General features: G+C 34.1%; 15 protein-coding genes and 1 non-coding gene across 30 annotated transcripts; 8 read left to right on the top strand and 8 right to left on the bottom strand.

Annotated features, from left to right (window-relative positions):
- The first annotated feature begins 2,939 nt into the window (after positions 1-2,939).
- On the top strand, positions 2,940-9,069 carry WRKY57 (WRKY DNA-binding protein 57). 9 transcript variants are annotated; one of them, XR_015816942.1, is made up of 6 exons: positions 2,940-3,622; positions 5,175-5,318; positions 6,251-6,635; positions 6,852-7,029; positions 7,118-7,231; positions 8,653-9,069. XR_015816942.1 is itself a non-coding variant. In XM_022054866.2 (4 exons), exons 1-3 carry the CDS (start codon positions 3,195-3,197, stop codon positions 6,618-6,620), a joined length of 942 nt encoding a protein of 313 aa, XP_021910558.2. In that variant the 5' UTR covers positions 2,941-3,194; the 3' UTR covers positions 6,621-6,635; positions 8,653-9,069. The 9 variants fall into 9 exon arrangements, 4 of the variants coding, with proteins under 4 accessions (XP_088069326.1, XP_021910558.2, XP_021910557.2 ...); XR_015816940.1 differs by having other exon boundaries at positions 8,638-9,069; XR_015816943.1 differs by lacking the exon at positions 7,118-7,231.
- A 9,772-nt stretch (positions 9,070-18,841) lies between these two features.
- Positions 18,842-21,494, top strand: LOC110823926 (uncharacterized). Its single transcript, XM_088213199.1, has 2 exons — positions 18,842-19,558; positions 19,624-21,494. Exon 2 carries the CDS (start codon positions 19,632-19,634, stop codon positions 21,162-21,164), a length of 1,533 nt encoding a protein of 510 aa, XP_088069325.1. The 5' UTR covers positions 18,842-19,558; positions 19,624-19,631; the 3' UTR covers positions 21,165-21,494.
- A 22,182-nt stretch (positions 21,495-43,676) lies between these two features.
- Positions 43,677-46,981, top strand: LOC110823978 (uncharacterized). The gene is made up of 3 exons (XM_088213198.1): positions 43,677-44,394; positions 45,020-45,171; positions 45,278-46,981. Exons 2-3 carry the CDS (start codon positions 45,027-45,029, stop codon positions 46,777-46,779), a joined length of 1,647 nt encoding a protein of 548 aa, XP_088069324.1. The 5' UTR covers positions 43,677-44,394; positions 45,020-45,026; the 3' UTR covers positions 46,780-46,981.
- Positions 46,982-48,534: 1,553 nt separating this feature from the next.
- UGD1 (UDP-glucose dehydrogenase 1) lies at positions 48,535-51,071 on the bottom strand. Its single transcript, XM_088213197.1, has 2 exons — positions 50,913-51,071; positions 48,535-50,286 (listed from the first exon to the last, which is right to left on the bottom strand). The coding sequence occupies exon 2, from the start codon at positions 50,274-50,276 to the stop codon at positions 48,834-48,836; it is 1,443 nt and encodes a 480-aa protein (XP_088069323.1). The 5' UTR covers positions 50,277-50,286; positions 50,913-51,071; the 3' UTR covers positions 48,535-48,833.
- Positions 51,072-60,863: 9,792 nt separating this feature from the next.
- LOC148268743 (NAC domain-containing protein 26-like) lies at positions 60,864-62,440 on the bottom strand. The gene is made up of 3 exons (XM_088213196.1): positions 61,751-62,440; positions 61,236-61,519; positions 60,864-61,151 (listed from the first exon to the last, which is right to left on the bottom strand). The coding sequence occupies exons 1-3, from the start codon at positions 62,280-62,282 to the stop codon at positions 61,026-61,028; spliced, it is 942 nt and encodes a 313-aa protein (XP_088069322.1). The 5' UTR covers positions 62,283-62,440; the 3' UTR covers positions 60,864-61,025.
- Positions 62,441-62,865: 425 nt separating this feature from the next.
- Positions 62,866-67,447, bottom strand: BGLU40 (beta glucosidase 40). Its single transcript, XM_022054815.2, has 13 exons — positions 67,034-67,447; positions 65,911-65,977; positions 65,401-65,459; positions 65,253-65,328; positions 65,091-65,162; positions 64,901-64,988; positions 64,529-64,784; positions 64,324-64,439; positions 63,997-64,220; positions 63,833-63,864; positions 63,575-63,677; positions 63,292-63,400; positions 62,866-63,191 (listed from the first exon to the last, which is right to left on the bottom strand). Exons 1-13 carry the CDS (start codon positions 67,175-67,177, stop codon positions 63,008-63,010), a joined length of 1,530 nt encoding a protein of 509 aa, XP_021910507.1. The 5' UTR covers positions 67,178-67,447; the 3' UTR covers positions 62,866-63,007.
- Positions 67,448-74,811: 7,364 nt separating this feature from the next.
- On the bottom strand, positions 74,812-78,256 carry LOC110824137 (beta-glucosidase 40-like). 2 transcript variants are annotated; one of them, XM_088213195.1, is made up of 13 exons: positions 77,915-78,256; positions 77,740-77,803; positions 77,507-77,565; positions 77,368-77,443; positions 77,201-77,272; positions 76,860-76,947; positions 76,518-76,779; positions 76,195-76,310; positions 75,849-76,054; positions 75,707-75,741; positions 75,486-75,588; positions 75,237-75,345; positions 74,812-75,160 (listed from the first exon to the last, which is right to left on the bottom strand). In XM_088213195.1, exons 1-13 carry the CDS (start codon positions 78,059-78,061, stop codon positions 74,968-74,970), a joined length of 1,530 nt encoding a protein of 509 aa, XP_088069321.1. In that variant the 5' UTR covers positions 78,062-78,256; the 3' UTR covers positions 74,812-74,967. The 2 variants fall into 2 exon arrangements, with proteins under 2 accessions (XP_088069321.1, XP_021910384.1); XM_022054692.2 differs by having other exon boundaries at positions 76,518-76,773.
- Positions 78,257-78,533: 277 nt separating this feature from the next.
- LOC110823980 (Cobalamin biosynthesis CobW-like protein) lies at positions 78,534-83,034 on the top strand. The gene is made up of 9 exons (XM_022054488.2): positions 78,534-78,735; positions 78,826-79,043; positions 79,302-79,416; positions 79,910-79,999; positions 80,215-80,388; positions 80,492-80,611; positions 81,707-81,817; positions 82,589-82,670; positions 82,791-83,034. Exons 1-9 carry the CDS (start codon positions 78,592-78,594, stop codon positions 82,853-82,855), a joined length of 1,119 nt encoding a protein of 372 aa, XP_021910180.2. The 5' UTR covers positions 78,534-78,591; the 3' UTR covers positions 82,856-83,034.
- A 1,034-nt stretch (positions 83,035-84,068) lies between these two features.
- LOC110824182 (KTI12-like, chromatin associated protein) lies at positions 84,069-86,517 on the top strand. 2 transcript variants are annotated; one of them, XM_022054745.2, is made up of 3 exons: positions 84,069-84,400; positions 85,205-85,271; positions 85,386-86,517. In XM_022054745.2, exon 3 carries the CDS (start codon positions 85,441-85,443, stop codon positions 86,350-86,352), a length of 912 nt encoding a protein of 303 aa, XP_021910437.1. In that variant the 5' UTR covers positions 84,069-84,400; positions 85,205-85,271; positions 85,386-85,440; the 3' UTR covers positions 86,353-86,517. The 2 variants fall into 2 exon arrangements, with proteins under 2 accessions (XP_021910437.1, XP_021910441.1); XM_022054749.2 differs by lacking the exon at positions 85,205-85,271 and having other exon boundaries at positions 84,071-84,215; positions 84,349-84,400.
- A 1,287-nt stretch (positions 86,518-87,804) lies between these two features.
- LOC110824146 (putative methyltransferase PMT5) lies at positions 87,805-96,025 on the top strand. Of its 3 annotated transcripts, none has more exons than XM_088213193.1 (10): positions 87,805-87,963; positions 88,324-89,359; positions 89,515-89,650; positions 89,927-90,167; positions 90,588-90,807; positions 91,017-91,177; positions 91,356-91,659; positions 94,345-94,477; positions 94,969-95,174; positions 95,658-96,025. In XM_088213193.1, exons 2-9 carry the CDS (start codon positions 88,848-88,850, stop codon positions 95,116-95,118), a joined length of 1,857 nt encoding a protein of 618 aa, XP_088069319.1. In that variant the 5' UTR covers positions 87,805-87,963; positions 88,324-88,847; the 3' UTR covers positions 95,119-95,174; positions 95,658-96,025. The 3 variants fall into 3 exon arrangements, with proteins under 3 accessions (XP_088069319.1, XP_088069320.1, XP_088069318.1); XM_088213194.1 differs by having other exon boundaries at positions 95,618-96,025; XM_088213192.1 differs by having other exon boundaries at positions 95,591-96,025.
- A 460-nt stretch (positions 96,026-96,485) lies between these two features.
- On the bottom strand, positions 96,486-98,790 carry LOC110823981 (Pentatricopeptide repeat (PPR) superfamily protein). The gene has a single exon (XM_088213191.1). It carries the CDS (start codon positions 98,436-98,438, stop codon positions 96,927-96,929), a length of 1,512 nt encoding a protein of 503 aa, XP_088069317.1. The 5' UTR covers positions 98,439-98,790; the 3' UTR covers positions 96,486-96,926.
- Positions 98,791-98,838: 48 nt separating this feature from the next.
- Positions 98,839-98,911, bottom strand: TRNAA-UGC (transfer RNA alanine (anticodon UGC)). Its single transcript has one exon. It is a non-coding gene; the product is annotated as a tRNA-Ala (tRNA).
- A 12,116-nt stretch (positions 98,912-111,027) lies between these two features.
- Positions 111,028-113,773, top strand: GRF12 (general regulatory factor 12). 2 transcript variants are annotated; one of them, XM_022054838.2, is made up of 7 exons: positions 111,028-111,256; positions 112,075-112,381; positions 112,813-112,900; positions 112,983-113,092; positions 113,198-113,346; positions 113,429-113,475; positions 113,562-113,773. In XM_022054838.2, exons 1-7 carry the CDS (start codon positions 111,181-111,183, stop codon positions 113,565-113,567), a joined length of 783 nt encoding a protein of 260 aa, XP_021910530.1. In that variant the 5' UTR covers positions 111,028-111,180; the 3' UTR covers positions 113,568-113,773. The 2 variants fall into 2 exon arrangements, with proteins under 2 accessions (XP_021910530.1, XP_021910529.1); XM_022054837.2 differs by having other exon boundaries at positions 113,429-113,773.
- Positions 113,774-124,903: 11,130 nt separating this feature from the next.
- Positions 124,904-127,563, bottom strand: LOC110824132 (chromatin modification-like protein). 2 transcript variants are annotated; one of them, XM_022054683.2, is made up of 5 exons: positions 127,281-127,563; positions 127,058-127,118; positions 126,387-126,438; positions 126,198-126,267; positions 124,904-125,261 (listed from the first exon to the last, which is right to left on the bottom strand). In XM_022054683.2, exons 1-5 carry the CDS (start codon positions 127,383-127,385, stop codon positions 125,175-125,177), a joined length of 375 nt encoding a protein of 124 aa, XP_021910375.1. In that variant the 5' UTR covers positions 127,386-127,563; the 3' UTR covers positions 124,904-125,174. The 2 variants fall into 2 exon arrangements, with proteins under 2 accessions (XP_021910375.1, XP_021910374.1); XM_022054682.2 differs by having other exon boundaries at positions 127,058-127,130; positions 127,281-127,549.
- A 1,758-nt stretch (positions 127,564-129,321) lies between these two features.
- On the top strand, positions 129,322-133,302 carry LOC110823982 (triose phosphate/phosphate translocator, chloroplastic-like). The gene is made up of 12 exons (XM_088213189.1): positions 129,322-130,107; positions 130,387-130,458; positions 130,671-130,736; positions 130,887-130,965; positions 131,055-131,175; positions 131,399-131,494; positions 131,581-131,693; positions 131,867-131,944; positions 132,050-132,166; positions 132,249-132,348; positions 132,631-132,731; positions 132,990-133,302. The coding sequence occupies exons 1-12, from the start codon at positions 129,797-129,799 to the stop codon at positions 133,014-133,016; spliced, it is 1,281 nt and encodes a 426-aa protein (XP_088069315.1). The 5' UTR covers positions 129,322-129,796; the 3' UTR covers positions 133,017-133,302.
- Positions 133,303-133,563: 261 nt separating this feature from the next.
- Positions 133,564-137,997, bottom strand: LOC110823983 (Tetratricopeptide repeat (TPR)-like superfamily protein). The gene is made up of 7 exons (XM_088213188.1): positions 137,204-137,997; positions 136,384-136,606; positions 135,820-136,302; positions 134,914-135,120; positions 134,487-134,624; positions 134,178-134,385; positions 133,564-134,086 (listed from the first exon to the last, which is right to left on the bottom strand). Exons 1-6 carry the CDS (start codon positions 137,848-137,850, stop codon positions 134,197-134,199), a joined length of 1,887 nt encoding a protein of 628 aa, XP_088069314.1. The 5' UTR covers positions 137,851-137,997; the 3' UTR covers positions 133,564-134,086; positions 134,178-134,196.
- Between the last annotated feature and the right edge of the window lie 4,046 nt (positions 137,998-142,043).

The following is a 142,043-nucleotide window of genomic DNA, read 5'->3' as shown; positions in this document are numbered from 1 at the left end:
ATTCCTAAACTTATTGTTTGTGTTAATTATAATTCTAACTATTTGACTCCTCTGACTTTCAATCCTCTTTTTCTCTTTCATGCGTGAAGTTAGGCACGAGCATGATTGTATTCAAGCTTCAGCTGACCTCTCCGTAAAGTGAAGAAGACAGTTTCTGTACTCCTTGCAACCCTAGAATAAGTTTTGATTTTGTGACTAGGTAATTATCTCAAATTTATATATACAAGTATATTCAATATACAATTGGTTTGGGTTTTTATGGTATGGTATACAATAATTTTAAATAACCATCAATACGGCTGATTTAGTATTATTTTAAAATTATTTCGTATATTTTAAGATTGTAAATTTGAATTTTGTTACCAATAAAAACTCGTCACGAGAAAAAAATAAAAAAAAAATAAACCTAACATAATCAAAAACTAAAATTATACGGACTAAGTTAATTTGATTTAAAGACCCTAACCTTTTGAAGTGTCTTCGATTTCCATGTCTATGTTTTGAAGCTCTAATAATTGGACTTATTCTTTAATGGAAAAAAGAAGAAGAAGAAATTAGCAACATGACTTTTGCTATAAATGTTGTCATTCCACCATAAAATTATACAACATAAGCTATAACTAACGTTATTTAATTAATTATCACTACATTCTTAAATAAAATAAAATTAAAATTTAATAATTGCACGTTAAATACGTATGGAAAAATATTATATGGGTGTGAGTGGAGTATTTTTCTTTTTTTTGCTGTGTGTGTCAGAGGAGTAATTATATGCATTTATATGTATGTATGTGTGTGTGTGTGTGTGTGTGTGTATATATATATATATATATATAAGAAGAGTGGAAGTCGTTTTCATTTGATGGGCGGAGCATATGGGTTGTGATTTGTTGGAGAATCGTGGCATTGCGACCACTTAAATGCAATTATGAAAAATTACCAAAAACAGAAATTAAATTTATGCTAAAATAATTATAATTATAAAATTATAATTATAATGATGATCGAGGTTCAATGGATCTGCTTATGCTCCATGGCCCGCCATCTTCTTCATCGTATCTCTCTTTCAGTCTTTTTCTCTACACTATTTACTAGGTGTCGGCTGCTCTCTCTCTCTCTCTATATATATATATATATATATATAATTTAAAGTATTGTGATGAATTAAATATAATTTTATTTCAATGACTTAAAAGAATTTACCGCCAGTTCAGTACTTCAAATAATAACTTTGTTCGTTTGAGGACAGAAGCCCGAAAATCAAATTACTTAATTTTTTTAAGGTGCAAATTATCAAGAGTGTTTAGTAAATAATGAGGATTAATTATGATTCTAATGGAATATTATATATGTATACGGATTAGACAGCTAATAATACTCTTTCAACTACTAATTAATATTTCGTGCCCAATCAAATTTCTATTTTCTTTTGTCACGACTTACACAACCATGCATCTGCTTTTTTATGTCCTTGCATCATAATCATTGACCATGTGATATATCTCCCCTACCTAATTTATAACATTACGTTTCTCAAATATATATGATTGTTAATGCTTGTTTGTGATCTAAACTAATTGAGAATACCAAATTGGTTTGGTTTAATTGGGTTGTTCAATTTTTATTGGTTCAGGCTAAAATTGCTTTCGAACCAGCAACTTCTCCTATGTTTCTTTTCTTTTAAACCTATGTGGGATTTTTTCGTTTACTTCTCCTACGTGTTTACATATATGTATAAGAGATAGTTTCAAAATAAATTTATAGTACATGTGTATTTTCCAAAACACACATAGATGCAAAAACTAGTTAGAAAAAACACACACAACTGTAGTATAGAGAGAGAGAGAGAGAGATGAAGTTAGAGGTGGTGCACGGCAAGGAGACCCAAAAAGGCAGATTCGATGTGGAGAAAACTGCCCGGTGGCATGCCTAGGGCGGATTAGTTGGAGGTGGATGGTTGTGTAGAGGGAGTCGGAGGAGAAGGTGAGTATTAGTAAAAATTAAAATTATTTTATAAAATTTAAATATTATAAACACATTACATTAATTATAAATAATTTTAAAATATACTATTTATATAACACGCGGAGACAGGAATAAATCAATAAACATAATAACATAATTGTAAAGTTATCATATTTGTTTTGAATCTTCATTTAAGTACTGTTAGTTGTTTTGGTACGTGTGTGCGTGTGTATATATTTTTTCGTTCAAAGTGTATTAGGAGAGTATTAATAGCTTTGGCAATGAGATTGATGTTTGGAAAAGAATGTTGAGAAATATGTAACAAGAGGTTCCCCTGGTCTTGTAAATGGGAAGAGCCCACCCTTTTTTATTTTTATTATATACCAAATTTATGACTTGTGTGTCTTGGGATCATCTTCTGCTTTTATTTTTTTATTTTAGTTTCTCATCTCCTTGCCTCTGCCCCCTGCTTTGGACCTCTTTTAGATTGATTTATAAGGGTAATTATTAATTAAAATGTGAGATCAAAAATAAACTAGTAATAAGTTTAAGGCACTGATGAAAAGGATTATATAAACTAAACTAAACAGACCCACCCACATCCCCCACTCATTTCAAGTCAATATATATATATATTTACATTATGCGTGCTCTTTACTTCATTTTTCTTCTTTCTTTATGGTAAATCAATTTTGAAAAAGGACTGATAGTGAAATTCGTTAATTAATTATTTTAGATTATGTTTTAATTAATTAATTATTATTTTAACAAATCTGCTTAAGATTTTCCTTGTTTATTATGTACATGGCAGTGGCACCCCGTTTCTCTGATACAAAGAGGAAACAACGAGCTCCCCCTTGTCGGAAAGTATAATATAAATCAATTTAATTAATTAATTAAATTAATGCGCGTGGGTCCCACTTCTTGCCTTTCCCTAAATAACAGCCTACCGTACTGTTTGCAGTTGACGGCGATTTTTCTAACTTATCTCCTTTTCTATTCCTTCTATCTCTCATTCTTTTCAGTGTTTTTCTATGGGGCTCTCTGTTGACAGGACAATGCTCCACAGCAAAAAGGTTCAAAAACTACGCGTTCTCCCCATCACAAAACCCTAGCTACCTCACTTTCTTCCTCTCGTTCTCAACCCACGCACACTCTCTCTCTCTCTCTCTCTCTCCGCCTTTCTGAATCCGTACTCGCTCTCTGCCGTTTAGATCGTTGTTCCAGTCATGGACAACAGGGAGAGACCCGATCCAGGATCCAAGTACACCGCCGATTCCAGCTGGGGACTCGGGCTAACGGATTCCGACTCAGTCGACTACTTCATCGACTGCAGAGAGAGCACCATACTCGGCGAATTCGGTTGGAATCTGCACTTCGATGAGGAGAGCCGGTTCGCTGACCTTGACCGGATTGCAGTCGGCAGCAGATCCGATTCGGCGGCAAATCTCCATAGCAGCTTGTCGGAGAGTACTTGTGGCGATGGACCCTTGCTGCGGAGTTCTAGTAATGTCCCCTCTGATCCGAGCGGGTCTTGTTCTACCCCAGTTGCTGCCCTTGCTGACGTGTCTACCTCAAATCCTTCGGTATCTTCCAGCTCCAGCGAGGATCCGCCCGAGAAATCGACGGGCTCCGGCGGGAAACCGCCCGAGATACCGTGAGTGCTTTTCCGAAAAATGAGAAGAAAGAAATTTGGATTATGATATGGACTGAGTCGTAATTAAGAGCAAAACTACATGCTATTTTAATTTTTGTAGTATCTAACCCCAAAAGAAATTAAAAATCAATGCCTCTTTATTTTCTTTTGCAGCGCAGACAGTGCTGGTCGGTGTCCGTACGATCGCAGACACTAAACAGTACTGTCAAAACTTTCTGCTCATGCAAATTAGAAATGTTTTTGGGTGGTTTTGTAATATAAGAAAAAACGTAGGTTCAACGAAGAGAATTCAAAGAATTTGAGGGGTTGTTTTCTTCTATTGCAAAGAAGCCCTTAAACACCGCCGCTATTGCGGCGGTAATATTGTGCCTCCTTTTCTGAGCTCTTAAAATGTTCTTCCTGTCTATAATCTCCGGCTTTCTTTTCTTTTTTTTTTTTTTTTTTTTACAAGTGCCAGATTTTCGTAAGTATAGAATTGAAAAAGCGAAAAATTTAGCGTAATAAAGAACCCCTTTGTTCCTTCACAAACCGCTTTTGAGCATCTCTCCGGATACTGATCACTTTGGAGATATTCTTTTCTTTTGATTTTATTTATGACCCATTTGTTGAAAAGGTAGTTTGTGTATGATCTTCATTCACTGCATACATTAATGAATTTTCCTTATTATATGATGGTAGGATCGAACTCGATATATTTCTGCAAGTTGCATTTACGTATCTTTCATGTTATACATTCTGTTGTATATACATGAGGGCCAACGTTCAATTTAGTGCTCTAGTTAACTTAAATAGAAAAATAGTGATAGTTTGTCATGATATATATGTATGTAATTAATTATTATAATACAACGAGCAACTACGACTTCTCCATTTCTTTTCTCTATTTGGCTTTTAGAGGAGATATTTTTATGATGGCTTTTCAATTTGACAAAAGGGTCTCCTCAGTTTCCTTTGAAGATGAATGAAATGACGTTAACTAGGTGAGCATTTGCAACATCTTATGCAATTATATAGAGTTCTCGAGCATTTATTATTAGTAAATACAATGACATTCATATTTCAAGGTGCTAAATTCGAGAATCACAGCTTTTCTTCTTCCCTTTTTAGATTTCTCAGAATATTTCCAGTGCCCAATTGGCTTGATATAAACTGGCTGGCAGATTAATTGGTCAATCCACGCAGCTTTTGGACCTTCAAACTACTTTCTGTGACCCTTAACCAGCTTTGTACCTTTCTGTTCGTTGTCATTAATTATTGGCACCGAAGTCTAATGCGGTGCTTTGCAATTTTGGCCTCATCGTTAGTTTACATTGCTTTTTTGAGCAAATTTCACTTCCTTGAGAAGAAATTTTACAATTAACTTTATAGTTAGATGTGTAGGTGATCTTTCCATTTTCTCAAAAGATGAATCTTATCTGGAAGCACTATCTAGTTTCTATTAGTTCTCTTTATTACATATAGTTTTGGAACATCAAGAAGTTCTTTAAATTTTTAGGTTGTTTTCATCTTTCATTTTGATGATTAATTGTTTTTGACAAATTTTAATTTGTAGGAATAAAGTCAGGAAGAAGGGACAAAAGCGAGTCCGGCAACCTCGTTTTGCATTTATGACTAAGAGTGAGGTGGATCACTTAGAGGATGGCTACCGATGGCGGAAATACGGACAAAAGGCTGTTAAAAATAGTCCATTCCCTAGGTCTGTTGCAAGTAATCTTTATAAAAATATTTAAGCAATCTAAACCTGTTGCCCACTTTTAAATTATTTAAAATTATGTTTGCAACATATAAAGAGTATTTTTGGAATTTATTTAGGAATATAGCCTTAAATTTAACTAGAGAGGGCGAAAAGATATTATCAGAAGATGATCAGGATAATTTTCTATGAAATTTAAGTGAATTAAAACAAAACATTAATCTGTTGAAAAACCTTCAGATTTGTTGTTTATTTCATTTACTTGCTTGAAGAGGTTTCAGTATTAAGTCTAACTTACTATCTTTGCTCTTTATTCTGGGAAGTGGTATGAACCAAATCCATTTATGCCCAAAGTTAATTGGGTAGGAATAGTGGTATCATTTGTTGTGAAACCATGCACGTTTAATCTGGAGTTAGGGAACTATTAAAATCAATTTATGTGTTGATATGCAAGCGTCCTCGGGTGGTATTGCCTTCAAAGACGTACTTATCATCTAAGTACTCTAGTCTATCTATTAAATTCTCTACCAGTTACTGCTATTTAAACTGATTTAGAAGCACGATTTAGCGGAGTAAATGTTTTTTTAAAGTAAATAATGCACAGTTTATTTACAGATATCAATCGTAATACCATATAAATAATTTATAAATAGTTGTTGGTTGGTGAAGTAAATGTCGAGGATGATAAATATATATATAAATGTTTTATACCCAGTTCGTGAAAGGATATATATTTTGTAAGAATATATTGGAAGCTGAAAACTTTCAATTAACATCTGTAATCTACCCACAAAATATCTTCAATGTCAATTTCCTTGTTATATGTACAGAAAAGGCGATTAAATGATTTGGTATATGAAGGCCAAGACTGAGGATTATATTTTTTTATATATGAGGAAACTATATATGCAGGTCTAACCCAATCTCTGTTGCAGGAGCTACTATCGCTGCACAAATAGCAAATGCAGTGTGAAGAAAAGGGTGGAACGCTCCTCTGAAGATCCAACAATCGTAATAACTACATACGAAGGCCAACACTGTCATCATACCGCCGGATTCCCTCGCAGTGGTATCATTACCCATGAGGCTAGCTATGCCGGAAGGCTAATGCCCGCAATTTCCCAATTTTGTTATCCCGGAATTCAATTGTCTCGGGACGCTCCACCTACTCAAAACTTGTCACGGTTGCACAGATTAGCTGGTGAAGCAGGAGAACCCCATATGCACTCGGAAACTTTCCCGCAGTTTCCAATTGATGAGGGGTTGCTAGGAGATATTGTGCCACCTGGGATGCGAAACATTTGACAAACAAATTATGAGGTACAGTTTCTCTTTACTTCAATTTATCCGGAGGAAATGAGAAAATATTTATACTTTGTCTACCCATAGACAAAGTGGCCATTAACTGAACTAGACCTGATCTATTTCTACTTAATTTCTTTTCATTTTATCTGACAACCTTTCCTAGGCTAAACTTTTAGAAAGCGTAAAAAATTTTCTTTAAAATCACGTTTGGGTCTTTGGCAAATGAAATAGGAAAAACACATGCACTTGGATTGCTCGGCCATCAAATACTAGACTGACTTGGATCGAGCACACTTGCCTAGCTTCAAGCGTGCTGTACAGATATATAACCTCTAGGGCGCATGCAGTATTGATAGTTACCTAGTAATCTACTAGTTTGGTTCTGTTGCTGCTGGGTAGAGATGATGAGGTAATTATTTAACCTTTCTTGACTGATATAATAATTTTAGCCTACGAGTGTGTTTGGACCCACTGCGATTGTTCCAAATTCTTACCAGGCCTTCCACGGTTACAAAACCACCATGAAATACGTTTGAAATGTGTCTCGAGTGAACGGATATATGTACAATCATGTGCATAAGACCATGGATTTCAACCCATTTACGGATATGGTAGGCCAATGTCTTCTTTTGTGATTTATACTGCGTACTTGTTTCCATGGTGGCGTCATTACCAATGCACATATAGTTCTCATTGGCTGTGAACTTATCCGCTCTAGTGATATAGCTTGGGTACTAACTTATCTTTAGCTTTCCCCATTTAAATGAGACCTAGCGATCAACTTCTCCTCAAAAAGCTTTTCTACACAGTGATTTGATAGGCAGTGAAAGAGACTTGGAAGAACCGCCAGAATGATCTCTCTCATCACCGTTTTAAGAGGTTGATCCCCTTCATAACAAAATTATGTGTCGTACCAACCTCTATTATTTTCCTAATTTCAATTAATTTAGGTAGTTATATATAATTAATTATTTTAAAAGTCCCATCCTGAGTTTAAAAAATGGAACAGATTAGGTTCGTCTAGGCTGTGTGCATATCTATGAGAATCATTGGTTTCACATATTGGTGCCTTACCCTTCATTTATTTTGAGTGGACAATTTGCCTTTCCAAAGCTTCAGTCTTTATCAAATGGATTCCTGGATTTCTATGGTTCGTGTTGCTTAATATGACTTCTACCATCATATGGAAAATTTTAAAATAAATAATTAGTACCGTAGCAGAAGAATTCGGTGGTTTATAATTTAATAATTAGTATTAAATTCAATCACTTAAATATTTATTAAATCTAAAAATGGAAAGAACACTGAGAATTAGAAATTCCGAACTAATGGAGTCCATTCATGTGTTCACTTTTGAACCGTAAGAAAGAAACAATTAGGGATTTCAGGGAACCCAAGAGACTACTTTTTGATAGAGCTTTCACATTACACTAGGAAACACTACTTTGATATTGGTGAAGTAACTATTCATATTGCCCTCAAGTGCACTAAGAAGATTTGGTAATTCCAAGAAAAGGGAGGAAAATCATTGAGTCAATATATACTTTAGACAATAGAGCAATAGCTGTGCCGATCCATATATGTGAAGAGGTGCTAATGAACTTTACCACTCTCCACTATTTGTCAGTTCTAAGATTCTGGGTTTTATTCTTTGTTAGAACAAATACAGCCAATATTTTGTCTAAAAAAAAAAAGAGAAGAAAACAAAACAAAAATCGAAAAACAAACCAGCAAGTGCATGAATTGTGTGCCACCCCACGAGAAAGAATCTCTAAAAAGTAAGTCTTATATATAGAACATAACGCAGCCCGCCCTGGAATCAAATCACATATATCTCTGATGTGCAATCCAACTGTCTATATGCCTTTGGCTTTTGGTTTAGGTTCCTCGTTGTTATTTTCTTTTTCTTGTTTTTTTTCCTTCGGTGTACTTTAATTTGTGGATACTTTCTTGATCCCTCCCTAGTACTATTCATGCTAATTCTTGTCCTAAATTTGGTCTTGATTGTTTTCTCAAGGTCAGTATGTTACAGGTGATGCAGTCGATTATCAGATTGAAGCGAAAGCACTTGTTACTTAATTTAAAGGGCCGTACATCTGATGATCAGAAGGCAGAGAGCGATTTTCAAGCCGGAAATGCCATCTCCTTGATATTTACTGCAACTCATGATCATATTCATATATATGTATACCAGGTACTGCTCACATGAGCATACTCCCCCATGAATTGCTATATACACTCTCCAGCTACATTATATACACATATGTAATATTCATTACTTACCCGAATACTGGACATATAGCTTTCTTTCTAAGCATAGTATTATTTAAGTGTTATAGTAAATATTTTAGGCTTAATTTAGCGTATTGAAAATTAGGTTCATGTATGATGCATGTAAATAACCATTATTTTTTAATCAATTCCTCTTGTCAATTTTCATTGACAATTACTTTTGAGTAAGTGCGAGAAAAGAAGAGGATTTTGACTAGCAAAAGATCTAGTCCACTGCTTTTTGGTTGTTGGGGGGTCTCCCTGAATCTCATCACCCTTCTTCATGGTTTTGTACTTGACTGTGAAGTGCGCTCATCAGACAATTACTTATAAAAAAGAAAAGCACTTCATTGTGTGTTGGACCACTTGGTTGCTTCAGTTGCGTGGTTTTCAAAGTTGCTCCAGAGTTAGGCGGTCAGCCGACATTTCTTTTTTCTTTCTTTCTTTTTATTTTTTTACTGGCATCTTTTCACCTCTTTTATAACCACTTCTGATCCTTGAGGCAGTGGCACAGTCACACTTTTCTTTTCTGATTTTTTTTTTTTTTTTCCTTTTTGCCTTCTTTTACCTTAGGGTTTTGTTGTGAATCTGACATGCATTTTTGTTCTTATTATTAACGTAGAACAGGGCGCATTAAGATATAACTGGTGGCTTTTATTAGTTTCACTAGCCTTGAAAGATACGTAAATTATCTAGGATACAATTTGAGGGTCATCATTGCAAGGTTGCATGAATATGTAGCACCGACTTGCAGGCAGCTGGTAAAAAAAGAAAGAAAGAAAGCATGCAATTTTAACTGCTTTTCTGATCAGATTTAAAATTTTAGTCCTGGAAAAGGGAAACAATAGAAAAGAAAAAGGATAAAAACTGAACCCTGTTGAGGACACATGAGAATCACGTAGAGAACACACAGTATCTTTCTGAAGTTATTGTGCAAAGATTTATCTGTCGATGTTTGATCCACGAACAGGCTTTTAGTAGCTAGTCCTTAATTTGGTTCTACTACCAACTCTAATTTGGGAAGCAACGGTCAAAGGAATCTAGCTAATAATTCAGGAGCATAATGATGATATACATCTCATGTTTAAAGTTGCCTTCATCTTCACCTTGACTCAAATAATTGAAATATGCGATGATGAGTTACTAAAATTTACTGCATATACCTACTTTGTTGATAAACTATTGGTGTGTTTTAACTCATATTAAAATAAATACTTGGATGCGTGCATAACCCTATTCATTAGGTAAACATAACAAATTATTTGACTTGTCAAATCTATCTTACTCGTTTGTTATATAAATACGTCCACTACACAGTACAATTACTTGTTTCATAAGAGTTATAGGTTTGAATTTGGTTTAGAGATTAAGAAGAATAAATCAATTTTGATATTACCTAGAAGCTTATATTTATCCATGTCGTACACACTGCATAATCTTCCATCTTTTGTTGTTTGAGCACATGGATGGTCTTTGAATCAGAAACAAATAGGAAATTGAGTGATTAACACGTTATATATTTTTGAATCCATTTTTATTTTTATTTTAATTTTCGTTTTAAATTAGATATATACATGTATATAAATAGGAGTGTAATTCATCGTATTTAACTTCTTTCCCATTAATAAATATAGTTAACTATCATAAAACCATAAAAACTCATATGAACATGATGATTCTTTTGCATGTCATAACACTCAACACGTCTTAATTCAATAATTTTTTTTTACTAATATTAAATATTCCTGGAAAAGATGCTGAAGAGATAAAAAATATTTCATTGAAGAGAAAAGAAAAAGAAGGCAGGAGAAGGGATACTAATGGCGGGCGTGAACGAAATGATTCCCTCTCCTTTTCCACTTGTGGTGTAGGTCATCAATGACCGTACACGTGTCCTAAATCAAATCTCCCACTACAACACCAGTGTGTCTCTGGACATATAAAGCTCCGCGTTATTCGCCGCTTTTCTCGGGCATCGATAACATTTGTCCCCAATCCTCCCTCGCCCATCTTTTTAACGTTTTCGTTTGGACCATTCCTCGGTGGCAGTTGGGCAGTTAGGTAGAATCAGTTACATGTCATTCCGCCAAAGTTTCAATTCAATGCGGTCCACCACACCCAAATTTATGTGGACTCTTCCTTGCTCGTTAATAACAACACCAAACAAAATGCTCTGTGTTGTGATAATAAATAAAGGAAATGGTATATTTTAAAATTAGAAAAATATATTCAACTTTAATTAAAAGTTAATATTTATTGCCAACAATGATAGTCCGATATATATATATATTTTTATAAGAGATTAAATAAAATTTTGGAAGATTTTAGCGGAAAATAAAGAATACTCAATCTGATGGCTTTACTTTTATCTTATTTGAAATAAGTTATATGTGTCACAAAACTAAAAAAATCTAAAAACTTAATAAAACCCAACATAACACTATAATAAAACTTAAGGATAGCTAGCGTCACACTTGTCTAATCAATGAATTAACTTGGTTCAAACTAAATATCTTAGAGTTAGGCCTTGGTGTATATCAAATGACATCAAAGGCTATCGATTTCTTCTTTTAGAAAGGTAACTCTTATGTTGAAATGAGTTTAAACAAATTTACGTATAATCAATAGTCATATAAAATTAACTAGCATTTTGTGTGATATTTTCATATTAAGTGTAACATAATTGTAAAGTGGTCCTTTTTTTTTTTTTTTTAAGTAGGATCATTTCATAAATTTCAATTTTTTATAATAAAATTACAATAACTTAATTGCATCTTTTCAAAGAATATTATAACTCTTATACATGATATATGGAGATGGATGTCAAAATAACTTACCATATGAGTAGCAATACTCCCATTCTCATATATCCAATAAGAAACTTTAATAATACTCTCATTATCATCTATCCAATAAGAAACTTTGACTAGTTAAAGGATCTCTAAGAGCTATGTGCTTCTATAGAGGTTTGTTTATCGGTGTTTACAAATTTTTTCTTTTTATATATTATTATTAGGAAGAACTTATAAGTTATTTAGTATTTTAGTATTGAGTGGTAAGGAACTATATAATAACATGTTTGTAAACTGTCATGTTACTCAAATTTTCTGAATCAAAACACAATGATGGATTATAATTAGCAATTTTTAGTTAAGATTAGTGAACTATTAGTTTAAGTATTTGCTTCCTCAACAACAACCAACCTTTAAACGAAGTTACTTGCAAAAATATATATATATTGTTACATGCCTTAATACTGATAGATATATTATACTTGTGGAGGAGTAAAGCCATCCATGAAAATTTACACATCAATCCTCAATAAGGTGTTTAAATTATTAAAGAAAACTCCAAGAGAGTTATAAGAATTTTTTTTTTTCTCTTAGATAGAAAAAGCAAAATGTTTGAAGCTGAAAAATAACATCCAAAATAAATTTCTTACTATGAAACCATTATATATTTCAAAATATTTATTTACAGTTATTTATGAAGATCATAAAATGATTCCCAATAAAAGCTATTGCAAAAAAAAAAAAAATCCTCTCATTGCAAAGTTGCAAGTTATTGATGACATTGTTATGTTTTCAGCCTAAAAAATTATTTTTGATCAAATTTATAGTGATTAACAATTAATAGTTGACTTTCTTAATAAATAAAATTGTTGGTGCTAACTAGTGTATTCAAGTGGTAGAAACATTAAAAAACATCTCATGAACTTAGCCTGTAAATGAATATACACTGAGTCAGTCTACTAATAGCAAAACAGGTAATGAACTACTCATTTAAAGAAAATTACTTCTAACGTATTAGATAAGATTTTTACATGTCTCTAAATAATTAATGTTTTTAGATAAGCAATATTATAATATACATTTGAATAAGAAGAAAACTGTGATAATTAGTATCCAAATTATATTATGACATATAGTAATTAATCAATAACAACTAAACAAATTCAAATCAATTTAATAATAGAAAGTTGTTTATATTTCTTTTTTTTTTTGGAGACTTTTATATATTTTATATAGAATTAAAACATCAATATTTGTTAGGAAGGCAAACAAGATTTAGAAAATGAAGGTTCAAATATCTTTCAATAAATCTAAAAATAATTTTTTTTTTATTTTTTCCAAATTCATGTTTTTTCTTTACTATCATTTTTCAAATGTTGTTTTTATTTTCAACAACTATATATATATATTGTAGACAGTCCTCTAATAATAATTTTTTTTTTTTTGTTTTTTTTTTAAAAAAAGGGAACATGGATAAACACAAAGGCTGGGCCTACAGCCCATGAAGCCATCTAAGTGGTCAGTGAATTGAACAATCACATCAAGCAAGTGGTTGAGGGGGTGGGGGCCCAAAATCCTTTCTTCTCATAAACTGAATATTCAATATCCGAAAAAGGTGATGCTGACTTCTCTGGCCCCATGCATCATTACCGAACATAGTAAACCCTATTACTTATTTTCTTTATGGAAAAAAAATACATGTAGTTTAGATATTTTAATATGTTGTTATTATTTTAATTTTAAAAAATTTAACTTTTATTCGTAAAGACAATAAGTTCGCTGAAACTTAATTCAGTTTTATCACTATATTATTACCAACAGATTATTGAGATAAGTTTATAGTTCTATTAAATTAAATATTATAAATTAGTCACTGATAATTTATAATACGTTTGTACAGTGACTAATTTTATATTTTTAGTGAAATTTAAAATTATAATTTTCAAATATAATACAAAAATATTAACCACTAAATCAACATGTTGTTGGTGACTTTATTATCTATTTATGTTGATATAGTTGTTTCTCGTACATTTCTATTTTTTCTAAAAACCATTTATTTATTTCATTTTTATTTTAAAGGGTTATAAATCAACTTATAGTTTCATGATTTTAGTAAAAAGTTTGGATTCTGAAGAATCCTAAATGGACTATTGACAAGGTATGTAATATAAACTCTCAAATAATTTAGAATGTCTGTTATAAATAATAAACATGTAGACATAAACGAAGTATAATCACTTTATATTTATATATTAAATTACAACAAGACTAAGATTAAAATGAAATTTTTGTTGATTAGATATAATAAAAAAAAAAAAGCTAAGTTCGTCTATGATTACTTTTGCAAGCCCTCTTGCTTGGATAGATAGTAATAATATAAGTGTCAAACCGATTATAAAAAAATTCTTTTTACTATAACTAATTTAGTTATAAAAAAAGTACGAAATGTTTATAACAATTAACATTATGTAGAGGACATTGCAACAATAATATTATAATTATTATCAGTGTAATAACATAACATTATGTAAATAAATAATTTTGTAATCAATAATAAAAAAATATTTTGGCCTTATTAAGAGTCTAATAACAATTTTACCTTATTGAGAGTGCGTTTAATTTATTAGGTGTCTAAAATCTTATTGCATCTATTTTCGTTAACATATTACATGATTTTTCGTATATTTTTTGAATATATCTATCACGTCTCAATACTCGATATGAGGCGCAATTCTTGTTCTTACTATTTTCTTACAGTGGGCTCATAAAATATATACATGCATAGATAAAAAATATAATATAACTTATCGTCCCATGTGATATGTATAGTAACTATATATATAAAACATGATGTCAAAATTTACAGTGTAAGAGAATAAAATAAAACTTCTTAAATATACACAAAATATACAAAAACAAAAACTCTTTTACAAGTTCTACTTGTCTGGTACCGGTACTGACTCTTCATTCTCCTCTAAAAAATATCAGGGTAAAATTTAATAAACTTCATCAACTCAATAAGTATTCTCATTCTTTCAACCCGGATAAAATTTCATGCAAAACACATAGTAAGAAACAAAAGTAATAAAAATATTCTAGTGCAAAATTTATTTTCTTATTTTTAGTATTTCATATGTCTCTGATCGATCTTTTGAATTCTCTCAAATATCATATACAAATATCAAACATATATTCTCATACTCTCGAAAGTCATAAATGTACTCGAATATCAATCGTCATTTTTAAATATAATCACATATACAAAAGATCACAGATACACTCGAAATGTCATTTTTATAGTTTCATAACGTGATACCATTTATGTCATCATCGAAAAAATGAGAAACGAATCCCCCCATCGCATGAATAGCAAACATATAAAAATCACACAATTACCATAGTAGGTACGTTTATTAGGTGATCTACACTCACATATACCTATCAATATCTGAATTAGGTTTCATACTTTATCCATGTGCAGGTTCACCATACTCTGCTAAATTTCAGCCACACACACATACTCTTCTCTTCTAAAATTCTAAATTTATTTAAATGATCATTTCATAACCTCAATTTTTTTATCTTTTTATTTTATTTATTTTCTCTTTTTCAATTTTTTCTTAATTGAGAATTTTCATTTTTAATTTCATATTTTATCAGTTAAAATAACTCTCAGTCCATTGGGTCTGCTTTCTACTTTCGCCTCCCCATAGAGTTCAAATTGTTTAGGTTTACTGATCATGGTTTAGATTATATTTTTTATCAAAAATTGGATCAATGTCGGTTCAAATTTTAAAATTAATAATTTAATAAAATAAAAGTACTTTTCAAAATTCAAATCCAGTTGAGATTTAGAAATACTTACACTCCTACGCGTCTTTCCAAATCCGCCTGAATATCCAAATTTTTTTGTACTCACGACATAAATTAATTAAAATACTTCGAAATGTTAAAAATTAATTTAATCAAATTATAGGTTCCAATGGAATACTCGAAATTATCGAGATCCGTACCAAAAAATAGTTCGACTTTCTATTCAACGAATTGAATTTTCGTTTTTCGAAAAAGACTTTTCAGTTTTTCCGACGGCAAATCAGATTTTCATTTTTTGAGAAAGACTTTTCAACTTTTCGAACGGCGAATCAGAACCCCAAAAGGCGATTCTAGTCTCCATTCCCGCAGAAGACCCTTCAGCTTCCACGGTGGGTTAGTTTTTCCCATTCTCAAGGAAACCTTCTCGGTTTTCACATAGGTGGGTGGCCCGGCCGAGCTCATGGAGCCAGCCACCAAAATATGAAAACATAATAATTTTATCTTCGGTGTGAGCGATTCAACCTTGGCTTGGCTACCAGTGGTCTTCTCTCGATCACCCCGCGACTCTCTAGCTCCTAAACCTGCATACACACACATATGAACACCTGTTTGGTTAAAAACACAAACCGAAAGAAGAAAAAGAACGCACCTAGCTCGGGTGCGGTGCTTGAAAAATCTGGACAGCCTCAGTCTTCATCGTCACACGACTTCTCGGGCCATTTCTTCTTCCTCATTCTTCCTTTCGGCTCGATTTACACCGTTCTTCCACCTCTGCCTTTCTCTTCTTCCATTTTATTCCCTTGCGGTGACCGTTCTAGGCTCCCCCTTCTCTTTCCCGCTCAGCTACTCTTCTCTTCTCTTCCTTTTTTTTTTCTCCTTCCCCTTCTTCTTTTCCGACCTCCTTTTTCCTTTCCTCTCCTTTTTTCTTCTCTCTTGGCTTCCCTGCACGACTCCCTCTTCTTCCTTGCATCCCTGATTGCTCCTCTATCTTTTCCCTCTCTCTTTTTTGGCTACTCTTCAAAATGGAGAGAAATCCTAAATTTTTTTTTAATACTCATTCACCCCGATCGTTAAATCTCGCTAGCTTGATTTGGGTCGTCCGTTCTCCCTTAAATCTCAGCTATTTGATCTTCTCAGACGATTCGATCAAGACTGTCCATTTCCTATTTCTTTTTATCCCAATTCACTTCCACTTATTTATATTTTTATCCATCTTTTTTCTTATTTGTTTTTATTTAATTTCTAATTCTAATTTTATTTTTTATTTACATTTCTTTTTTTTTTCTTTAGGTGGATATTACAATATCAATGATATATTAAAAAAAATGAAATTAAATCTACTGCACATTTTTTTGGTAACAAAGTTTGCTTGTTGTTACATTGATGATGAAAAAAAGAAAAAGAAAAGGAAAAAATGATTTTGGGTTTAGAAAGTTGGAATCATACTTTTTTTTTTTATTATTTTTTTTTGGGTTCTTATAGAGTGAAGCTGATTTTGGGTCTACCAAAAAAAAAAAAAAAGATATTTACTGAAAGGCCCATCATGAAATTGGGCAATTTACACATTCTCTACTAAGAAATCCAATTCATGTATTAGAAGCCCAAATTTCAATGGGTTCTTCTTTACATAAACAAAAAAATTACGTTGTATGCTTGATAAATTATATAACCAATATGACATGTAAAATTTATTATTATAAATTATATATTAAAAAACAATAATAAAAAATGTATTAAAGTTATATTGAATTGGCTAAGATATATATATATAGTGTCAAACCAATTTATTCAATATCTTTTTTAATATTTAATTCTCAATCTAACTATTACAATATGCCATTTCGGTTCAAAAAATATTTTAGAATAAAAAAGTAACTAAAACCAATTTTTTTTTTTTTTTGGTTCTATCAAGGAAAAAAATTATTTTTAAATAATAAAATAAGAAAAAAAGAAACTAAATACATAATGCTTATAAATTTGTAATTTAAATTGAAAAAAATGAAAAACACCAAAAACTTTGAAAATACATTCAAGAAACCTTAAGAGAGAAAAAAATAAGTAATGAAATTAGCAAATGGTGGAAATCATATTCTAGAAAATACCATGTATTCATCAAGATAAATGGGAACAATTTTGTTTATACGAAAGATTAATTTGATTTTTTTTTTTTGATTTTGTTGTAAATTGTTCGATAAAAAATTATATCATACTTTTATTTTAACATGAGAGTCGAAAAATAAATTGAAGTAAATATAACAACAGTAGATTCGTCCAAACTCTCTCGGACCCTCAGCTTGTCTTTGGCAAAGACATAATCGCACCAATTTGCATGGTCGATTTCGGGGCTGGTTAACGCTCCGAAAGGGGAAGAAGATGGGGGAGGGAGATATTTGAAGAGTAAAGGATTAAGACATGCAGCTGCGATATCTTCATCAATGGACAGCCCTGTGCCCCCAGACTCATGTGATCTGAATGGCTTGGTTTGTCAAATTAATTACGTCAATTAACAAAATGATTAGCACCAATAATATAAATGTAAATAGATGGGGTCGAGACTCGGAGTTTACTTTTGCGGGGAACCCATGGAAAAAAAGACGCTTAATAAATAAGTCATAAAAAAAATTGGCAATAAATTATTTAAAATGTAACCCAAATTAGAATGAAATTTATATATATATATATATAACTAAAATTAACTATCTAAATAAATACGAATGGTTAAATTGAATAGATATATCATTTTAATTTTAATTTTAAAATTAAATCCATAAAATTATTATTCGCGTTTAGTTCTATATAATATAATTAAATTTTTTTGGATTGAAAAATGAACGTAAGGCAGTTGGTGGCCAACATGACCATTGAGTTGAATCCCTTAATATAACAACAATTAAATTGTTTGATTTTGGAAGTTTTGTTTTATATTTTATAAAATTAATATTAATAAGGGAAAATAATAAATAAATAAATAAATAAAAAAGGATGAATTAAGTACCCATAAAAACACTGATGTTATTAATTAGATGTGGAAACATTAATCACCACTTACAAATAGAGAGATACTAAGCTCTACCTGGTCAATGATTTGGGTTTTCTAATCATATATTTTATAACTTAAATATTAATTTTAAAATTGAGAGAATTATCTTCTTAACAGAAAGATCTTCTAAGGGGATTTTTTTTTTTTATAATTAATATATTGCAGGGTGGGTAATGTTTGAATGAGTTATCACATTATTTTTGTTTTATTTAATTTTGAGAAATTAATTAATTATGGTTAAAAATGAAAGAATTAAAATGTTAAAGAAGAAAGTTTTTTGTTAAGAATAAAGCACGAGAATAGGGGACGTGTTGATTGTTTGGGAGCGAATGCAAGTAACGGTTGAAGATTCTGACTCTTCTTCACTTGTATGAGCTTGCAAGCAAGACAAAGTTAAGGCATTGTTTGGAACTATTCCTCACACCTTGGCATTTTCCCATACCCACATATCCTCGCCGTCCAATCCAACATCCTTCCAATCCTGACCCTACAATCCATCACCGTATGCTTCTCATTTCACTCCACGTGCTGCCAATCTTTTCTTCCCTTTTTAATCTTTTGCTTCCATGCATGGAAGTCTCCTCCAACTACAACACAAAACAAGTCTCGGAAGAGAGAGAAGAGTGAGTGAGAGAGAGAGAGAGTTTTTGCTTTGATTGCTCCTATTAGCCCTCCTCATCGCCATCATTGGCCACCCATTTCTCCAGATTTCTTGATTTTCTTTCCAAACACATTAATTTCCTTTTTAATTTTCTCGGAGGGTCTGTTTGGTTTTGTAATACTCGGAAATGGGATTTATTGAGAGTCTGTCTTTCTTTTGCTTGTGGGTCGGATCTTGTACTTAGTAGAACAACTGTCACATCTCTCTGCACTTGATCATCACCAGTGAGAAAAAGCAGGAAACTTCGTGATCTGTTTTCTCTCTCGATCTGGATTCGATTTTCATGCTCCTCTGTTTTCTCCCATCTGGGTCTCCCTCTTTGTCTCACACAGATATGCAGCATTCTTCTTGATTTCAGGTAGGAGAAATGAGTTCATGCTGATCTTCTTTCGCTCTTTCTTGAATTTCTTTTTAACTAAGCAGATCAATCCATGGACAAGAATCAAGAAAGGAAGTTCATCTGTAAGTTCTGCAACAAGAGGTACCCTTGCGGTAAGTCATTGGGCGGACACATAAGGACCCATATGAATTTGAATTCCGCTGATGCACAAGCCCATGAATTCAAGCTCAGCAAAACCAAGATTCATCCAATCGACAACAATGGAAGCAGCAGTAGCAAGGCAGATTCGGGGCCTGAAGCTGCTTCGCAATCTGGATATGGCCTGAGAGAGAATCCCAAGAAAACCCGGAGGTTTGCAGATTCAAGAAACCCTTCTGTGCAACAACACCAACTGCTCTGCAGAGAATGTGGTAAAGGGTTCCAATCACTGAAAGCTCTTTGTGGCCACATGGCTTCTCATTCTGAAAGAGACAAGGTGAGCAATCACAGGTTTGAGGATCAACCATTGACTGATGAGAAGCAGAAGCTTGTAATGGATAGCCAATCTGATACTGAAACATCAACTCCTAGCAGAAGAAGGAGATCTAAGAGAATGAGGTATTATAATAACAACAATAATAATAATAATAGAAGCACTGATGTTAACTACTCTAATTCGGTTTCCGTCGCAAATGGGTCATCTTCGGTTTCTGAGATTGAGCAAGAACAAGAGGAGGTTGCCATGTGTTTGATGATGCTTTCAAGGGATTCTAGTTTCCGGAAAGGGTTGAATTCAATTGCCGAGTCTTCGGATAACAATTCTGTGGTTTTAGAGGCTAAATCATCGTCTATTGATTTGAGAATCACTATAAAGACTGGCTTGAGCTGTACCTCCAATGCCGAAAAGTTTTTAGGGATGAAAAAAGGAAGAGACGGCAAGAAATTGAAATCAGCCGAGAATGGATTCTCTTCTCCTGACAATTCAGATTCTGGGTATTTTAGAAATGGACCCAAAAAAGTAGAATCCGATGTTTCTGTTGATGGGTGTTTGAGGAATGCTGAATTTAGATCTGGGTTTGAGGATTTGAAAGGAAAATCTGGGAAAAATATGAGCAAATTCAAGTCGATGACTGATTTTGGGAACGATCGAGCAGATAGAGGTGCATCGACAAAGTACGCTTTGAGGAAGAGTACTAAAAAGTCCGATTCTTGGTTGGAAAATTGTGAAAAGAGAAATATAACTTCTAACAAGACTAGTGAGTACTGGGAGTCAATGTACGAGTGTGGTGAAAATAGCTTGGAGAATGATCCAACAATGGCTGAACATGCCAATATCACAGAGTCTTACGGGGGGAAGAACCCAGATCATGATCAGAAATTGTCTGGCAATGGCAGTAAAAAAATGGGGAAAAAGAAAAGCAAGGGGCACGAGTGCCCATTCTGCTTCAGGGTTTTCAAGTCAGGCCAAGCTTTAGGTGGCCATAAGAGGTCCCATTTTGTTGGAGGTCACGAGGACAACAACATTAACAACAATACAGTGGTGATCAAGCAGGACTTGCCTGATCAGATGCCTACACTTATCGATCTTAATCTTCCAGCTCCTATAGATGAAGAAGAAGAAGAAGAAGAAGCAATTGGGTCATGATGGGTTTGTGCCATATGATCTTGCAATGCCACCAGAAGCAGAAGGGTTTTCTCGGTGGGCTTCTTCTCTGATTGAGAAATTTTGGGGCATGTTGGTGAATAATCTCAATTGGGTTTCAATTTAGATTTTCAGATGAAGAAATCTTCCTTGTGTTTGCTCAATCAACTCCCGTGGGCAATCATTTTTTTTTTTTTTTGTTTTTCTTCTTTTCCAGTCTCATTTCTTTTATGTTTAGTGTTCTCTGCATTTAGGAGAAAAGAATTCAATTCTTCCATTGTAGTGAAGTTTTCAATTGAATTCTTGCTAATGCTACATTTGATATTTCATCTTCGGACTACTGTCGTTTACTTTTGGGGTATTAGATGGTGATGAAAGCCAGTGGGTAACTTTTTAAAGTTGTTTTTTTGATCTTCTTCAAAATCAAAGGGTTTGTAATGAAACTTTTATGCAAACCCTTTCGTGTAAGTCATCGAATTTTGTCCTCATCGCATGTTCACTAAAAGGAATCATGGACGGCCTTCATTGTTTTCTTCTTTTCTTTTTCGGGTGGGGGATTAAAGAAGAACAATAAAATAAAATAAAAAATTCAAGAATAAAGTAAAAATTTTAATTGAGTGGCAAAGAAGTTTCCCATATATTACAAAGACTAATCAGTAAAATAAGCGCAGCTCCCTCTTACCCAATTAGCTGTTTTGGGAAAATGTATATAATGATGTTTAATTGGGAAAATTAGTCACATGGCCCAATTATGTCACCTTCTTTTCTCTCTTTAAAATAAGGTAATTTTAGTCAACCCCCCCCCCCCATCTCTTCTTTGTAAAAAACAAAAACAAAATGCGGCTTATAAATAACAACACTTAAAAAAGGAGGAATCCGAGTTATTAATAAAATTAAAATTTCCACGTAAATCAGTATTGCAATAAGTTATATGATTTCAAGATAAATTTTGTACTTTATAATAAGGCTTTGGTTTATGTTTAATTAGGAGGATAAGTACGTGGAATTGTACTAATCAAGAGTGAGTGAAGAGCAAGTTGATTGTGATGTCACCTTAACATTGAACAGAATGAACAATCTCACTTTTTCAATTTAATTTTAACTTAAATTCTTAATATTTATTATAGTTTAATTCTTAATATTTTTTTATTACAGTTTTAGTAATAATAATAAAAAAAATCAGACCAAATTTCTCTATTTATTTATTATTTAATTAAAATTATTTTTTGAGATATATTTAAAGTGTTTAAATATGTATCCATAATTTTAATTTTTTTTAAATTAAAAAACAAAAGGAAACTGAATTTTTTAAACAAATAGAAACTTTCCAAAACCAAATTATAATTATAAAAATAATAAATTTGATAAACTTTATTCTATAAACTTGATGTAGTTGGTATTGTGTTATCCCTTGGCTTTGTGTATATTGTTATTGTCTACATTATATATATATATATATAGTAAATATTATGGGCAACGTTGAATGTCGAAGCCCATTGAAAATTTTACTGGTAGATATTTTATTTATTTAGAAATTATTGCTTGAAAAAATTATGAAAATGAACAAACACAATTTATTGTTGATTTGTGTTCTGACCCAACATAGAGATGCAAAATGAAGATGTCGGCCTTTTGGTATTCGATCCCTTTTTTTTTTTTTTTTTCCTTTGTAAAATGAAAAACAAAAATGATGTTGATAGTAAAATATAACAAGTAAACTATATAATTTTTTTTTTTTTATATAAGTCTCGTAAATCCAAAATTAGCAATACAAAAGATATAAATTCTTACCATATCCAAAAACAAACTTAAATACAATTAGTTAGTTTGTTTTTATAATTTATACATATATATTTTATAAACTTTGTATAACATAATCACGATATAAAAAGATGGATTGTATGCATAAATTTGGCAAGAGTAACTCTACTAGCTAAATTCAACAATCAGTCTTTTATACTTCAAGCTTATAAATTTTTTTTTGTTAAAATATTTTAAAAGTTATTAGTTTTTGTTCTTCCTTATTTGAAATTTATACTAAGATATTTACCAAAGTTTATAACAAAAGGTATTTCAAATATATCTTAATATTTGAATGTTTTAATGTACATTTGATGAGAAATAGATTTTAGATTTAGAACTATTGCACATTTATTAAAATAACTCTTAGAATGTATCAAAAATCTTTCACGCTTTAGTTTCTGTAGTGTTAGAAAAAAGAATAAAATTGTCATCAGAAAACAAATGATTAATCTTGAATCCCTCTTTATTAAGATGGAGGGATGCGAAGTACATTACTTATAAACCAATTCAATCATGTCTAGTGCCATAATAAAGTTTAAAAGGTGATAATAAAGTTTTGTTTCACAGAATAAATGTAAATGAGGAAATGATACAAAACATAATAAGTTTAATGAGGGTTGGTAAAGAGATTAGAGTCCTTTACGACAATTTTCAAGAAACTCAAATTTATCTTTTCATATATTTTTTTTTCTCATGTTTAACTTTCAGATCTATAAAACCATGTTTAGTTTTATGGGCGAGGATGACATTGTCACTAATACTACACCTTAAGATAAACCTTCATAGAAAGTGATAAATAATGTTACAATATGAATGGCCTCAACCTGTTGGACATGATTTCAACTATTATTTTGGAATCAAAGTTTCACAATCTTAACATGAGAGCAATTGAGATGTCCCTTCTACAGCGGTTCATAAAAAAATCGCAAATCAATGATTGAACACAAATAAATAAATATTCTAAGGGATTAATCTCTACTAGCACTTGATGGGGTCCGAGAGTTAAACTACTCATAATTCTCTTACTGATCGAGATCTGAATCTTGGTTTTCTTGATCTGAAATGTTTAATAGAATGGTGAGGTACACTAATCCAGTAAGAATATCACACTAATCATTAATATGGAAAATCGAAGGTTGGCAAAAATTATAAAACAACTAATGAAGCCGTTACATTAAGTAAATTCATTTGATATTAAAACGTTTATTCCATACTTACCGTTACGAGTTTACCAAAATCAACCTAATAAGATAAATACTCATATAATATTATGACTTTATGTACAATTGAACGAGATCAGCAATTCTCTTTTTTACCTGCTTATCGGAACTACTTGGGGTCTATAGGGATATTCTCATATCCGTGAACTCAATATCTAGATTTGTCAATTAACCCGACCATTTCCATACCCCATTCGGTAATGGGCACCAAACATACCATCGTCTCAATACTCCGTCCGGTATGAGGGTGAATTATATCTCCAAAACCCTTTCGGTATGGGACTTCTTAGCCCTGTCAGACTGAGGTAACGTCCACAATAGAATTCTCTATGTATCAGGTTCGTCCACCTTTTTCTAGGGTATCTAGTAAGTCTTTCTTACATGGGATCACACCACAAATCGATTACTAGTTATGTGTCAATATCTTATGTTTCCAGATTAATGATAAATCAGGCAAATAGGCGATACGTACATCAATAATATAATCGAGACATTTATTGCAGGACAAACCAGAAAAAAAAATGTGTAATGAGGTAAACCAAATAACCGAGGAAACAATCAAATTAGTACGCATAATATAATAGTAAGTAATTTAAACAGTATGAAAAAATAAACAGTGAATCAGGGCAAATATGAACTGACCAGTTTTGGCTCAACTAATGACCTGTAATTATTTTTAAAGTTTTTTTAATTTTCACAAAATACAAGATTATCGATTATTTAAGTCTCAATTCACCGTAATAGGGAATAAGGTCAGGGATCCTTACCTGAATCGGTGTCTGAAATACTATACTTTCTACTACATCTCCTGATGGTCCCCAAGTTTCTTAAATTTTTTTTACATAAATTAAAATACCCGTCATGTACCCAAAAATATCTCAAAATGCTAAATTCGGTGTTGGAAAATCTTTTCGAAAAATTTAAGGGTTCTGACATAGCAGTGGCATCGCCGCACTCCAGTGCTGGCTTCGCCTCCCACGGCGGTGGTTCGCCTCAGCCTGGCCGATTTTGGCCTATCTAGATAGTTTTGGCAATTTTACATGTATCTCTACAAAAAAAAAAAATTAGAGAGCCTCGGTCAGCTAGAAAAGTTAAAAAATCGAAACTTACCGGTGGGGGTCTTAGGTGCGGCGGCTTTATCGGTCCTCTTTTGCGGCTGGAGTTCCTCTTTGGCTAACCTGCAACAGAAAAAGATGATGAACACGATGATAAAAAAATTGCATGAAAGCGGAAACAAGAAGGGGGTCATCAGAGAGGGTATAGAGTTTTATCTGTGGCGGCTCGACCGAGCTTTGCCCGCAGTTTTCGGCTCAACTATCGATTCTTTGGCTCTAATATGGCCACAGAGAGGCTCGAGATAGAATTTCGAGCGAGAGGGGAAAAAGTACCAATTTCAACGTCGATGATGACGATTAGTTTCTTTTTCACTTGCCCTTCTTCTTCTTCATTGACGAGGGCTGGTGCGGCTAGGGTTAGGGTTCCTTGGAATGAGATGTTTAAATACCTCCCCGTGTCAATCTGGGCTGTTCATTCGGGAATACGTGGCCCTCTATCGTCTTTTGGATCTCTCATATTTAAAGAATAAATATGGGCCATACGATCGGATTGAATCTGACCATTCAATTAGCCTAAAAGGAAAATGTACCTGAGCCGTTCGTGTGCATAGGACGTGATCTGGACTGTCGGATCGCGAGACACGCGTGGTGTCGATGTCAGCGTGTTTTACCACACGACGTGCTCTAGTTCACCGTGGTTGCTAACTAGACTATCTCATGTGGTCGAATTTCTCTTTTTTACCATTTTAACCTTTATTTTTAAGTTTTCTTTCAAAAATACCCCCCTGATTCAAAATTTTACCATTTTTTTCTAAAACTGTTTTAAATTTTATTTCTAATTCATTTTTGCTTAAAAATTTAGTAAAATTCAATTTAAAATAATTTTTTTTATTTATATATTTATTGAATGAAAAAAAAAACAATTATCTTGGGTAAATTTCTGGGCCCGTGTATTACAAGTCTCATCCCCTTAAAAAAAATTTAGTCTCTCAAATTTGTTACCCTCTCACTTAGTCAAATAGTTGGGCGATACTGGATCCTGAAGCCCGATTCTAACTCCTAAGTGGCCTTTTCTTGTGAGTGATTCTGCCATAAGACATTAACAAAGAAAATTTTTCTGTTGTGAAGTACTCTACTCTTCCGGTCTACAATACCTACTGATACCTCCTCATAGGATCCTTTTAGAGTAAAAAAGGCTCGTGAGACAAGATATATGAGGGGTCTGGGTTGTATTTGCGTAGTATAGATACATAAAATATATTATATACTCTAAATAGCTCTAGAGGTAATGCTAATCTGTAGGCGGACGTACCAATCGTATATAAGATTTTAAACGGTCCAATGAATCGGAGATTTAATTTTTTCCTCTTATTAAATCTGTTGACTCTCTTGAAAGGGGTGCCCTTAAGAAATACCTGATCGCCTTCCTCAAATTCTAAATCTCTCATCTGGGTGTCCGCATAACTTTTCTGCCTACTTTGAGTTGTATGGATGTTTTTCTTGATTTTAACTATTTTAGCTGTAGTCTCCTCTATAAGATCCGAGCTAAACAATTTTCTATCACCCACCTCTTCCCAACAGATCGATGACCTACAAGGTCGATCATGCAATGCCTCATACGGGACCATGCTGATACTTACTTGATAGTTTTTATTGTAGGTAAACTCTATCAAGAGTAGGTGATCATCCCAATGGCCCCTGAAGTCTAGAACACAAGCTCGAAGCAAATCATCCAGTGTGCGAATTGTCCATCGGTTTGAGGGTGGAATGCAGTGCTGAGAGACATTTTCGTTTCCATTGTTTGTTGAAAATTAGACCAAAACGAAGAGGTGAACCTGGGGTCTCTGTCAGATATTACTGTCACCAAAACTCCATATAGTCTGACTATCTCCCGGATATAAATTCTTGCTATCTTGTCTAAGGGGTCGGTCATTTTAATAGCCAAGAAGTGAGAGGAGTTGGTGAGCCGGTCGACAATTGGCCAGATAATATCATGTCTTAAGCGTGCTTTAGGCAACTCTGTCACAAAATCTATGGTGATGTGTTTTCATTTCTACTCTGAAATTGGTAATGACTGAAGTAGCCCACATAGACATTGATGCTCTAGCTTAACCTATTGACATATAAGGCACTTAGAGATGAAATCATATATCTCTTTTTTCATCCCACTCCACCAGAAATGAGGTTGCATACTTTGATACATCTTAATACTTTCGGGATGTATGACAAACTTTGAGCAACTAATTTTGGGGGTTTTTATTTAATTTTAAGGACCTAAACAAAAACATGTGAGAAAAAAGGAGGTAAAAACATAAATAAGTGGAAGTGGAAGTGGGCAAAAGAAATAAAAAAAAATGGACGGCCCAGATTGGACCGCTTGAGGAGATTAGATAGTTGGAGAACAGACGGCCCAGATCGAGTTAGGGAGATTCAATAGTTGGGATGAACGGGTATAAAAAATAAAAATTAGGGTTTATCTCATTATTTGTAAAATAGCCAAAAAAGAGAGAGGATTCGATCGGGGAGAGAGAAAGAAGAAGATTGTCACGTGGGGAAAGCCAAGAGAGAGAAAAGTGAGAGGAAAAGAAGAGAGAGGCTGGAAAGAAAGAAGGGAAAAGAGGAAAAAAAAAGGGAAGGGAAGAAAAGAGAGGAGTGGCCGAGCGAGAAGAGCAGAAGAACCGAGAACGGCTGACGCAAGGGAAGAAGAGAAGAGAGAATAGCGGAGACGTGAGGCTAGTGGAAGTCGAAGCTGAAAAGAAGACGGAGAAAGAAAAAACGGCTGAGACGCCACGCGAAGGCAGAGACCGACATGAGTAAGGTTTGAGAAATCACCATCCGAATCTCAAACGAGCTAGAGAACTACGGGGTGACCAAGAGGGGACCATTGGGAGCCAAACCAAGACCAAATTGCCCCACACTAGAAAGGTAAAGCTTTTTATTTATTTATGTTTTTGGTGGTTGTTGAGCGGCAGTGGAGAGGGGTCGGTGTCGGGTTGGCCGCACGAGCTCGGCCGAGTCACCTACCCGCGCAGGAACTGAGGAGTTTTCCTTGAGAATGGAAAAACCCACCCACCCGTGGAAGCCGAAGAGTCTTCCTCAGGAATAAAGGCCAGAATCACCCTTTTGGGATTCCGATAATTTCTCAGGTACGGATTCCGATAATTTCGGGTATTCTATTGGGTTGTCGTTGAAACCTATGATTTCGATTAAATTAATTTTATTAGTATTTAAAAACATATTAATTAAATTATGTCGTGTGCGTACAGGGAATTAGGACATTCAGTCATATTCGAGAAGATGCATAGGAGTGTAAGTATTTCTCATTCTGAACCGGAATTCAAATTTTTGAAATTGCATGTATTTTATTAATTTATGTGTATTTTAAATTTTAAACGGATACTGACCTGATTTTTTATGAAAGACAGAACCCGAAAATATAACCAATGAACCTAAGCTATTGAAAATTATGAGGAGACAAAACCAGAAAACAAACCCAAACACTAAGTATTAATTGGATTGTGATGAGATATGAATTTAGAATTTAAAAGAAATTCCTAATTAAGTGGAAAGTTGAAAAGAAAAGAAAATAATATAAAGAAATAAAAATAGAAAGGAAAATGAATAATTATGATTAGAATTTAAAAGAAATTCCTAATTAAGTGGAAAGTTGAAAAGAAAAAAAAAGTAATATAAAGAAATAAAAATAGAAAGGAAAATGAATAATTATGATTGTGAAATGATAAGTTAAATAAAATTTTAGAGGAAATAGAATGAGAGTAAAATAAATAAAAAATCAGAAATAAGAGGATGTGAATAATTGGAGTATGGACCCTGAATGCGCTTTTCGTTTAATCTGAATCGAGGAGAGAAGTGTGTGTGTGTGTGGCTAAAGTTCAGCGGACATGGTGAACCTGCACATGAATAGAGTTTAAAACCTAGTCCAGACGTGGACAGATGTTTGTGAGTGTGGGTCACCTAGCAAATGTACCTATTGTGGCAATTGTAAGATTTGTGTGTGTGTGTGTGCGCTATCCATGCAATGAGGGAATCCATTTTGCCTCTCCTTGATAATGATATAAATGATATCGCACGGTAAAACCTTAGAAATGACCTTTCGAGTGTATATGTGATATTTCATGTGAATGTGATTATACTTCAAAATGATGATTGATATTCGAGTGTATTTATATCTTTCAATAGTATGTGGATATACATTTGAGGATTGTATGTGATATTCGAGAGAATTCAGAAAGTCGATCAGAAACATATGAAATGGTGAAAATAAAAAATGAATTTTGCATTAAAACATTATTATTGCTTTTTATTTCTTACTGTGTGTTTTGCATGACATTTTATCTGGGTTGAGAGAACGGAAATACTTATTGAGTTGGTAAAACTCATTAAATTTTACCCTGATATTTTTTAGAGGAGAAGGAAGAGTCATCACTGCTGCTAGATGAGTAGAACCTGTAAAAGGGTTCCTACTTATATATATTTTATGCATATTCGAGAAGTTTTTATTTTGTTTTGTTAAAATTTAAATTCTAACATAATATTTTATATATATAGTTACTGTACTTATCACATGGGATGCTAGATTGTATTATAAATTTTGAGCTATGCATATATATATATATATATATTTTGTGGGCCTATTGCATGAAAATGATATAAGTAGGAATTGCGCCTTATATCGAGTTCTGGGGCATTATAAGACATGTAACACTTTTCAAGTTCTGAAGTTGTATTTGTTGTGCAACCTCTATTACCTTACATTTAGAAACTATTTGGTGAGGTAACATACCTGCACTTTTTCTGCTAAGTGCATCGGCTACCACATTGTCCTTATTCGGGTGATATAAGATCTTACAATCGTAATCTTGAGTAGCTCTATCAAACACCTCTGACGCATATTGAGATCTTTTTAAGTGAATATATGCTTAAGCTCTTATGGTCTGTGTAAATCTCAAAAGTCTCGATGTACAAGTAGTGGCACCAAATCTTCAAATTATGAATGATAGCAGCAAATTTCAAGTCGGGGGTTAGGTAATTCTTTTCATGGCTCTTGAACTGCTTAGACCCATAGACTATAACTTTTCCATTCTGCATCAGAACACAACCCAATCCAAGATATGAAGTATCTTTATACACTGTGTATCCACCCGTCCCACTTAGTAGAGCCAAAATAGGTGCGGTAATTAACTGCTTCTCGAGTTCTGTAAAACTTCTTTCGCAATCCTTGTTTCACTCGAACTTAACGTTTTTTTTTGTAAGTCGGGTCAAGGAAGCAGCTAGACTAGAAAACCCTTTCATAAACCCGCAATAATAACCTGTTATTCCTAGAAAACTACAAATATCTTTAAACAAAGTCAATTTCTCATAACCGAGTACTGGCCTCAACTTTTTTGGGATTCACTGACATTTATTTTTTTGATATTATGTGCTATAAGAAGATATTCAACTCGAGGTAGAACCCACACTTGCTCAATTTTGCATACAACTTTTTTTGCCTGAGAACTTGTAAAATCTAAGTCATATGATGAACGTGTTCCTCTCTACTCTTTGAATAAATCAGGATATCATCAATAAACATAATGACAAACTGATATAAGAATTCCCTAAAAATCCTGTTCATCAAGTCCATAAAAAATGACTAGCGCATTGGTTAGTCCAAAAGGTAATACCAGGAATTCATAGTGCCCATGCCTAGTTCTAAAAGTTGTCTTAGAAATTTTGTCTGCCATAATATTTATCTAATGGTAACCTGAATGCAAATCTATTTTTATCAGGTCTATGCTCAATTTTTTTATCTGTTATGTCTACGATACAAGCTTTATATATGACTTCTCCTATTAGTGTCCTACTCTCAAGAGTAGACACAAACATCACATATCAAGATTCTCAAACAATGCATTCAAATTTTTGGCAAAAATATGTGAGATAAATAAATGTGAAGCACTAATATCAATTAAAACATGTGCAATGTAATTATGGATAGTGTACGTATCCTGTATCACGTCCGGATTAGCTTTAGCATCCTGTTGGACGAGGTTATAAGCTCTACCCTGGATGAAAGGTCTGATCTGATTTTGATTTTGTGGATACTCTCTCGCGTAGTTTTAGGCACTCTCACATATGCGGTAGATATTGTTGAAGCGATAGCAGGGTTGCTCCCATGATTCTTACTACAATGCTGATAAGTCCTACTACGTCCTTTTGTCGGAACTTGAGGAGGAGCTTGAGTCACAAGCCTAGGCCTCTTGTTCTACTGAACCGGTGTAGTGGGTGCTGGTTTGCAATGTGGAATCGAGGGTCTAAAATTTCCCACAACTGAAGAGAATACGTAAAGGTTTCTCTCTACTACCTACTTGGCCAAAACAGCTGAGTAGGTACTAAGCTCGAACATATATAACTGTTATCTGATCTCAGGACGGAAGCCCCACTCGAACTTCCTTGCCTTTTTTCCTTCATCCATCATAATCTCGGAGGAATAACGATCCAACTTTAAGCACCTTCAAATATACTCTGATATAGTCATATCATCCTGTAGTAGGTGTACAAACTCTATTTCCTTTAAATGCCGAAGGTGCTCTAGGAAGTACTTTGTATTGAAGGCTATCAGGAATCATTTTCAAGTGGCTAGAACAAGTAGGGTGGCTTGCTTCAGTTGCCACCAACAACCTGCATTTCCCACGAGCATGTAGGTGGTAAGTATCACATTCTGTTCAAGGACTGTCCCAAGAGTCGCGAGGGATTTCTCTATCTCAGCTAACCAATACTCAGCCTCTTTGAAAGATGATGTCCTTACAAAGGTAGATAGGTTTAGTCTCTTATACCTCTCAATATAGTATGATTCCATCATAAGTGGAACCTAGTCCTGTTGAAGAATGATTACATTATGCTGGGGAGGGACGAGGTGGCCGTGTGGCGGCACCTGGTTGTATGATGGGGGCACCAGATTGTACTGTGGCAGTGCCGGATGATATGGTGGAGGAGTAAGGTTGTACCGGAGTGGCACTGAATTTTCTCACTGCAAGGGTGGCTCAAACTGTGGTAGCAGTGGTGGGTTAGACAACTCTCTCTTTTCTTTCCGAGCCTGCTGGAAAGAGATGAGTCTCTCCAGTATCTCAAAGAATCGATCGACATCATTTTGAAGTGACTCATTCCAGGCTGCTCGGTTTAGTAGGGGTTTTCCTCTCCTCATATCCTTGTACCTTGATTTCATAAGAAAGGGTTGAGTGATATGTCATATTTTGGTGTTTTTAAATCTTCGTGTAAGGAATAGTTCCGAGGAACGCGACTTTAATACCAACTGTAAAAACTTGAAACTTAAAGGAAATAAATTTATATTCTAAATATAGAAGCAAATAATAAAGTTAGAGTTTACATTCCTTACACAGTAAATTAGAATGCCCAATAGGGCTACTGGAATGTCCTTTCTACAGTAGTTTATAGAAAAAGGGCAAATCAATGATTGAAAATAAATAAATAAATGTCCTAGGGGGTTAACCTCTACTAGCACTTGATGAGGTCAGGGAGGTAAACTACTCACAATTCTCCTACTGATCGAGACTTGGATCTTGGTCTTCTTGATATGAAATGGTTAATAGAATGGTGACCTACGCTAATCCAGTAAGAATATCACACTAATAATTGATACGGAAAATCGAAGGTTTTTAAAAATAACAAAACAACTAATGTAGCCCTTACTTTAACTAAATTCATTTAACATTAAAACGTTTATTCCACATTTACCGTTATAAGTTTACCAAAATCAACCTAATAAGACAAATACTCATATAACATTATAACTTTACGTACAAGTGAATGAGATCATAAATTTTTCTTTTTACCTGCTTACTGGAACCATTGGGGTCCATCGGGATATTCCCCTATCCCTGAACGCAATATCTAGATTTGTCGATTAACTCGGCTATTCTCATACCCCATCTTGTAATGGGCGCCAAATATACCATCACCTTGATGCTCCGTTCGATATGAGGGTGAACCATATCTCCTAAATCCTTCCAGTATAGGACTTCTCAGCCCCGTTCAACTAAGATAATGTCCACAGTAGGGTTTCCTATGTACCGGGTCCATCCACCTTTTCACAGGGTATCTAATAAATTTTTCTTACATGGGATCTCACCACAAACTGATTACCAGTTACATGCTAATATCTTATGTTTTTAGATTAATGATAAATCACGCAAATAGGCGATACACACATCAAGAATATAATTGAGACATTTATTGTAGGATAAAAAAAATGTACAATGAGGTAAATCAAACAACTGAAGAAATGATCAAAACTATCAATTTAGTATGCATAATATAGCAGAAAGTAATTTAAGCAGTATGAAAAAATAAATAGTGAATCAAGCAAATATGAATTAACTTGTTTCAGCTCCACTACTAACCTGTAATTATTTTTAGGGTTTTTTAATTTTCACAAAACATAAGATTATTGATTATTTAAATCTCAGTTCACCGTAACAGGGAATAGAGCGAGAGGTCCTTACCCAGATTGGTGTTTGAAACACCATGCTATCTATTGTGTCTCCTGACGGTCCCTAAATTTTCTGAATTTACCTGCAGAAATTAAAATACCCAGCATGTACATAAAAATGCCCCAAATGGCCAAAATTGGTATTAAAAAACCTTTCCAACAAATTTTAGGATTCCGGCATGGGGACGTCGCCTGCTTTGGCACCGGTTCTGCCACCTATAGTGGTGGTTCACCTTGGTTTGGTTAGTTTTAGTCGGTTTAGGCTGGTTTTAGCCAGTTTTACAAGTATCTATTTGAAAAAATATGTTAGGGAGTCTCAATTAGTAGAAAAAGTAAAAAAACTAAAACCTACTCGTAGAGAGTCTCCGGGTGCGGTGGCTCTACCAGTCCTCCTTTGCAGTTGGGGTTCCTCTTCGGCTAACCTGCGCTAGAAAAAAACGGTGAACACAGTGGTTAAAAAATCACATAAAATGGAAAAGGGGAAGGGGGTCATCAAAGAGGGTTTCGGGTTTTGGCCGCGGTGGCTCGACCGAGCTTTGTCCGCAGTTTTTGGCTCACCCATCGATTCTTTGGCTCTGATATGGCCACAGGGAGGCTCATGATAGAATTCTGAATGGGCAATGGCTCCGGTGCAATGGCGACGGTGGTTGGTTTATTTTTTAGCCACCATTCTTCTTATTTTCCAGCGAGGGCTGGTGTGGTTAGAGTTAGGGTTCATTGGAATGCGATGCTTAAATACCCTCCCCGTGTCGATTTGGGCCATTCGTGTGGGGATACGTGGCCCTCTCTCGTCCGTTGGATCCCACATATTTGGGGAATGAATCTGGACCACACGATTAGATTGTATCTAACCATTCGATTGACCTTGAAAGGAAAACGCATCTGAGCCATCCATGCCCGCGGGATGTGATCTGGACTGTTGGATTGCCAGACATGCGAATCGCCTGCGTGGTGCCGATGTTAGTGTGTTTTTCCATGTAACGTGCTTTAGTTCGTAGTGGCTGCTGACTGGACCTTCCCACGTGGCTAACTTTCCCATTTTTTGTGACTTTATCATCTCTTTTCAAGTTTTCTTTCAAAAACACCATTTATTTCAAAATTTCACCCATTTTTTTTTCAAAATTATTTTTAATTTCGTCTTTAATACATTTTTTCTAAAAAATTTAATAAAATTTAATTTAAAATAAAAATTTTATTATTTATATATTTTTTGAATAAAAAAATAATTATCCCAGGCCAATTCTCGAGCATAGGTATTAGAAGTTAAGTCTTCGAACAAATCTTGGATCCTTCAAAACATTTCTAATAAATTTTACAAGAATGTCTGTTATAATGACCTAATTCTTTTAAAATAAGACAAGGGGGAAACTGTTTGACAAGGGCTTTAGTTGACATTTTTTTTTTCTTTGTTTCATTGGATTAAGCCAGCTATGGAATTAGCATCTTTATTTGTGAATGTAGGAGTTTTCCTCAATTGATTATAAGTGTCTACTTGAGAACCTATAAAGAAGAAAAAAAAAAGAGTTGAGATGAATTTGAGATTCTCCTAATTATAACACTAATTAATCATATATAATTTTAAGCTCATAGTCTCATTAGACGTACATTTACTTTTAACAATCATGTGATATACTTTATTATTAATATATCCATGCTAATCCATTGTTATTTAGATCTATAACACTTCTCTTATTTAAACATATAATGATATTGATCTTAGAGGCCCAAATGGATAGCCATGAGATATCATTTTCCCCATTTTCTCTTATGGTTTTATTATCAATCTCTTGGATTATGGAAATAATCTTCTCTTTCCTCTTATTGATGTTTCCATAAACATATTTACTCTAGTTATCTATACACTCTTTGAATATGGACTTCCCATGATAAGATCACGTATCTTACACTAGCTATCCTTTAGGAACCTAATCAAATTCTTTTTCATGTTAACACGAGGAGGCCTATGAAAGAAAACTATTCGTATACAATGCTAAAAATTTGAATATTTTGAATTGAATCATTCTCTTCTTTCACTCATAAATGGCTATAATGAATCTCTAGATCCAAAATGGAGATGATAATATCATGATTGTTTAACATAATCTAAATATCTTATGAAACGCCAACCTTATTGGGAGGAGCTATATATATATATATATATGTTATCTATATGTATAATTTTTTACAATAAGTATAAGTTGGTATTTTGTGATCTAGTTTGAAAAGTTACGAAGTATTTCAAGATTATGTCTTAGGCAAATCTCTTTTGTTTTACCTTGTTAGGTATTACTGATATTCTTCATGTTTTGGGAAATATAATAATAAAGAATTTATTAATTGGTTCTCCTTAAGCATGTTGTCTTCTTGGCATTTATGAATAATATTTTCTTTATTATTTTTATTTTTTTGAGTCTAATTGAATGTTATAATTTTTTTTTTCATAATAATAATGTGACATTTTTTTTTTCTAAATGTAGTCTCCATGCTCACAGTTGCTCGAGTTAAAATTTGATTAATCCAATTTGGTCGTGTAAAAAAGGAAAGATGATTTGGAGGCTCTTTAATGACTTTGATCATATTGTTAAGATTGGGCTGAACAATTAGAGTAGCATGTTTACTTGGGCAAACATAAGATTCATCTTTCTTTTTCTCTTTTGTGTGGCTTTATAAAAAGAGTTAAAAAAATATTTTAATAGCCAAATCTCCTTTATGCTTAGTTTTAGTTTTATTTTACCAATTTTAGTTCAAGTTGATGCTTTAAAAGGATTCAGTTGAGAATTTGAGCATGATTCAACTTTGTAAAAATCATTTTTTTTTAATCTAGTTTGTTCACATTTCACTAAATTATAACAAATATACGATTAATTTAGCATTATAATATCATCCTATAAATCACTAAGGATCCAAAAGCTATTTCTCAATTTATTTCCTTTCCTTTTCATTTTTCTTTCGTCTGTCTTAGTTGCTCATTTGATTTCATTCTTAACTTATTTTGCCAATATTCAAAACTCAAATTTTGTAGATTTTACTAGTTTTCAATAAGAATTTCTAGGTTCTTCTGTTAGCTAGCTTCTAAGTTGTTAGGTTAGTTTTATTGTATTGTATGATAACATATTAGTTTATTACATTTAGTGGTTAAACATGATTTTTAGAGCATAGCTCTTCTTCTATGCCAAATTGAAGCATATGATCTAAAAGGCCCTATAATTCTACTTTGAGGATAAGTTTCCTTTATATTGCTTTTAAGATCAAGGAACTATGCATATTAATTCAAATTATAACATTATAAATCAACTTATAAGTCTTTGAGGGTGGTTTTTGTCAATTTCAATTGCTTCCGTAATAATTTTAGTTATAGTGAGTAGCATGTCCTCTTCATAATACCTTATAAAAAGAAAAAAAAAAAATGAATAGAGCCTAGACTATTGTGGAGTTCATAATTGACAATTCAAGTTGGAAATTACCCTTTCATATTGGATGTAGAGATAATGACCAAATACCATTCAAGGTTTCTAGAGGAAAGAATTTTATATGTCTTATGTATAATCAAATTTCGTGACATAAAATTTGTACCCTATCTATGAGCTCCACTATATTGACTTCTTATATAATTTTGATTTTTAGTGGCAGCATTTTATACTTAATTTTGGGTCTTATTACTTTGAGAATCGTGATTCTAAGTATCATTACTCATGTAAATTATATGCTTCCTCATCAATGGCAACACATAGGATACCATTGTACTTGCAGTCCATCTTCTAATTAAATTTATCAAAAATGACACATTTTGTCAATACAAATCTTTTAGTGATGAAAAATATATTAATATATCAGATTTATCAAGAATGACACGCTTTGTCAAAATAAATTTCTTAATAATGAAAATTATATTAATATATGTCAATAAAATTCAGTTGAAATTAAACTGACTTAATTAGTGATTTGACTAATTTTTTAATTATAGATTATATTAATGTTGCAATTATATTAACTAAAAATTCCATTTAAGTCAAACGATTTGAATTATAAATTTTACTAATTTTTTAACTGATAAATGCTTGTGTAAATTTGTATTACATATACTAAAATTAAGCATCTCTAATTAAAAATTCTACTAGTTGTTTCTAAAAGATTGGAAGACTCAATTATATTTTATTAATAATAGTGAATATTTATATAAAAGTGTCATAATAAAAAATAGAAAAATATAGATTTACTATTTTCCTAAAATACAGAAATGATCATAATAGAGTTTACTTAAAATAGTACAATTATTATAATAATCCTTTCCTAAAATACTATAATTATCATAATGAAATCACATTCCTTATCACTCCGTAAGTTGAGCAGGGTTAGCCAACACCGTCAACTTGTCACGCAACCAAGGAAAACGGTGTTTAGCTAAGGGTTTGGTAAAAACATCAGCTAGTTGATCATGAGAACTGATGTGTTTAACTTGTAACAACTTGTTCTTCACTTGATCGCAAACAAAGTGAAATCCAATCTCCACATGCTTAGTGTAATGATAAAACACTGGATTAGCAGTTAGATAAGTGGCACTCAAATTATCACACCATAGAATAGGAGCAACGTGAAGTGGTAGGCCAATCTCATGCAACAACAAACGAAGCCATGTGATCCAGAAGTTGCTGTTGCAAGAGTTTTATATTTGACTTTAGTAGAGGAGCGAGATACAGAGCATTGCTTGTGAGAGACGAAGATATTAAGTTGGAACCCAAATAAATTACAAAACCAGTAGTAGACTTCCGATCATCAACTGAACCTCCCCAATTTGCATCATTATATCCATGTAATAGAAAATTTGACTATTTACTGAAGAAAAGTCTATGATCTGTAGTGTCGCGAAGATACCATAAAATTCTTTAACAACATTCCAATGAACATCAGATGGACAATATAACGGCCCCAGAAATTAAAAAAAAATGTATATATTTATTCTAAGTGCGGAAGCGAAATAAAATAGATTATGATTAACATCCCTTACACAATAATCAAAACGTATTAAAGATATGAAAGAATAAAGTAACTAAAGGAAATATTATAAATGAATACTATAAGGAAAACTAATAAATCTTTAGGCTTCTACTCGCCGTCTTCCTGTGGAACGGGCTCGAGAACAAAGTCCTCCTGATATGAAATGGTTAAGTAAGGAATGAGCTACACTAACCCAGTAAGGATGTCACACTATCTCACTGTCACAGAAGTAAAGGTTGGTAGAAAATAGAAACGACCAATAGAGCATAAATTATAACAAATTCATTTATCAATAATAAAACCTTTTACTGTCCACTTACCTCGGTGAGATTCGTGAAAAAAAACTTATGAAAACAATAACATTATAAACATCATAAGATCATGCAAACTCGGGTGCGGCGGTGCTCTCGGGTGCGGCGGCTCCTCCGTCGTGAGTCGCGTTTTGATGTTTGGCTCCGATTAACCTGTAGAGAAAAGAACGATGATCACAGTGGTATAAAATTTGCATCAAACGGAGGCCGGGAAGGGCCTCATCGAAGGCAAAAACAGAGGAGGGGCGCGGCGGCGCCGCTGGGCTTCGGCTGGGTTTTCTGGCCGTTTGGCCGGTGATTTGGCTTTGGTTTGGCCATAGGCGGACTCAACATCAAAAAACGAGCAAGGAGGAGAAAATCTACCTCGATCGACGGTCGGAAACTTCCCCGGTGCGGCGGCAGGTGGCGGTGGCCGGCTCTTCCGACGTCTGGTTCTTCTTCTCCGGCGAGTCACTGGCGGCTAGGGTTTTTGTGGTCAGGTGTGGGTGGGGTTATTTATACCCTTTGGCTTTTAATCTCAACCGTCTATCAAGATTAAGTCTGGGCTGTTTGATCGCGATTTAATTGGGATTAAATCTGGGCCGTTCATCGCGATGCAATCTGGGTCGTCCGTGCCTGATTGAATCTGAGCCGTCCGTGCGCGTGAATCTGCGCCGTCCATGCGCACGTTTGATATGGACCGTCCGTGCGCGCGGGAACGGATCTGGGCCGTCCTATCGCGCGCACGTGGATCGCCCATGTGGCCCGTTCCCTGATCAACGCTGCCTTGCCATGCGGCGGGTCCTGGTTGGCCGGGGCTGCTGACCGGGCCGCTGATGTGGCTGCTGAGGTGGGTGCTGACATGGTGCAATTTTTCTAAATTGCGTTTTGACCCTCGGTTTCCGATTTTCTTTTCAAAAACACCCACATAATCCAAATTTTCATCCCTTTTTTCCAAAATCAATTTCAATTAAATCTTAAAAATATTTTTACCCAATTTTATCATTATTATTATTTTTATTTTCATGAAATTAGATTAAATTAAATCAAATTAAATTAATTAAAAATAAAAAAAATCAAATAATAACAAAATAAAATGAAAAAAATAATAACACTTGGGGTGTTACATATTCAGCCAATTTCGAAATTCCGGCGTGGTGGCTCTGCCGCGCTCCGGTGCGGCGCCGCTACTTGCGGTGTAGATCCACCTCGGGTTGGTCGTTTTCAGCCGAATTCGGCCAAACTTGCATTGGTTCCTATGATAAAACACACGTAAGGCCCTTGGTGGGCCGAAAAAACTCAAAAAACTGAGACTTATCAGCAGTGGAGCCCTCGGGTGCGGTGGCGCCTCCGGTGCGAGTCACGATTTGATATTTTGCTCTGGTCAACCTGTAAAGAAAAGGACGGTGGTCACAGTGGTATAAAAATTACATCTAACAGAAATCAGGAAGGGCCTCATCGGAGGCAAAAATCGAGAAAATCCACGGTGGCGCTGCTGGGCTTCGGCGGTATTTTTCGGCCAATTGGCCGGTTGTTTGGCTCTAATTTGGCCACAGGGGGTTTCAACATCGAAATCCAAGCCAAGGGAAGAAATTTTACCTCGTTTGGCGGCCGGAAAGTGCCCCGGTGCGGCAGTGGGTGACGGTGGTTGGTTCCTCCGGTGACTGGGCTGTCTTCTCCGGCGAGGGCTTTGGCGGTTAGGGTTTGGGGTTGGGTGTAGATGAGATTATTTATAACCCTCTCCTTTTAATCTGAGCCGTCCATCACGATTTAATCTGGGCTGTCCGATCGCGATTAAATTGGAAACGAATTTGGGCCGTCCATCGCAATGCGATCTGGGTTGTCCGTGCGTGATTTAATCTGTGCCGTCCGCATGCGTGCAATCTGGGCCGTCCGTGCGCGCGGAAACGGATCTCAGCCATCCAATCGCTCGCACGCGGATCGCCCACGTGGCCCGTTCCGCGTGGCCTTCTCGCGTCAGCGTCTCTGCCACGCGGCTTGTCCTGGTTGGCTGGAGCTGCTGATCGGGTTGCTGACGTGGCTGCTGATGTGGCGTAATTTTTTTAAATTACTTTTTGACTCCCTGTTTTCAATTTTCTTTTCAAAAATACCCCCAGAATCCGAATTTTCACCCATTTTTTTAAAAATTATTTTCAATTAAACCCCAAAAATAATTTTACACATTTTTATCATTATTATTATTTTTATTTTCCATTAAATTAAATTAAACTAAATTAAAATATTTATATTATTACTTAAATAAATAAATAAAAGAAAAAAAATAAAAATAAAAATAAAATTATAATAATTCCAATAATAATAATAAAAATAAAAATAAATTTTTTTTTGGATGTTACAGACAATGCATAAATTGAGAGACTTTGTTAATGGTAAAAGCAATATCAGGATGAGTGAAAGTCAAATACTGCAGGCCACCTACAATACTCCTAAATAGTGTTATGTCATGAAAAACCTTTCAATCTCGAGCACTAAGTTTATCTGAAATAGCCACTGGAATACTGATAGGATTGCAAGTAGACATCTTTGCCGGTGCAAGCAAATCTTTAATGTATTTACGTTAACTAAGCATTAAGCCATTTGGCTTCTAATTTGCCTCAATACCAAGAAAATAGGAGAGTTGGCCGAGATCCCGTTGTGCAAATTACTTGTGAAAATAGGCAATCAACTGTTGAATAAGAATATCATTTGAACCAATAACAAAAATGTCATCAACATATACTAAACAAAAAATATAATCAGCTCTACGAGAGTAATAAAAAAGAGATGGATTAATCTTAGACCTAGAGAAGCCAAATTGACATAGAGTATCTGTGAGCCTTTTGGTCAACATCCTGGGTGCCTGTTTTAAGCCATAAAGAGACCGTTTGAGCAAACAAAGATGATCTTTTCGTTGTCGATCTACAAAACCTAGAGGTTGAGACATATAAATTTCTTCTTCTAAGAACTCATGCAAAAAAACATTACAAATATCAATCTGAGTAACTTTCCATCCTCGAGAGACAATAATGAAAAAAAAAAGCATAATTTTAGCAGGCTTAATAACCGGACTAAAGGTGTCTATAAAATCAATGTCAGGATGCTGAGTGTACCCTTAGGCAACTAAGCGGGTTTTATACCACTCAACAGAACCATCAGGGTTTTATTTGGTTCTAAAAATCCGTATACACCCAACAATATTCTATTTTGGATAGGAGGAACTAATTGCCATGTATCATTTTCCTGATACGTATTAGCAGTTGCCATGTAGACATCACTATTAACGATTTGGCTTTAAGTGAAAAACATGGTGCATCTAGGGTTTTGATTCTGATACTATAAAAGATTGGAAGACTCAATTATATTTCATTAACAATAGTGAATATTTATACAAGAGTGTTATAGTAGAAAATAGGAAAATATAAATCTATTGTTTTCCTAAAATATAGAAATTATCATAATAGAGTTGACCTAAAATACTGCGATTATCATAATAGTATTTTTCTAGAATATTGCAATCATCATAATAGTATTTTTCTAAAATACTGCAATTATCATAATAGAGCTACATTCCTTATCAGTCTTATTAGAAATTTGTCAAATTTGTTTACTGTAACAATTAATTTTATACTCAAAAATAAAAAACTGCATAATTAACAAAGACCCATGTTATAATTGTCTAAACCCGAAAATTCTATTAAAATAATTATCTAATTGAAAATCTTACTAATTATTTAATTAAAAATCATAATAAATATTAAAATAATATTTATTGAAAATTCTACTAAAATTAAAAACTTTTAACTAAAATTTTCTGACTTTTAATTAAGAAGTATATTGAAATTAAAATGTCAATTAAGAAATATAGTAATAACATTCTAATTAAAATTCCTACTAAAATTAAAATCATTTAATTAAAAATTATATTAAATGTTGCAATTCTTCCAATAAAAAACCTACAGAAATTAAAATTATACTTGTTTAATTAAAAAATTTATTCAAAGTAAAGGTGTCTAATTAAAAATTATACTAATAAAAGTTCATTTATTTTAAAACTAATATAATTAAAAAAAATCCTAATAAATGTGTAATTAAAAATTTATTGTAATTAAAATGCCACACTTAAAAAGACATGTGATACACTTCTATCAAAATTAAAAATTTATTGAAATAAAAAACTCTGTTATCTTTTTAACAGAAAATTGTACTAAAATAAAATTGCTTGATTAAAAATTGTTTTGCCTAAAAAAAAAAAAAGAATCATGTATTGTATTTTTATTAATTGTATAATTAAAAAATTAAAAATTATAGTAACTATGTAATTACAATTTTATCAAATTGATTATTATAATTAATTATATGATCTCTCTCCAGCACAAATTATATATCTAATTAAGCAGAATTTTTCAGCGGTGAAGATTTTTTTTTTTTTTAATAAAAAAGTTAAAATCTGAAAGGAGAAAAAGAAAAGAAAAAAGAGAAGGGAAAATAGGTGAGCCAAATTGACAAAGGATTCCCACGAAAAAAAAAGAAAATTTTGAATAAATAAAATATAAGTAAATGCAATCCCGGACGTATAAACCCGGTTTAGCCTTAATAAGAATGTCCAGCTAATATAAGGACCAGGTTGCCGGTTTTCAAATCGACCGGAGTTTCTTTATCGAATTTCCTCATTTACAAAAAGCACGAACCGTATCCTCGTCTTCCTCGATTGTCTGCTATCCTCTTCCTACCCAAATTTTCTCTGGAATCGATCTGCGGTTTTCTCTTGATTTTCTTGTATAATCTTCAAATCCATCATTAATTTTTTTCAATTATATCTCTTTTATTTCAATCTGTGCCTTTTCCGAACGTGGCCGTTGATTTTCGAGATCTCCGGGGCTAGGGTTTCGATCTCCTCGATCGAGCCATCTAATCTACCGATCATTCTTTGATTTCAATCGGACGTCAATTTCTGTTAATATTCCTCTATAATTAGGTCTTAATTTTGTACATAACTTCAGATCTGTCCTTGTTTTAGGGTTTCGAAATTTTCGATTCGTTTGACTTGTTAGACCTGTTAATCTTTAGAGGGCTTTGATTTCTTTCGTCTTTAAGAGGCTGATCATTGGATATTGAGGCGTTAATTTTGTGGTATTATTTGCGATTCGCAATCTAGGGTTAGGGTTTCGAAAATTTTTTAGGGTTTTGCTGTTTGGTCAAATTCGATTGGGGAAACCTTCATTGGCCCTTTCTAATTGGTTTTAATATCAAATTCAGTCTTCCTTGAATATCAATTGAGGCTTCTAGAGTCTTTAATTGATCTTTCATCTTGACCTCTTTCTGGTGAAGTCTCCTGTTGTTGAACCGTACGCATTTAGAGAGGTAATAGTTCTTGTTTTAAATTGTTGCAAATTTAATTATTATAGTAGTTCTAATTTCTCGCTTTATTTGGTTCCTTTTATTTTTAATTTGTAAATGCTGGTTGTGAATATTACCTTTTTTGGCTGGGCACCTATATGCAAATATAATTTCCTGCAAACTAGCAGTGTACCATCAGCATACGACTAGGCAACTGGCATATTCTATGTCGTATGAAGACAGTTGCATAATTCTTACTTCGAGATAAATGCTTCCTGTCTCCTGTAATGGCTAATACCGTCATAAATACACTTTGAGTCTTACTTTGGAATGTGCTTAAGATATTATAGGCTCCATTTGGTAGTGCCTTTAAAGTCGCAGTTTTTCAAGGCAGAATTTGGCAATACTTTTCTTCATTGCTCTTGCTTCAATAATAGCTTTCCCAGGAATAGTTGTTACATTTCTTTAGACTTGCCCCTTATTGTATTTTGACTTGTAAACACTGTTTCCCATAGGATGTTATTGGATATATATGTTATGTTTTTTCCTCATTTGTGTTTTCCTAGGATATAAATGTCCTGAATCTTTCTCTTTTGGGACTTTCCTCCTGAACTTTCACTTAGGTGCTCACTTCTTGTTTGTCATGCAGGTTGATAATGGGATTTAAGCGACCTTTTGACGATGAGGAATTTCAGGAGCTTCCTTTTAAGCATCCAAGACAGTTTAACTATCCTAATAAGCTAACCCAATTTGTGGAAGTTGTTCCCTTTAATAATGCCCTAACTAAACTGGGTATATCTGGTAAGATGTAGTCATTTTACTTGCATTTGATAATAGCTTACATGTTAAATAGTTAAATTTCCCAGTCCATGCTCTAATATTGGTTGGTATTGGTTTATGTGCTTAGATGAGGGTAATGGAACCTTTTATAAATCTCATGAACAAGAGGAATCAGAAGATGACACAATTGATGAGGACTCAAATGTTAAGACAGGTGCTCCCTTGTCATGGGTCACAGGCACTTCTGCTGAGGATGCTAAGACTGCAACTACAGATCAGTCATCTGCTTCCCAGGAACATTTTGAGTTTGATTTTCCTCGGAGGACTTTCCGTCCCTTTGAGGATGCTTATTCTTTGCTCATGGATCTCTCCCCTCGTAGAAAAATTCCTATTGGACCAAATCATCAAGCTACCATACCATTATTAGATAGTAGGCACACAAAGGAAGAGAACAAATTAGATGGTTCAGATGCATCTAACCTAACATGCACTGTTAATAATGAAGATGAAGTGAAGCTCATTTGGACATGTGTCATTCCAATGCCTGATTCCTCTTTATCTGGACTCAATGGTGATAATGTTGGAGAAGGAAGAAAGGATTGTGTCTGTGTTGATGCAGGCTCTGGGAGATGTGTGCGACAACATATCCTGGAGGCAAGAGAAACTTTAGTAAACACAATTGGATACGAAAAATTTGTGAATTTGGGCTTCTATGAGATGGGTGAAGAAGTTGCGCATAAATGGAGCGAGGAAGAAGAAGAACTTTTTCACGAGGTTGTTTACTCCAACCCCCTCTCATTAGGTCAAAATTTTTGGAAGCATTTAGCAGCAGCATTTCCTTCTCGAGACAAAAAGGAGCTTGTTAGCTATTACTTCAATGTCTTTATGGTGAAGAAGCGGGGTGCTCAGAATAGATGTAACTTGCTGGACATTGACAGTGATGATGATGAATGGCATGGAAGCCATGAAGGCTGTTTTGGAGTTCAGGTTCCAGAGGAGGATGAAGACTCTGCTATTGAGTCCCCTTTACATGAAATCATTAAGGCATGTCCAACATTTGAAGAAGATAATGACGGAGAAGAGGACAGTGATGATGATGGAGATGATGATGAAAACAACGGCGATGATGACGGTGACAGTGATGGTTGTGATGGTGATGTTGGTGATTATAGTGGAGGTGCTAGCAGTGCAGACTGTGCGACAGGTAATTCATCAGAATCAGGTCTTGTGAGGTTGTCTAATAATAGCGGGCTTGATCCTGCTATTCATTGTGCAGATAAGATATCAGGAAGTATTGAGGAGAATTTCAATGTTCAGGATGACTCGTGCATGTCATTTGCATTTGAACCCAATATTGTCAGTTCATGCGTTTCGGTTGATGTTGCTAGGCATGCTGTGCGTGAGAGCAGTGTAAAGACTGATATTAACCCATTTTCACGGAATAAGCTTGATGGATTCAATGATCTGGTAGGCCAGATGTATTTATTTGATCCCTGTGATGCTAAAGTTTGGGATGGCAGGTATGCAACCGGGCCGATAAAGGGTGTGGATTTTTTACCCACTTGCAATATCATTGAAGAGATATTTGGGCAGGATATTTGGGATAATAATAAGACAAGAAACGACTAAAAGCATCAAGTTTTTGCCTAATTTCTTGGGGCCAAGATGTGAAACCATCTTGGACTGGTCACAGGTTCGTCACTCAGGAAAATTTGTCCTTAGGAGATCTTGGCCTACCAAACTTTTTCCTTTTTCTCTGTAAATGCGTTTCGTTGAACGTAATGTTGAGCATGTCAAAGTGCTTACCAAGGAATCTTTGTGAATTGCACCATGTTCTCTCTCTCTCTCTCTTCTCTCTTCTCTCTCTCTCTCTCGTAACACAGCCATAAGGCTACTCTAGAAATCTTTCAATTGGAAAGTGAATAATTGACTGTTGTATAGCACAAGGAATTACTCTGGTGTAGATACTTCGAACTAGACTTTGATGTAAAGTGGAAAAAGGTTGACCCTGATTTATAAGTAATAAAGTGCAGATGAAACAAACTGTCGGACAGTTCTTACTCATATATCTATTTGATTGTTCCTCATAAGAAATTTGTAGGCCAGAGTTTGGGTTGCAAGCAGGCTGGGGAGCCCATAAAGCAATTTTTATTGATAAAATTATGTGTATATATTTATTAAAACTCAATTAACTGTTGACCAAGTGAAAAGCTATAAAAATTCACTGGGTTTTCATTTAATTATAAATTTATAATCTATCAAAGCATGTTAAACTAAAATTTTAAAGACAATTGCGTTGTGACTAAAACAAAGACCAACATAGTTACCTAATAATATATAAAAATATATATATAAACTGAGAAGTTTTGGTGTGAGTTCCTTTGGAAGGCAATAAGAGATCTAGAACAGGAGGACCCTTTTATAAAATAACGTGAGGCTAAGTTTTTTCTATTAACTTATATATATATATATATATATATATATACGTATAGCTTCATTGAAACTCGTGATTCTGAAAGGGAGAAAAAACATAAGCTCTGACACCAATGATTAATAATTAATAATTAATATATGTTTTTAGAATATATGTATTTTATAAATTATTTCATTCATATGCATCTAGATGTATATTACTACTAATTTTAGGAGCAATCAGATGCCCTAATGAAATAAATTTATGAGTTCTCCATTGTATGCCACCATTTTTAACTCAATAAGATTTTGTGGAATTCAGTAGGAATCTATAAATAAAATTCAGAAAATTTTTAAAATTTGCAGCTGAGTCAGATGAACTAAGTTGTTAATGTTTGTCTTTTATGAAGATTTTGAGAGCAGAGTATAGTCTATATATCTTTCTGTAGAATTGGCTGTTAGTGCAGTCTGGAGGAAATTTGTAATTTCTTTCAAAACAAATTTTTTGTCTCTTTATTTTAAATTATCATTTTATATTAAGTTATTTTTTAATATAAATTTTTATAAACATTAATTATAATACAATTTTTTAAGAAAATCTGACTTTAAAGCTTCTAACTTCTTATATATTCAACCTTTTCAGCTCAGAATTCAACCTCCTTATATTAAGTGGTTTTTATTTTGTGTTCATTTGATAATGACAAAAAGTATTCAACTCTTTTTTTTCCATTTTGTCTCAAGTGGGGGAGATTATACAAATGCTGCCAAACCCATAGTAATTTAATTAAAATACCGTAAGCAGGCAGTGATTTGTGAGACATTGAAAAATTCTCTTTGCCATGTGAACTGACAAACATTCCTATGAAATTACTTAATAACTGCACTGCAACAGAACAACAAATAATTTTCTTCCAATCCAAGCAGAGCAACAGAGCAGACACTGGATCGTTATAATAAAATAGAAAATTGATATTGAAATGATAATGATGTCTAGTGTTTTATTATATATTAAACCAAGTAACAAATCCAGTTATCCTACCACTTACCAAATGCAGAATCTTCTCTAAAGAAAAGGAGATTCAGACCCTACAGTATCAGGAAAAAAAAAAAGGACCAAGAGAAAAAAAAAAAAAAAAAGAAAAAAATAACGGAATCCCAATTCTAAAAGGAATATAATGTGTTGTAAGAAGACAAAGAATTTATAGGATGTCAGTCCTCCTTCAAAATCATTTCAACCTCAACCTGCTGCTCCGGATTATGCTTTGTTCTCTCTATGCCACAGCTGGCATGTCCTTCAGCCATGAATCCAGTGGCTTACCGATGGAGTACACAATGAATCCAATTTCCCTCAGCTTCTCAACATCCACAATATTCCTACCATCAAATACAAATGCAGGTTTTTGCATATTGTCGTAAATCTTCTGGAAATCAAGTTTCTTGAATTCATCCCACTCAGTCAGGATGCAAATCCCATGTGCATCCTTGGTTGCTGTGTAAGCATCCCAGACAACATTGATTTGCTTGATAGCAGTAGGGCTCAGCGGCTGCAGATGAACCGGATGGTCCCAGTCAAACTTTTTCATTGCAAGATCCCTTCGAATCTGATCTTCGGGAACCTGTGGATCATAAATGCTCAACTGAGCCTTATCTTGTAACAGCCCTTTACACACATCAATTGCTGGAGTCTCCCTAGTGTCACCAGTGTCCTTCTTGAAGGCAAACCCTAGGATGGCAATCTTTTTGGTCGAAACAGTGTTAAACATTGAGGAAACAATCCGATTAACAAAGCGAGTCTTTTGGTAGTCATTCACCTTAATAACCTGTTTCCAGTAATTTGCTACCTCTGGTAGGCCATTGCATTCACAAATATAGACCAAGTTCAAGATATCCTTCTGGAAGCATGATCCACCAAAGCCCACACTGGCGTTCAGGAACTTGGGTCCAATTCTCGAGTCCTTACCAATGGCATGCGACACTTGGGATACATCTGCCCCCGTTGCCTCACACAGGGCTGACATAGCATTAACAGAGGAGATCCTCTGTGCCAAGAAGGCATTGGCAGCAAGTTTTGAGAGCTCAGCAGACCAGAGATTGGTGCATAAAATGCGATCCACAGGGACCCAATGAGCATAAACATCTTTCAGGGTTTGAATCGCCTTGCATCCCTCGGGGGTCTCTCTTCCTCCAATGAGGACACGATCAGGATTAAAGAGGTCCTGAATTGCAGTTCCCTCGGCGAGGAATTCTGGGTTGGAGAGGATCTGAAAATTGATGCCTTTGCTATTGTGGGTCAGGATCTTTTCTATTGCCTCAGCTGTTTTGACTGGAACAGTTGACTTCTCAACCACAATTTTACTAGATTTTGATACATCAGCTATCATACGAGCAGCACTCTCCCAGTAAGTCAAATCAGCAGCTTTTCCAGCCCCAAGACCCTGGGTTTTTGTCGGTGTATTGACTGAAACAAAAACAATATCTGCCTCTGAAACATGTTTCTCTACATCACTGCTAAAGAAGAGGTTCCTTCCTCTGCATTCCTTCACCACATCATCAAGCCCTGGCTCGTAGATGGGGAGATGGTCGCTGTTCCAGGCATTGATCCTTGCCACGGAAATGTCAACAACAGCTACTTCAATCTCCGGGCACTTCAGAGCGATCACAGCCATAGTGGGGCCACCGACATACCCAGCCCCAATACAACAAATCTTCACCATTGTTAATAGCCTGAGATATAAATAGATCAAAATTGGATAAAGGAACTCACGATCGATACATGTTAAGATATATACCTATAAGCTAATAAACACCGGAAGAATTGATAATCCGATAACGACTAATTATGAACAAGAACGAGGAATACACCAAAAAATCAAAATGCCGACAAAATGATCGGTTAAATCTCACTGAAAATCCAAATTTTTGTAGTACAGATTCCGCATTAAATAAAGATCTGATGTTTTTATCCCCGTAATTTGATTTCAAATAAACTAATAGATTCTGAACGTAACAGAAAGCAAGATCAGATTCATAGATTGCACAACAGATAGCACAACGTGAAATCAAAGATCAATGAAATGGGATTAATGTAGGTTACGAAATTTTGCCTCGACCGAAAACCAGAATCCCGAAAAATCAAATTTAGCTCGTAGATCTGACAAGAAATTAATATAACCTATGCGCACAATGAGAGCCAAACGCACGAATCGCACGAAAAAAAGGAAAAAAGCAATTCAACCCAGTGAAGGAAAAACAAAGAAGAACATATGGAGAGGAAAACAGAAGAACAAAAATGCAAAATTGAATTACACATGAACCAGAAGAAACATACAAGAAATAATTGGATCAGTTACCTTTTGGTTGAGGGATGGAGAAAAAACCGAGAGATCTGGTGCAGAAGGAGGAGGAGATAGATGAAGACAAATAGTTTCTTCTGTCAAAAGATGACGGGATCTTAGACTCTTCCTCTCTTTATATATATACGCGCACGAAGATATATACACACCTAGAGATCTCACCCTTCGTATTTATATATTAAATTATGTTGAAAAGAACAGAAACGCTACATTCAACACGTTTTCATTTCCTTGAGAAGATAACACGTTATGATCGCATGCTAACTACCATAATTATAATATAATCAATCTATAAATAAAAAAACATTTTATTATAGTTCATCATATCTACTGAATATGGTTATTTTGTATCATAAAAAACGTATACAAATCTGAAACTCACAAACGTAAATTATGTTTAAGGTTTTTTTTTTTTTTTTTAAATTTTCATTTTTGTCTTTAGATTACTCACAAGGTTCTAAAATTTTGCTCTTAAAATTTAATTTTGTAAATTCGTAAAATTATTTAAATGTGTAATTTTTTTATATAACTGAAAATTTTTAAATGTATTTCTTTCTGTTTTATTAATTTTTAAATATATCCAAGTGAAAATGGAAAGAGATAAATCTTTTCATTTTAAATTATATTTTAAAATAATTTATAACTTAAGAAATCAAGTTATTACAAAAAAAAGTTATAGTTCTGAATTATAATATAGTTAATAATTGTCTGAAAATAAATATCGTTACAAGTGAATTTACTGTTTTAAAAATAAGTATTTAATCAATATGTAATAAATATATATTTATTAATTTCAATTATATTTTTAACTAATATTAAAATTAAATTAAATTCGTATAATATACTAATTATGAAATAATAAAATCGCAAAAATAAAGATTTTAATTTTTATGATAAAAAGAAGCAGCATAAAAATAACTAATATATATGTGTATATGTATATAAACATGATGTGAAAATAAGCAATTTAAAAAGTTATTCAGTTTGTAAGATACTAATGTTATCTTAAAGAAATAATAACATCAAATTGTAACATGAAAACTTTAATAATATGCATATAATTTAACCAGAAACAACTTGTTAACCAAAACAAATTTTTATACGGTACCAATAGTTTTACGATGGCAGTAAATGTGAAAATAATAATAACCATGACAATGGTAACAATTATTATGCAATGTCAATGACGTCAGCAATAATAATAGTGACGAAAAATATTGATGGTAACGGTAATAGTATGTAATAATAACGACAACGATAATATAGATAGTAGACGCAAAGATAGGTATGATGATAATGGCAACGTTAAAGGTTACAATAGTAGAGGTGGCTACAACGTGGATGACAACACGAACAGTAGTGATGATATCGGTAACAAGAGTAACAATGACGGTGATGGTCATGATAGTAAGGGTCGAATAGGATAGTGGTTGGGATGAGGTAGTGTTAACGTTAATAGTGATCGTGACAGTTGATATTATGGTGATAGTGGTGGTAGTGATGATAGCAATAATACTAGTAATAGCAATAACATAAATGTCATTCTTATTAAAGGGATACCATTGAAATAAAAAAAAAATTAGAAAATAGTTTAGGTTTTTTAGACATTACCTATATGGATAAATTTCTTTTCCAACTATAAGGTAGGTAATAGACTTTACTAATCTCTTACCCTCTATTATTTCAAATATCGGATAAATAAGTTAAACATTTTTTGTAAAGACTCGAATTCTCTAGAGAGAAAAGAGTGGTAATCTATGTATATAATTTTATAAATATGTGTATTAATGTTCTAAAATTTAAAATTTAATCATATATCTGATGTACGATGCTACAAATTATGAGACTCACTAAAACTCTTTATATTACATTGTTATAATGTAATTAAATTTATTTTACAAAATAATACTCTCAAAGTCTCTAAATGTTTATTAAGAGTTTTCTTTCGATTTTGAACGTGCTCTTGATATGAATTAATCTGCACTGAAGGACGTGTGAATTGGGGTGAGCTTCACGTACTCGATGAAAAAATAGACAGTGCCCATAAATAAGATATGCATTCATCCATCACATTAAATTTATAAAACATATGTAGATTTTATTTAAACCAAAATCCCAAGCATAACAATAATTTCACATATCACACCGTACTTTAAATTTAAATGAATCTAATTTAAAAGACAATCATATCCATTATCATTATCGCTAAATATAACCTAAGAAAACAATCAAGAATCTTATACTTTTCATTATCTATTCCAAACATGTTCATATTTAAATATTGTACATATTATTTTTATTTATAAATATCATCAGATCATATTAGATTTATATGCAGATAATTTCGTTTTATTCATATATACCATCAACCATGTCAGGTATGTATTCAGATAGTTTTCATGTTCAGGAAAAATAATACTATCAGTTCACGCAATCATCCATACACAATATTAAGATATCGTTAGAATCACAGTGAGAAACACAATCATTACACATCTCAATGAATATGAAACTTTGGATTTCTTACCATTTCATTGAAACCATGATTACTTATAATTTTTGTTTTCGTTACATATTGTTATTTCTATTACTACACATGGACATATAAAATATTTCTTTTATAATTCATCTATCGTCTTCATATCTCGTCCAGTAATGAGCACCACAATTATAAATCATCTTAATACCCTATTTGGTATGAGCGTAATTAAACCAATTCCCAACCTTGTCTCGTATAAGACTTATCAACCCTGTACGACTGAGGACACATTTCTAGTAGGGTTCACCCTATGTACCAAGTTCGTATACTCTCTTCTATGATAACCGGTAAGTTATTTTCTTTTCAAATATTACTTCTATCTCATATCTCAACTTTAGAAACTTAAATATTTTTTAGATCTTATTTTTTAAAAGAAAAATTCACATCCAATTACGCATATGTGTGTATAACACATTATATATTTGCATCCATATCAATTTACATATACAATTACAGAGAGTCATTCACATGCAATCTACATTTATATGCAGATTTTTTTAAATATATATACACACACCAAGACATAATTTAAAAATAATGTATAAAATTTTAAATAATTATTTTAAATTCAATAATTAAAATTTTTATAAAAATATGAGTCTCGAATAAAAAAACTGATCTAATTCTTACTGCTTTACAAGTTTGAATTAAATTTCGTAAACTGATTGATTATCACGAATTTCAGTTCTTAAATTGATTTTTTAAATCTGTGTAGAAAATCACAATTATTCAATGTTAGGACCCAGTTTCCTTAATTTTATTTTATTTTTTTATTAGTTTAATTTTACCCATCAATTTGTTCCCAATTTAATTCTGCTGTAAGATTACTTTCCTAAATCTTCTTAGAACTTGCCTACAACATTTCTTTTTCCAAAAGTTCCAAAACCTAAATTTTAGTTACTATGTTTTTTACATATATTCATATATATATATATATATATAGATATAACACACACACACATGTACACTAATATTTATATGTGTATACATATATATACACGTACATGAACACTCTATGTATATATATACACAACACGCACCCATACCCTCTGTATTTATTATATACATCTACACCAACACATACGTATATATATGTATATTTTTTGCATATATATATATATATATATTTATAAATGCACAAACATATATGTGCGTATATATGGACACAAATACATAAACACTGCGCATATATTTTTATATACATAAGACACACACACATACCTAATGTATACATATGTATAACTACACCAACATGTATATATATATATATATATATACTGCATATGTACTTATCTACAAATACACACATATATATACATGGACATACAAAAATAAATGCTGCACACACACATATATATAAAATGTGTACTCATCTGCCGTATATGTATATTTATGCACTAACACCTATATATATTTTATCTCCTAATTCCCTTTTTTTTTTTAAAAAAAAAAAAAAAAGAAATTCTTCTGTTTTGTTCTTAACTGAATGCTTTTAGATTTGAGTTGCTCATCCTCCAAACTAATCAAACTTCCTTGCTTTTCTCCATTACGTTTACATTTGAGTTTTGACGATGTTATTCGGTAGTGATTAGAGAAAAGAATAAAGGAATCTTGTTTATTTTCAAGTTTTAAAATGTGATAAAGAAGAAAGAGAAATGATTTAAAGTTGTAGGAGTAGGAGTAGGAGAAGAGAATAAGGAGGGGCTCTACGATTTCCTCCTTCATGGGAGTTATGAAGATTTTAGAGGCTGAGCACAGGGGGGGTCTAAGGGTAAAAAGAAGACACCGATCGATGAGTAGATAATAAACTTGTAGAAAACAAAATGAAATCATGCAAAGAAAGAAAGCATTTTCTTTATCTTTTAGTTATAGGATAAGGTGAATTTTAGGTGAAAAATGAAAGAGAGGTGAGCTTTATTTTTGTGGCTTTGGAATTCAAAGAATGAACTAAAAACAATAAGTAAAAGAAGATTTTCTAGGAGCTTCCAAGTATAATTTAGTTTAAGAAACGGCCGGTTTAATTCTAAAAATCTCGTAGATGCATGATAATAAGAAAAAACTAAGAAGAAGATGGATAGAGAAGGAAGACTAAATCGTACACAGATTGAGAGAGGTATTTCAATCATCTTTTTTTTTTCCCCTTCTCATTAGTTGTTAACTGAAAACATATTAACTATCTAGTTAAGTTAATTTTCTTTAGTTACATTTTTGTAAGATAAATTTAAATATGCACATAACTAATTATATTGCTGTATATAGTTTATGTATAAAGTAATATTTTTATAAAATATAGTACAAACTAATAAAATTTTTATAATTTATCTTTAGTTTATCTAAACATAATCTTATTCGATTATAAATCAATAATTTAATATGTCAGTAACACAAACTCGTGTAGGTTAAATTTAAAACGATTCACCTTGACATTTAAATTAGTAGGTATCAAAATTTATCGCTCCAGATGATTTAAATTGACTTAGATGACAAAGAAATATATATTTTTATTGAAAAATTTCAGAAGAAAATCGTGAAGATGAAGTGGTATACATAAATGGAAAATTTATGAGAAAGCTTCGGATGACAGAAACAGAAGAGTTGGTGGGTCCAAAAAAGTCATATATATATATTATGTATATAATAAAGATACCAAAAAATCATATGTATGGATACGTATATATCTCCTTTTGCTTCTTCAGAAAAAAGATGGAAATAAAAATAAAGTGGTAGTTGGAGAGAAGTTGCCTAATAGTAAAGAATAGGTGGTTAACAACATAACCGGACATGCACGCTTGTGATCGAGATGTACCAACACATACATGAAGTTAGACGTTGGTAAATCATGTTTTAATATTTCTATTAACATTTTCCATGTCTATTAGAATTTTTAATTAATTATAAAAGATAATTTTAATGTAACATTTAGAACTCTAATGTCGATGAATATGAATATTATCACAACATTTTTAACTAGTAGAACAGATAAATATTAAATATACAGCGGAACTACACTTTAATACATATCACTTATGACTGAATAATTATTTGTAAACAAATAATTGAGACATCTAAATTAATTTATAAAATTAAAATAAAAATTAATAAAGTTTTCTTCGTCATATTTCCTTAATATTTGACTTCATTTGACCTGAATAAAAATGAATTTTGGTTAACTTCACGAGTTCAGTAAGAAAAATAATTTTATAATAGAGACTTACGTACATACATTCATATAATATATAAAATATAATAATTTTTATCATAAAAAAATGTCAAACAAGTATCACAATCAAAATACACAACAAAACAAATCATTACACAAAATATATTTTAATCCTCACTCTTCTAATCTAATTCTTATTCTCCTTTCAAATCAAGCTCATGAATTTACAAATTCCTCAAACCAAAATAGGTTTATTCACACACATATATCACTCAACTTAGATTTATAATTTCACATTATTTAGTCTTTTAAAACTTAATTAAGTTACCATCGCGCGATGCCCATTATATTATCGAGGAGATGCGAAATGGATCCTACTATCACATAGATAACACACACACACACACACACACAAATCTTACAATGGCCACAGCTTACTAGGTGACCCACACTCACAAATAGCTATCCACGTCTGGATTAGGTTTCAGACTCTATTCATGTACAGGTTCATTATACCTGCTGAACTTCAGTCACACACGCACCCTTCCCTCCTCGATGTATAACTAACGAATTAAGTCTCTTATTTACTCTTCACAGTTTTCGTATGATTGCCTTCCTAGTGGTTTATTCAGTCTATTTTTTTAACTAACTTACACTTCTCAATTTTTTTGGTGTTTGTTTTACAGATCTATTTAATTTATTTAGTTTCTTATATAAAAATCTAAAATTTATATTAATTTAAGTTACTAACTTTTACACACAATTAAATATAAACACACACACAATCTCTACTGATATATACACACACGTTCATACTTAAATACGTGTACACAATCATACACAACATACCAGATATATATATATATATGTATTCACGTATTTGTTCTTATCAGCTCTGTTCTTATCAATTCTCTTCTTATCAATTCATATCTTATTCATCGTATATTTTTATATATATACACACACACATGCGTAATAACGTATATATATACACTATATAAACACACACAAATACAAATTAGACATATTAATTATATTTATATTATATTACACATACATTTAAATATTCACATATAATACACTATAGATGTACACATTTACATAAATATATAATTTATGTATCCATACAGATTACACATAATTCTTAAATATGGTGTGATCAAAAAAATTTTGAGAATCATTTCTAACTCGATTTATAGTTATCTCAGAAATCCGAATACTGTTTGAATAATTTTACTCGTTTATAATAAAAACACATATATTAAATTATGAATAATTTTAAAAATTATATTACGCGAAATTAAGAACGAATTTTACCTTAGAACACGTAGTTCTGGTCGCCAACATCACCACGCGTTATCATATGCGTGTTATCGAAAATATTAAACATTGATGATCAAATTAGCATGCGTGGTCGCATGCGACACACCAACATCATATTTAGTTGCCACCTTTCTATTTTTCTTCCTTAATTTAATTCTATTTTTTTTTATTTTATTTCTTCTCTCTTTTTTTTTCTTCTTTTTTTTCTCCTTTTTTTTCTTATATCATTTTTTTTTCTTTTTTTCCTTTTTTTTTCTTTCTTCCTCTTTTTTTCTTTTTTTTTTCTTTTCCTTCTCTTTTTCTTTCTTTTTTTTCCTTTCCTTCCTTCTTCTTCCTCCTTTCCCGTAACTTCCTTTTTTTTTTTTTTTCTTTCTTCTTCCTTTTTTTTCTTCTTCTCTTCTTCTTCTTTTTCTTTCTTTTCCTTTCTTCTTCTTCTTCTTCTTCTTCTTCTCTCTCTCTCTCTATCTCTCTCTCTCTCTTCTTCTCCTTCTTCTTCTCTTCTTTTATTTTTCTTCTTCTTCTTCATTCTTCTACTCTCTCTCTCTCTCTCTCTCTCCCTCCTTATTATGACGTCTCACCTTCGTGACTGTATCTCACGCCTCCTCCTCACGCAGCTAAGGCTCCTCCTCTCACTCTGCTCTCTCGGCCTCGATCCTCACTCAGCTCGAACTCATCTCTCACCCGCTCGAACTCAGCTCTCTTCCTCTCTCTCTTCTCTTTTTTTTTTCTTTTTTTTTCTGTTATTTTATTATATATATATATATATTTTTTTTTTGCCACGTGGTTTGTTCCCCTTCTCCTTGCATTCTTCTTCTTTTTTTTAATTAATTAATATATATTATTATTTTTTCTTTTGTACCCACCTGAGTATTACATTTAAAACGTAAATTTTAAATAATTCCAGTATAAGGTTTTAGGAGATTTGCTACACCAATTTTTATTCATTTATTTTCTGTATTGTATATTTCTGGTATCAAATCAATGACATAAATAAATTAGTATAATATTTACATAGTATCAAAGTATAACTAATTTTTTTCTCTATTTTTATCATACCTAACAACATGGCCAAGTAAATTATGTTCAAAATTCCTAATAATAACAATACAAACAACTCCCAATTTAACCTAACTCCACTTGATCATTCATCACCTTTCTTTTCGCAATGTTCCTATCATCGATGAGCCATCCTTGTTTTAAATCCTTTAAATATTGTTACTATTTCCTGATAAAAATAAACTTTGTTTTACTAATGATTTTTTAAAGAAACTTTTAAAAGGCTCACGAAATGGGAGAAATATAATTTCATAGTTATGTCGTAGTTTTTAGATTTATTTATTAGAGAACTACAAAAGAATGTAGCCCATGTGGAGATGGCCGATAAAATATGGCTCGACTCATCAATTGAGGGATAATTTGCCAACAAGATATATTCCAAAATCTTAATTCATCCCAATTTTGCATAATCCAGAACCCTGCAACTAAGAAGCTGATTACAAGAGTGAAACAAGAGATGAGATTTATTAATTGAAGTCTAATGCACAAATTTTTGCAGCTTTTTCAGAGTGGCAGTCCTGTACAACTATGTCATCAACGATTTGATCATTCCTCATTTTGTAACTCATCTTATTTGCCTTTTCAGATTTCTTTTTCTACTGATGTGCTAGACTGTTATAGTATTTGTTAATATGCAAAGAAGAGAAACAACTCCATTTGAAATTGAGACTTACGAGCATAATCATTAAACTAAAAACTAGTTTGATTTGAAAAGTAAACTAAGGACGTTTCCTCGAATTTAATGCTTGTTGCATGGATGAACAAGCTAGTGAACATATTAAATCGCTTTTATAAGTATAACAAGATTAAAAATAAATAAATAAATAAAAAGAGGGATGAAGCAAAGACAGTATGAGAAATCAAATTAAACAGTAGTTTTCAAACTAAATCACCTATCGGGAGCTGAACATCATCATATTCCTATAGATCAAACTCAGCAATGACGTTTTGAATTTGACAACCAATGATCGATCTATCTTGTAAGATAGAGAAGAAGAACATTCTCAGGAGGTAAAAATCTGAAGCCCGCTGACAGAGTCTTCCTCCCTTCAGAAGAAATCATGACAAGTACATCAACTTTACTGCATCTACTCCACCTGACAATAAAGAAGGATCCGACATCTTTTACTGCACTTTCTACAACTTGCTGATATTGTCTGAAATTGAAGGAGAGAGCATGGTTTGATGAAGCGAGGAGGATTGTGAATTTAAAGGAGAAGCTATATTAGTTTAAAGGGAGAAGTTGTAATTTAAATTTGAAGGAGAGTTTATGCAAGAGTGTTGTTCATAAGAAAAGGGATGTATGTTGTGGTTTTTATTATTCTGTTATAACGGAAATCGGGTTTTGTTGAATGAGGGTTACATCCTCAAACTCTCTAACTGCCACTAACTCCACTTCATATTTTTATATTTAATTTTTATCATATTATCAAATATTATTAATGAATTTCTTTTTTGGTAAATTTTGTTTTAATTATTTAGAGAATATGTATTATTTAATTAATAAATATATACATTTTTTTTTAACTTAATAAATATAATTAATTTGTATTTTATACATTAATTTATAGACGGATTATAATAAACAAAAGTACATTTATGAGAAGCCTAATATTTTAAAGAAAATCGAACTTGTTTGGCTGCCATGGCATTCGACAAAAGGCAGAGCAATGATGATCAACCATCAAAGCTCTTGTTGAAGGCATTTAAATAGAAATCAAAGAATTTTATGGTAGAAGTGTACAGGACTCTCTCAAGCATCATCGTATACACACAAAATCAAGTATCAAACCTCGCCCTCCGTTAATCAAAGAGTTGAAATAAATAAATTAATAAAAGATGTATGGTTTGAAAAATTATAGAAGAAGAATGTACCAATAGGAGACTGGAAATGTTATTCAAACTAGAAATTGATCAAAGAATTTTGAAAGAGAAACTGCAAAAACACCAAATTCGAGAATTTCTGAATTACAAGACAAAACGTTTCTTCATATCAAAGCTGGTAAAATGTAAATGACTGCTGCCTATCTGATCAACCTCTTCCAGCATGTCTTCCGGAAAAAGCATCTTCATCTACTCGATATGATATACGGGGTATTGGTGAGACGTAGTGGCTTTCCATCTTGTGTTTCACCAAGCATACTCTAATCCTCTGCGTCTGCAATCCGGCAACAAAAACAGATATCATCACCTCCGCACTGTTAAGTCTTTGTAAATGAATTCAAAACAAATTATAACATACCCTGTCCCTAACGTCACCATGATAGACATCAGGTGGAATGGCTTTGGGATTAAGATTGTACTCGTGCATGACCCAGGGGGTTTCGCGCCCATAAGGTGGCGTCCCTTTGTAGAACACCAGAGTCTTCATGAACCCAACAACTAGACTCCGCTTGTAAATCTTCTTATCCGTTTCAGTAGTCGTCCAGTACCCACTCCTTGTGGGCCGTATGAGATATTCATTTATTTCCTCTTTTAGATCGACGAAGTAATAGGCCATTCTACCCGGGCAATGCCTGAATTTCTCTGCACATCTCAAACCAATAATACAAATATGTTCATACCTCTTTTGCTAAAGAAAACTTCCAATTATACATACATATATAAATATGTAAGATCCGGCTGACAAAATCGTTGGCTAATTATTAGAAAACTAGCAAATCCCAGGGCCTACTTCTTAAAAGACAGTTTTCTCCTCAAGAACACAAAAGTAGTTAAAGTGAGGCAATTAACAAAGAAATTTGCCAGGGAAATTACTTATTGAAAGTTCATCAGCATCATATGAGTACAGATCAACCTCTTGGATAATGTGATCGTCCAACTCATTACCCCCGATCATCATCGCTAGAAATTTTACAATCAAGTCTTCATCACTCGGCTGAAAATGATAGCAATTTCGTGCTAATATCTGCTCTCCTACAGGCGTAGTTGAAGGAACTACGGCATCAAGTTCTCCTTGACGGCTCCTCTTAGACGAGCTGGAGGCCATCCGTTTTTTCCCCTTGTCTCTTTCCATCAGTTCTTCATCTGAACATGCATGAGAGGCCTTGCCTTTATGAGCTGAGGAGGGTTTTGGATTTTCTTCTGTTCCGAAACCTGGAACAGAGTCTTTAGCTGAGGAAGAATTCGGATTATCCTCTGTACTTCCAACAGAGCTACCAGAGGAAATTTTTGGATTATCGTTCGGATCCGAAGATGGAGCAGTTGCGATAGGTAAGGAAGAATCTGGATTATCCTGTGCTCCTGTGGAAGAGAAAGTTTGTGGATTAGCGTTTGCATCAGACGCCATAGCTGAGGAAGATTCTGAATTATTCTCCGAAACAGTAAGTAAGTATTTAGGTGAAGTGGGAAGAGAGAGAGAGAGAGAGAGAGAGAGGGTGGAATTTGAATGGCGCAATAATATGGCGGGAGATGTTGTTGTGTATGTATAGATGTAAGTAGAGAACGGTTGGGCAGTTAAAGATGCCGCGGAAGCACCTTCTTGGCGATGCGGAAATTAAAATTTATATTTCTCATATCAAATATTTAATTTTAATAATTTCTCAAATTTAAAGACATTTTATAAATATGGGTAAAGTAAACTTAACTGTTAGCTGCCATTTTTAAAGATTTAAATTTTGAAGGTATTTCTCATCTCATGCAAACAGAAATTAATCTTTAATATATAATACCATTAAATTATCTATTATTATAATCCACCAACATCTAAAGGGCAGCTAGGATTCTGATAAGTTCTAGATGGAGACTTCAACAAATTTTAAATATATTCTGGATAAATATTATGATAAAATTGTTATATGCATAATATATATATATATATATTCTCCAATTATTTAATAAAAATAAATTATATTTTACAAAAATAAAAACTGTTTAATTAAAACTTCTGGCAGTAATTATTAATATAAAATTATATAATTAAGAATTATTATATGGAACAAATTACATTATTAAACCCATTTAAACCAATACACTGAGATCAAATTGCATCATTTCCTTCTAATTAAGAACAAACTAGTTTGATCTAGTAGGAGTAAGGAAGTTCTTGAACCATTGAACAGAACTCTTTGGATATCTCTTCAGCTTATCATTGTAGTCCACAAAATACAGACCAAATCTTGAAGTGTACCCCGCTGCCCATTCCCAGTTGTCCAGCAAAGACCAAACAAAATACCCTTTTACATTGCATCCGTCCTCTCTGCATATGCATATATATTTACATACAAACCCAAACAACTATTACTTTTGCTCACTTCAAATACATACTAGAATATCAAGAATGAAAATGCAAAACATACTTGATAGCAGCAAGTAAGTTGGTTAGATAATCGTTATGGTATCTGATTCTCTTTTCGTCTTTTAATGCGTTATTTCGGGAGATTAGAGGATTATTCGGGTCATCCATCCCTGTAAATACAATAAGTTATCAAAAATTTGGTCTGAAACAAATTAGAATGCGAAGAAATAACACTCTTATATGCCATGTCATCAAATGCACAGCTTAATGAAATACATCTGCTGTTGTGTTCAATTTTATTATAACATATGAATGTCTCCAAATAAAAGCTTTTAGAAGATTACCATTCTCAGTGATAATCACTATTGGGTTTCCATATTTTTTCTTGATATAATTCATTAGGCTTCTCATGCTTTGAGGTACTATGTACAACCATATAGAATTTGCCTGACATTTCAGAAAGAAATAAAAACATTATTTCTGAATCTTAAGAGTACTAGTCTTTTTGTTCGTCACAAGTTAGACATTGACAAGGTCAGGTGAAAGAGGGGGTGTAAAATAGTAACTAGAAGAGAATAAATAATAGAGAGTGTATTGCGTACCCTGTCTCCAATTGCTTTTCCATCTTTAAATGCTGAATGTAATGAAAATGTGCAGTACCTTCGATCAGAAACTACTAGTATGGTATAAAACTATATATATATATATATTCTTTTAACAAAATTTAAACGGAAGTTCACAAAAAGAAAGATCAGTTTTAACTTACGAAGGGTAAAAGCACCCGAGTCTGCAACAGTGTCATTAAGTAGAAAACCAATTATACCAGTTTTATTGTTTGTTGCATAAAATGTAGTGTAGTGATTAATTCCAACAAAATCCAAAGAACCCTTAACAAGATCAGTCTCATAGGTGGTAAACTTAGGCAGTCGGCTTCCTACCCTACTCCTCATTGATATTGGATAATCTCCAAAAAACAAAGGCTCCAAAAACCTACAAACATAAAACGTATAATCAATCCTACAAAATTAAAAACATTTTCAAAATATATTTAAATTTTAGAAGGTATTGAACGAAAGAATGGTAATCAAATTACCAGCCAAGCTGAAAATCTTGGGCTCTTTGAGATGCTTCAATGTCTTCTGTGGTGTTTTTCTTTGGTTCATACCAAATTACGTCAAATGATAACCCAAGTGATCCATGTTGATTTGGCTGTAAGAGGAGCAAGTGTTGTTAGCTTTGTTATCTGATAATAACATTCTTGATTAAATTCTTAGCGTAATAACCAAGTTTCATTTCACCTTGTACTTTTTCCTATAAATATCAGCAACTGTTGCATGAGAAAGGAGGACATTGTGGGCAACAATGTAAGGTTCTGTTGCAGAGTTCCCTGCCCTGCAAAAGGTACGAAGCAAAATAGAGCAGCGTCCTGGCGCCTGGAGGCCTACATCATAACCTTGTATGGCGAATGTGTGAGGCTCATTGAATGTAATCCAATGCTTCACCCTATCACCAAATTTCTCAAAACAAGTCTCTGCATATACTGCAAAGTCGTTTCTGTAACAATGAAACTCAACAAATCAGCTAATTCGGTTGATTAAATGTTGAATCTGTACTGCAGAAAACACATATAATGTGCTGGAGCAAAGGAAATTGTGAGTGTTGATTCTTACATAATTTGTGGACTCAGCCATCCATTGTATCTATCTTCAAGCGCTTGAGGAAGGTCCCAATGGTAAAGCGTGATGTATGGTTCAATTCCTGAACTTGTTGCAATTTGATAATATAATTTCTCCTCAAAATTGCTTCATATATTCAAATAAAAGTGTACAAAGGATATAGTGAAATTTGAAGGGTATGCACCTTTAGCAAGTAAAGCATTGATGAGATTGTTGTAGTGATCCACTCCTGCCTGATTTATTTCACCAGTTCCATCTGTTTGTATATATTTAATGATATCACAGTTTTATTAGACTATTTATATTGATAAAAAGTTTATGACTATCTCAGTGTAAAAGACTTTACTGGGAAAAATCCTAGACCAAGCGATTGAAAATCTGTAGGCATCCATTCCCATATCCTTCATAAGTTGTACATCTCCCTGTTTCCACCACAAGCTGTTATTATAAATCTTTCCTTTATATGTATGTAGGTATCATGTATGGGAGTTTACCTCGTAGAGATGATACTGATCCACTGCGACATCAGCATTACTAAAATCTGCAATTTTACCTGCAAAATTATTTTCAATAACTTATTTTTTTAGGTGGATTCATATATAATGCCACTACAGTTGATAATATATAGTATGTCAAACAATTGTGTTTAACAAATGAATATCAATGAAATATGTATATTGATTTGAGGCCAACTAAAAAAGAAATGAATTGATTGGCCTCATATTACTATTGAGGTTGAATCAAAGATTCTCCATTACTTATTTTGTTTACTCGGCTTTATAATTATTTTTTTCTTTCGTAGAATTCACACTAGCAAATAATTATTGTCTTTTTATTTTATCATACCGTGAGATTTCATATAAATTTTTGTGCACCACCAAAACTTTCGCTACTTTATGACAATAACTTAAGCTATATATGTATATGTATATAAATATATTTTGGGACTTGAAGAAAAATACACTTCTTTCTTATAAACAAAGTAGGAAATAAAAGAAAAATACCAAAAGAATGTGAAAATTTGTCCCAAACGGTGGGTCCTCTTCCATCCTCTTTCACTGCCCCTTCGTACTGAGAGAAGAAAATATTGTCATATTGATTAATCCAATTATCAACTTAGCCTCTGTATATACATATATATATATATATATAGATATATTATACATTTGCTTTAGTATTTTTCTGTGTTCACTTTGTAACAGAAACCATAAATTTATGTCAGAATTCCATTTTCATATTTCAAACAGATAGGCTTCATTGTCTGCTTAGCTGTCATTTTAATGGACAGGACAATCAAGTCAAATTTGACATATAAAGTTCAATATATACACACACACACAGATCATGCAAAAAGATTCCTGTACATGTACATATATACCTGTTTAAGATAAATGTACAACGTATAAGAATCTAGTTTTTGCTTCTGTCTTAAGAAAGAAATTTAACAAATAATTTTATATACTTTATTTGTTCAGATAAGATTACCCCCCAAAAAAAGAATACTCATATACGGAATTAATTGTTTTCAATGTAAAAGATTGTGCACTACGTTTTCCATAAACTGAATATACACTGTATAACTTAAATCTATATATATCTACGAATTTAGAAAAAAAAAAAAAATTAAGTCTAAATAATCAACTAAAATTTCATTCTGCATATTGGAAAAAAAAATTAAAAAAAAAAAAAGAAATTAGAAGGAGTAGATAGCAACAAGTCAAGTACAGTTATATTCCCGCATATTCAGGACGTCATGCAGAGTATGCACTCTGGCCAACGGAGTAACTATCAACTATTAATTCTATTTAAGATGAGTTTCAAAACCGAAAGCATTCTGAAATTCAAATGAGGACAAATGAAATTATTGGAATGTATTTTAAATCTCAAAAATAGTGTAATTAATCAATTTGTTCGTCAGCGCTGCCAAACAAAACTCTTAACCACTTGTTGTCATATGATGTGAAAAAAATCACGTGAAATTCTAGAGAAACGATTTCCAGAATCGGATTGCAGAGAAACGAATTGCGATGATCTGTTTAATTTTAAAGGAAGCAGAAGAGAGAGACACGTAATATATACAATATGAATGAAAATGGAAGGAGAGAGAAATGAATTAATGCGTGAAACCTGGAAAGCAGAAGAAGCGGTCCCAAACACAAAACCCGGCGGGAAACTGCTTCTGTTGATCTCTGACGCTATGCATTTCTTCATCGCCAATACCTCCATAATCGTCACCATTATCAAGCCAATTATGTGTTTTCTTAACAACATGACTCCTCAATACGCAAGAAAACAAACTCGTAATTGAACGGGAGAAAGAATTACAGATTCTTCAAGATTGAACTGGTGACTGGATAAAATACAGATTCAAAGCGTAAGTATATATGGAGTCAAAGACTATACATATAGAAAGAGAAAGAGGGAAAGGGAATGTGAACTAGAGAAAAAATTTGGAGACAAATATTGTAGTTGGGCTTTAGTAGGTGGTTGTAATTTATAGATTGTCGGAGTGAGCAGAAATTATATACATATACATATATATAGATATTGTATGTATAATAAAGGAGTTGATGTACGTTCACACGGTTTTGGGGGGGTTTCTGCTTCACTCGAGCCTTTCTTTTTCTGGTTGTAATGGTTTGGATTGTCTTATTCACGCATTATGCCTTTTAGTCCACCTTCATTATTATCTAAATTCTATTTTGTTTTATTTGTATATTATATATATTTAGTCTTATTTAAATGACGTGATCATTTTTTAAAAATTATACAAATATTTTTGTCATTTGAGATATTAGAAGAATATTATATATATATATATATATATATATATATATCACGTGAGATTATTAAAAATTTACTATGTTTTATAAAATAAAATAAAAAAAAGTATTTCTTTTAACTTTATTTTATTTTTTGAGAAAAGGAAGTAGAAATAGGATTCGGATTTGAATTTTTAACTTTATAATAAGTATATTAGGGGGATGGATAATCTTTTCTCTTTGTTCCTTTTAGTTAAATCAAGAAAAATACGTATTAAAAAGAAAAAAGATGCAATTGTAAGATTTTGTAAATATAAACTCATGGAGAAATGTTTGAAGAATGAAAAAAAAAAAAGGGTTTAATCTATACTAATTAGTGCGGTTTAAATATGAGATCATGAGGAGTTATTTTTCCCAATTATGATTAATTTTACTATTTCATTTAATTTCCTTTAATTATAAAATTATTGAAATCACACGTTAATGGTAATTTATTACAAATAATATATGCATATTTAATATCAACAATAAATTTCATGATTCAATTTTTTTTTTTTGTTTTTCAAATAAATTACACCATTCAATTAGTACAATAATACATGCTTAGATAATATACTTTCATTTATTATTTTTTGTTACTTTCAAAAATAAATTATGTTCCTATAAGGATTATCATATATATATATATATATATTTAAAACAGATTTTCTTAGCTGCTATAATATGAGTTAATTAAAATATAAATTATTCTATCTTAATTTCCTTTAGAATTGTAAAGAAAATACAATTCCATTTAGTATATGCAAATAGTTTTTTATTTTCATTTCATAAACTCAAGTGTGTTTATATATATATGGTTTTCATAAAAATATATGAGATGATGTTCTCGTGAAGTAGTGAACACTAATTTTTTTTATAGAAAATATTAATATAAGATTTGAAAAAATTAAACTTGTTATTTTTATTATTAATTACTTTATATATATATATATATATAGTTACGTATCAAATATTAAAAATGTTTAATTTACCGTAGCATGTTTTTGGTGCCTTGATTCTCAAATTAAGTTTTAATTAAATCATGTTAATTATCTAAATTGGGTATTGATGATCCCGACAGCTACCATATATATATGCATATGTATATGTATATGTGTGTGTGTGTGTGTGTATACGTGGAAAAAGCAGTATTTAAGTCGTATAGCAACTTTTAAAGTTGTTATTCAAGTCACCCCATGCTTGTTTCTTTTACCTTCGGTTTCGTACCAGGAACCAATAAAAAACTTATGCTTTTACTCCAAGGAATCCACATGCACCACTCGTTATCCATAAAAGATATTATTGTATGTATGTGTGTTTGTGTGTGTGTATATATATATATATATATTAGTTAGTAGTCTTTCATACACTTGCTCTCCATACGCGTTATTTTTAATTTCTTTAAATATACTAAGTAATATAATTATGTTAAAATAAAATATTTAATTTACAAAAGGCAATTATTTGGAAAAATAAATTCTAAATGATTTAAACTTAAAATTAAACTATATAAAATAATTATTTATTATAATTTATTTAATTACCATTAGTGTTTTAAAATAACTACACAAATCAATAAATAATTAGAATAACTCAAATTATGCGGCCAAAAAATTGGATGATGATGATGATGAATTAATGTTTGATCAGAAATTGTAATTTAATAAATATTATTAATTATATTTATTAGTAATTATTAACAAAATATTATGCATATGTTATAATCTTGTTTTAATTAAGTACAATGAATCATATTAATTCAATTTATAAAAACAAATCGTAATTGAATTATATTAATTAAATACGTACTTGAAATATATTATTCAATTTAATAATCTTTTTTTTTTTCACTTCTCTTAACAGAAAAAATAAACGAAATGAATAATAAAATAAAACAAGACAAAAATTCCACATCATTTTTCTCTGCCGAAGGCTTGTTTAAGCTTCAAAGCAACGCAATGTATAATATAAACAACAACTTAATTTATTCTTTCGTTAAAATCTACTTAATTTATTAAAGAATTAATGAACTAGAACAATACGCGATCAAGTTTATGCTCAAAAAAATTTGTTTCTCATGCATATATATATGTTGGGTTTTAATGAATTTATTGTGCATGAAAAACTATCAAATTAATTGAATCGAACTTTAATCTATTAATGTTAAACGTGTAATATCCCGAATTTAGAATTTAAACTTGAGATAACATAAATTAATTTTAAGAATAATAATAAAATATTTAATTTTAATTTTTTAAAAATTTTCTTTAAATATTTGCATTTTGGATGTCTTTGAAAATAATTTCAAAATGAATGGACCAAACTAAAAATAAAGGATAACTCATTTGAAAAGAAAAATTGAAAACAGGTGCCAAAGTGCAAAAATGGAGAGAGTGGCCACGTGGGACAACCACATTAGTAGCACGACCATTTGCCTTGCACCGCATGGCAGACACAACAGCACGTGTTCCATGCAGAAGGCCACGCGGGCAATCCGCGTGCCAAGTGATCCAACAGTCCGTATTTACTCCTGCGCGAACGAATGACTCAGATCTATTTTCTCTTTAGGTGCGATCAAATGGTCATTGTGCCTTCAATCAAATGATCCAAAATTATTTTTCGAATAAGTTAAATCCAATGGCTGATATCGGTCCATACGGGCCTGAATGGACGGCCCAGATCAAGAGAAGGGGAGTATTTAAACTCCTCTTCCATCAAAATCCTAACCTTAACTGCACACCAGCTTGCCAAAGAAGAAGAAGAATGGCGGCTGGAGGAGAAGCCAGCCACCATTACCATCATACTAGAGACCCAAATCAACGCCGATAAGTGCGATTCTCTCCCGTTTGTCCCCTTTTTCCATTCTAAGTTACCCAAAACCCTTATTGATGCAGGAAAACTCGAGGAAAGTTAAAAACGTATGGCGAAGCTCGGCTGAGCCACCACACCCGAAACTAGAAAATACTATGATAAGAATCCCTCACTTTTTCCCCTGTTACGGTTAAATTAAAGTCAAATTAATAATAAACGAAAAGTTATAAATGGTTGGCGATCCTTTGATTAATTAAATATGGGCTGTCGATGAAGTTAGTAATCAGTCAGTTTATGATTGTCCCTATCTTATCCGTGTTGTCTATTTATTGTTATATTACCTTATTTGTTTATCGTTACTTCATTTTATTTTAGTATCCTTTAATTTTTTTAAAAATTTTTCTTGTCTATTTAGTTACCTAAACCATTTCCATTTTTATTTCGTTATATCAGTTTAAGACTAATGTCTTAATCACATTTCTTGAACCGTTGGATTTTAGTTCATTTCACTTTTGTTAATTGATTGTTTCATTTTACTTTTTGTGTTATCACAACGTATGGTGTCCCCATTTCATTTGTGATATTATATCTCATCATCGTTTACAATCTTATCTCTTAATAAATATTGAACCATGGATTTTATTTTCTTGTAATTACCAAAAATGAGCTTTACACGTTATTGGTGGCTAGATAGTAATGAAAACTTATACGTGTAAAGTAATATTGTTAAATTAAAGGGCTTACAGGGTGTCATAGAAAAGGTTGTACGGACCTAATACATAGGGTAAACCCTACTGTGAATGTTTTCTTCAGTCAAACGAGGTTGACAAGCTCATACTGGAAGATATTGAAAATTGTTTTGATTACGCTCATATCGGACGGGGTATTGAAACAATTATATGTTTGATGCCCATTCCCATACGGGATATGGATACGACCGTTGGATTAATTGAATGAATATTTGGTCCACATGTAGTAGTACCCCTATGGACCCCCAGCGGCATCTGTAGATAAGTGAAGATAATAAAGATTAATTACAGTTGGTCTATTAGAATGCATAGTGCAGATTACTATTCTGATTCTTATATTCATAAAGAAATTTAGGAACTTACAGGTGAGTTAGAAAATTAACGTTTTCAGTTAAACGAGTTTATTCTAAAAAAAAACTCTATTGGTTGTTTTACGATTTTTACAAACTTTTAATTTTTTATATCAGTGATAAGACGTTGATATTCTTACTGAGTTAGTATAACTCACTCCTTTATTATTAACTATTTTATATCAGGACGACTAAGACTCAGATCTTGAACAATAAGAAAACTGGCTAGAAGGTTACCTCTCTGCTCCCTCTGTTTCGAGTAGAGGTCGATTACATTATTTTTTTCTATTTACTCTTTATCGTTTATATTCTTTAAGGGCATTCTCATAATTCTATTGGACGTTTAAATCAAACTGTGCAAGGAATGTAATTTTAAACTCTAAACTACTTCTTTTAATTTATAAATTTAAGTATTATTTTATTTTTCTATTTTTGGACTTTTACAAAACAAATATTGGATTTAATCCATCAAATAAATCATAAATTTTTTTATTTGCAGAGACAAAAAATGTTATTTATATTATTTTATGATAGGTCAAATTAGAAATAATAAAAATTTAATAATATAAATAGGCGATTATAGTTTCTAAATCACACGTAGAGTTTTTTTATTCTATTATCTTGTCACCAGAAATAGAAAAAATGTGAAAACTCTAAAGGATTACGTATTAATTTAGAAGATCTACTGCAGGACGCGCAAAAGTTCAGGTACTCTTCCATTTTAAATATAATCTTAACGATTAAATATGAGCATGTTTTAGATTTATATCCAGTTTTATTAAATTACTATAATGTATATATTCATATGCATATATGTAATTATCTATAAATATTTTAATTTTATCCTCAATGGAAAAGTAAAAGGTATGTAAAGTATTATTGTAAAACTTGGGCCCGAAAATTGACCCGGAATAATATTTTTTATTTATAAAAATTATATAAATAATTAATTTAATTTTATTTCAATTTAATTTCAGTGATTTTTTTTTTTAAAAAGGATTAGAGACGAAATTAAAAACATGAGGTTAAATTGCAAAAAAAAAAAAAGTTTGGCCATGTGGGGCAACCCAGTCAGCAACCGAGCGAACCAGAGTACACCGTGTGGCAGGCAAGCTAACATCGGCACCATGTGAGAAACCATGCGAGCGATCTTCGTGCTTGACAATCCGACGGTCCAGACTTCATCCCACGTGCGTGAACGGCCCATATGCATTCTCTCTTTAGATGCGATCGGACAGATAAGATGGATCGTGATGGACGGTTCGAATTCGTCCATGCCATTAACATAAACGAAAAATCATTAAACGGTCCTCCTCGCTCCACATAGACATAAACAGACGGCCCGGATCGAAGAGGAGATGAGTATTTAAACTCCTATTCGCAGGAGAACCTAACCCTAGTCGTCTAGGCCTCACCAAAGAAGAAGAACCAGATGTTAGAGAAGGAGGGCGACCCCCAGCCACCACCGCACTAGAACCACCACCGACCACCAAAAAAAGTAAAATTTTCTTCTCTCAACTCGAAATTCAATTTTGAATCTCCTTGTGGTCATATCGGAGAAAATGGACGACGGGTGAGCTGGAAATCGTGGGCAAAGCCCAGCAGAGCCGTCACGGCCAAAATCCTAAATCCTCTCCGATGACCCACTTCCTAATTTTCGTTTTATACGATTCTTTGACCATCATATTCACCGTCTCTTTTTGGTGCATGTTAGCCAAAGAAGAATCCCAACCACGAAGGAGGATATTTATTTACTTGTCTTAATCATTTATTCTTTTTTTTTTTACGAAAAACTGTAGAAGATACATTTTTATAGTTCTGTTAGGCGTTCTAATTTACTGTGTAAGAAATATAAACTCTAATATTATTATTTGGTTTCGAATTTAAAATACAAATTCATGTCCTTTAAGTTCCGGACCTTTATAATTATTGCTACCCAAATTTGGTTTCTTCTTTATTTTTGTTCCTTTTTCCATCTGGGTTCGGATTGTGAATTCAAAAAGGAAACAAGTAATAATGGATTATGATGTAGTTCAAGCTTCTAAAGTTTTTATCCTTTCCTTCTAAATTAATTATTGTTTTCTCAATTTCTTTCTCTAAAAAAAAAAAAAAAAAGGTTGACCAAGACCAGATGTATTCCAACTATTAACGAAATGCCCTTTTGTTGAATTTGAATATTTTCTAAAGTAATAATAACAACAATTGAATAATTTAATTCAGAATGTCCCAACAAAAATCTCTCATCATCAGAAAAAGAAAAATGTAGTTAACATCATGTGGATCAACATTTCATCTTTATTTTGAAGTAGCACATACCGATTTTTGTAAACTTATTTTGAATTTATCGTTATTTTGTAATATATACGTATATCTAAATAATTATCTATGTAAAACATTATACAACAATAATAAAGTTATGTTTATAGATATACACTATTGACCTCAATACTTTATAAAAATTATAAAATAAAATAATTATTTAAATATTTAATTTCCAAATACATGCACCAAATAAGTTAAACTCATAATTCAAATATATAATAAGAACAAAGGTAAATGTTTACTTCTCTATAAATATTTCTTAGGTATACAAATATATTTTTAGGTAATTCTAAGTATCTGCATATTTAATTTATTTTAAGGCACTTGAGAATTACTAATCTAACTATTGTGGTATTTCAAGTACCCACGTCATTTTTAGCATTTGAATATTAGATTGTGCTTCTTCTGTGCATTTCAAATTCTTGAATATGTTTTTGAACACTTGAAATGATAAATGTCAAAGGTGTGATGTAATAATTAGATTGTGCATTTTAAATTTAAATTATTATGCTTTTCATTTTTAAACATTCAAAAAGCAAAGTCAAGTCAACATGATTGTAAGAAAATGGCATATTCAGTCAGGATTCATGCATAGATTGACTAATAAACAAATTTGACTAAATCACTTGTTCTTTGCCCAGACCCAATTTACCTTTTTGATGGTACAAAATTTGTGAAGAGTAATATAACTGTACGTGCATACACATACGAAAGAAGTTTAATTCAAAAGTTCCAATCTATTGGTAACTTTTTACCATCATCGGTTTTATGAAACTGGAGGTTCAAAGTGTTTAGTAACTTCATATGTAAAGATGGTTACTGATGTTTTATTTATGAAATTAAAAATATATATATATATTTTATACTTCAGAATTATACATACTGTTTGTTCATTTTACAGCCCTATTAGTTTTCCATATATATATATATATTAATATGAACATCCCTCCACAAAACCTAGATTAATCATGAGAAATGTTCATAGAGCAGGCGACTTAAGAAATCAGGTGGCTCAAGGCCAACTAAAGTTAATAATGTATGCTAACTGGGGAGGGTGTAAGGAAGCTTTTGAACCACCTAACAGAGTGTTTGGGTAATCTCTTGAGATTTTCCTTGTAATCTACAAAATACAAACCGAATCTTGAAGTGTATCCAACTTCCCACTCCCAATTGTCCAGTAATGACCATGCAAAATACCCTTTCACATTGCACCCATCCTCTCTGCAATTGAAATAATATCATTTTAACTTCATTACTTCCATTTAATAAACATAAACACAGTTAATTTTATATTTACTTGATAGCAGCTAGTAAGTTGGTTAGATAATCACTGTGGTATTTGATTCTTTTTTCATCCTTCAAGGCCTCCTCGATGGAGATCAGCGGATCATTTGGGTCATCCATCCCTACAATCACAACCACAACAACAAAGAAGTCTTAGATAATTTTTGAGTACTGAATTTTTATTAATCAAATCAATTCTTTAAGAAAAATAAAAATACTTAAATTCTTTACTTAGTTTAATTATTGAGATTTCAAAAATTACCATTCTCGGTAATAATGACTAAAGGGTTTCTATACTTTTGCTTGATGTAGTTCATAAGACTTCTCATTCCGCGAGGTACTATGTATAGCCATATAGAATTTGCCTGACATACATTTAACAGCAAATTAAATAAAGAAATATGGATGTCTCATAACTTAAAACTGTGTTTTCAATAAAAGTCACAGCAAATGTTATATATAGAGATTACTAGTACTGCATACTTTATCTCCAATAACTCTCCCATCTTCTGAAATTGCTGAAAATATATATACGAACATGGTAAGCTAATGAATGTATCAAATTTAAACAGATAATAGAAGATTAGTTAATTTTGTGGCAAAAAAAAAAGAAATTAGAATTTACGAAGAGTAATGGCATTAGAATCTCCAATAGCATCATTAAGAGAAGGACCACTTCTTGCAAAGAATGTAGTGTAGTGATTAATGCCAACAAAGTCCAAAGATCCCTTCACAATATCAGCCTGGTACTTGGAAAATGTTGGTAGCCTTTTTCCTACTCTGCTTCTCATTGATCTTGGATAATCTCCAAACATCAATGGTTCGAGAAACCTGAAAAGTTCAATATAATATATATATATATTTGTTTAAATATTTTACTAATTAAACCACTTCCGCCTCCCTAAAGCAATTAAAGCTAAGAGAATAGAAAGATCATTATTTACTTATTTATCAAAGTGTAGTTTAATTACCAGCCAAGCTGAAAATCTTGGGCTCTTTCAGCTGCTTCAATATATTCTGTACTATTTTTCTCTGGTTCAAACCACATAGCATCTAATGATATCCCAATCCATCCCTCCTGTTTTGCCTGCACATCACCTGTAATTCTTAACATCTACCGTATGAATTAAAACAACCATTGGGACAAGTCTTTAAGATTTATTTTGAATCCATACCTTCGACCAAATGGGTAAAATCACTCATCATCTAACCAACAAATAGTTATATTCTGCATGTTCTATAAAAAATATTACAATATATGTTCATTTTACGATAGTAGGACAACAGTTTTTACCTTGTATTTAGTTCTGTAAATATGGGAAGCAACTGCATGAGAAAGGAGGACATTGTGGGAGACGATGTAAGGTTCTGTTGTAGAGTTGCCTGCACTACACAAGAAACGACCCAAAATCGAGCATCTCCCAGGTGCCGTAAACCCTAAATCATAACCTTGTATAGCAAACGTATGAGGCTCATTGAATGTGATCCAGTACTTCACTCTATCTCCAAACTTTTGAAAACATGTTTCGGCATACACTGCAAAGTCCTGTCTGTAACTAATGATACTTGCGTAAGTAATTCATTCATCAATTTCAGAAGTTATATAATAAGTTAGAAATGGTGAGCTTTGATTCACATTATTTGTGGGTTAAGCCATCCATTGTATCTATCTTCAAGTGCTTGAGGGAGGTCCCAATGATAAAGCGTCACATATGGTTCGATTCCTGCGTTTCTACAAGCATTATTTAACGTAGGTACTTATGATCGAAAAAAATATATATATAATTTTATATTATTGATAGTCTTAAAGTTTTTTTTTTATTAAAAAATTTATATATTTTATTAATTATGGGACGTACGCGCATCAATAATAACAAAATTTTAAAAATAAAAAATACGAACGGTACAAAGTTTTAATAAGAATACATAAAATCACAGCCTATGACTCGAACCCCATGCACTTTGGAGGTTAATTACCTTGGGCAAGTAAAGCATTGATAACACTGTTGTAGTGATCAACCCCTGCTTGATTAACATCCCCTGTTCCATCTGAACAATTTTATAATTTTATAATTCTCTTGTGCAATGGGAATTATAAAATTAAATAATATCTGCATATATGCTACTATAAAGAAAATACTCACTAGGAAAAATTCGAGACCAAGCAATTGAAAATCTGTAAGCATCCATTCCCATGTCCTTCATTAGTTGTGTATCTTCCTGTTTTCACAGAGACACAATATTATATTATAGAAGAAGATAGTAATTTAATTGTAAGCTTACTTTGTAGAGGTGATAATGATCCACTGCAACATCAGCATTGCTACCGTCCAATATTCTGCCTGCAGCACCATTGAAAGCTTTTCTTGGTTTAATTATCGGATTATAAAGAGATACTCAAAATTCATTTTTTTTTTTTTTTAAAAATAAAAAAATAAAAAAAGGTTTCAGTAAAAAAATATTTAAATATTTGAAGAGGAATTTAAGTAAAAGTAAAAAGTAAAAAAAGAAAGCACCAGAATGTGAAAAAGTGTCCCAAATAGTTGGTCCTCTTCCATCCTCTTTCACTGCTCCTTCGTACTGAACAAATAAAAATAATCTTTATGATTAGTGAAAGAAAATAATATGTAAAATATATATATAATAAAATTAGACTGATGGATGGATGGAGAGAAAATGAATGAAATGAACCTGGAAAGCAGAAGAAGCAGTTCCAAATACAAAACCCTTGGGAAAATTTGCTCTGTTAATCTGAGAATTGCAGGGTCCGATGCCAATAAACCCTAATAATACCAACACTACCATCCAACCCTTTTTAACCACCATAATTAACTTCATTTCTCAACAACTCCTCCCTGCTCTTTCATATTTGTAGCTGTTGATATCATCTATGGTTAACTACTTACCTTGAAATCATCTGCCACATACTCTTGTTCCTGCTTTAATATATTTATGTATACCCATAATATTTTTGCTTTTAGTTTTCTTGGTTTTCCCAATTTCTTGAGGACTTGTCTTGTTCTTCTTTTTTTCTTTTTCCCAATGAAGTACTTTCTTCATTATATAAAAAGTTTATTGAATTGGTTTTTTCTTTGATATTTTTATCCAATCAGAATGGGTGAAATTGGATTCTAAAATAATATTCTTGTGCCATATATATATAGATAAAACAAAAATATACATGGTGTTAGGCACTTGTTCTGTAATGTTTACTTAAATTTTAATTATGATTTAATATTATTATTATTATTATTAAATGAAAATTAAAATAACGTATGGAAATTATATGTTAAAAATATAAGTAAATTACTACTCAGTAAGCGCATTAACCACCAAACCGAAGTCTTTTAATTCAAGAAAAGACTGAAATGGAGGAGGATGAACCCCCGCTCGCTGTTCAAATTGAACCCAACACCCCTCACCGGCTATCCGAATCCAAGCTACCTGAAGACGACGTCGTCTCCGTCGGTGTAACCATCATCACAGGCTACCTCGGCGCCGGAAAATCTACTGTACTCATCTTTCTTTCCCCTCATTTTCCTCTTAATACCTAACTTGTAAAGATCGCTAACTGAGAATGCGATTACTCATTTTTACTTCAGCTCGTTAATCACATATTGAATGGACAACATGGGAAGAGGATTGCCGTGATACTGAACGAGTTTGGCGAGGAAATTGGAGTTGAAAGGGCAATGATAAACGAAGGAGAAGGTGGTGCCCTTGTAGAAGAATGGGTCGAGCTTGCTAACGGATGCATTTGTTGCACTGTTAAACATAGTTTAGTTCAAGCCCTTGAGCAACTCGTCCAAAGAAAAGAAAGGTGGTGTTTCTTTTTTTCGTGTTTCAATCATCGCTAGAAAAGAATTTGAGTATTACAAATTCTTTATTTTATGGTTAGGAGGTAGCTAGAAATATACACTGATAAATTAGTGTGATCATTATTAGTAAAAAGATTGACAAATAAATTCTGCTACTAGAATTTCTTTTACTGTTTGATGGTTCTTTTGCGTAACTATATCTAATGGCATCCATTGACACTTATAAACTTTGAATTGTTGTGTCGTATTGTTGTATACAGACTCGATCATATATTGTTAGAGACCACAGGGTTAGCCAATCCTGCACCCCTTGCATCTATTCTCTGGTTGGATGATCAGTTGGAGTCTGCAATCAAGCTTGATTCTATAATCACTGTAAGTATATGGGTGATAGTATGGTTACAGATGGATAGTTGCTTAGTGATCTAGACTTTATAGTGATCTAGACTTTAGATTGCCATTTAATTTATATCTTATCCTTCCTGAGGTTCAATAGACTAGCAAAGCTGCGTTGATTAGCTTTTCACTTAAGTTTGAGGAAGAGAATATTGAGATTTTCTGGTATTCTTATATTATAAAAGTCTACTTGATTACACTTTTGCCTTTTTGGATTCTACGTAAAACTTTGAGGGATCGAGCTGTGTTCACGTCAATGTTTTAGTTTACCAATCTCTCTATATTAGATATACATGTTTAAATTGCATAAGAAGTTAGTTTAATGATGTGATGCTTTTGCCTTGATTCTTCTCCTTTTTCATCGTTAAGTTACTTGTTGCTCTCTGAAGTACCGCTGCTTCTACCTAGATGTTCTTTTTTAGAGTATTTTTTTTTCAAAAAAAAAAAAAAAACTAAGTTCCCTTTTTAATAGGTCGTGGATGCCAAAAACCTCCATTTTCAGCTGAACAGTCATCGAAAGTCATCTTCGTTTCCAGAGGCATTTCTTCAAATTGCATTTGCGGTAATTCTCATGCTTTGTTGTCTTACATTGTTTGTCTAGCACAACCAAAAGCTCCTTTTCAAATTTCAGCTTTATTTTTATCTTTTTTTTTTTTATTTTTTAAAAAATTCTTTTAGCCTTAGTTTCCTTTTGGAGCTTTTCTAAGAAACAATTTTTTCATCGCATATATTTTGTGGAATAAACAATGAGAGATTTACAAGTTTGTCTCTCTATAGGATGTTGTAGTACTTAACAAGGTTGATTTGGTTTCTCCGGAAGATTCTGGAGTTTCTATTGAAGAACTGGAGAAGGAAATACACAGCATTAACTCACTTGCCAATATCATTCGTTCTGTTCGGTGTCAAGTGGATTTGTCCAAGATATTGAACTGCCACAGTTATGATGTTACAGTTAGTCTCAGAAACTTCTACTTGCTAGCATCGGTACATTCTGTGGGTTAATTCTAATCTTCATTTAACTGATATCGCTCAATTTTCCCTCTAATTGGTCCAGCATGAAACACATTTGGAAGCCCTGCTAGAAGAAAATCAAGCCCTAAATTCCAGGGATCTTCATGATACTGGAGTCAGGACCTTGTGTATTCATGAACCACAAGCTGTTGATCTTGACAAGGTACCTCTGTGAATTGGCTTATGCAAATCATGATTGACTAGGTTGATGTTATCTGTTACTGTTTAGTCCCATCTCAATAACTTGTGAGCTTTGAGAAGGATGTTATAATTATCTTCAATCACATGCGTGATTAAGCACATGGGCCTTTCAAACTTTATCTTTGTCTATTTTACATAAGATTTTTTAGCTATTTTTTTCCCAACATTAGTTAAACTTTCCTTTTTTTCTGTTTATTTATTTCTTGTGGGGATATTTAATCCTCCTTTTTTATACTTTTCTTCCACCTTCTTCCTTTAATAAGATTCTTTTCTATATAAAAAAGACATGTAATTAGGCAGCTTATATGTCTTGCATCTGAAAATCAATTAATTTGTGCTAATTTGTTCCTCTGCTTTCACTGCCTTGATGTCTTCAATGATATATGTAGGACTAATTTTTGGGCAGTAGTAAAGCTGCTCTGTTGCAGCCATGACTGGAACTGGATCATTCCTGTGGTGATGACAATAACTCATCTTGATTCAAAGCCCTGGTCGTGCTATTCAGTACCAGGCTCTATGTAAATGAACTCTGCATTAGACATATTGCTATAGCTCATACTATGAGACACACATCTTAAAAAACTTAAATCCCCCTTATATTAAAACTTTACTGGCAGAAATATGAACTTGAAGGTTTTCTCCCTGGACTCAATTACAAAAGCTGGTAGTGAATTTTATGGCATGTGATTTTTTACTGCGGTAAAATGCTTTTTTTTTAATTTTATTTTCATTTATTACTTCAAATGGAATTTGCTCAGATATAATCTAATTACCACTTTCTCATATCTAAAGTTCTAACCCAAAGCTACAAATTTGTCTATATATCCTTATAAATCAAACTTCTTCAGTTTGAATTTTAAGATTTATATAAGATACTGCAGTAGCAGTAGATTCAGTCTTAAGATTATTATAAGTACATGACTTTAAAGTAGCCCTTGAGATGTTATTTCATAATGTAATGGGTGATCGATGACTATAATATAGGTTAGACAGCTAAGATTCTCATGTCCGCTTTACTTCACATGTATTCTGCTTGCTCATATTTGTGCTTCCAAAGGTTCGTTCATGGCTAGAGGAGATTCTTTGGGAGAAAAAATATAAAATGGATGTTTACCGCTGCAAAGGAGTGTTAAGAGTTCAAAATTCAGATCAATTACATACTTTGCAGGTGAGTTTTAGTATCAAATGTAATAGAATTACTCTCTTTCTATATCCTTTACCCACTTACACTCTCTCTAATGGTAGTGACAACAAAGTTATCTGTAGTTCTCTCGCTCAAGATATGTTGCTAAGATTGACGTGTGGATTGACTGAAATTTCTTATTCTACCTTTCATATTACTTTACTTTCTTATTTCATCCCTTTTTTGATCAGTGAGTGCCTGGTTGAAGTTCCAAATACTCTTTTTTCCATTTAGACTGGCTTGCATTTACTTTTCTGTACAAACTTGAGCATGCCTTATGGGACATGAAGCACAGGCCTTGCCTTCTTCATCCTATTTGGCGTTTACTTCTGCCAGGAATAGATATTTTTAACTTCTTAGCAATGCCAACCAACCTGTTTCTTATATCACAGTTTTGTTCCTAAACTTAATACATGCTTGGGTGTTGGGAGCTCATAAATGTGAGGTTAAGGTCAAAATGCTGTAGGTGTCAATGCCTATTTGACATCCTTTTAAAAATATATGAATATATTTTCTGCTGTTATGAACTCAAACCTCGTTTAATACCCCTAGTCACGTGCTGGGTGTTGGGAACTTATTGAATGTGAGGTTTGAAGTCAAATTGCTATTGTTGTCAACCCCGTTTTGACATCTTTTACAAAATATATGCGTATATATTTTCTGCTGTTATGAACTCAAAGTTCATTTGACAAGGTATCATAAATAAAAATTTTGTGTTATGATTTAGCATTTCTTTACTCTTGAAACTCTTGGCAGGCTGTGAGGGAGATATATGAGATTGTTCCAGCTCGCGAGTGGACTAAAGAAGAAAGTCGAATTAACAAAATTGTGTTTATAGGTAATACTCTTAACATTCTACCAAATTTACAGTGGAATTTTGCTAAAGAATATTTTTTGAGCGTCTTGTATTAAATTCTATATAACATATTTATTTGCTTTCTAACTGGTGTTGGTGCAGGTCATAATCTGGAGGAAGATATTCTTACTGAATCCTTTAGAGGCTGCACATTGGCAACCTCCTGATGCTAATCTGCAACCACAAGCAGTGTGGGGTCTTCTGCAAACTCTGATTCCCAATTAAAGATCTTAGGAAGAAACAGAATATATTGAATGGATAATAGAGGTTGTTTTTTCTCTGAATTCTTGTAGTTTTATGTCAGATAGAATTTGGTAATATAGAAAATGCCCTTGGCTGCTGATAACTCTTTCTTTCTGTTGGTTGAGTTTGATTGTTAAATTCTCAAAATAAAAAAAAAAAAAAAAGAAAGAAAAATGAAACATGTAGAGTGCATTTGAAGAAAGAAAAAGAGGAGAATGAAAGCTAGCGAGCCGGGCTGACACGAGTGAAAACTCCGGCAGTTCGAGGGTCTGAGGCCCTTGCTGGAGGTGGACATGAAGATGATTTTTTCTGTTGGGTTTTTTGTTTGTTGGAATCTCCCTTAGCCTGTTTGCTTTCTCTTTTTCCATTTATATCCAAAAGACAATTGCCTAGTGGTGTTGGTTTTTGTTGTTATTCTTTGTTCAGACATTTCTGGATTTAGTTTTCGAAATTTCTACGTATATAATCGTGGAGATATATATATATATGATATTATATGTAATTCATACAGACGATTTGATCTGGTGGGTTTTGGTTTGCTCTCTCCTTTTTCTACTTGTATCTGAAAGAAAAAGGAAAGATTGAAGACCGAGCGCCTAGTGTTGTTATTTTCTGTTTGGATATATTTCTGATTTCAGTTCTTGAAATGGACGTGACATATATAATCATTTATGTTGAGACGATTTGATGTGATCTGGTTGGTTTTTGTATTGGCTGCTATGCTCTCTCTCCTTTCCACTTGTATCAAGAAAAGAAAAAAGTGTTTGTATTTGCTGTTAATGTTTTGTTTACGCATATTTATGTTTTATGATGTCATTTAAATTATTTAAATGAAAACAATTTTATGTTCTTCTTAAGCTTTTTAAAATTAATTTCAAAACTCCACATAAAACAGAAAATAATTTCTATTAGTTATTGTTAAAATTTTTGTAGTTGCATAAAATAATCACGAATTGATTACAAATTCAAAACAACCTCGCAATGACCCAAAAATTTTAATTTTAATATGATGAATAATTTATGTACTAAAACAGCAATTGGTGTTCATTTTTATTCCCCCAAAATGAGTAGGTTCCTAGCCGAAAGAAACACGGTCATTATAAACGCTCGAACAGCATCAGAGTCAAGTTGGCGCGATTCATGTTTCTAGAAAAAAAAAAAAAAAAAGGAGTTTGTAAGCCAAAAAACGACACCGCTTTTGTTTCCGGTGTCCCCGGGACCTCCTCTCTCGAACCCTGTCCCTCGCTCTGTTTCTCCGCTAGCTCTCCCAGTCGCCGTCATCAGGTGCCTCGTCATCACAGTACAGTTTAATAATAGTCTTAAGGAATTAGGGTTTACTAGAACTTAGATGTTGCGAATCTACTTTAGATTCCGCCACTTTGCTTTACCCTATCCTTCTTAACAATTTTTATTGCAGGCTGTATAAGTCCTCGAATTAGGCCGACCAGAGAAAGTTGTACATCAATCTGGTGTGTTTTCCCTTTATCAGATTTAATTATTGTTCGTTGCTAATTTTCATCTGACTTACGGATTCGACTAGATTATCCTTTTTGATACTCAGGGTTCTTTTTTTTTTTTTTTTTTTTTTTTTTTTTTCACATTATTGTTTCAGATCATTTCATGAAAATCGTCTTGATTTTTGTTTGCGCTGTTAGCTTTGCTCAAAGATTCTTTGAGAAACATCATCGGGATTACATGGATCGTTTTTATAGTGAAGCCTATTATCTCTGTCATTCTATTTGGCTATTTAAATTTGGTAAACTGGGTGGGGAATTAGTTTTTTTGAAGAAGTAGTAGTTTTTGGTTTTAATTCAAGAGAATTTTGTTTTTGGAGTGCAATCCACGAGCTTCTTTGATATAGATTGTAACCTTATAGTACTATCTTCTTCTAAGCGATCCCTCTTCGCATAACAGTTAAACTACGACAGACCAGTGCTGTAGCTTGGTGAGCTTATCTGTAGTCCTTTGTGTTTACACTCGTAGTATAGATACTTTTATATGCACAGTGCGTGCTTTTTGTTTTGTTTTCTGGTTAGTGGTTGTTTGCGTTCGAGGTGGAAATTATTTTCATCATGAAACAGGTGATTGGACAAAGAATTCTCCATTTTCTTCCCCCCTCCCCCAAAGAAAGAAAGTTGTTTCAGCATTATCATTTTATCACAAATCTTTTTTCTCACTTGCCATTTGACATAGGTGGGAATTGTCTATAAATCACAGAACACTTTTTCTGCATTATAGTTCCATATCCTGGTTTTTTCTTTTTTGGTTTAAAGGTTACGGTCGCATCTTATGAGGAGTTTGGAGCTGATATTTTGTTGATTTTAAAGTTCTTATAAACTGGTTTGCTCCCTCTCCGTGCCTTGTTTATACAATTTATACATTTTTCTTCCGAGAAAAAGGAAGAATAATCAAGCTATGGACCTGACCTGATGCAATGCCTTACATTTTGACCAGTGACTTTTAAAAGAATATCTGGCTGCCTTCATATCCAAAGCCAGTATTTAAGGGAATGGCATTGGTTGTGATTTGTGGACAACCATGCAGTGGGAAGTCAACTGCTGGACGATGTCTTGCAGAAGCTCTGAATGAATCAGGATTGAGACAGGCAGCCAGGATCATTGATGAAGCATCCTTTCACCTTGATCGCAACCAGAACTATGCCAATATGACTGCAGAGAAGAATTTAAGAGGAGTCCTACGGTCTGAAGTTGATAGATCCGTGTCGAAAGACAATATACTCATAGTAGATTCTTTGAACAGTATCAAGGGTTACAGATATGAGTTATGGTGTCTGGCTCGTGCTGCTGGAATAAGATACTGTGTGCTGTACTGTGATGTTGACGACATTCATTGCAGAAAATGGAATGAAGAACGCAGGGTGAAGGGAGAAGCTGCATATGATGATACAATATTTGATGATTTAGTAAGAAGGTTTGAGAAACCAGATAGAAGAAATCGCTGGGATTCCCCTTTGTTTGAGTTGTGGCCTCATAAAGATGGCTTAGATAAATCTTCTGCTGCCATTTTAGATGCTGTTTCCTATTTGACAAAAAGAGCTGACTCAAAAACACGAGATGTCAAAATCTTGCAGCCAACAATTGCGACACAAAATACACGATTTTCAGAAGCGAATTCTTTGTATGAGTTGGACAGGGCAACCCAGGAGGTGATTAATGCCATTGTGGAGGCACAATCCCAGGCATTTGGAGGGCCTCTTAATGGTATTTCTCTAGGACAGGGTTTACCATCTATCAACATTTCAAGATCAGTTGGGTTGCCAGAGCTACGCAGGCTGCGGCGTACCTTCATTAAATTGACAGGACAAACAAGCTTGAGTGGACCACCGCCACCATCTGATGCTGACAGTGCGAAGAGAAGGTTCGTGGACTACTTAAATAGAGAATTAGGAGCTGCTGCTTGAACTGGGAAGATATATTATACTTTTTGTACTTCAACGGCCTATTTAATTTGTAGACTGACATTCAGGTTGTGTCAAAGTTTTGGCTTTGTACTAATAAACATAAATCTGCATTGGTTATCAAGTGTAGGAATTTGCAATGTACTATTCATCAGAATTTGCCTCAAATCTCTCTCTTTTTTTTTTTTTTTTCTCAACAAAAAGTTCACTAATAGAATTTTCATGAGCAGCAGATCTCATTGTTGTAGTACTCTCCATTCCATGCTTGGTCTATAAGAGTCTCCTCAGTGACAGCAGAATGAAATGCCACATTGGAGGAAAGAAGGCCTAGTCTTGAAATGGCAAAATTGGGGAATGAAACTGAGCCAATCTTAGGTTCTGGATGAAGTTTCTGTGTGTGTGTACCAAGTCATTTCTGGTCAATGAGGAACCGTTTTCCGCGTTTGAATTTGCAGATTTGAAAAGAAAAAGCTTCTTCCAAGCCTGTAATTGTCTTAAAACAGCAGCAATTTCATTCTATTGGGTGAATTTGTCAGGTGAGACTTTTAAAAATCTGCGCAAGACAATCTGGTTTCTCTCTCCAGTGAGCCCAGCTCATTCTCCATTACTGCCATTTCGGAATGTAGAGCTGGCAAATCTAGAATTCTCTGATTCCATTTAATCATACAGGTTGGCTTTAAGAAGTGGTTCAAGCTAGACCACCAAAACAAAACCAACCCATTATATTAATATCTATTAGAATGAACAGATTCCCAAATTTCATAAATTGAATTCCAACCAGTCAACCCAATTCAGTTAATTTCGAGTTTGGTAGCATTTATTCTCTCTTTGACATGATTGTTTTAAGTTGAAGTTGTTTATTGGCAATCTGCTTTACGTAATAATAAAAAGTAGGGTTAAATTAACGAGATAATCATGATCCATGGGTTAATTAATGAAGAAGTGGGTGGTCAATAATGATTTTATCAGATTAAATTAACAAAGAAGATAATGATGAGTTCCTGCTTTTTTGATAAATTCAAAAGTGAGAGTTAAGGATTGGTTTAGCTTCCATTTGGAATGTTCTTACTGGGATATAATCCCTAATTAAATCCCATAAAAATTTAATTAACAAAGAATATACCCCAATCAGCCTTCCAGGAGCAGATCACAGCCGTCCATTTTCGCTCATACATTTTCCACTAGATTGGCACCAGCTGTTATTCTACTACTTTTTGTTAACGTTGCGTGGCGTATGCGACGAAAAGAAGAAACAAATTAAATACTTGCAAAAAGAAAAAGTGTAAAAGCAGCAACATAACCATAAATTAATATTATTATTTACTCTGTTTTTTACGGCGCATATATAATACCATAAAAATAACAATTATTCCCTGCAAAATTAATATTTATTTATTTTTTGGTAAGAGAAAAAATATATATATGATTATGATTTTGCTGTTTGTTTTGTCTAAAAGTTGGAGCCTTTAGATCTGATTATATTAATCAGTTTATTTTCTTTTGTAATGCGACATAAAAACTATACAACCGATAAAACTGGAGACTCCCCAGAATAGCTATTTCTCTGTTTGTCAATTTTGGCGTTGAATCTCACTCTTCAACCACCCATTACTGGTATGTATCTACCCCCCAAAACCCTAATTGTTTTCCCATTTCTGCATTTCTCCAATGGCTATCAATTTTTCTCTTTGGTCTTGATCCGATTTGCGATCTTCGTTTCCTTTTTGAGATCTACCCTTTGCTTTTTTACTGCATTGGATTATTATATCACTATAGAAAGTCTCGCTTCTTTGGCTTGCTGATAATCAGATAGATTCCTAGTTAAAGGAAAAGTGATTTTCGATTTCCGTGATTTCTTTTTTTAACATAAACTGTTGCTGGATTCAGTTTTCTTTGGCGGTGCCAAAAGATAATCGCCAAGGAATCGCATTCTGCTACATTGATTTGGCTTATCTTGACTTTTTTTTATTGCAGGATCATCTTATTGGTTACCCGCTGAAGCCTAGTTTCTTTTCCTGAATTGGCATTATTCAGTTGTGTTCACTAAGCTATAGTAAGGTTCTGAGAGAAAACATAAAAAAGGCTCTTCTCCTTCTCTTTCACTCTCAAATCGGCCATACTAATCTTCTATATTTCTCAGTGGTGATCCTGACCATAATCAGGAATCTTAAGTCGATTATTCGGATCTCGGTTGTATGATTAAAATACTGCTTACGGAAGATTTCGGACGTGCTTGCATTTTCTCGTCATTTTTTCTATGATGTGAACTAATACGATTATCTGCTGACGTAAGATTCTTTGATGGTTTTGTGGGGGAAGCAGTAGAGAAGGGTGCTCGAATGTTTGTGGGAATTGTCAGGATCCACAGTGAGACATTTAGAAACTTGTATGTTGTAACAGGTTATGCTTTTCGCAGTTACTGGAGATTTAGGTTTAAGGGATTGGCCGTTTAGTGGATTTGAGAAGTCAGCTGCTGAAGGGAGTTGCAGGATTTGGACATGAGAAGCCCCTGGTACAACAAATTATCTGTCATTTTTGGCCCTAGACCACCGCCAAGCTGGTTGTTATTGTGCCTCATCAGTGTCCTTGCTCTAATTGCAATCTTTGGGTCTTCTTCGTCAAATGTCTTTGATCCTGTTACTTCTGCACAAGTACCCAACATTTATACAAACTATAGAAGACTTAAGGAGCAGGCAACGGTGGATTATCTGGATCTAAGAACTCTTCAACTAGGGGCTAACCGACAAAAAGAGCTTCAACTTTGTGGCAAAGAAAGAGAAAATTATGTGCCTTGTTACAATGTTACAGCAAATTTATTGGCCAGGTTTCAAGACGGGGAGGAGTTCGATCGTCACTGTGAAGTTTCAAGACAATGGGAATGGTGTTTGGTTCGCCCTCCGAAGGACTACAAAATCCCCCTAAGGTGGCCAGCTGGTAGAGATGTAATATGGAGTGGAAATGTGAAGATAAGTAAAGACCAGTTTCTTTCTTCTGGAACCATGACTAAAAGGTACACCTAACTAAAGTGTGATAAGTTGACTTCTAAATCTAAGTCTCATGCCTCTAGAAGCCATGACTGACTTCCAAATAATGTGTTTCCATGTTGTTCCTTTTGTTGCTCTGTGAGTTATAATGGTTTAATATTTTATTTTTCAAACTCTCTAGGTTGATGTTACTCGAAGAGAATCAAATTGCTTTTCACTCTGAAGATGGGTTGATATTTGATGGTGTCAAAGATTACTCTCGTCAACTTGCAGAGATGATAGGGTTAGGAAGTGACTCTGAATTTCTTCAAGCTGGTGTAAGCTCCTTTTCATCTTACTGTTATTATATCTTCATGTTACTTTTTGGAGCAAAAATGGATTTTAACTAGGTGAAATTGTTTAATATGATACTTCACTGCCGTGCATTGCTGTAATAGTAACAAAAAATGGCAGATATATCATAATTTGTTCCTTCTTTTACAGTTTCATTCTAAGCTTCCCTCCCCCTACTTCCCCTCTTTCTTTCTGTTTATTAACAGCAAGCAGGAGCATGCCTTTTTTATTTTTTTAATTCCTTTATATCAATTTTGTAGGTGCGCACTGTGCTGGATATTGGTTGCGGATTTGGTAGCTTTGGAGCTCATCTAGCATCATTGAAGGTGATGGCTGTTTGCATTGCAGCATATGAGCCAACCGGCAGCCAAGTTCAGTTGGCCCTTGAGAGAGGTCTTCCAGCAATGATTGGAAATTTCATCTCAAGACAACTTCCGTATCCATCATTGTCATTTGACATGATTCATTGTGCTCAGTGTGGTATATATTGGGATGAAAAAGGTACCTCTTAAAATGTTGAATTAGGAATTTTCCAGTATTTATTGGCTGTAGTTTAGCTGAACTGCATTCATCTATATGTTGCTCCTGTTTCCTTTCATGTCTTTATTGATGGTAATAATTTTTAAAAGATTTTTGCTGCTGCATTTGGTTCAATTCGGATGAATTCCTAGTTCTAGTTTTTGTTTGTTGGTATTACAATGTAAATTAGAACATAAGTTATTGCGTTTAAGTTATAAAAGTCCCCCCATTAAGGAATTCAAGGTGGAAGATGTGATAAATCGAACACTGTATGTTCTACTTATTCGTATTAAGATAATATAATAATCAAAACTCGATGGGATGTTTTGGTGAACTACAGTGTGCGTAGTTGTTTATTTCTGTAAATCCAAGTTCTCTGCATCTAACCTCCGCATTGAACAGATGGGATGTTTCTCTTAGAAATGGATCGAGTTCTCAAGCCTGGAGGTTACTTTGTTCTAACTTCTCCTACAAGCAAGCCAAGTTCAATGACCGCAAAGAAGAAAAGCATGTTAACTCCAATGGAGGAATTCACTGAGAAAATCTGTTGGAGTCTTTTAGCTCAGCAAGATGAGACTTTCATTTGGCAGAAAACTGCGGATGTTAATTGCTATTTATCTAGGTGAGTGCAGCAATAAAAGCAAATACTCATTCTTTTTGGGAAAGAAATCATTGTTGGATAGAATTTAAGGTCTACAGAACGATGTCTTAACATTGAACTTTGCCTTAATGTTCATTACGTCTATTCTTTTCCTTTCTTTTTTTTTTTCTTTTTGCTGTCCAACTTGTATTTTCGCAAGCATATGTTTATGTTTTCTTTTTGTTCTCTAGGAACCAGGATTCTATACCACTTTGCAAAGAAGGACATGATGCTCCATCGTACTATCAGCCCCTTGTTTCATGCGTAAGTGGGACTACCAGCAAGCGTTGGATTCCCATTCATAACAGATCACTGAGTTCCCAGTTGAGCTCAGATGAGCTTGAAGTCCATGGCAAGTATTGATCCAATACCATACCTTTCTTCCTGCTACCCAATTGCATTTTTTAGTTGTGTTACCATGCAGCCTTTTTTCTTTCCGCCTAGGTTGATTTTTAACTGTCCTATTCTTCTTCAATTCGTTAACAGCATCATGTTTTTCTGCTGACTTATCGGTGCACTTTTTCTTCCAGGAATTCATTCTGAAGAATTCTCTGAGGATTTACAATTCTGGAGATCAGCTTTGAAAAACTATTGGTCTTTGCTTACACCTTTGATTTTCTCTGACCACCCAAAGAGGCCTGGCGATGAAGATCCACTACCTCCATTTAACATGATACGCAATGTGATGGATATGAATGCTAATTATGGTGGTTTAAATGCTGCCTTTTTGGAGGAAAAGAAATCAGTGTGGGTGATGAATGTCGTGCCCATCAATGCTCGTAATACTCTTCCTATCATAGTTGATCGAGGTTTTGCCGGGGTTGTGCATGACTGGTAAGTTTGACTATAGTTAATTGAGAAAATGTGTGAACTGGTTGTCACTGGCTTGGGATGGGGCCAGGGATCTAAGAGATATTTCAAATAGTTTATTTTGTTTGAAAGTAACCTGTCAATTTTGAAATGTGTCATTAAAGCATTTTGGTGATGATACTGCTGTATAATTCTATTGTTAAGAACTATGATAGAATATTTTTAATATATTGAACAATATCCACCATAGAAGCTTGTTTTGAGATTTGCTGAAAGATCATGGTTCTGCGACCTCCTTGATCTATGTCAGATAATGTGGAATATACATGGAAGCAGTTCAATCATGGTTTCTGAGCTACCTGTCAGTCACAAATAATGAAAACGAGGTCTAGTTTCTTAGGTTTCCTAAATAGGTTAGGAAATTGCAAAAGTTTTGGAGTATTTGATATTAAGTTTTTTATTTTGAATTTTTTATATAATTAGGATTAAGTGAGTATGTACATAATCTTGTGGTGTGTTTCGTTATGCAATCAATGATTATTTGGTCCAATCAAGCCTCATGTTAGTTGTGATGTTGAAAAGATCATAGATATTATGCACACCTACTTTTCCATCCAATATCTTATCAAATCCTAAATCCCAAATTCTTTGGTGTAGCATCTACAGAAATCCTAGGTAACAATGTCTTGGTCTAGCCCATATTTTCCCAGTCGGCAGAGCCAGAGTATCCCAATCATTCTATGTAAATTGGTAACAGAGCATATGTTTTCGGATGCCAAGTCTTCTTGTATCAAATTCCAAAATCCTAAAACCTTAAATTCTCAAACAGATGCCAAGTCCTAAACCATCCAATTAAAGATAAAAAAACCTCAGATATCTAAAATTACATGATCAAATCCCAAACCCATCTGATTTTCAAGAGATTGCAGCCACTGTTGATCTGCTTGATTTACATCACAAGTACTTTTAAGCTCAAGAGATGCCGACCATCTCATCCCTGGTGTCTCAACTGTGAACACCTCCCAAAGTGTTTACACCTGCCTCCAGAATTCTGGCACTACTGCTGTCTTAATAGATCCTCACCTTTCTGCCCATGCCAAAGATCACCAACCATCAATTTGACAGCATCATATGACAAGTCAAAAATCTAAAACTAGTTTTCTCTAGCATGACCAGAACTGGTGCAGGACACCCATGCACCAACTGATCATGAGTAAGGAATAACTCATATTTGATCAATTTTGACAGATTCAACTATCCAAACCTGTTCCTTCAACCAAATTGGTTGAGCAACTTTTCATTCCAATTCTCAAGTAGTTTGATTGATTCTTAAGATTTTTGGATGCACTCTTTTTGTTGTCATAGTATGTTCTACCAGATCTGCTTTATTCATCCCTTTTTAGATACAGCTTGAACACTTCATGTTGACCAACAGGGAATTGAACTCTAGACATAAGATTCTCCAGTGAGATTATGAACAGACTTAAATGATTTTTAACTACTTTTACTAGTTTGAGGCAACAGAAGAATCATAATGGATTGCGGGAGGAATTTTGAAATGCTTTCCCAAGATCAGGTGAGGTATACCGAAATCTTTCTCAAGTTGCTGGAGTGTTGCTAAGGTTTTCCAACTTCCAGTCACAGAAGCAACTTCCCTTAACCTCGTGATAGAGTGGGATAGGGATGCAGAGGCCCAAGATCCTAGAGATAATGGGAAGAACCAAGAGAAAAGCCACTAGAAGAAACTTACGATAGCCTAGATTGTGATCGTTCAAGATCTCTCATCTAACCAGGGGCCTACAGAGTTTCAGTACACTGATGAGCCTAAATCACCAACTTGTCAACTTTTTATTTTCAGGGTGTCATACACCTTTTCAAAGTCTAGAAAAATTTTGTGTTTGATGGGGAGGGCAAATCATTAACTTTGCAAAATTTTTTGGAATGTTCCAAAATCATGCTTTGATTCCTCAACACTTCGAACCTGGAGATCAAATTTTCTCCAACCTGAGTGTTACGTAGAGGCAGTTTAGTTACTTAGGTGTCCTAAATAATATAGGAACTGTAATTCTTTTAAATATTGTATTGTAATAATATGTGTAACACTGGGATTTCGGCAGTATTAGTATATTATTTATGGGTATAATTTTTGAAGCTTCTTATTAGAGTTTCTAGATCTAATTAGATTTAGATTAAACTAGAGTGCCTTCTCACTTATTTAAGAGAATAAAATGATTGAGAGAGTTTATGCCAATTATGTTATGCAATTGTGTGATGTAATTGTGATCTTATGACATTCAGAAGATGTAAGCATGATGTCTAGTTGCTTTATACCTAATAATCCATCAAACCAAATTCTTGGTTGTGATGTTTAAGGAACCTTAATGTAATTGCCTATGTATGGTATAATCCCTATTCTCTAAGTAGACCGATAGCTCTGATCTGGGTCAGGTCAGCAAAATTGATTCTTTAAGCCTGTTTGAAACATATTATGCAAGCACTTGATTAATTTTGGTTTCAAGTATTGTTTATAGCCAAACATGTGTTTATCAAAATGCTCATTTGAGAAGGCTTCTTGTCAAATATTGGCTCATGTATGTAAATCTATAAGTTTTAACAAGTTTGACTTGGCAATTACAGTATTGAAAGAATAAGTTTGTGGTACTCAATTCAGGTAATAGATTCATCAATATGATTTGTGTTGATGGTCAGGTGTGAATCCTTCCCGACGTACCCTCGGACATATGATATGCTTCACGCAGATGGGCTTTTCTCGCATTATAATTTCCAGAGATGCAGTATGATGGACTTATTCTTAGAGATGGATAGAATTCTACGTCCCGAGGTACTTTTTTTAAAAAAATAAGTAAACATCCCGAGGTACTTATATTGTGATCTTGCTATTTTCCCTTGGCTGTGCAAGTGTGCTTAAATTTGTTTTCTTCCCATTTTTAATTTGAAATTTACTGTTGCCTCTCCTGTCTTCTTCCTTATGGGTAGCAACATTCTTTTGTTGGTACCAAATCTTTCATATGAGATATCAGTTTTTGCACCTATTTTTCTATTTCCGTTCCTGCAAGACTCTTGTTTTTTCCCTTTTATAACTGATCCTCCAACTCCCTGTTCCCCTGTTTCCTGCTAGTTTCTCTTTTTCTTTAACCTAAATAAACCCAATCTGTCCATTACTGCCACCATGACCATATTGATTTGATGGGCGTTAGGGTGAGACTATTAATTTTTAAGTTCTATGGGAATTGGCTTGGACAGGCATACAATAGAACCACTAATTTAAATAAAAACTTTTAGTACTGACAATTGCTATGTTTTGGTTGTTAGGGATGGATTGTTCTTTCTGATAAATTGGGAGCTATCGAGAAAGCTAGGACACTTGCTACACAAATTCGCTGGGAAGCAAGAGTGATTAACCTTCAGAATGGGAGTGACCAGCGGCTTCTTGTTTGTCAAAAACCATTTGTGAAAAAATGATTGATATGGCACTGCAACACCTCACATTCACAGAATTGTATGATTTTTTTGCACAGGTAATTTCTCTAGTTCTGCTTGGCAATATATCTTTCCCAAATTCAGGTACCTTGTTGCCTATGTAAATTAAAATTTCCTCTCTAACATTGCTCTTGTTTTCTTGAGCCATATGAAAGGAGGCAGCATTTATTCAACTAGAGAACAAGCAAATATTTTGTGTAGGCAAGATCTATCTGGGTCACTCTGCCTCTAAGTTAGAATAGCTCATTGGACATTTATGCCATGAAACACTTATAGCTTGCATACTTTAATTGGCATTTAGAGATTTAATTAATTGGATTCTTACACAATTCATGGATGGTCAAGTAAGATGAATTTTTGTTTCATTTGGTCGGGAGAATTGAGTAGAGGAGGGAGAATTCAGAATCTACAGATTTTCTGACTTTATATTTCTTGTCATATGGGTCCAATGTAGTTGTAATAGCAAGAAAATCCTGCACAGGATGAGGAGTAAGTGACCATGTGAATTTTGTTGGTGGCAGAGCTTCAATCGTCGTGATGGCACGTTCACGTAATATGCAATCCAAGTCTTGATGAGTTCACCAATGAACCAGAGGAAGTGGAAGCTGTAGATTAGAAAAAATGAGGTCCTTGAAGAAGTAGCTGGAATTCTTTTTTCTTTTTTCTTTTTTTTTTTTTTTTTAAAGAAATCTGTAGTAATTCATTCATCCATATTTTTTTACGTTTAGTTTTTTTTCAACTTTGTGAAATTTCTTATTTTTGGGTTCGTTATTTCTTCATTGGTTTGATTTTCGGTTGTCTGTCTATTGAACCATCACACTTGTTAAGAGAGAAAAACAAGTGGCCACGAATGTTATATAGTTGAAGTTGTATTGCATTTATCTCTCAATTACATGTATTTATACACCACTGCTCCATGCCTTTTCTGGTGGGATTAATCAACACAGAAAGAAAATGATTGTATATGTTAACAGACGTGTTTTTCTCCATAAGACATCCAATTGTATTCATATATTGAAGATTTCAGTAATGCACTGAATCAACTTACATAAAGAAATAAAGTGTAAATGTTATAAATGAATAATAATAACGAAGAAATAATAACAACTTGTTTAGTTTTTAATCTTTATACTTTTATAGATAATAAATACTATAAATTGATAAAAAGAAAAAAAAAAAACAAGAATTTCAAAGCCCTTAAAATGATTGGAAATTTGACAGTTTTATTTATCAAAGTTGTTCAAGTATAATGAGCTACTCGTTAGAATCACAACAATTCAAAGAGCTAAAAGTTACTTTCAAAAAAAAAAAAAAAAAAAAAAGGGGGAAAAAAAAAAAAAAAACCACCCTTAAATCTTCCCTTAATTTCATTCATCAAGACTTGCTGAAAATATCTTCCATGACCAGCTTCCTCTAAATACCATCGTATTAACATAACAAATTTCCCAGCAAGAACAAGAGATTTTAAGCATTTACAACAATTTGTATGTAAATTCAAACATCAAAGTGATCATCATAGTCCTTGCAGTTTAGACCAAGCTTTTCAATATGACATGCTTTACAGGTGTTTGGATTCATATTTTGACTATAAAAAAAATTAAGAAGTATTTGTTAGATACATGAAGTACAAAAAGTTCAAAAACTGTTTGACAAGGCACTAAAAGCTATAGAAGCTTCAAGTACTGAAAATGAATGAGTCAATCCAAACGCCAAACGGCTTCTTTGACAGGGCAAAGCAACTCATAGCAATTCTCTGCGATTCATAAATAACTACCCTTAAGCTCTCATTGTTATGAAATGGGTCTATTTCTTCTCCTTTCCCTAGTAGCCATTTTCTCTCCATACCTCTGCAATATATCTGCCAAATCAACCAACCCCACCTCCCTTAATTTCTTTCCCATCTCCTCAAACATGACCACCCCCTCCTCACTTGAATAGTAATATAAGAATTTGTTATAATCAAATCTAGGCACCTCCAGCCCACTCTTCATTATCCTCTCTACATATTTTGTGGCTTCTAATGACTTCCCTGCCTTGATCAAACCTCCAACAAAAATGGTCTCAAAATTCACTAGTGGGTCTGACCCCTTTCTCCCTCTCTTCCCCAAGTGCCCCTGCAATAACATTATATAAGTATGCATTATGGGTTCACACCCTCTCCTTATCATCTCTCTAAACACTTCTGTTGCCTCACTTGCCCTCCTTAATCGTAACAGGCCCTTTATCAATCCATGGTACACTATGATATCAGGCTTCTCAATCTCTTCCATGATCTTATAAGCCTTTCCCACCCTACCCCTCGCTACAAGCCCATAAATAATCGATGCTGAAGTTAAATTATCGGCTTCAATACCTTTTTCAAGCATTTCGTCGAACACCTCCTGGGCTTGCTGAATCTTGCCCCTCTCACACATCAACTTGATCACAAGCCTGTAAGTAGATACACCCAAATCACCAATCCTCTTCACTCTCATCATCTGAAAAATCGCCATTGCCTCATTGTAATGATTATTCTTGAAAAGGGTCTCCATAATCTTCTCCACTGCATCAATATCCGGCTCAAACCCTTCATCCACCATTAAATTCCACACCTTTGAGGCCTCAATCAAATCATCCACGTCGCAGAAGCCCTTTACAATCAATTTATAAGTGACCCCATTAGGCTTTATCCACTCTTTCAACTTCAAAACCACAAACTTGGCTTCAACAACAAGCCTGCTACTGCATAGGGTCTCCACCACCTTGTTCAAGCTCTCCACACTATACCCATACCCAAAACCATTCATTAAATTGAAAAAATTCACGCATTTCTTTAACTCCCTCGCGGAGGCCAGGGTCTTCAACACGATCCTAAACGTCTTGTCATTTGCCAATTTCCTCCTTCCCGTTTCTTGCGCGAGTTCCCAGAAAAGATCGATGTTTCTTGACTTGCCAATCACATCGAGCAGCTTGTTGAAGGTAACAGAATTATGCGCGAATTGAGCATGAGTTTGGGTGTAAAGGAAGAAGCGATAAACGGGACGCCACGAGTAAGAAAACTTGTTGCAGACTTGCAGGAAAAATTCAGGGTTGAGTTGGAATTCGCGTGAAGAAAGTTTAGAGTGGAGGCGTGAGTCAGGCGAGTTCTGCTGCTGGAAGAGAATAGTGCAGACACGAAGGAGGTGAGCTTGGTTAACTGGGGTGATGGGGCTAGTGAGTTGGGGCTGAGCTGACTCAGTGGCACTGCCACAAATGAAAAGGAGGTCGTTGTGCAAGTTAATGAAGGATTTAGTTTTAGTCAGTGTTAATCTTCTGATTATCATTTCTCACCAAGGTGCAGAGAAAACAGTCAGAAAGAACGTTAAAGCCTTAAAAAAAAAGAGGGACGAAATTAAAAAGGAAAATTTTGGAGATGCGGGGGATCGAGTTGGAATTCGCGTGAAGAAAGTTTAGATTGGAGGCGTGAGTCAGGCGAGTTCTGCTGCTGGAAGAGAATAGTGCAGACACGAAGGAGGTGAGCTTGGTTAACTAGGGTGATGGGGCTAGTGAGTTGGGGCTGAGCTGACTCAGTGGCACTGCCACAAATGAAAAAGAGGTCGTTGTGCAAGTTAATGAAGGATTTAGTTTTAGTCAGTGTTGATCTTCTGATTATCATTTCCCACCAAGGTGCAGAAAAACCAGTCAGAAATAACGTTAGAGGGACGAAATTAAAAAGAGAAATTTTGGAGATGCGGGGGATCGAACCCCGTGCCTCTCGCATGCAAAGCGAGCGCTCTACCATTTGAGCTACATCCCCATGTTGTTTTATGGTTGAATAAACTAATATATTATAATGACATAAATTAATCAAATAGCTTTAATATTTATGTAAAAACCTAGTTATAAATTTCTCATATATGTTTCCATTAAATGACTAATTTGTCATATTCTTAAAGCATATGAATACTTCTAAAATTAATTATCAATTGCTTCTTTAACCTTATACCATATCTAACAAATTAGATAAAAATTTATATGTTTTTGTTACATTCTCATTCTAATAAAAAAAAAAAAAAACATTCATACATAGCCTTTAAAATCCTTGACAGAACATCCTAGACCCACAATTTTTTTTTTTTCTTTTTGTAGATGAACATGATGAAGCTTTATGAAACATCCATATACTTTTCTAATTAAAAGTATATATTACTTGATTTAAGTAGTTTTCATTTTCAATGAAGTTTTAGACCAATTTATCTAAAAATACTATTTTACTAATTAAAATTTGTATAATCTGCTTTACCTCAAAAAGTAATAAAATTTTTTTAACAAGATTATCATTTCATATGGGGTAGAGGTTTTAAATAACCAAATTTACTACTCAAAAATTAAAACAAACGGGAAAGTAAAGGTTCCACAATTGCAACTTAGTTATCAAGCTAAGAAAGTAACTATTTACTTAATCACATAATAAATTTTTCGTTTCTTATTCTCCAAAAAATATTTAATTCTAATATATTACTTATTGTCAAAATGTTATATGCCAAAGCTAACTAGATTTTTATCTTAGGTAAGCTATCATGAAGCTTTCACCTCTATAATATTCTAATTGAAATATCTTAAAGAAGAAAAAGTTTAGTATTCTGAAGAAGCCTTCAAAACTGTTTTATTAGAACAACTAAATTGAAGCTCTTGAAAATCTATAAATCGTACTCTCTTTCACTTTAAGAATACATAATTTTTTTCCAATTTAGTATAATGAAGAAGCTGCCAACACCTAATTTATAAGAATAACCAAATTTAAACTACAAGTTTCTAGATTGTATTTCATTCCATCTTATAAACATAATACATTTTTTAATTTAATGTTTTTTAAGAAACTTTTTTTATCCTTTTGAAAAGCATTAAAAACCCACCATTTAAACATTAGGTTAATATATGTAAAAGCCCACCCCCTACTGGGGATTCTTACTGTATGACTCATAAATAGTAAAATAAGTAATACTGAAATTTATAATTTACTATAAGCAATTAAAGTTTAGGATTACATTCCTTATACAGTTTACTTAAAATGCCCAATATAGATACGAGAATGTTCTTGAGAACTTAAATAGAAAAAGCAATAAAAAAAATAAATATGATCAACTTCTGCTCAAAATTAGGAAAGTGAAGAGGCAATCTTCTAACTAATTTCTTGCTATTAAGGATCCAAGTCTTGGTTGTCTCGATCTGAAATGGTTAGTAATAAATGGTGAGCTACACTAAATCAGTAAGAATATAAACGTCTTACCAATGATACGAAAAATTAAAGGTTTGTAGAAAATATAAAACAACCAATAGAGCTCATTTTTAATAAAGTTCGAACACTAGTGCATTCATTATCTGTTTTATTGAAAACACTAATTTTCTCAACTCATCTGTAGGTTCCTAAATGTCATTTATTGAGGTAAATATCAAGATAGCAATCTACAACACGCATTTTAAAGATATATAACAATTAACCTTTCATTATTTCTCAAAACTAGATCCCTACCACATTCTTCTTTATCATTTTACCTTGTCTACAAATGTTGTTAGGGGTCCATAGGGATCCCCACTACACGTGGATACGAGCATGCATTCTATAATCAAACGGTCGTCCCCATACTCCGTCCGATAATGGGTACCAAAATACACAATTACCTCAATACTCTATTTGGTATGAGCGTAATTAAAATAATTTCCAACCTCTTTCAATATGGGACTTCTCAGTCTCGTTCGACTGAGGGTAATGTCCACGATAGGATTTAACCTATGTACCAAGTATGTACACTTTTTTTCAAGACACCCGGTAAGCCCCTTTTATTCAACACCATTAATTTACGCATATCTTTTCTTTAATTTATTGGTTAGCCTTAAGAGACACGTATATCTGTATTCCAACATCACATGAGTAATGAATTCACATTTTAGGGGAAGGACATGAAATAAACATGCATTATACGGATAGAAACATATTAAACACATAATTAAATGACAGGACAACATATATAAAAAATCCTTACCACGTTTGTCGTAGAATTTAAAACAAATACATCAAAGTAAGCAGTACAGTGAATAGAATAGCATAATAAACAACTGTCAAAATAGTTACTGCAATTAAAACTCAAACAGGCATAAACTGACCAGATACTTGCTCTATTGGCAACTTGTACTTTATCAATTAGAGGACTGCAGATTAACTAAAATTTTCATTTATTTATCGGTTTACTTTCAATTTTACCGTAACAAGAAAAAAGGGTGAGAGATGCTTACCCTAGGTCGGTGTCCAGAATACTATTTTTTGTACTACGATTTTCAGTTCCCAAATTTTTTGAGTTTTTCCTACTAATATCGAAACATACATCAAAATAATGACAAACTACACGAGAGACAGCCCAAAAAAGGCAAAAAATCTCACCAGGGGGTCGGTTTGGGGTTCCGGTGCAGCACCGCCGCCAAGCTCCATCTCTTGGTTCTCCTTCCCCGACGCTTCTCTCCCTCGGTTATGGCAGAATTGGTACAGTGATAGTGGAATTCAGCCTAAAACAAGATTAGGAAACATTTTACAGAATAAAAAGAGAAATCTCGACTTTACCGGTGTTGATTTGGCCTCTAACACGATGCGACAATCGGCTATACTGCCTGCTTTCTCAAGTTACGGCTTTCCTTTGGGTTTTTTTACATTAGGATAGTTTAAAATGGTCTAGAACGGAAAAATTGGACGAATAGAAGGAAAAATCACACTTACCAACGTCAGTTTTGGCTTCTGACACGGTGGTTCCATTGCTTTTTCGGCATTTAAGCTCCCTCTGATGCCCCCTACTTCTTATTCTCCAGTCGACTTGGCAGCTAGGGTTTGGGGAGCCGGCCAAAAGAGGTTTAAATACCTCTCATTCTTCAATCAGGATCGTTCATGCAGGGACACGTAAAGCAACGCAGGCCGTCTGATCGGACCTATTTAGGGCGTCCTGATTTTTCTTCTGTGTTCATCTCAGACCATTCGATCGATCAATTTTATGAATCTGGGCCGTTAATCGCGCAACCGTTGGATCCATTACATGGATGATCAGAGTCGTTCATTCGAATTCGGGCAGAATCACAATCGACTCGTTCGTGCAAGAGGGAATAGATGTGGGTTATTATATCGGTGTAGCACGCGAATCGCTCACCTCGACTCCCGTGTGGAAAGGCTTGCTAACGTGGCTGCCACGTGGGGCGCTGTGGTTCGTTGTGTTACTGACGTGACGATCCTACGTGGCTCGTTTCCTTTAATTTATGAATTGACCCTAATTTTCTCAGTTTTCTTTCAAGAATGCCCCCTTGTATTCACAATTTGGCCATAATTTCTAAAAATTGTTTGACAAAGGTGCAAAATACATATATTTCTAGAAAAATAATTAAAATTTTTATTATTATTTTAGAGACTAAATACATTATTACGAGTCTAATTCTTGAGTTTAGAATGTTACAACTCTCTCCCCTTAAGAAAATTTGGTCTCTCAAATTGTTGTCTCCTAGTCGAACAATTGAATATACCTAGCCCTAAAGTCTGATTCCAACACCCAGGTGGTCTCTTCTGTGAGTATTTTTGTCATAGAACTTTGATAAAAGAAATTTCTCTGTTGCGAAAACTCTGCTCTTTCGATCTAAAATATTAACTGGTACCTCCTCATAAGATAAATCATCCGAAGTGGAAGTGGCTTATAAAATAAAATATGTGAGAGGTCAATGTTATACTTACGCAGCATCGACAAGTAGAAGACATTATGAACTCTAAATAGTTCTGAAGATAGTGCTAGTTTGTAAGCGGATATCTCAATATCGTCCAAAATTTTGAATTGTTCGATGAACCAGGGATTCAACTTTCCCTTTTTTAGAAAACTGGTGATTCCTTTAAAGGAAGTGACTTTAAGAAACACTCGATCGCCTTTCTCAAATTCTAAAAATCTCTTTTGGATGTTTGCATAATTTTTCTGTCTACTCTGGGTCGTATGAACGTTTTTTCTGATTTTGGCAATCTTCACAAAAATCTAGATCAATCAATTTTCTGTCACCCACCTCTTTCTAATAGATCACTAACCTATAAGATCGACCATACAATACCTCATACAGAGTCATACCAATACCTATCTGATAACTGTTATTATAGGCAAACTCTATCAAGGGTAGGTGGTCATCCCAGTGCCCTTCGAAATTTAGAGCCTGAGTATATCCTCTAGTGTGCGAATAATTCGTTCTCATTGTCCATCTATTTGGGGGTGGAATGTTGTACTAAGGGACAATTTTGTTCTCATTGCTTGTTGAAGGCTTATCCAAAACTTAGAGGTGAATCTAAGGTCGTTGTCTGATACCACTGTCACAAGAACTCCATGCAGTCTGACTATCTTCCAGATATAGATTTTAGCTAGTTTGTCCAAGGGATCTATTATTCTGGTAGCCAAAAAATATGAGGACTTAGTGAGTCAATAATTATCCAGATCGCATTGTGTCCTGAACATGCCTTAGGCAATCATATTACAAAGTCTATGGGGATATGTTCTCATTTTTATTTTGGAATCAGCAGTGGCTAAAGTGGTCTGCCTGGGCGTTAATACTCTACTTTAACCTGTTGGTGTGTAAGGCATTTGGAGACGAAATCAGTAATTTTATATTTCATCCCGCTCCACCAAAATTGGAGTCGCATGCTTTGATACATCTTAGTATTTCTTAGGTGCATAATAAACTTCAAACTGTGAGTCTCTGTCATGATGTCGTTTTTCAACTTACTATCACTAGGAACACACAACCTATCCTGGAACCTGAGCAACCCATCTGCAAAGACTCAGAACTCTGAATTCAAACCCTATTCTGTATCCTTTCTGAGAGTTGCTAAAGTGGAATCGACCAGTTGAACCTCCCTTATTCTTTAAATCAATTTGGGTTGAACTATTAAGTGAGCTAGATATGTGGCCCTTTTCAAGTCTTGAAATTATATCTGTTGTGTAACCTTTATCATCCTGCACTCAGAGACCATGACGTGAGCTAACATACTTACATTCTTCCTGCTGAGAGCATCAGCTACCATATTACCCTTACCCAGGTGGTACAAGATCTTATATTTAATCCTTAAGGAGTTATATCTAATGCCTCTTATGCATATTGAGATCCTTCTGGATAACTATATTTTTGAGGCTCTTATGGTCCGTATAGATTTCGAATATTTCCCCATACAAGTAATGGTTCTAAGTCTTCAAGACGTGGATAATGACAACAAACTCCAAGTTGTGGGTAGGGTAATTCTTTCATGAACTTTAAACTGTCTAAACCCGTAAGTTATAACTTTCTTGTGTTACATTATAATGCAACCAAGTCCTTGGTAGGACACATAATTGTATATTATATACCCACCTGTCCCATTTGGTAGAGTCAACACTAGTGCAGTAATAAGTTGTTCCTTAAGTACTATAAAACTCTTCTCACATTCCTCATTCCATTCAAACTTGACTTTTTTTTTCATAAGTCGTGTTAGAAAAATTGTTATACCTTAAAACCCTTCTACAAACCTACGGTAATAACCTACCATACCCAAAAAGTTTCTAATTTCCTTAACCAATGTTAACTGCTTCCAATCCATCACTGCGTCAATCTTTTCAAGATTTACTAACACTCCATCTTTCAATACTATGTGTCATAGGAAAGAAGTCTACTCAAGCTAAAATTCACACTTACTCAACTTTGCATATAGTTCGTTTTTCCTAAAAACCTATAAGACCTGAGCCAGATGTTGAGCGTGTTCCTCTCTGTTTTTAGAGTAAACCAGGATATAATCAATGAAAACTATGACAAACTAATCTAAGAATAGCCTGAAGATCCTGTTCATCAAATCCATAAAGATTGCAGGCATATTAGTCAATTCGAACGACATCATAAGGAATTTATAATGCCTATAACGGGTCCTAAAGGTTGTCTTAAGGATGTCTTCTGCCTTGATCTTCACCTGATAGTATCTTGAATATAGGTCGATCTTGAAAAAAATATGAACACCCTGTAACTGATCAAAAAGGTCATCAATTCTAAGAGGGGGTACTTGTTCTTAATTGTAATCCTGTTCAATTTCTTGTAGTGTATACACAATCTCAGGGACCCCTCACTCTTTCTTGCGAATGTAACTCCGGCACTCCAAAGGGATATGCTATATCAGATGAACCTATTATTCTGTAACTCTTTGATCTATTTTTTTAGTTCTTTTATTTCGGCATGATTCATTCAACAAGGGGTAACTAAGATGGGTTAGGTGCTAGGTTAAAGATCTATGGCGAATTCAACTTCTCAATCTACTAGCGACCTCAGTAGTTCATAAGGGAATACGTCCAGAAAGTCTCGGACAATAGGGATATCTTGAATGTAAATCTTTTCCTTAAGTTTACCTAACGTGGAAAAGAATAGTTAAGTTAAAGGTATTCAATAAATAATACAGTCACCATGCGACAACAATATCTAAGATTTCATTAATTAGTGAAAAACTCTTCGTTAGGAATGTTGAATACAAGCTTCTTGTGATAACAGTCCACAATAGCGTGATATGCTGCTAACCAATCAAGAATTACATCAAAATTCCATTTGTCAAGTGTCATCAAATCCACATTCAATTTCCTACATACTATCTCTATGACACAAGCTTTGTCTATAACATTTTCTAGTAATGTTTTGTTCCCAAAAGTAGACACAAATAATACAGAATCAAGACTTTCAGATGACGCATTTAAATTTTGAGTAAAAGAATGTGAAACAAAAGAGTGTGAAGCACCAGTATCAATCAAAATATGTACAAGGTGATTATAGATAGTATATGTATCATGTATCACATTTGGGTTGACTTCAGCATTCTGCTGGATGAATATATAGACCCTGCCCTAGACCGCGGGTCTGGTCTGATTTTGATTCTTCGGGCACTCGCCCGCATAGTGTTGAGCACTCTGGCATATGTAACATGTGTTGTTGAGGTGGTAGTAAGGTAGGTCTCTATGATCTTTACCATAGTGCCGGTAAATCTTGTCGCGTCCTACTATCAGGACCTGGGGAAGAGCCTGAATTATAGGCCTTGGTCTCTTATTCTATTGGTTCAGTGCAGTAGATATTGGTCTATGATGCGGAACCTGGGGCCTAGAGTTCCCACTGTTGAAGAAAAAATATGGAGGTTCCTCTCTATTAAATGTGTCGTAGCCAAGACCACTGAATAAGTGTTAAGCTCAAAGACATATAGTTGTTGACTGATCTCAGGACGAAGATCCCATTCGAACCTTCTCGCCTTATTACCTTCATCTGCTAAACTCTCAAGGGAGTACCAACCTAGCTCTAGGAATTTCTGAGCATATTTTGATACTGACAAATCTCCCTGGACCAGATGTGCAAACTCTATTTCTTTCATATGCTAGAAGTGTTCAAGAAGATACTCAGCATTTAAAGCTATAAAAAATTATTCCTAGGTGATAGGAATGAGCAAAATAGCCTGTTTGAGTTGCCACTAAACCCCTGCCCCACCTACGAGCATGTAAGTGACAAGGACAACCTTCTGTTCAGAAACCACCTCAAGGGTCGCGAAGGCCTTTTTCATCTCTGCCAACCAGTACTCAGCTTCTTTAAAAGTGGATACCCTTGTAAAAGTAGTTGGATTAAGTCTCTTGTACCTTTCGATATAGCCTGGGTCCATCATGGGTGGAGCTGGACCCCGCTGAAAGGGAACTGAATTATGCTGGAGATTTACTGAATGACCTTGTGGTGACACTGGGTTGTACGGTGGAGACACCATATTGTACTGTGGCTGTGCCAGATGGTATTGTAGAGGAGCTGGGTTATACCATGGGGGTATTGGATCCTCCCGGTGTGGATGTGGCTCATACTGTAGTAGTGATAAAGGGGGATCAGACAACTCCTTTCTCTCCTCCCTAGTCTATTGGACATAAATGAGCCTTTCAAGCATATTGAAGAGCCAATCAACATCCTCTCGAACCGATCCCTCCCAGGCTGCTCTATTTAGTGGGGGGCATTTCTCTCCTCATGTTCTTTTACTTACATTTTATAACAATGGTTTGAGATTCATGTTACATTAAATTTACTCTAACCCTATGTACAAGGAATCGTTCTGAGGAATGCGGCTCTGATACCAACTATAAAAGCTCAAACCCCCTACTAGGGATTCTTACCGTATGACTCAAAAATAGTGAAATAAGCAATACTAAAATTTTTAATTTAACAGAAGCAATTAGAATTTAATGTTACATTTCTTCTATAGTTTACTTAAAATGTCTAATATGACTATAAGAATACCCTTGAAGACTTAAATGGAAGATATCATAAAGAAAACAAATATGATCAATATCTGCTCGAAACTGAAAAAGCGGAGAAGCAATCTCCTTACTAGTTTTCTTGTTATTCATGATCTGAGTTTTGGTCGTCGTGATCTAAAATGGTTAATAATAAAGGGTGAGCTACACTAGTTCAGTACGAATATCAATATTTTACCACTGATACAGAAAATTAAAAGTTTGTAGAAAATATAAAACAACCAATTGAGCTCATTTTTAACAAAGTTCGAACACTAGTGCATTCATTATCCGTTTCACTGAAAATGTTAATTTTCTCAGCTCACCTGTAAGTTCCTAAATATAATTTATTGAGGTAAATATCAAGATGCCAATCTACAACGCGCATTCTAAAGACATATAACAATTAACCTTTCATTATTTCTCAAAACTAGATCCCTACTACATTCATCTTTATCATTTTACGTTATCTATCGGTGTTGTTGGGGGTCCATAGGGATCCCCACTACACATGGACACGAGCATGCATTTTATAGTTAAACGGTTGTCTCCATACTTTGTCCGGTAATGAGCCACAAAATACACAACTGCCTCAATACCCTGTCTGGTATGAGAGTAATTAAAATAATTCCCAACCCCTTCCAGTATGGGACTTCTTAGCTCTATTTGACTGAGAATAATATCCACGGTAGAGTTCACCCTATGCACCAAGTCCGTACACTCTTTATCAAGACACCCAGTAAGCCTTTTTTACTCAACACCATTAGTTCACGTATATCTTTTCTTTTGCTTACTGTTTAGCCTTAAGAGACATGTATATCTGTATCCCAACAACACATGAGTAATAAATTTACATTTTAGGGTAAGTACATGAAATAAGCATGTATTATATCAACAAAAACGTATTAAACACATAATTGAATGATAAAACAACATACATAGAGAGGTCTTACCATGTTTTCTGTATAATTTAAAATAAATAGATCAAAATAAGTAGTATAGTGAACAGAATAGTATAATAAACAACTGTGGGAATAATTACTGTAGTTAAAACTCAAACAGGCATAAACTGACCAGTTACTTGCTCCATTGGCAACCTGTACTTTAATTAGTTAGAGGACGACAGATTAATTAAAATTTTTATTTATTTATCAGTTTAGCTTCAATTTTACCATAACAAGAAAAATGGGTGAGAGATTTTTACCTTTGGTCGGTATTCACAACACCACCTTTTTCATTGCGGTTCTCGGTTCTTGAATTTCTTGAATTTTCCTACTAAGATTGAAACATACGTCAAAATAGCATGAAAATAGGTAAGAAATGGTCAAAAAAATATAAAAAATCTCACTAGGGGGTCGGGTTAGGGTTTTAGTGTGGCGGTGCCGCCGAGCTCTGCCGTCTGGTTCTTCTTTCCTAGCACTTCTCTCACTTAGTTATGATGGAACTGGTACAACGATAGTGAAATTCAGCCTATAACATCATTAGGAAGCATTTTATGGAATAAAAAGAGAAATCTTGACTTTATTGGCGTTGGTTTGGCCTCCGACACAACGATGCAACCGGCTACACCACCTATTTTCTCAGGTTACGGCTTTCCCTTGGGTTTTTTTACATCAAGGATAGTTTAAAATGGTCTAGAACGGAAAAATTAGACGAATTTGGGGAAAGGGGGGTTGGGGGGGGGGGGGTTTGGGGGGGGTTTGGGGGGGGTGGGGGGTCGCACTTACCAACGTCCCTTTTTGCTTATGGCATAGTGGTGTCATCGCTCTTCCAGCGTCTGAGCTCCCTCTGGCACCCTTGCTTCTTCTTCTCTGGTCAATTTGGCAACTAGGGTTTGGGGAATTGGTCAAAAGAGGTTTAAATACCTCTCATTCTTCAATCAGGGTCGTTCGTGCAGGGACACGTGGAGCAATGAAGGCCGTCTAATCCGACCTATTTAGGGCATTTTGATTTCCCTTCTGTGTGCATCTTAGATCGTTTAATCAGTCAATTCTACGAATCTGGGTCATTGATCACGCAACCATTAGATCTATTACGTGGACGAGTAAAGCTGTATGTCTAAATTTGGGCAGGATCGTGGTTGGGCCACTCGTGCGAGCGAGAATAGATGTGGGTCGTTAGATCAGTGTAGCACATAGATCGCTCACCTGGCCTCCTGCGTGAAAACGCTTGCTAACGCAGCTGTCACGTGGCGCGCCGTGATTCGTCGTGTTTCTGACGTGGCCTTCCTACGTGACCCATTTCCTTTAATTTACAAATTGACCCCAGTGTTTTCAATTTTCTTTCAAAAGTGCCCTCCTGTATTCACAATTTAGTCATGATTTTTTAAAATTATTTCAAAAATGTCAAAAATACCTATATTTCACAAAAAAAAAACAATTAAAGTTAAATCTTTTAATTTTTATTATTATTTTATAGACTAAATACATTATTTCGAATCTAATTCTCGGATTCGGAATGTTACATATATCTATTCAAACATTAAAAAATTAGCTTATTTATCTTCTTATCACAACTAATAGATTCAGGTAGTCACAAATATTTAATACTTGAAATTTATGCTATATATATTTATTATTAGTCTCCTAACTTTATTTACTCTTGTTAAAAATATCATACAAAATTTGAAAGTCAATTAAATATCTATATATTCTTTAATAAGAGTGTAGAGTTTGATGCAAGTTTTTGTTCGGCTTTACTCGTATAAAAAGCATGGTGTTACCTGCAACAAGGCATACGAAATATTAGTAATTGTTCTATAAATATTTATCTAACGAATATTTACTTCACATTTTAGGTAAAAAAAAATTAAATTAGTTTTCTACTATTAATATTGCATAGAAAATAGTCATAGTACATTACATAATCATATTTATAAATATAAAAAATTCTAAAATTTTTATAATTTTCTTCGATAATACACATTCAATATGATCATATACCTTACAATTACATAAGTGTGAAATAATCATTTTATTGAGTTTTAATGATTTCTAAAAGTTATAAAATAATAAAAGCTTAATCAATTATCAACATATTTGATAGAAAATTAAATTGAGGATGATGTCTTATGTCAAATAGGAAAACCAATTGATCGCGTTGAGCATTCAATTCGTCAAATAAGCATAATAAAAATATAATTAATTAAATAAATGTCATTTTTATTATTAAAAAAAATGTCAATGTAAAAATAATATTGTCAATTTAAAATATTTTTAATTTTTTTTTTTTTTTACGAAGACTTAAAATATCATCGTATAATTAATTATTGTTTACAAAAAAAAAAAGTTTTTTCCCCATAGAAATCTTTTATTTTTATTTTTATAAATACTACTTATATGATTATAATTACTAAGTTTTATGTAATAATATAAAATTTAAGATATATTAGTTGTAAGTTGAAAATCCCAAAATGACCCTCCGACAGACATGATTGAACAAATCCAACCTACAAAATGAGAAAAATAAGCGTTTTGCTCGTTGTCCTCAAAATTAAAACAACAAATCACGAATACCTCGCTCTATCTTTCAAACACCCAAATCAACGGCTCCCATTCGCCCCAACTTGCTCGATCTTTAACACATCTCCATATATAACCCCCACCCTCTTCCCCTTCAACCCCCCCATTTTCTCCTTCCCTTTTTGTTTTCTCTCCTCTCTTTTCACATCACTTCATCTCCATCTTTCACTCTCCCATACAACAAACACAAAACTAAACCATTTCCTGAATTTCTTCTTTTGTTTCTGTCATCTCTCTAGACAATGTCGACGACAGAGAAGGAGAGAGAGACTTACGTTTACATGGCCAAGCTCGCCGAACAAGCCGAGCGATACGAAGGTATGTTTTATTTTCTTATATTTCTCTCTTTATATCGTGGATCGGGTCGTTTCCTGGTGCAACATTCTGGTTTAGTCCAGGTTATTGATTAAAATATTCTCCTTTTCTGCGATGTAGCTAGACAAATAAGATTTTCGGTTCGAGTTCGGTTTTCTCTTCTGTTGTTATTTTTTTCCTTTGTACGTGATTGTCTGCTTGATTATTGAATATCGAAAGAAATCGTGCTCAGACTGTCCTTCATTGGTTTCGAAATTCGTTTGGACTAATTTATGCACGTAATTAAAACTTTTGACTTAGAATTAGAGGTGCAATTGAAGGTGCTATCAGGAATGAATGAAAAATTCCTTATGTGTTCTAATAAGAAAGCTAGACGATCTTTTTTGTAGAATTCTTTCAAGAGGAATTGTAGTAACAAACAGAAAATTTCTGTTTTTAAGTTAGTTTGTTGTAATGCCGCATCTGATCCTTATTATGGTCTAGTTATTGATGCATTAACTGACATGATTATGGGCTAAAAGTACCCATTTGGTGTTTTTTTTTAATAATATCAGTTGATTATCAACTGTTTATTCTCATCTGCCGTAAATATGCTCGCTATTGAGCTTTAATGAACTATTGTTTGAGTTGAAGCTATTGAGCTTTAATGAACCATTGTTTGAGTTGAAATGTAAACGGTTCCGGATCCACTACCATGCACGACAGGTTGTAACAGTTTGCCAGAAGTGTAGGGAAGTATGGAGTTGCTGTAGATTGAAAACATTGGATAACAAACTGGGAGTATAATCTTTATTCTGAATTTTTGCTTGGTTGTCACGCAGAAATGGTTGAAAGTATGAAAAATGTTGCTAAACTTGATTGTGAGCTGACTGTGGAGGAGAGGAATCTCCTCTCTGTGGGATACAAAAACGTCATTGGTGCTAGGCGAGCTTCGTGGCGTATAATGTCTTCAATTGAGCAGAAGGAAGAGTCCAAAGGAAATGAGCAAAATGTTAAACTTATAAAAAGTTACCGTCAGAAAGTGGAGGAGGAACTTTCCAAGATCTGCAGTGACATTTTAAGCATTATAGATAAGCACCTGATTCCCTCCTCCTCCTCTGGGGAGGCCACTGTGTTTTACTACAAGATGTGAGTAATGCTGCCCGTAAGATATAATTCCAACTTTATCAAAGACAACTCCTTTGGTCTTCTGCATTGTTCATACTTGCGTCCTTGCAACTGGATCAGTTCAACTATTTTAGTTTTATATCTGATATTATGTAGCAAAGTTGTATCCAATATTTTATTGAAGATAATTGAAAGCATGTCCGGAAAGAGGCACATGCGAAGAGCAGAGAGGCTTTCTTTTTCCTGCCATACTACCTTTATGCTCCTAGCCCCACAAAGAACAATGAGATTGGCCAGAGATGTCGCCAACATTCATGTGATTCAGTTACTTCATGTCCTACTTGTTTTTGCATGGATGTAATATATTCATGTTTATATGATGTTAAATATTCTCTTTTTTTGGGAACTTCATAATTTCATATTGAATGTTTTCTCTCTTGCATTTATTTCAGGAAAGGTGACTACTATCGGTATCTTGCTGAGTTCAAGACTGACCAGGAAAGGAAAGAGGCAGCTGAACAGTCATTGAAGGGCTATGAGGTATCCTTATTGAACATCTCTTGATATGATAGTGATGAATCAATGCCATATCATTTGAACTTTTTAACTTTTGTGTTGCCAGGCTGCTTCCAGCACTGCCAGCACAGACCTTCCATCAACCCACCCAATCCGTCTTGGCCTTGCACTTAACTTCTCAGTCTTCTATTATGAGATCATGAATTCTCCTGAGAGGTGTAAAATTGATAAATCTTGTATAATATGTGAAAGACAGCTGACTTGTCTTTGATCAAATTTTATTTTAGCTTTGGTGATTTGTTTTGTTTCTGGAAATTGCAGAGCCTGCCATTTGGCTAAACAAGCTTTCGACGAGGCAATTGCAGAGTTGGATACCTTGAGTGAGGAATCATACAAGGATAGCACTTTGATCATGCAGCTGTTGAGAGATAACCTCACTCTCTGGACTTCTGATTTGCCTGAAGATGGAGGTAGTAGAGTATACCTAGACTCTTGAGACATCTTTAATTGTATTTATAAAAGCACTTACGGATACAAAATGGATCAATGTAGGGGAAGATAACTTCAAAGCTGAAGAATCCAAGCCTGCTGAACCTGAGGTAAATGCTTAAAGAAGTTCTCAATTGAAGTTCAATAAACTTACGGGGTTTGCCATTTCTAATGGTCTATTCTTTTCCTGCATCAGCATTGATGGGAAATTGTAGCCAGTGATCCTTCCTTTTAGTCCTACAGAAACAAGATGATAAGATCCAATCAATTGCTTTCATCTTATTTTTAATTATCTTTCTGTTCAATTTCATTTCAATGTCGTTGCTTTTGTTTAATGATCTTTTATGTGAACGCGTGGAAATTTTCTCTTCTCAATATATGATATTGTATATTGTACTTTTATAAAAATCTGCTTTTGTAAGCATGGTCCACAAACTATCATGGCGCACAACAGTTTAAAGCGTTTAGGTCCATTAGAAAAGCTTGGCAAAATGTGACCATTTATTCTGTTGTGGGTATTGATATACTCCAATTGGATTCGTATGTCATGCGCAGGTCCTCGATCCTCTTTTAGAAAGATGACTAGAATTTGTGGTTTTCTTTTTTTTCTTCCCGGGATTGGAACTTCAATCATATCAACTTTAATCTATCGTAAGATTTGATGCTTCACCTGTGTTATGAGCTTGTAAACTCCGAAACAGTTTTCTTAACTTCTTGTAAAAGTGTTATTAATGTAAAAAGTTAATTTAATTTATTCTCTAAACAATAAAAGATGATTATGTTATCTCTGTAATCTTGAAGTAAATATAGCTAAATTACAAAAATATTTTGAGAAGATTTAGTTTTAATTAGGATAGGAAAAATACACAGATTGAAATAAATTTTATGATTTGATATTAAATCTCAAACTAATTTATAATAAGTTTTAATTCACTTTATATACAATTTGAGTTCTTTATTATTGAATCAAATCAAGTTACAAGATTTAATTGTGAATTGTAAGATTATAGTGACAGTATGTATGTTAGTTCTATTCGGAACAAGTTCTAACTATACAACATTCATTTTGAAATATGCATTTATTTTAATTATAGAATTTGAAAGTTTTAACAAAAAATGATAAAGATTAAGTTCACAAGAAATTGAAAGTGTTTTCCAAAATTCATCAAAATTAATCTATTAAAGTGTACTAATACTATTCATAATAACCATTTCAAAATCATGTCTACTCCTTTTTATATATTGTAAAGACTCAGAACTTAAATAAAAAATAAATTCATAAATTAAATGTGGAAGTAATTAATAGTAATTAAAGAAATAAAATGAAGAGCGAATAACAAAGCACGTTAAGACAACATTCACTAGCACTTGAAGGGAGTCCGGATAGTGAACTACTCACAACTCTCTTGCTGATTGGAATCTAGATCTTGGTCCTCTTAATCTGAAATAATTAATAAAAGTGTGAGCTACACTAACCTATTAAGAATATCACACTAATCACATATACGAAAAATTAAAAATTGGTGAAAATAAAAAAAAACAACTAATGGAGAGTTTACTTTATTTAAATACCTTTAAATTTGAAGACGTTTGTTTGATACTTAACGTAACGAGTTTTTCCCAAAAACAACCTATAAAGACCCATATTCATACAACTTTTTACTTTCACGCATAAGAGAACAAAAGATAATAATTTTCCTTTCTTCCCTGCTTGTTGGTACCCTTGGGGATCCATAAGAATGTCTTCCCCTACTCGTGCACCTAATATCCAATTTACAATTGAACGGTCGTCCCTATACCCCGTCCGGTAATGGACATCAAACATTCCATCACCTCGATATCCCGTCCAGTATGAGGGTGAACCATATATCTCAAACTTTTCCGGTAAGGGACTTTCTAGGCCCATCTGACTGAGGTAACGTTCACAGTAGGGTTCTTTTTGTACTAGACTCGTCCGCCCTTGCCCTGGGTAACCAACAAGTCTTTCACATACAGATTTTCATTAACAAACAACTAATAAACACATACTAATATCTCATATCGCATTCACAGATCAATTAAATAACATTTATGCAGACGATATACCTTATCATAACAAGAGATTGAGTAATCAGATAACCGAATAAACCAGATAAATCGATAAGACCATTGAACTATAAATTAAGAACATGTACTATACGAAAATCAAATAAGTAGGACAGTACAGAAAAATAAATAGGAAATTAAGACAATTGTGAACTAACCTGTTCTAGCTCCACTAATAACCTGGAATTATTTTTAAAATTTTCTAATTTTTCATAAAAATACGAAATTATACATCATTAAGCGTCAATTTATTGTAATGCAGAATAAGGTGAGGGATCCTTATGCGGATCAGAATTTCGAGACGTCGAGCTGTTTACTATGCCTCTTAACGGGTACTCGATTTTCTGAATTTTTTCTGTAAAATCCAAAACACTCGTCACATAGCTAAAAATATTACAAAAATCCAAAATCGGTGTCCAAAATTCATTCTAGCCAATTTTGGGGATCCGGCACCGGCAGCGGCTCCGCCGCTTACGGCAGGTGGTTTGCCTCAGTCTGGCTGATTTTGGCCGATTTTGTCCGTATTCCTGCAGATAAACACATTAGGGGGTCTCAGTTTGTCGAAAAATCACAAAAACTAAACCTACCGGCGAGGAACCTCCGGGTGTGGTGGCTCTGCCGGTCCTCATTCGCAGCTAAGATTCTTTCTATGGCTAACTTACACAAAAAAGAACGGTGGACACAATGATAAAAAAATCACGTGAAACGAAAAATCGAGAAGAGGTTCATCGGAGGGATTTTGGTCGTCGCGGCTCTGCCGCGTTTTACCCGCAGTTTTTGTCTCACTCGCCATCCCTCTTGCTTCGATTTGGCCATAGAGGTGCTCGGAATCGAATTCCAAGCGGGTATGGAAATTGTTTACTTTTTTGACGACCGACGGTGGCTTCAGTGCGGCGACAGTTGGCGGTGGCTTCGGTGCAGCGATAGTTGGTGGTCGACCTCCTTCTAGCATCTGGTTCTTCTTCAGCAACGAGGGCTGACAACTATGGTTTGAGTTCCAGTATGATGCGAAGTATTTATACCCATCTCGTGTTGATCTGAACCATCCATCGCGATCGATCTCGTATGTCCGATTGCGCCTAAGGAGGAAACAAATCTAGACCGTTCATCGCGATTAATCTCGGTCGTTCGATCGCGCCTAAGGAGAAAATGAATCTGCGTCTTCCACACGCGCGAGGTTGATCTTAAACCGTCGATCATGGGGCACGCAGATTGCCCGCGTGGCACCGACATCAGCGTGTTTTGCCACACGGCGTGATCTGGTTCGTCGAGACTGCTGACTGGGCGGTTCTACGTAGTTGAACTTTCTCTTTTCATACTTTGACCTCTTATTTTTAATTTTTCTTTCAAAAATACCATTCGAACTCAAATTTTCATCTATTTTTCTCAAAATTATTTTCATTCTCGTTCCTAATTTATTTTTTCCTCAAAATTTCAATTAAATAAAAATAAACTAAATTAAGTAATTTTTTTAATAAAATAATTTAATAATAAAAAATATCTCAGGCCATTTTTCAAACTCGAATATTACAACTCTCCTCTCTTAAAAAAATTTGGTCCCTCAAATTGTTTACTCTCTTACTCAGTTAAACAATTGTGGGTACTGGGCCCTGAAGCTTGATTCTAGTTCCCAAGTGGTCTCTTCCTGCGTATGGTTCTGCCATTGGACCTTGACGAATGGAATTTCTCAGTTGTGGAGTACTCTACTTTTTCGGTTTACAATGTCAACTGGTACCTCTTCATAAGATAGATCTTCCTGGAGTAAAAAATGCTCGTGGAATAGGATGTGTAAGGGATCTGGTTTGTACTTGCTTAGCATAGATACGTGGAATAAATTATAAACCCTAAATAGCTCTGGAGGTAGTATCAGTCTGTAGGCAGTCGTACCAATCCAGTCTAAGATCTCAAATGGTCTGATGAACTGGGAATTTAATTTTCTCCTCTTGTTAAACCTACTAATCCCCTTGAAATGAGTGATTTTAAGAAACACTCAGTCACCTTTTTCAAATTCTAAATCCCTCCTCCGGTTGTTCGCATAACTTTTCTACCTGCTCTGAGCTATATATATGTTCTTCCTTATCTTAACTATCTTGACTGTAGTCTCCTCCATAAGATCTGGCTGAATAATTTGCTATCACCTACCTCTTCCCAGCATATTGACGATCTGCATGGGCGGCTATACAATACCTCATTCGGAATCATACCGATACTTGTTTGGTAGATATTATTGTAGGCATACCTTATCAAATGTAGGTGATCATCCCAATGGTCTCCGAAGTCTAAAACACAAGATCAGAGCATATCATCAAGTGTGCGAATCGTTCTTTCTGATTGTCCATCAGTTTGAGGGTGGAATACGGTATTAAAAGACAATTTCGTTCCCATTGCTTGTTGAAAACTAAACCAAAATCGAGAAGTGAACTTGGAGCCTCTGTCAGATACCACTGATACTGGAACTCCATGTAACCTGACTATCTCTCGAATATACATTATTGCTACCTTGTCCAAGGGTTCGGTCATCTTGATAGCCAAGAAGTGAAAAGACTTGATGAGTCAGTCGATAATTACCCAAATAACACCATGTCCTAAGCGTGCCTTAGGCAGCCTTATCACGAAATCCAATGTGATATGTTCCCACTTCCATTTCAGGATCAGTAATGGTTGAAGTAGTACATTTGGGCATTGATGTTCTACTTTAACCTGTTGACATACTAGATACTTGAAAACAAAGTCGGCTACCTCTCTTTTCATCCTACTCCATCAAAATCGGGATCGTATACTTTGATACATTTTAGTACTTCTGGGATGCATAGTGAACCTTGAGCTATGAGTCTCTATCATGATATCCCTTTTCAGTTCACTGTCACCCGAAACATACATCTTATCCTGAAATCTGAGCAACTCATCGGCAAAGACTCAAAATTTTAAATTTACTCCCTATTCTGTATCCTTTCTGAGAGCTGTTAAGGTGGAATCGGTGGATTGGACTTCTCTTATTTTCTGGATTAATTCTGGTTAGACAGTCAGGTGGGCCAAACATGCAACTTTTTTCAAGTCCTGAAGTTGTATCTGTTGTGTATCCCCTATTACCCTACATTCAGAAACTATTAGGTGAGCTAACATACCTATACTTTTTCTATTGAGTGCGTCGGCTACTACATTGCCCTTACTCGAGTGATAAAAAATATTATAATCATAATCCTTGAAGAGCTCTATCTAACGCCTCTAACGCATGTTCAAATCCTTTTGAATGAATATGTGCTTCAAGCTCTTATGGTCAGTAAAAATCTCAAAAGCCTCCCTATACAGGTAGTGGCCACAGGTCTTCAAGGTGTGGATAATGGCGGCAAGTTCTAAGTCATTGGTGGAGTAATTTTTCTCATTACTCTTCAACTGCCTAGACATATAGGCTATGACTTTGTCATACTGCATCAGAACACAACTCAACTTCATATATGAGGCATCGCTATATACTGTATATCCACTTGTCCCACTCGGTAAGGCCAACACAGGTGTATTAGTCAACCGTTTCTTGAGTTCTGTAAAGCTCATTTCGCAGTTCTCGTTCCATTCAAACTTAACGTTCTTCTTTGTGAGCCAGGTCAAATGAGCAGTTAGGCTAGAAAATTCTTCTACAAACCTGCGGTAATAACTTATCATTCTCAGAAAGTTATGAATCTCCTTGATTGATGTTAATTTCTCTCATCCGAGTATTGCCTCAACTTTTTCGGGGTTCACTAATACTTCATTCCTTGATATGATGTATCCTATAAAGGTAGTCTACTCGAGTCAAAATCTACACTTACTCAATTTTACATATAGTTTCTTCTCCTTGAGAACCTGGAAAACTTGAGTCAGGTGATGAACGTGTTCCTCTCTACTCTTTGAATAGAATAGGATATCATCGATAAATATAATGACGAACTGATATAGGAATTGTCTGAAAACCCTATTCATCAAATCCATAAAAATGGCTGGTGCGTTGGTTAGTCCAAATAGCATGACCAAGAACTCATAATGTCTATACCTGGTTCTGAAAGTTGTCTTGGGAATGTCTTCTACCCTAATCCTTACCTAGTGGTAACCCGAACGTAAATCTATTTTGGAAAAGACTTGGGCACCCTGCAACTGGTCAAAAAGGTCATCAATTCTGGGGAGGGTTACTTGTTCTTGATCATAACTCTATTCAATCTCCTGTAGTCAATACATAATCGTAACGTTCCATCTCATTTTCTTGCAAATATGACTCCAGCACTCCAATGAGATACACTACGTCAGATGACCCTACTATCTCGCAATTCATTAATATGTTTTCTCAGTTCCTCCATCTCGATACGGCTCATGCGATAAGGGGTCACCAAGATATGTTGAGTGTCAGACTGAAGATCTATGGTGAATTCAACTTTCCTATCCACTGGCAGTTCAAGTAGTTCGTTAGAAAATACATCAGAGAAGTCTCGGACTATTGAGATCTCTTGAATACAAACTTCTTTTTTAGATTTGCCTAATGTAGAGCAGACAATAGAGTTAAAGCACTATGTAATGAGAAAATTACCATGAGGAAATAACATTTAAAATTTTTATTAACTTGTAAATGCCTCTTCGTTATGAGGGTTGAATACAAGTTTATTGTGGAAATAATGTACAATGGCATGGTATGCCGCTAACTAATTCATTCCCAGGATTACATCAAATTCTACCATGTTAATCTTTATTAGGTCCACATTCAATTTCCTATCTGATATGTCTATGATACAAGCTTTGTATATAATCTCCCCTAGTAGTATCATACTTTCAGGAATAGACACAAATAACACAGAATCAAGTCTTTCCGGTAATATATTTAAATTTTGTGTAAAAGTATGTGAGACAAATGAATGTGAAGCACTAGTATCAATTAAAATATGTATAAGGTGATTACAGATAATGTACGTACCTTGTATTACGTTTGGGTTAGCTTCAACATCCTACTGAGTGAGGTTGTAAGCTTTGTCCTAGATAGGAGGTCTAGCCTAGTTCTGATTCCACGGGCACTCTCTCGCGTAGTGTTGGGTACTCCTACATATACAGCAGCTATTATTGAGACGATATCAGGGTCGGTCCCCATGATCCTTGCCATAGTGCTGGTAAGTCTTACCGCGTCCTGTTACTGGAGCCTGAGGAGGAGCCTGAGTCACTAGTCTAGGCCTCTTGTTCTACTGAACTGGTACAGTAGGTGCTGGTCTGCAGTATGAAATTAGGGGTCTGAGATTCCCCACTGCTAGAGGAAAGATGCGAAAATTCTTCTCCACTAGTTATGCCTTAGCTAGAATGGCTGAATAGGTACTAAGCTCAAATATATAAAGTTGCTGTCTGATCTCAAGGCGGAGGCCCCACTTGAACTTCCTTGCCTTCTTACCTTCATCCATCATGCTCTCAGGGGAATACCGGTCCAACTCTAGTAACCTTCGGGCATACTTCGCACAGTTATATCACCTTGGACTAGGTGTATAAACTCTATCTCCTCAAATGTCGGAGGTGTTCTAGGAGGTACTTTGCATTGAAGGTCATCAGGAACTGTTCCCAAGTGACAAGAATGGACGGGGTGACTTGCTTTAGCTGCCACCAGTGGCATGCCTCTCCCACAAACATGTAGGTAGCAAGTACAATCTTCTGTTCAGGAACCACCCCAAGAGTCGTGAAGGTCTTCTCTCTCTCAGCTAACAAATACTTGGCATCTTTAAAAGAGGATGCCACTGTAAAAGTAGATGGGTTTAATCTTTTGTACCTTTCAATATAGTATGGATCCATCATGGGTGAAACTGGATTATGTGGAAGAGGAACTAAATTGTACTGGAGAGGGACCAAGTGGCCCTGTGGTGGTTTCGGATGACATAGTGGAGGCATCGGGTTGTGCTGTGGCGGTACCGGATGATGCAGTGGAGGCATCGGATGGTACTACAGTGGTGTCGGATGGTACGGTAGAGGAGCAGGGTTGTACCGACGTGGCTCCAAGTCTTTCTATTGCAAAGGTGACTCAAATTGTGGCAGCGGAATAGGGTCAGACAGCTCCTTCCTTTCCTCTTGGGTCAACTGGGCAGAGATGAGTCTCTCCAGCATCTCAAAGAGTCAGTCAAAATCATCTCGAAGTAAGCCATTCCGAGCTGTTCGGTTTAGTGGAGTTCTTCATCTCCTCATTTTCTGGTACCTACATTTCACAAGAAAAGGTTGAATGATTGTATTTGGTAGTTTTAAGTATTTGTGTAAGGAATGGTTATGACGAACGCGGCTTTGATACCAACTATAAAGACCCAGAACTTAAATAAAAATAAATTTATAACTTAAATGCAAAAGCGATTAATAGAGTTAGGATTTACATTCCTTACACAATAATTTTAAATGCCCAATAGAAATACGAGAATGTCCCTTCTAAAAATAAATAGTAATTAAAGAAATAAAACGAATAGCAAATAACTAAGCATCCTATGACAACCTTCACTAGCACGTGAAGAGAGTCCGAATAGTGAACTACTCACAACCCACTTGCTGATTGGGATCTGGATCTTGGTCATCTTGATCTGAAATAGTTAACGAAATGGTGAGCAATACAACATTAGTCCAGTAAGAATTTCACACTAATCACATATACGTAAAATTAAATATTGGTAAAAATCGAACAAATAACTTATGGAGCCCTTGCTTTATTTAAATACTTTTAAACTTGAAGATATTTGTTTAATATTTACCGCAACGAGTTTTTTCCCAAAAACAACTTATGAAGATCCATATCCATACAACTTTTCACTTTCATGCATAACAGAACAAGAGAAAATAACTTTCCTTTCTTACCTGCTTATTTGTACCCCTGGGGATCCATAAAGATGTCTCTCCCTACTCGTGAATCAAATATCTAATTTATAATTGACTGGCCGTCCCCATATTCCGTCTGGTAATGAGCGCCAAATATTCTGTCACCTCGATACCTCGTTTGGTATGAGGGTGAATCATATCTTTCAAATCTTTCTGGTAAGGGACTTTCCAGCTCCGTTCGACTGAAGTAAGGTTCACAGTAGGGTTCCCTATATACCGGGTCCGTCTGCCTTTTCCCTAGGTAACTAGCAAGTCTTTCACATACATATTTTTATCAATAAAAAAACTAACAAACGCATACTAATATCTCATATTACATTCACAGATCAATTAAACAATATTTATGCAGACGATATAATTTGTCATAATAAGAGATCGAATAACCAGATAACCGAATAAACCAGATAAATCAATAAAACTATTGAACTATAAATTAAAAATATGTACTATATAAAAATCAAGTAAGTAGGACAGTACAGAAAAATAAATAAAAAATCAAGACAATTATAAACTAACCGGTTCCGGCTCCACTAGTAACTAGTAATTATTTTTAAGGTTTTCTAATTTTTCATACAAACACAAAATTATATACCGTTAAGTCTCAATTTACCGTAATGGAGAATAGGATGAAGGATCCTTACCAGGATAGGTGTTTCGAGACGTCAAACTGTCTACTACGCCTCCTGATTGGTACCGAATTTCCTGAATTTTTTCTGTAGAATCCAAAACACTCGTCACATACCTAAAAATACTCTAAAAATCCAAAATCGGTGTCCGAAACTCATTCTGGCCAATTTTGGAGTTCCAGCACGATGGTGTCGCCATGGTTCGGGGTCGGTTTCAATGCCAACGGTGATAGTTTACCTTGGTCTAGCTGGTTTTGGCTGATTTTTGTTGGTTTTGGGATTTTGGCTATAGTGGCTCTACCGAGCTTTACTTGCAGTTTCCGGCTCACCTACTGTCCCTCTTGCTTTGATTTAGTCATAGGGGTGTTCGGAATGGAATTCTGAGCGGGTATGGAGAATTTTTTCATTTTTTAGTGGCCGGCAGTAGCTCTAGCGTGGCGGCGGTCAGTGGTCGGCCTCCTTATCTAGTGTCTGGTTCTTCTTCTTTGGTAGGGGCTGGCAGCTAGAGTTTGGGCTCACGTGTGATGCAAAGTATTTATACCCATCACACATTGATCTGAACCGTCCATCGCGATCAATCTCATCCGTCCGATCGCACCTAAGGAGGAAACGAATATGAACTGTTCATCGTGATTGATCTCAGCCGTCTGATCGTGCCTAAGGGGAAAACGAATCTGGATCGTCCACATGTGCGGGATTGATCCTAGATCGTCCGATTACGAGGCATGCAAATTGCCCGCATGGCACCGACATCAACGTAGCTTGCCACACGGCATACTTCGATTTGTCAAAGCTGCCGACTGGGCTGTCTTACGTAGCTGAACTTTTTTTTTTGTATTTTGACTCCTTATTTCTAATTTTTTTAAAAAAAATCATCCGAACTCAAATTTTCACTTATTTTTTTTAAAATTATTTTCATTCTCGTTCCTAATTTAATTTTTTCTCAAAATTTTAATTAAATAAAAATAAACTAAATTAAATAATTTTTTAATAAAATAATTTAATAATAAACAATATCTCGATCCATTTTTCAGGTCCGGACATTACATATATTACCATCTTTGTCATTTTGTACCATGATATGAACATACTTTTTCTGCATTTTTCTCAATACTACATAAATATATTTACTTTTATTATATAAGAGTCGAAACTCCGACCTTTTATTTTCGTAAAAATAAAGCAATGCCACCTAATCTTAAATAATATGTCACACTTTTCCCACATTATTTCGTTCTTATTTTATTTTAAACAATGATAATTTATATAAAATTTAATAATAATTTACATATTCAATGTGTTTAATTAATTCTAAGTTGACAATGCTAAATTTATATTTTTATGTATTAAAAAAATAATTACAAAGTTTTCATTCAATTCTTTAAATCATTTATATTACATTTTAATTAATATTTTATAAAATCAAAATTTGAACCAATCTCAACCTTCAAGTTTTCATTAATATTTTTAATATAAATATGTATATGATAAAGAAATACATTAGGTGAATGAAAACTAAAAATTATTTTTTTAAAAATTGATTGAAAACAAAATAGAGTTGATTTCACTAATCTTATGCCCAAATAATAATTAAAAAAATTAATTGACCTTATAAAACAGTTTTCTGAAAATGAATTACATTTCAGTTTTTAAAAATAAAATACTTTCGAGTACTAAATATACTTAGCATTTACTCTTTTTTTAGTCAACAAAAAGTTATCCTTAGAAGAAGAACCAATAAGAAAGAGGCTCATCATATAATCTTACCAGGATTTATTAGTCATTACCTTTTTTTTGGCTTATTCATATGACCTCCAAGTTCAACATACTTACAAAAGCATCATGCTTCTCATCCACATGTATTTGCACTCACCAAACATATTAGAAGAAGAAGAATACACACTGGCTATCCTCCATATTTGCACCTTAGTTTGTACAGAATGATGTACAATGCATTAAAAATATAAACAATGAAGGAAAAGACGAAAAAGAACCATTATCAATTACTAGAACTACCAGTCACAGCTCCATAAGCTAAAGAAAAGTAGTTAGGAAACATATGCATATCAAAATCTCAGTCATGATTCAATCTGCAAGACTGGCTGGAGAATTTGCACCTAACTTGTATAGAGAAAGATTTTTTGTAATACGATCAAGATACATTAACTGCCATGACAGCCAACCAAGATAAAACCAACTAATATGTATGGAAAGAACATATATGCATATCAAAGGTGAAGAATATTCAGTCATGGCTCTTCCTTAACAAAGTAACTTTCTGGCAAGGCAAAATCCTCCTCGTGATTAAGGATTTCCATCTCCTCATCATCTGGTTTCTGAAATTTGGAAAAGATTGGTTAGCAACTACCTATTCTATGTCCAAAGGCTAAAAGCAAAAATAAGCACATGTTAGCCCTCTTCTATTTTTTATTTATTCCAGTGTAAACATTCTTGGACTTCAAATTTTAAGACAGAATGCTATGCTACTGGTTGTCTGGATTAGTAATTGTACTGACTGCCCATTTACATATTTCCACGACCGTCTATAAGATAGATTTAGTTTATGACCAAGGCCACCAGTGGCCTCATTTGCAAAACATGCATGCAAACAACATGCCCAAGATGTGTTGCAATCCTATTACATAAAATAGTTAAAAGGGAAATTTGCTAAATGTCGAGTGATGGTTGAGGCTGATCATTCAGAAAGATGGAGCAAACTATGAGTTCTGATATTAATGAACTCTTTAGAAAATAGTGTTCAGATTGCTACTTTAAAGCTCCAGTTAATCATCAATTTGTATGGTCATTAAGCTATCAATAATCATTCTCTCTCTATCATTTTTTTAAAATAAATTCTCTCTCCATCATACTGGAACAGTAACCTTAAATGTGGTTCAAATCTTTTCTTTTTTCATTCAATTTTTAAATCTTAATTGTTTGATGTGTAGAATTCAGTCATACTTTACATATTCCATGCAGAACTAAATTAACTTTATTTATCTTCCTTTTCATAATAATTAATTTGTATTCCTACTTGACAAATAATGAACCAAAAAAACCCCTAACTTGTAGACATAAAATTAAGTTGGAATCATAATGTTGTCTCCATTAATTATGCCATTGTACTGTATTCTTGTTCTTATTCCATAAAATTAAAATTTGAATCAAATTCAAGTTTACGTTGTTGTTCATATAGACTAGAAACCCATTTATGTAAAGGGAAAGAAACAACTGAAGCATTTATGTATGCATATATCATCTTAGAGAATTACCAGCATCTCTAAGTTGTAGAATCGATCCAGCAACTGCAAGACCTCATCCGCAGAAAATTGTCGGTCAAAACTGGGATTAAGAGTTAGAGTTGGACAAATGGTAAGATTGGTATCCGAACAACTGAGCATACACTAGAACGTCCTCATCCCAGGCACAGATAAGGAAATAAAACAAGAGGCAGAACAAACCTTCTCCTTAGGAATTCCATTAGACCATAAAGGACAAAATGTCTATGTATTCCTGCAAGGAATGTATTGTTAGGAGCTACTGATCTATTTGCAGATAGATTAATAAGGTGCAAAAAAAAGTTGAATCTGGTGCTTGAAATTATGTGCATTAAACACTAGGTACAAATAAAGTTAGTAGCATCTCTTTGGCAAATGTACTCGAAGATCAGACCAAATAAAAATTACTAGTAATATCTACAACAGTGTCAGATGGATTTTTTGGTTATTTCCTCAATGCAATCCCTGATTCAGAAACTACATCCAAAAAATGAGTGGGAAAAAATAACAGCTTAATCAGACACTTTATATTAAGTAATTGGGGGTAACAAGAGCTTCTTAAGAACAGCAGCAGGCAGTGTAATTTATACGGCTATACCCCTTTCACTCTGTTTCTTCTCACTTTGAAATCAAGAAATTTTTTAAGTTATCTTTCTAACAAATGAATTTGGAAAAGAACAACATGGAAGTTATTTCAAAATTACGTTCTCATCAACGTCCTGATCATAAAAACATGTATTTGCATATAAATTTCATATTTTTACTAATTCCTTTGGTTCAAACATAGTGTAGTTTTACATATATAATGCATATAAACAACAAAAGGAAACAGAGCATGTATTTGATGAACTCGCCTCGTAGTTTGGCAGGAGGATAGATTTCAAGAGCTTCTAAGAGTCTAAGCTCCAATTCAACCTGTGATTGCTCCTAATATATGAAGTAAAAAAACGTGAACTAGACAATTTTATGAAAAACATGCGAATTTAATTTTATCAGATATAATACATGTCCAGGAAATTATGTGTGAGTCTGTGTGTGTCCTTGTCTATATATGTCTATATATTTAGAGAGAGGGACCTTGGGGAGAGAGGAGGCAGAGGAAGGGGGAGCTTTGCATGGAGAATGTACAGACATGCCGTCTTGTTCCTCTTCTCTGCCCTTGCCGCCACCGGCACCCTCCATATTTGTTTCAGTTGACGATCAAAGCAAAGTGAAGAAAAGGAAGTGTTTATAACCGCAAAATGCTTCTACACAGTCCCCAATTACTTCACCCTCACCGAAAATGGAAGAAATTGTTGTTAAAGTGAATCAGTGTGGATCTTGGGTTAGTTAGGGTTTTAGCATTTTGATCCAATAAGTGAAATCGGGTGGAGACGAATTCGGTTTTGCAATTGGGCTTTTTAGGCCTTTTGCTCAATTTTTTTCATACAATTAGCTTATACTTTTTATATATATATATATAAATTATATTTATATCTCTTATATATTAAACTCAAATTTCAGTTCTGTACAAAAAATACAAATAAAAATATAATGCAGATAAGAAATAAATTTGAATATAAATAATATTATAATTTCCAAGTCAACTACATATTTAGGTCAATTATATACCAAATATGTAAATTATAATTAAGTTTTATATCTTAAGTAACTAAAATCTGAAAATAAATAAGACTAGAATAAGGTTAAAAATTATAATTACATATTTATAATAATCATATGGTTTTAAAATTAATAAATATGTTAAATTAATTAGGAATTATTAAATTTTTTTTAATTAACAATAGGCAAAGTCAAACTCATATTCTTAAAAACAAAAGATAAAAATATTAATCACCTAACAAATAATAATTTAATAAATGATTAAGAGCTCACTATAACTAACAATTGAGGGTGGTATTTTATATGGGACTAATATTTAATTATTTATTGGGTCAAGTCTCTATATTCTATATATAGATATATTATAGTTGTTGTCAAATCTTAAACTTTTATAGCATAAAAAAAGAAAAGAATATTTGCTTACATAAATATATATATATATATATTTTTTAGTTTGGTATAATTATGATTGATGGCACTGAAGTTAAAAACAAGGACAACAATGTCCCATTAAAAATTTTAATGGCCATTTATTTTTATAATTTTTTTGTCTCTACATGGAATATTATTGTAATTAAGTTGAAATTAAATATGTTAATTTAGTCAAAATATTATTATAAGTAGTTGATTTGTCAGATTAAACATTAATGTTTAAGTAAACTGTAATTTTTTTATATACTTGACTAAAAACATAATAAACTACCTAAAAACAATTTAAGTAACAATTTTTATTTTATTTTTTTAAATCAAGTCAAAAAATTTAATTATTATAAAATATTATTTTCAATAATGAATTAATTATCATGGCCATTTGTACCAATTTTTTTTTTGTAATAGAAAATTATATTGTTATTGTATAAAATAAAAAGGCTTGTCTATTCACTCAACTAACTGAATCGTAGCAACCTCATCATCAACTGGTTAACAATGTTGTTAAAAGACACACCAACTTCTTTCTCCACTTGCGCATGAACTTTGTCACCCAGCCCAAAATATACATATACATATACGTATACATATAATACACATACACATACATATAGTTTTATTTTTCATTTATTTAAATTCATTTCTCCATTATTATTTGTTACAAGTGTGAAAGTTTTGTTCTTAAATAAAGTAATTACTAACTCATAGTTCTCTTTTTATCATTATATTAATTTATTACAAATTAGTTAAAGTGGAGAAATAAAAAATTATAATTATAATAAAAATAATAACAAAATATATAATGCCTTAAAGATAGTTTAGTCTTTTTCCTATTTTAATTTATTTTACAAAACTTACTCACAACATAAAACTTCATTAGGATTACATTTATGGGTTAAATATTATTACTTTATGAGATAAAATCCAATAAAAATTTTAAGTTTGAATGGATGATAAGTGTATCAGATGATAATTAATTTAATAAATTAATTAACTCCAAATAAGTAAATGAAAATTCCAAACACAATGAACTGGTCTCCTCCTCTTATTTATGAGCTAATACTACTAATGAACTGGTAGAATCAGCTTTTTCTTCAAAAACTCATTAGCACAGAAATCTTTCTCAAGAGAGAAGTTCCTGGTTGAAACCACCAAACAAAACGCCTCTGACCCACAAATTTTCTTTCTCTCCAATCACTATCTGTCAACAGTTTCTTCTTCTTTTTCTTGCTCCATTATTGAACCCATCTTCTTCTTCTTCCTCTTCTTGATCACGAGACCAACTTTCCGTCCCTTCATAATGAGACTGTGCCCTGTTTTTCATTTCCTTCCCGCTCCAGGTTTACATAGAATCAAACTTGCCATTTAAGCCTGTGCTGTCATAAGTAAGGAACAAAACAATGGGAATGGAATTAAATACATACGTACATATTTATCTCTCGTATTTCCCCACCCAACCTCTTGTTTTCAACGTCCTCTCTCTGTTTCTATAAACCTTTTAATAGAAACCCCCCCATTTTGTTCCCCATAACCACTTTTTCTTCATTCTTCTTCCGTTTACAATGGCTTCTGTCATGCCCTGTTCAGCTTCGTCTTCGATCAGAACCACTCGGTTATCTTCGCTGTTTTTGTCGGCAAATAAGATTTTACCCAGTTCTTCTGTTGGGCTTAAGTCGCGGTCGCTTGCTCCGACGCCCACATGTTTGGCGTTCTCACCGTTGACAGAAAAGCCAAATTCTCCGTTTCCGGTTGGTGAATCATTGAAGATTTCCGGCTGGAATCTACGGCTGAGGCACCGGCGTTCACTTGATCATCCGGTGGTTTCTTCGGCTGCTGCGGATGCAGATGGTCGTGAGATTGAGATTTCTGATGGGTTGGGAGCTTGTCGTTTGTTCTTTTATTTGTTTTTAAGTGGTGTCTGTTTGGATGATGAGAAAATAAATAGAGAAAATACTTTGAACTGACAATGCACCTTACCTTTTCTTTTTGGTCTATAATCCACACAAATAAACCTGTGGGGATTTTGTTTAGCTAGTTTCCTCACAGTGGTTTTCTTTAATTTTCTTACTAGCATCCGATCAGAGACACCACATATGTGTGTATATATATCCCCTTGGTTAATACTTCTCTTTTATGTTCTTGCTGACTTTAGGTATGCCAAGCCCTCGAAGAGCTTTGGAGAGAGATTTCCTTTTCTCGTCACTGGATTCTTCTTCTTCATGTGGTAAGTTACCTTCATGTACAGTATACACTTTCATAGCGTTGTATCATCTAAACTAGATACTAAATTTAGAATAAACAATATCATGTTATCTTCATGTACGCCGGATATTCTACATTTAATTAATGTGGATTTGTTCCATAACTTGTTAAGCTCCTAAATTTACAGTTGCAGTTAAAAATCCAGTTTTTAAGGTTTGTTGTGTTTTGATGCAGGTACTTCTTGAATGTAATATTCAATATACTCAACAAGAAGGTCTATAATTATTTCCCATATCCATAGTATGCTATTCTTGCTACAAAACCTCTCTCTCTCTCTCTGCGCGCACATGCGCACACTCAGCACACTACATATATATCTGAGAAATGCACATGGATTTCTTACGTGTCTGCATAATTTAGTCCAAGACTTAGAATTTCTCCTTTCTGCAGTTTTGTATCAGTGGTGCATCTTATTGTTGGAGTAGCATATTGTCTTGTTTCCTGGGCTGTTGGTCTCCCGAAACGCGCTGTAAGTTGAAGCTTTTTGCTTCTTCTTCTGCACCCTCATGGCACATTGTTGCTTCTACTAATGACAATCAATTTTTCCTCTATAACCAGCCAATTGACAAGGAGCTGTTGCTACTCTTGACGCCTGTTGCATTCTGCCATGCCCTTGGCCATGTCATGTCCAATGTATCATTTGCAGCTGTTGCCGTGTCTTTCACCCACACCATCAAAGGTAACAAAAGGCTGACAGAGTGAAAGAAGTTTCAAACGCAGGCTAATTATTCCTTTCGGAATTCTATATGTCTATTAACAGTTGGGTGTTTTTAGTATGTATCTTGCTCATGAAAGTTTGCCTGAATTTACGAGAAAACTTGGCATTATTCAATTTTACTTGAATTATATGTAAGAGGGTACTCCTATTTGGTTGCTAAATGTTTATGCCTGTTTCTTATCAGCCCTGGAGCCATTCTTCAATGCAGCTGCTTCTCAGTTTGTTCTGGGCCACCAGATTCCCTTGTCACTTTGGCTATCATTGGCCCCTGTTGTTATTGGTAAATTCCTTGAATTTCTAAAATAACCATACAGTCCTTATTATATATAATCAGTTACTGATATTCACTATTGCTCCATTTTTTAGGTGTTTCAATGGCCTCCCTGACTGAACTTTCTTTTAATTGGACTGGTTTCATTAGTGCAATGATTTCCAACATAGCATTTACCTACAGAAGCATCTATTCCAAGAAAGCAATGGTAAGATTTGGAACCATGATTCCCACTTAATCTTATAAGCCGCAAGTATGTTTTTGTCAAAGATTAGTTCCCTAGCTTTCTTTGGATCTCCTTTAGAAAAGGATTTTTTTCTCCATTTTGATTTACTCTCTTCTCTTTCTTTTTCCACACATATATATTCTGATCTTGAACAGACAGGAATGGACAGTACAAATGTCTATGCTTACATTTCAATAATCGCACTCTTGTTCTGCCTTCCACCAGCAATCCTCGTAAGTTCACCAAGCACCAATTGTAATCTGAAAGTGGCTTTTTCCTTTTCTTCATTTAAAATCAATATCTAACCCCCTTGTTTTATTCCTGAAATTTGCATTTAGATTGAGGGTCCTCAGCTTATGCAGTATGGTTTCAGTGCTGCAATTGCCAAAGTAGGTTTGTTCAAGTTCTTATCTGACTTGTTCTGGATCGGAATGTTCTATCATCTTTACAATCAGGTATATTAAGCCTCTTTTTGATGTTGATTTTAGTATAACAAAATACAAATTCTGGGTCATTCGTTTGAGTTTACAAATGCAGCTTGCTACAAACACATTGGAAAGAGTTGCACCATTGACACATGCTGTTGGAAACGTGCTGAAGCGAGTTTTTGTTATTGGGTTCTCTATTATTGTGTTTGGTAATTACTCACTGCACCTCTTTCTATTATTAAAATGTTGACACAAAGCAGGAAATCACACAAATACGATTGAGTGAGGAGTTTTTCCTCGTCTTGCTTCCTTGCAATAGATAAGCTGATTACTGGGCTGAGTGAAGGAGAATTTTTAAGATTTTGTTTTTTCTAGAGTACAAGAATTTTGATATTTAAGAGGCAGAGAAGTAGGGAAGAGATGGAAACAAAGATTAGGTTTTGTGTATATGCTGCTTAATGAGTATGCAATGATGGCAAAATCCTTGGCAGGCAACAAAATCTCCACACAGACTGGGATAGGCACTGCAATAGCAATTGCGGGTGTGGCCATGTACTCTCTCATAAAGGCAAACATGGAGGAGCAGAAAAGAGTAAGATCTCATAACCCATTACAATGATTTTCAATATGCTTTTTATGATGGAAATTTTGAATCCAGCTTCTTCTCATACCCACACATATATATATATGTATGTATGTATACTATTTCTTAGTTGAAGGTTGACAGGCTTTCCTATGCTTTTAGTTTGGGAATCAAATAAAATCAAATAGATTAATTCTTTCCATGTTTTTCTCTTGTTGGATTATTCATTTGGCTTTCTAATGATAAAATGTTCCTTTCCCATTTCAGAAGGCTGCTCTAACTCCTGCTTCCTAGGGTTAATTAGGGGCAATAAGATAGACGCTTTTCATTTATGGTTGTTTGACATTGATATTTAATGGCATGGCATCTTCATAACCGGGATGCTATGGAACCCTAAGTGGAGGCTGTCATGATTCTTGGAAGCTTTGCCAGGTAGTGAAGAGAATAAGATCAGATGTCAATGGGCATTTCTATCCCAAATTTTTCAGTTTGGATCCTGATCTTTTAATGTATTTTATAACCTTCTTTTTAATCATTAAAGGTGGGGGTTTTTCACTCCAAAATCTTAAATTTGCGTCAATTGATTTGACTCCAAGTTTAATTGACTCAAAGTTAATCATTTTATTAGTGGCAGATTGAGGAGTCCGAAAGATAAATGCTTCAATCTTATCAAACTAATCGCCATCCATGAAATAAGAAAGAGTAACTCTGAAAATCTTATGGAAATTCATATACAAATTAATTGGCAGCTGCTGCTATATATATATATAATAAAATTATAAATATATTATTTCAGTTCAACTTAATCTAAAACTGATTTTTTATGTTTTTGAACGAAGTATAAAAAGAACATAAAGTAATTCAAATAAATTTCACACAAACATTCGACTTGCATTGTTCTACACTGAAACAACTTCTTGTAAGCACAACTATGACATGAGCCATACTATACAAACCTTCGGCCATAAAATGACCCAAAAAAAAAACTAAAAAAGAGAAAAGGGCTGTAGAATTAGATTAAGTGCGAAGGAAAAGATGAGATGATAGCAAGAGTAAATATTCCTACCTATTAAATAATTGGGATGCTGCTATCTTTTATTATCCTCAACAGCCGACTATCTACTGGATTAGTGTTTAACCGCCCCCTAAAATTTTTCTTCAGCAAACACAAAATTCAATACAGAAAAAAGATATATATAAAAATGCCTGTAACCGGCAATTATGCTAGCACTAATTCAAAATTGAGAAGAATAAAATAATTTACAAATAACGTCAAACTTCATTCAATAGCAATGCGTTGCTATGAGCAATTCAGTGAACTGCAAAATCGTTGTTCAGAATTCCGATTCAACAGAACCTGCAACCTAGAGAAAAGCAAATATATGAATACTACTGTTTTACTATCAAAATTTTTTCTGTACATTCACTAAAGTTAATTGCTTATAGGAAACCAACCTATTTTTATTATTCTTGCCTATGATGGGTATTCAACAGAATAGTCAAGATTAAACAGCAAGTTCCTACGGTTCTCCGAACCAAGTCGAATCTGAAATTTTTTAGCCAAGGCCTCCACACAATCATCACTCTCGTAGTCCATCTCTCTGGAACATCGCCTTCTAACCTTTCTTAGTGTCTCTCTGGAGGGTGTGAATCCAGCATTTACCTGTTGACGATCATGTTTTTTTTTTTTGTGTTAATTTCTGCACAAGCAGTCAAATTTCATAAACAAAACGAGCACATTGAATGCAAACTGAATGACCTTACCATCTTCTCAATTACAGAGAGAGCAGCTTTTGGATCTCGATTGATGAGATGAGCATCAACAAGCAAAGAATATGATGTTGCATTGGGCTTAACACCCACACTTACTAGGTGCTCAAACACCCTTGAAGCCTCAAAAGTCTGCCATTGAAATGACAAATTTTCTATGTGTGAATCCAAAAACTGAATACAAAAGCAATGAGTCTAATATACTTCCTATGGTTATCGTGAGCATGCAATGCTATACAACTGTTTTCAAAAGGAGGCAGATTCACCAACCAACAGTAAATAAATGCATACAGATGACATACAGCATGGTTAAGACTTGAGATTGAAGATGGATGTCTCTATGTAGTCTGACTGAAAGCATGCAAGAGAGAGAGAGAGAGAGAGAGAGAGAGAGAGAGAGGGAGGTCAAGAAAACGGGCACCTTCTTCAGTTTTCCAAATGCATACATCAACGCGTTGTATGAATGAATATCAGGAGTCAACCCAAAAGAACTGCTTATTGCTTCAAATGTCTGGTAAGCACGGTCAAGGTCCCATATGTTTGCACAACCTAAAATTACACAGTTTAAAGCAGCAACAGACTTGTAAGGAGGGTCAGCACGGCTCAGGTTCTCAAGTTGAAAGTATACCTGGAGAATATTTAAAAATGCAAGATTAGATAACAGCTTCGAAAGTAAAATGTAAGAGAAATATAAGTTCTCTGCTGCCTAAAAGATTAGGTAACGGCTCAGGTTATCATTTTCCAAATATGGCATATGTCTAAAAGAACGAAAAGTTGTTTTTATACCCATGCCCCATTTTCACTATATCAATTCCCAAGCTTCATTTTCATTTTTCAACAACTATGCATGTGCTTATGTACATATGCATATATGAATTTAAAAAATAGCACCCATAACAGTTTCTGATAACTAAACAGGGCTTAAAATTCCAATGCAGATATATATTTATGACTTCTTAAGGCAGACAAAAATAACAACAAAAGACTGGCACCTAAAGATTAATATTCAATATAGTGCAGGGAATACACAAAATTAAGGGTGAAGCACAAGACTTTGATGCAAAAGCTCAAGTAGCAATGGAATTTCTAATAACTTCGATACAAGATCACTATGATCTTCGACAAACTTTGTGTCAGCATCATAAAATACTGATCAAAGCCAGGAAAAAGAGAAGCTTCATTGTCTTCTGAAGAAAAAAAAAAGAAAAAAGAGAAAGGTAGAGAGATACTGATATTTTCATCATCCGTCTTTAAACTTGAAATAGCACGGTCATGGAAGATTTAACTGAAAAATAAAAGATAATCTGCCGAGAATAGAAGAACATACTGAATCCAAAGTCGCAAATCCATTCTTCGAGCAAGCTAAAACCAGTGGATGTAATGAAGCAAACGGAGAGAACAATTCTTCAGCAGCTTCTGTACTCATATTCCCATATGTAGACTCCAATTCATGCAGAGTGCTAAAAGCCCTCTGAAGATTCCCCAGTTGTGAATGAGCATATATCTTCCCAAGATAAGATTCAGTGTTGGGAGTCCTCTTCTGGCGGAGTGATCGCTGTAAAATTGCCCATGACGCATCCAGCAGAGTTGAGCTGTAAGTCCTCCCAGCAGTTCTAAGTGCTGACACAACTAATCCTTCGTCCACAGAAAGCAGCACTGGGGGTCTTGCATTTTCTCCCCTAGCAATCCACCTGGCCATAAATTCCAGCATATAAAATGCTAACTTGCTATTATTCTCTCGTATTGCAAATTCTGCAATTCTGCCGCACAAATTCCAGGGTGGACAGAGAGCTTTATTCTGATCTGTTGTCTGATAATACCAACCGGAAAATATTTTTATAAAGAATCAGCAAAAAGGAACCGCCTCAAACAAATTAAGTCAACCATATACCTTGCACCTCTCAATTATGGACACCAATGTATCAAGCCTGCGCTTGGCAACACAGCTTCTAATGCATTCACTGAAGACTCCCATGGACAGCATATATCCAGATTTTAAAGCTGCATTTATATACTTCAATGCAGCATCAATTTGGTCCATCGAAAAAAGCATGCCGATAACCAAATCATATGATTCATCATCAGGCATAGATTCCTTCCCTGTCTGCAGCATCCTGATAAGAATTGAAGTGAGTTAAAATTCCCCCAAAATCCATTACAAATGTGGATTTATGCAAGTACTATGAACTAATAACAGGCCACTGACCATTCCAAAGGATGTATTAAAATTATATAGTACTTTAGAGACTATACAATCTTAACAGATTTATATGATTATATGACCAAATATATAACGCTAAAGTACCCTATGAACTAAATCCCGTCTCGATTACCTATCTCTCAATCCTCAGTAGGGATTAAACAATAGAACCCCCGAGAATAATTGGAAATGGACTACATCCTGCTTTTGACATTCCACAATAGAACTTCATAACTCCGAAGCTTTGCTTTTCAAGGCATGCTGCGAACAGATAGACAGAGAAAGAGAGAGAGAGGAGAACGGATCTTTACTATTTCAGATCCAATTTGAAACAACGGCGAAAAAACTCAACCAAGTGCTTTTAATTTTGGAAGACAGCACCTTTCAATTTGTTTCCTTGCAGTTTGTTGTCCCTTTTAAACGTACATCAGATATACATATATTCATTACGTACATGCATGTAAGGCAACTAAACAAATAGCCAAGACTCATTTTTTATAGGAAATCTAACCGTTCGATCAGCTTCTCAGCGGCCTCGGACTCTTTGGCTTGTTTCATAGCCTTCAACACCAGATTAAAAGACGCCGTATTAGGAGATATTGCAAAATCCTCCATTTGCGCAACCAAATCAAGTAAATCACCAGCAGAGGCCCCGATCATCAAATTAGCCCTCAAGTAGTGATTGTACAGGTTTACATCGGGCTTGTTTGGCTTTCCATTCTTATCGAGCGACCGAATCCAGAATTCGAACAACTGCTTCAGTTCATGCCACCGCAGCGAAGTCATCCAATCGGCAAAGACATTCAGCAGAGAGTTCACGTCCAGGGTTCGGGAAAGCGACTGGATGCGAGAGGCAGGGGTTTGGTTGAGCAAACCTAGTGGGATCAGAGTCTGAGTTAAGGAGGGCGAGCTGGGGATCGGATTGCGCCAGTTTTCGTGGTAGAGAGGACTTCCTGTCGCCGGGTTTGGAGGTAGCGGGGTCGAATTGGAGAGTGAGGTTGTTGTAGCAGGGTCGGACGACTCTGTTGAGAGCTGAGGCTCTTGGGAGAGAAAAGGGAAGGTGGATATGGACTTGATGGCTGGAGTTGCATTAGGATTTAGTGTTTTGAGTAGATTGTTTCGGGTTCGGGATAGGAGAGCAGTCATATGAGACGCCATTGATGAGTGAGCTCCGGAGTACAGTGAAGACGGAGGAGCAAGGACTTGGGGTTAGGGTTTTTGAGTGAATTGAGCAGGTTATCGTTATTTTTGGCGAAGACTGCTGTAATTCCAGGGTGCGATTTTTGATATCATCCCAAAATTAAAATGAAAAACTCCATCTCGTAAATAAGGGTTTTTTATGTCTAAAATGTAAACATTTTTTAAGAAATTAACCTTTTAGTCACTAAATTATTCTTATATTACAATTACATTTCAAATCTTTTTTGTAATATTCGATCCCGAAATTTGGTCCATAATTAATTTTAAAATTAATAAAATTTAATTTAATGTGTAATTATAGAAAAAATATGTTGATAGCGAAATTGAAAATAATTTTGCAAAAAAATGGTGAAATTTGGGTTCGGATGATGTTTTCGAAAAAAAAAATCGAAAATTAGAGGTAAGAACGTAATTAAAAAAAATTGTGCCACGTATGATCGTCCAATCAGTAATCTCAACAAATCGGAACGCACCGCATGGCAAGGCACGCTGACTTGTTCCCAACCGGGAGGCCACGCTGGCGATTCGCATACTCCACGATCGGACGACCCAGAAGCGTTTCCGCGCACGTGGACGGTCCAGATCTGTTCCCTCCTCATGTACGATCAGATGGTCACGATTAACGCGATAATAGTCCAGATTCGTTCTTTCTTTAAAAGTAATCGGACGGTTGAGATCAAATCACGATGAACGATCTAGATTCATTTTCTCTTTAAATGCGATCGGACGGTCGAAATCAAACGTGATGAACGATCCTGATTAACGTGAGATGGTTATAAATATTTCACTTCACACTGAACCCAAACCCTAACCGCCAACCCCACGTCAGAGAATAAGAACCAGTCGCCGAAAAAAGGAGCCGACCGCCGCTCGCCGTCGCGCTGGAGCCACTAAGCAAAAGGAACGGCGGAAGAGCCAGGAATCGTGGGCAAAGCCCGGTAGCGCCGTCGCAGGCAAAACTCACAACCGCCTCCTATGAGCCCTTTCCCATTTTTCGTTTTCCGTTTCGTGCGATTTTTTTACTATTATGCTCATCGTTCTATTTTTTATAAGTTGACCGAAGAAAAACGCCCAACTGCGAAGGTAAGCCAGCGGAGCTGCTGCACTAAAAAACTCTGCCTCTAGTAGGTTTTTATTTTTTTGACTTTTGTTGGCTAACCGAGACCCTCTGACGTATTTTCTCACAGGGATGGGTATAAAACCGGCAGAAACTGGCCAAAACTAGTCGAAAATAGTAAAGCATAGGCAAATTGCCAATGCGGGCGGCGGTGCTGTCGTGTCAGAATTCCGAACTTGGCCGGAAAAGATTTTTAACACCGATTTTGAGTTTTTTGGAATATTTTTAGGTATGTAAAGCGTGTTTTAATCTTTGCAGGAAAATTCAAGAAATCCGAGGACCACTAGTAGGCGCAGTAGAAAGTTTGGTATTTCGGACACTGATTCGGAAAAAAATCCTTGACCTTATTCTTTGTTATGGAATTGAAGCTTAATAATCGATAATATGATATTTTGTGTAATTTAAAAAACTTTAGAATAATTACAGGTTACTAATGGAGCCAAAACTAGTTAGTTATTTATTTGTCATGTTTAACTAATTATTGAATTTACAACTATAAATACATGATAATATATTGAAATGGTTAATTGATTCAATTATGCTTTCTTGATATATATATTACCTGTTCTGCGTGATTTACAGTTGATTTGTAAAATTGAAGATTAATATGCAAACAGAAAATTGTTTGGTCATGTGAATTAATGAATAGTAGATTTACTAGATATCTTGGGAGATGGTGGATAGAATGGGTACATAAAGAATCCTACTGTGAATGTAATCTCATACCAGACGGAGTATCGGAGAATGATATTTTTAGCGCTCATACCAGACGAGGTATGGGGACGGTTCGATTCACCCTCATACCAGACAGGGTATTAAGGGATAGTATTTTTTGGTGCTCATAACAGACGGAATATGGGGATTAGTTGACAATGTTGAATATTGGTTCATGCGTAGTGGGATAACCTTATGGGCCCTTAGGGATACCAATAGGCAAATAAAAAATGAAAATTACTGTTATTGTTCACTTGAATATGATATTAGAATGTTATTTGAGTTATTGCATCTATAAGTCGATTTTAAAAATCCTGCAACGATAAATATATGCAATAAATAGTTTTCCTTATGATAAATGAATTTACTTAAATCAAGAGCTCAATTAGTTGTTTTTATGATTTTTACCAACCTTCAGTCTCTGTATCGATGAGTAGTGTGATATTCTTACTGGGCTAGTGTATGTCACTCTTTCATTAATTATTTAAGATTAAGAGGGCCAAGATCCAGATCCCGATCAACAAGAGGGTTGTGAATAGTTTACCACCCGGACTCCCTTCAAAAACTAGTGAAGGTCGTCCTAGATGCTCAGCATATTGCCTTTTATTTATTTCTTTGATTTTTGTTTGTTCTTTTAGAATGGTCATTCTCATAATTCTATTAGGCATTCTAAATTATTATGTAAGAAATGTAAATCCTAAACTTTATTATTTTGCTTCTGTACTTAATTGAAGACTTTATTTCTTTTTAAGTTCCGGACATTTACAGTTGGTATCAGAGCCGCATTCCTCGAAACCATTTCTTATACAAAAACTTAAAAATACTAAATATGAATTATCGTTCAACCCTTCCTTGTGAAAAATAAGTACAAAGACATGAGGAGATGAAGTCCCTTACCGAACAGAACAAGCTGAGACAGGTCCCTTTGAGAGGATGTCAATAAGCTCTTCGAAATTTTAGAGAAACTCATCTCTACCCAGTAGGCCAGGGAAGAGAGGAGGGAACTGTCTGACCCTCCACCACTTCTACAATATGTGCCACTCCTACAACGAGAGGATCTAACACTACTTTGATGCAACTCTGCTCCCCCGTCGTATCATTTGACACCATCATAATACAATTTGGAGCTCCCATCATATCATCCATCATTGTTACAGGGCTACCCAGTCCCTCTTCCACAAGACTCGGTTTCACCCATGATGGACCTGATAGAGATTGATACGGGGGACTTTGATATAATCTTATGAATGAATTGACCAGCGGCATATCACGCCACCGTGGATTGTTTTCACAAGAGAAATTATATTTAAACCTCCTAACAAATAGTCATTTACAAGCTAATAAAAATTTTGAATATTATTCCCTTGCAGCAATTTCCTTATTACATAGCATTTTAACTCAACTGTTTTCTTTAACTAGGCAAACCTAAGAAAAAAATTTGCATTTGACAGATTCTGATAGTCCAAGACTTCTCAAATATATTTTTTGATGAACTACTCTGACTACTAGTGGATAGAGAAGTTGAATTCACCATAGATCTTTAGTCAGGCACCCAGCCTATCTCAGTTTTTTCTTACCGCATGAGTCGTGTTGAGATGGAAGAGCTGAGAAAACAGATCAATAAATTATAAGACAGTAGGTTCATCCGACATAGAGTGTCCATTTAGGATGTTAGAATCACATTTGTAAGGAAGGGGGATGGGACGTTAAGGTTATGTATTGACTACATGAGACTGAATATGGTCATAATCAAGAACAAGTACCCCCTCCCCAGGATCGATGACCTTTTTGATTAGTTGCAGGGTGCCCAAGTCTTCTCCAAAATAGACCTGCGTTCAGGTTACCATCAGGTAAAGATTAAGACAGAAGACATTCCCAAAACAGTTTTTCGAACCAGGTACAGACACTATGAGTTCCTGGTCATGTTATTTGGACTAACCAACGCACCAGCTATCTCTATAGATTTGATGAACAGGATTTTCAGACAATTCCTAGATTAGTTCGTCATTGAATTTATCGATGATATCCTGATTTATTCAAAAAGTAGAGATGAACACGCTCACCATCTGACTCAGGTTTTGCAGGTTCTTAGAAAAAAGAAGTTGTATACAAAGTTGAGTAAGTGTGGGTTCTGGCTCAAGTAGACTACCTTCCTATAGCAAATCATATCAAGGAATGGAGTATCAGTGAACCCCGAAAAAGTTTAGATATGCTTGGCTGGGAGAAGTTGACCTCGGTCAAGGAGATTTATAGCTTTCTGGAGATGGCAGGTTATTACTGCAGGTTTGAAGGAAAGATTTCTAGCTTAGCTGCTCATTTT

This window comes from Carica papaya, chromosome 2 (assembly GCF_054855325.1).
Source record: "Carica papaya isolate Zhongbai chromosome 2, ASM5485532v1, whole genome shotgun sequence".
Taxonomy (NCBI): Eukaryota; Viridiplantae; Streptophyta; class Magnoliopsida; order Brassicales; family Caricaceae; genus Carica; species Carica papaya.
The sequence above is the reverse complement of the archived record's forward strand: the minus strand, read 5'-3'. Positions and strand labels throughout refer to the sequence as shown.

Coding starts and splice junctions, on each gene's coding strand:
- LOC110824137 (XM_088213195.1), bottom strand. CDS start 78,061: ATGAAGTTAATTATGGTGGTTAAAAAGGGTTGGATGGTAGTGTTGGTA. Junction 77,804..77,914: donor CTGCTTCTTCTGCTTTCCAG/GTTCATTTCATT, acceptor TTATTTGTTCAG/TACGAAGGAGCAGTGAAAGA. Junction 75,589..75,706: donor GGAGAGTTATTGGAGATAAA/GTATGCAGTACT, acceptor AATGTATGTCAG/GCAAATTCTATATGGCTATA.
- UGD1 (XM_088213197.1), bottom strand. CDS start 50,276: ATGGTGAAGATTTGTTGTATTGGGGCTGGGTATGTCGGTGGCCCCACT.
- LOC110823983 (XM_088213188.1), bottom strand. CDS start 137,850: ATGGCGTCTCATATGACTGCTCTCCTATCCCGAACCCGAAACAATCTA. Junction 136,303..136,383: donor CCATAATTGAGAGGTGCAAG/GTATATGGTTGA, acceptor TGGTATTATCAG/ACAACAGATCAGAATAAAGC. Junction 135,121..135,819: donor GATTTGCGACTTTGGATTCA/GTATGTTCTTCT, acceptor AATATTCTCCAG/GTATACTTTCAACTTGAGAA.
- LOC110824182 (XM_022054745.2), top strand. CDS start 85,441: ATGGCATTGGTTGTGATTTGTGGACAACCATGCAGTGGGAAGTCAACT.
- GRF12 (XM_022054837.2), top strand. CDS start 111,181: ATGTCGACGACAGAGAAGGAGAGAGAGACTTACGTTTACATGGCCAAG. Junction 112,901..112,982: donor AGTCATTGAAGGGCTATGAG/GTATCCTTATTG, acceptor TTGTGTTGCCAG/GCTGCTTCCAGCACTGCCAG. Junction 113,347..113,428: donor TGATTTGCCTGAAGATGGAG/GTAGTAGAGTAT, acceptor GGATCAATGTAG/GGGAAGATAACTTCAAAGCT.
- LOC110824146 (XM_088213193.1), top strand. CDS start 88,848: ATGAGAAGCCCCTGGTACAACAAATTATCTGTCATTTTTGGCCCTAGA. Junction 89,360..89,514: donor TCTGGAACCATGACTAAAAG/GTACACCTAACT, acceptor CAAACTCTCTAG/GTTGATGTTACTCGAAGAGA. Junction 90,808..91,016: donor GTTAATTGCTATTTATCTAG/GTGAGTGCAGCA, acceptor TTTGTTCTCTAG/GAACCAGGATTCTATACCAC.
- LOC110823926 (XM_088213199.1), top strand. CDS start 19,632: ATGGACAAGAATCAAGAAAGGAAGTTCATCTGTAAGTTCTGCAACAAG.
- LOC110823978 (XM_088213198.1), top strand. CDS start 45,027: ATGGGATTTAAGCGACCTTTTGACGATGAGGAATTTCAGGAGCTTCCT. Junction 45,172..45,277: donor AACTAAACTGGGTATATCTG/GTAAGATGTAGT, acceptor TTATGTGCTTAG/ATGAGGGTAATGGAACCTTT.
- LOC110823980 (XM_022054488.2), top strand. CDS start 78,592: ATGGAGGAGGATGAACCCCCGCTCGCTGTTCAAATTGAACCCAACACC. Junction 78,736..78,825: donor TCGGCGCCGGAAAATCTACT/GTACTCATCTTT, acceptor TTTTTACTTCAG/CTCGTTAATCACATATTGAA. Junction 80,612..81,706: donor AAGCTGTTGATCTTGACAAG/GTACCTCTGTGA, acceptor GTGCTTCCAAAG/GTTCGTTCATGGCTAGAGGA.
- WRKY57 (XM_022054866.2), top strand. CDS start 3,195: ATGGACAACAGGGAGAGACCCGATCCAGGATCCAAGTACACCGCCGAT. Junction 3,623..5,174: donor GGGAAACCGCCCGAGATACC/GTGAGTGCTTTT, acceptor TTTAATTTGTAG/GAATAAAGTCAGGAAGAAGG. Junction 5,319..6,250: donor AAAAATAGTCCATTCCCTAG/GTCTGTTGCAAG, acceptor TCTCTGTTGCAG/GAGCTACTATCGCTGCACAA.
- BGLU40 (XM_022054815.2), bottom strand. CDS start 67,177: ATGTTGTTAAGAAAACACATAATTGGCTTGATAATGGTGACGATTATG. Junction 64,785..64,900: donor TGGCTGAGTCCACAAATTAT/GTAAGAATCAAC, acceptor TCATTGTTACAG/AAACGACTTTGCAGTATATG. Junction 63,192..63,291: donor AACTTACTTGCTGCTATCAA/GTATGTTTTGCA, acceptor ATGCATATGCAG/AGAGGACGGATGCAATGTAA.
- LOC110824132 (XM_022054682.2), bottom strand. CDS start 127,385: ATGGAGGGTGCCGGTGGCGGCAAGGGCAGAGAAGAGGAACAAGACGGC. Junction 126,268..126,386: donor ATGGAATTCCTAAGGAGAAG/GTTTGTTCTGCC, acceptor TCTTAATCCCAG/TTTTGACCGACAATTTTCTG. Junction 125,262..126,197: donor TCTACAACTTAGAGATGCTG/GTAATTCTCTAA, acceptor TCCAAATTTCAG/AAACCAGATGATGAGGAGAT.
- LOC148268743 (XM_088213196.1), bottom strand. CDS start 62,282: ATGGCGTCTGATGCAAACGCTAATCCACAAACTTTCTCTTCCACAGGA. Junction 61,520..61,750: donor TGCTGATGAACTTTCAATAA/GTAATTTCCCTG, acceptor TGAGATGTGCAG/AGAAATTCAGGCATTGCCCG. Junction 61,152..61,235: donor ATGGTGACGTTAGGGACAGG/GTATGTTATAAT, acceptor GCCGGATTGCAG/ACGCAGAGGATTAGAGTATG.
- LOC110823981 (XM_088213191.1), bottom strand. CDS start 98,438: ATGATAATCAGAAGATTAACACTGACTAAAACTAAATCCTTCATTAAC.
- LOC110823982 (XM_088213189.1), top strand. CDS start 129,797: ATGGCTTCTGTCATGCCCTGTTCAGCTTCGTCTTCGATCAGAACCACT. Junction 130,459..130,670: donor GGATTCTTCTTCTTCATGTG/GTAAGTTACCTT, acceptor GTTTTGATGCAG/GTACTTCTTGAATGTAATAT. Junction 132,732..132,989: donor ACATGGAGGAGCAGAAAAGA/GTAAGATCTCAT, acceptor TTCCCATTTCAG/AAGGCTGCTCTAACTCCTGC.